Consider the following 130,699-nt stretch of genomic DNA (forward strand, 5'->3'; position numbering starts at 1 on the left):
TATAAGCACAGAAATATGCTCTTTTAGTTGCAATTAAATAACATAAAAAAAACCTCCCAGCATTATACAGAAATCTATGAGGCACCATATGAGGCATTGTTAGAATGCCAAAATAATGATATGTTATCACTAGCCTCATTTTCCACTGAGGATATAGATTAGGGTGGGAATAGACACAAACATAGCATGGGTAGAATCCAAGGTATTGTGGAGATATTGAGCGGTGGTAAGCCATTAAGGCATATGGAATCTGGAAAGGTTGGCCAGCAGAAGGGAGCAGCTAAGCCAAGAATTCAAGAATGAAAAGAAGCCAGCCAAGTGAAAGAGGAAGTCTTCTTGGGATAGACAAGCTTTGCAGTGAGACTCTAAAAGTGGAAAATTCCCCAACTGAAGAGGAAATAATATCCTAGCAGCTTAGTTCTGAGAGTAAAATATGCCTCACATAATGTGTGTGTGTGTGTGTGTGTGTGTGTGTGTGTGTGTGTGTGTGTGTGAATTGTGAGCATCCGAAGATATTTTTTTTAACTTGATATAGATTTTTGTTCCCTGTTGTCCTCCTACCTCCCTAGCTACCCAAATCCAAATCCTTTCTTGCTTGATCTCTTTAGAAAACAAACAAGCACCTAAAAAAATAAAAATAAAAAGATAAAATAAAAACACACACGCCTGAATAGGACAATGACAAACAACAAAGAGTTGTCTAATTTGGCTCCATTTCCTCTGTTATTGGCCACTTTATTTACATCACCATTCAGTACGTATATATTTTAGAAAACTTCTGCTGTATTAGGTTTCCATGTAACACTTCTAATGGCCCTGAGTTTTAATTGTCTCTTCTTCTCTGTTGCCTTCCTCTCCCTGTCTGATCTTCTTGTTCCAGTCTTCCATCGATCCTTACTATTTATAAGTGTTTAACAACCCTAATCATCAGGGAGATGTAAATCAAAACTACTTTGAGATTTCATCTTACATCCACCAGCATGGACAAGAACAGCAGCAAGTGACAGCTCATGCCAGGAAGGATGTGGAGTACGGCGAACACTCATCCTTGCTGTCGAGAGTACAAACTTACACAGTCACGGTTGAAATCAGTGTTGCAGTTCCTCAGAAATATGGGACTTGATCTATCTCAAGGTCCAGCTATACCCAAAGAATTCTACATATCACAAGAAATGCTTGCTCAACCACGTTTATTGCTGCTCTACTCATAATAACCAGAAGTTGGAAACAGACTAGGTGTCCACCAGTGAGTGACTGGATGAAGTAAATGTGGCACATGGAGACCATGGAGTATTCCTCAGCTGTTTAAAAGCGAAATTGCAAAATTTGAAGATAAATGGACGGAACTCGAAAATAAATTATCCTGACTGAACCAACCCAGACCTGAAAAGACAACTATGTGGGTGTTAGCTGTTAAGTGTCCAGTAATCAAGCTAAAATCCATTGAACTGCAGAGGTTAAGTATCATGTCCCCTGGAGGAGGAGACCTGGTGGCACTCAGAGGAAGGACAGTAGGCTACCAAGAAGAGACTTGATACCCTATGAGCATATAAAGGGGGAGGAGGTCCCTCTAAGGAACAGTCATAGGGGAGAGGAGTAAGGGGAAACTGGGAGGGAGGAAGGAATGGAAGGATGCAAGGCATGGGATAACAATTGAGATGTAATATGGATAAATTAATAAAAATTTTTAAAAAGTATATACTAAAGGCCTGTGTAAGGGATTCAACCACCTAAGGCTGTTCTTAGAAATGTGCATTAAATCTGAACTTTAAGCTTTTTCCTTTATTTTCTAAAGAACTAAAAAGAAAACTGATTGCCAGATTTTCACCATGATTTTCTATTAGTTAAAGCCTGTGCAACCTGAAAAGTGGATGAAGACTGTTGAATGAATAGTTGACTGCTGTTACTTAAACGTTATAAATGCATCACTGTGTGCAAAGGCCCCTGTAGATTGTCATACATGACTAGTATCATGCTTTTAGCTTCTTACTTTCCTAAACATCATTTCATTTCTTTCTTGTACAGTGCCTCAGAACACTGTACAAGTACCCCTTAGTGGATGTACCTGTAGAATACTGCCACACTGGAAAGTGAAATACACTAACTAAAAAGAAAGAAAACCATGAAGGAAGTGAATATATCCAACATGTTTGTTGAAAGCAAAGTGGAAATTGAATTTTGTTCTATTTATATCTTTATTACATGGAAATGTCTTGCTTACTCTGTAATGCTGATATGTATATGGTAGGTCATGCAATAGTAGTAAGATTATGAAAGTTGCTAAAGCACAAGCATGTTCTAATAACATGTAATCATTAGCTATGATAACTATCATTACCATATAACAACAAACAAATTTGAGTCATTTTTCTATGTAGAACACACTACATAAATGTTTCTGCACATTAGTTCATTTAATTGGCATAATTTCCTTATGAAATAATCATTCTTTATCTGACAATTCAAGAAATTGAGCCATAACGACCTTTCTTCCATTATTCAAAGTCACAGAACTAATATTCATGGAGAAAGACTGTGAATTGAGGGTGTCTGAATTGAAAAATAGCCTGGCCTATAGAAAATGGTAGCGCCATCATAAAAAAACCCGCAGAAAGAGTAAGCCTGCAGCATGCACTGGAAATAGGTAGAGAATGACACGAATTCAAAGCATCTGTTTCTTTGGTGTGCTGTGGTATATCCTTGTGAGTATTTTCAGGATATTTATTAGGTTAAAATTAACTTGACGTTCTTGCATATGCTAATAAGCTGCCCTGTTTACCTTTAAGCTGAACTTTACAGACTGCATTGTACCTTTATAACCTTGACATTTATTAGGCTTCAAAAGTGCTGTTCGCTCCCTGAAAGAAGAGCATAAATGCACTGCTCCCAGTTAGAGTACAGTAAAAAAAGAATCACGGCTCTGTCTGCTAAGTGTTTGAGTGGTTCTTTATGGCATAGTAAGCATCTCTGCCATTATTTTATTTTATTCTTAAAGTCCTCCATGAGAAGCAGTATGGGTATTTTTGACCCCACTATTCTAATACAAAAATTGATGTTCAGTGAATAAAAGATGAACTAAAATGGAAGATAGACCGTTAGCAAGCTTCTCTAGATCCCGCTTTTCCTTGTCCAGTTCCCTAAAAACTATATATCTTTAAAAAGGAGATTATAATATAATTTACACCATTCCTCTTTCCTTTCCTCACTCCAAGCCCTTCCATATACCCTTCATTGTTCTTTTTTTGTCTAGTTCTTATGAAATACAGGTTGGATACATGTGCAAGGAAAATTTAAAAAGAGAGCATCTCCACTGGATGTGTTGGAATGTGAGACAACTGGCCCTTTGCTGTCTTAGCATGTTTACTAGGTGAGACTTGTCTGATCATGTCACTTAAGATAGAGAAATTCCTCCTCATCATAGATAATTACCTGGCATTGATCTCACCCTTCCTCAGCAGGGAATGCAGCTTCATAGGCTTCTTTACGCACACTGACATCCGCACACAGGAAGGACTTTCAGTAAGCTGCCTGATAAAACTTGCCTGGTGTGGTGGTGCATGCCTTTAATCCCAGCACTCGGGAGGCAGAGGCAGGCAGATTGCTCTGAGTTCGAGGCCAGACTTGTCTACAAAGTGAGTCCAGGACAGCCAAGGCTACACAGAAAGACCCTGTCTTGAAAAACCAAACCAAACCAAACCAAAAACAACCAACCAACCAAACAAACACAAACACAAAAAGAAACAAACAAACAAACAAAGAAGAAGAAAATCTAAAACAAAACAAAACTCTCAGGAAAATTTATGAAGTGTCTTCATAGAGAAAAAGCCTGTGAGATTCCTAGCATAAGTTTTAAAATGATTTTCCCTTTCAGTAAATAAAGTTATATAGTAAAATGATTCTTGAACCCATGCTAATATAAGTCCATTTTATCAACTTCTGGATGTACTTGGTTTGTTGCTTAAATGGACCATCCAAGAGCCTATACTGTTTTAGAAAAGTTACGTATCAATATTTATATAATATTATGGAAGAAATATATTAATATAATTAAAAATATAGGAGTCAAGAAGCAAAACAATTCAGTTGCTAAAAATCGAGAGAACAGAGGAGCGGAGATGGAGATATTGCTAACAGACCCAAGAAACAGTATTAGCTTAAAGCAAGTGCCAGAACGTTAAGTGCACATGGATGTATGAAGATGAGTGCAGTTAAATAAAAAAGGGCAAAAAAAAAGGGGGGGGGCTGTGGATATTAAGTGATAGCATGCAGTGAAACCTAGTTTTATATCAACTTCACACAAACTAGTACTACATGGGAAAAGAGAACTTAAGTGAGAATATTCCCCTGCTCCCAGCTTGATCTATGGGGCATTTTATTGATTATTGATGTGGGTGGGCACAGATCTCTATGGGCAGTGATCTCTATGGTTTTGTGGTCCTAGGTTCGTCCCCTTTTTGAATTCTTGTCCCGAGTTCCCTGGATTATGGACTACAAACTCTAAAATATGTAGCAGATTTGCAGTTTGGTCCTTATGTGTTCTCCCTAACAATGGGAGAAGGGGTTGTCTCTGGCTCTGTTGACTGCCTTTGGATCCCTTCTCCCTAGCTTGGCTGCTAGGATGGGATTAGTCCTGATGTGACTTGAGGTAGCAGGGTGGGTTGATACCCCTTGAGGACCTGCTCTTCTCTGAGAAGATGGAGGGGGCAGCAGAGGAGGGCAGGTAAGGGTGGAACTGGGAGGAGAGGAAGAAGAGCACTGGGATCAGGCTGTAAAGTGATTGAGTAATAAATTAAATAAGTAAATCAATAAATGGATGAAATAAAGCCTTTCTGCCCCAATTTGCTTTTGGTCATGGTGTTTAATCATAACAGTAGAAACCCTAACTAAGATGGATGTCAATTTCATATATTTTTCAGTAAGATAAAATACGGTTTCAATTGTCATACAGTAAGGAAACTTTGTAGTCTTCAGCATTGTCACGAAACAGTATTTTCCTTTGGTTGAGGAAAACACTGCACCTCTAGACAGTCCTGTGTTCAGAGTCCCAGGAATCAGAACTGCCCATTGCCTTGGCCACACACCCTTCTGTATGCAGACTTGAAAGGCAGCAACTTGAAGAAAGTAAATGACACAGGTCTGACTTGATGATTGAAGGCACTTTTAGAAAGAGAGATTGAGGTCTCTCAGGGCAAATGCTTCATGACTGTGGCAAGGAGGTGCAGGGCCTCTGCCTCAGAGATAGAGTCCTTAATCACATCTCTTATGGGTAGGTTGAGTTCAACTCCCGTTTATTTAGTTACCCTTAGCGGTATCTATCATGAATCTGCCACAGCCCAGCTTCGTGACCTTGAACTAATACCTAACCTCACTGAGTCTTTCTGTACAGCACAATCGATTGATATTCTTCCTGTTCTTTTTGGGTGTTAACAGAGATGCCTGGGAACTAACAGCATAGTTAATAGGAAGTTGTTTCAAGCTACTCAGAAGATGAACACATTGGATAATGAAGATTATTGCTATTATTGAGGCTAGTCATTATTATTAGCAGTGTTTTTAAATGAGCACTGTCAGCCAGGGTTTAAATAACTCATCCAAAAATCAACAAAGATTTTAGCTTAAAATGCTAGTAATGATTGTTCTGAAGTAGATATAACGTTCTGGAATGATGATCTTTAAAAAATTTTCCCTAGACATGGCCTCAAACATGTGGGTCGATTCATCACAAATAAGAACATTTTCTTATTTTTGAAAGTTGGAATTGACATATTTTTGTTAGAATCTGGCTTAACCTAATGATAGCTAGATATCTACAGGCTTTCCTTCTATTTCTTTGACTATCTACCACCATCCTACCTCTGGTTTAAACCACACACCAGTGTGAAACAATTGTAAAAGATGAGTATTGAGCAACAAAACTCAGCAAGACCTAAACGTGTGACATTCAATTCTTTACAATGCCTTTTTAATATTGTTTTCTGTCCGACTTGCTGATAATGCTGAGGAGACTAGAAGCAGTACTTTCATAGAAAATACCTTAGTATTTACAGGCAATTTTGGGGATGTCACAATAAATATTTGATATGGATAATTCCTTCTCAAGTCTCTGATGGAGTTGAAGACCAGGTAGCTTAGTTTTACAGTAAAGCTTAGTTGTTTAGGGGTTAACATGCTTTTAGGTCTAGATAGATGTTTTAAGTTGATAATGACAAGATGTGATGGAGATTGATTTACATTCAGAATTTTAGATGCCTCAAGATAGGAAAGATGTTTTCTTCAAGGCTGTCAAATGCAAATAGCCAAATCACTAAGAATGTAACATTCATATAATTCCTGATTATGTTATGGTTCTTCTTGCCATGAGTAGTTTATTGTATATATGTGTAATAATATAAATGTGTATGTAAAAAATAAAATTATTAATTAATAAAAAAGAAAGAAAGGCACTGGCTTGACTTCTCTTTCAGCTGTATGTGATAAATAAAAGCCTGAGGCTTATAGACAGCCTTGTGCTCCTCTGAGAAGATGTGCATTATTTGTATGGAATTTGGATGCTTGAATGGTAGGGTATTGTTTCTTCTTTTAACACTGGCTGCATATACCACTAAGTGTAGCTGGTCTCCAAACGCTAGAACCCTCCTATAGCATGTAAGATGGGGCACTGTATCTTCAGGGTACATCCTATAGCTCTCTAACTTCAGAACACCTATGAGAAAAATTCTTACCTTTTCCACAACCTCTTTCTTCTTGGATCACATAGAAACCTCTTCTATCTACCACATACTCTATAGTTAATTTGTTTAAATTTTTTGGTTTCTGACTCTTCCTCTCTCTTCCTCTGTCTCTGTCTCCGTGCTTCTCTCTCTCTCTGGGGTACCCCTTCCCCCTTTTCTTCTCCCCCATGCTCATTTAATAAACTTAATATAATAAAATATCTTCTGCCTGGCACCTTAATATTTTTTTTTATTTCTTTGGGAATTACTAATGCCAGGCAAATGGTAGAAAAAAGAAAATTCTTCTGTATTTCACCTCCCTATGTTACCCGTGGATAGATCTGAATTTTTATAGATAAGTAAGCTTTAAAGAGCTGCTTTTCCAGTATCTGATGGTGTTGAAGACTGGATAGTTTAGTTTTACAATTGCACTTGGTTGTTTAGGAGTTAAGATGTTTTTAGATCTAGATAGGTGTTTTAAGTTGATAATGATGAGCTATGATAGGTACTGATTTACATTCAAAATGTAAATTTCTTAGACATACAAAGGTAGAAAAGATGTTTTCTTCAAGGCTGCCAAATACAAATAGCCAAAACACTCTGAATGTAACATATATATGGTCCTTATTGTTTGTGGTTCTTTTTGCTGTAGGTAATTTATTATATATAGGTGTAATAATATAAACATATATATAAAGGTATTTAATTAAAATTTTTTAAAAAAGCTCTTAAAATGTGAGTATTGTGAGATAATTTTAGGTGATTTTTTGAACTGGGTAACATGTCTTAAATTTTTAGTGAGTTTTCAATAAACAGTTTAGAACTTTGAAAAATTAAAAAAGAGTTGTTTTTCCTATTTCATCAGAAAGTAAAGTTGTATCATAGCTGCCAAGTAGGAATAATAGGAAAAAGACTAACTTAATCAATTATAAGCAACAGCTGCCCTTTTTTGAATATATACTAGCTTTCAGAAAATCAATATGTTTAAACAATTCATAGATTTATTTCCTTTTCATAAATCAAACTGTAGGTATTGTTTTCATTATTTAAGTAGTTTGGAATCTGCATCTAAGTGAAGATGCCACATACATAAAAGGCTGAGGAGGTGGGGATGTTCAAGACTAACCTCAAGTTCTTCACTCTTTCTGCTGCACAAAGTTGTTGCCTGGCATTCCCCTTTCATGGTCAGCATCTGAACCTTGTTTTCAAGCATGGAAATTCCCTTTGCCTTAGTTGCTTGGATTGGGCATATTAACTTGTCTTTACCCAAATAGAAATATTAGAAATGTTCCCAGTATCCCTTGCTGCTAGCAAATGGACACATGGAGTAGGCCCTGCCCAGATTGATGCTCTGACCATAGCATAGGTACTGGAGGATTTATCTCTGCCTCCATTATCAGCTTAAGAAGGGATGAAGTTCAAGGTAGGAACAGTGTTGCCAATACTTGCACCCAAGTTTCTGGGCTGGTAGTAATAGTAGTAAGAATCCTGCTCTCCTTGGCCTGAGATAGTAGCCACAGGGTCGTGTTCAGTTGGGTCATTAAGCTGAGGTACCCAGTCAGCGTTTCCTACATATCTTAGACCTCCCTTGTATGCTTGTAATATATCTGCCATTCAAACTTACAACCATTTAATCACCAGAGCCATATTTTCTTCTATCTTGTAAGCATATTTTCTGGGTTTGAAGCCTTCATATTCTTACCAAAGAACTAGTTAAGTTTTGCATAGGTTATATTTTACAAAGAATAATACATAATGTTTCTTTATGAATTCCTAACACATAAGACACATACCAGAGTTCAGGTTTATTCTAGTGTAGAAACAGAGTATTATGTGCCGTGCTCTCTCCTAAGTCATGCTCACTGCCTGACGCTGAAGAGGAGGGGAATATTTATTTCAATAACTTAGAGTGATATAATCTTATATAACACTCCCCTCGAACTTGATCGTTGCTCAAGTCAAAAAATTCAAGAGAGATTCCTGTGCATGATTTACATAATTTCTTATTAACCTTTCAATATTTACTTAGCATCTTACAGAGCCACAGGTTCCTTCTTAGTTCCACCACTTCTACCTTTTCTCACCTGTCCCGAAACATTTTCACATAAAGCTGCATATAGCTCTTTTGTCCTCCCCAAGAAAGTGGCCCAGATTCTACTATTGTTTTTAACCTTTAAAACATTCTCTGAAAAGCCCTGGCATTAATATTGTCGATTTAAACTGCTTTATACTTTTTCTCTGTTTGTTCACAATCTATTGAAGCTATATGCAACTCATTGGCATGGGGGGTAATTTTGGTTGGCCAGTGACTGATGTTTCTGTTAAAAAATTTCAATGTAATTTGTGGATGAGAAGTTCAGATTTAGCCATGCCTTTTACTTCCTATGCTTAGAGCCTGCCTCCCTAAGTTCTGAGGTACAGTCATTATGCTGGTCTGTCATGTGAAACTCTATTTGTGTTATCTCTCTCAGAATTCTGAATTTCAAGCTGTGAAATATGGGGGTTCTGTTTTGTAATACTCCCTTTCTAGAACCTACTCTTTATTTTTCAAAAAGAACAAGGGCGGTAGGGGAAGAAAGGGATGGGGATAATAATGGCTCCATTTTTACAAGCACCCTGTCTGGTTCTTTGTGATGTAACCTCTGTAAATCGAAGTAAAGGCAGGTGCGAAAGACCCAGGGGCTCCATCCACACAAGGCTGCCCTACATGGACCCACTGTTCCATCTAACCCTAACTCTCTCCTAGTCTTTTTAAAGGAGAAAAGAAAAGGACATGAATAGTTCCTGTCTGTTGTACTGCAGACTGGCTAGAATAAATCAGCGAGGAAATTATACGTCTGGGATTTGGAAAACACTCATTATAAGTGATCATAGAACAAATTGGCATGGACCCATGCAATGTGCTGGCCGTACAGTGATTTAAATATATAGAACGAGCCAAGGACAAGCAGGAGGTGACCTTGATTTCCAGACAATTCTTCTCAACATCTTTTTATGATTTTAAAATACATTTGGAGTTCTTTTTTTTTTTTTTTAAAAAAGGAAATAACCAACCAATGTTTCTTTCCTCAGGAAAGTGATTATATTAAATATTGTAGTGTGTGAAGAGATAACTTCAAGTCATATACGGTTTAGTGGGGGAGGAGATATCAGAAATGCATGCCATATCATAATGATTGGGTTTAGTAATAATCAATAGCTTATATTGTTATCATTGTGAGACATGAGTAATTATAAGTGATTAATAGCAGGCCTTCGTTTACTTTCATGCTGATCCTATTATCTGGACTTTATGAAAGAGGAAGCTGAGGCCAAGGGCAGTTGGACAACATACCTAAAGCTATACCACTAGTAAAAAGTAGATAAAATTAAACCATTCACTCTGTAGTAGGTAGAAATGAGAGAGGGAAAATGGCAGTACATGATAAATAAATGTGTAGTTCAGAGATGGAAGAAATATGGGTTGGGAATAATCTGTTCTTTAGATATTGACAGTATATCAACCTGCCTGCCTGTTGTTAAGGATATTGGCTATGTATTTAAAAATTTAAGATTAACTGCCAGAAGTTAAAATCAGACCCATATATACACAGGAAGGTTATAATTGAGTAAAAAAACCCAGTGGTTAATTGTACAAAATGCAGCTTTATCAGCATAACTAGCATTTCTCAAGACTTGTGGTGGTTTGAGGAGTTCTGCGTGGAATTGCAGCTTGTGCATAAATGTGTGGATGTTAACATAGCAATGTGCATCATACTCTCTCCTCTGCATCTTGTTTCACAGACACAAATACATACACAGACATACGGTGCTTATGGATGTGTGTGTGTATATATATGATCACACGCACACATTATGGATGTATATATATATACACATGATCACACACACACACACACACACACACACACACACACACATATACAGATAGACACAGCCTTTCCCTTTACATTGTTTCATAGCTTTAGGAGACAGGATGACACATACAGTTGTCATATCTGCAACAGTAATTACATTGTTAGGTCATAATTATGTCGAAGTATAGAAGTAACGACATTAGACAGCTAAATTGCCTTCAGGAAGACATCAGCAACACCCAAAGGGCTACAGGCACGTCAGGGACTGAAGGAGGAGCTATGGGGTTTAAAGAGAGATAAGTACACCTCTGGTTTCCAGCCACTTGATGTCCAGCTTTCTGAGGTTCATGGCCTAAAACTTGGTCTCTAGCAAAGTCTCCTATTTTTGTCCATTTTTATTAGCTCTGAGTATGCCTCTGCAAACCCATCATACCCTAGATGGAGGAGCTATGGTCTTAAAGTGTATCTTTTTGAATAGGTTTTTAAATAGGCATCTTTCAGAATAATAAAGGACAATTTTGGAACTGTGCTTGAGTGCACTTGACTGCTTCACCTTCATCTCCAATGAGCCTCACTGAGCATCTGTTTGCCACACTCCATTGTACCTGAGGTAGGTTCCAATCCAACAATCCTTTGCAATTTGTTTTATGCTAGGTAAATGACTGTTCTCTGGGCTCTAGAGGCAAATTTTTCCTTTCTTATGAATTCTGGCCTGAAAGTATAATATTCTAACAAAAAGCAAATATTTAGGCGTCCCTCACATTCCTCCCCATTCCTATCTTTAAAATATCAGATATCAGAACAAGGTAATCTGCAGTAAGCATGCAAATCTTTATTATTCAGTATGAGCAGGGTACTTGAATGCATAAAATATATGCTGGAAGCAAAATAGAGACTTCACAGGTGTTGAGCCTATTTTCCTCTCTTTAGATATAAGTGCTGATTTCAAATTGTCTAGATATAGGACCCATGCCCAATAAAAATACTGTCCTGCAGGTGTATAATAATAAATAAACATGAAACTTTGGATGTGCACAGGCACATTCAAGAGGTGAAAAAGAATCCCAACAGTTTTAGAACTGAGAGGCATAGCATTGGTTTTAGTGGAAAACACATTGATATTTGGAGATATTACGGTGAAGGCAATACTTTGGATATCTGGGTACCTCTTCACAATTCCTTTTAGTCATTGCTTTCTTCCTTTGTATATTGAGCACCTACTGTGTACTATTTATAGTAGTGGGCACTGGAGGTACAAACAGTGTACTTCTGTGCCAGGTTGTCATAGAAAAATAACTGAAGACTGCGTGAATTATTTTTCACAGTTCTGAAGGGTCTTAACAAACTGTGTTTCACCTGGCCTGGCTATCCTTATGCTGCCACTCTTGTTGGCTTTGAGGTAGCTACCTTATTACTATGTGCTATCATGACCTTTATTCTGAGCATACACACCCTGGCTTCTCTTCATCCTTTGATAAGAACGTCAGTCATACTGGATTTGAGACTACCTATTTAACTTATTTCAGATTATTGACCTTGTCCAAGATCCTGTTTCCAAAGACAGTCATGTTTTTAAAAGCCTAGGACTGAAATTTCAACAAATAAATTTTTGATAGAGACATAATTTAGTTCAGAGGACAAGGAATCCATCTTGGAGAAATTCATGATATAATGAAAGGAGATATAGAAGCAAAACAGAAAACTGGAGTCAATTAATCAAGGTTGTTGCTTTACTTCTTAATATAATTTCTCAGTGATTTTTCTTGTTTTTCTGGAAATGAGTTGTGTAATATCAGTTACCCGAAGTGCTTACGAATTTGATAGTCTATGATTTTCACTATGCATCTAAAATCAGGTTTAATATACAAAGTGAGGCATATGGAGAAGGAAAGGAGAAAATTTGACTGGGCAACTGGATGGCAGCCCCTCCTTCCCTAGGGTGCAAATATTGCTTCCCTGATTTTCTTCATTTTTATGATAGGTCTTCGCTTTGCATTGCATGTGTTTTACAGAGTTGATTTGTAATACATCAATCAAATTCAAGGCTTCTATCCTGAAAGAATGAATTAATTCTTTTGAATTCTAAAAGAAAAGCATAACCGCAAACACCCATTTATGTAGACGTTTTGTTGCTTGCGTTTAAGTAATCTTTCCTGAAAACATCACCAAAATGTACTACCACATAAATAACATAGTTTCCTAATATGGAATAAATTCAAAGTAAACCCTTACACAGCACATCCGGCACAGATATATAAGACTTGTTCTCATAAATTGTGATTCCTCTCTCTGGAAATGATTTTCCCTTTTTCCTTTCACCTTTTATCCAGTGTGAAGTAATTTAAAAATCCATTAACACATATTGCCATGTTAATTGGATGATATTCTTCAAGGTCAAGGAACTATCAATAGATATTGAATAGTGCCTATAAATAAACTCATCACAGTAATTAGATTTGTCAATTAAAATTGAGAATGGCTAACTCTTTATGACTGGATTAAAGGTGGATCACTTTGGGAAAATAATTTTGCTCAACATAATGGATGGGAATTGAATGATGATCGCATAGGTGAGTTTGACTGTGAATGAAAGAAACCTGTGATTTTAAACATAGTGACAAATTCAAAAACTCTTGGAAATATTGACAATGATAGATTTTCTCAAAAAAAAAAAAAAACCACCCCAAAACGGTAAAACTTCAATGTGATATTTATCAAGAAAGTACAGCATTCTTAACACCTCACATTTATTAAAGAACTTGCTCTTTGCTGGGCTGTATACTGAAACTTTAAATGCATCATCTCTTTTATTCCTCATGAAAACTGCATGAGGTATATAATTATCTTTTTTTTTTTTTTTTTGCAGGTAAAACTTTTCCAAGGTCACTCAAACCACTAATAAGTGCTGAAGCTAGATTAAATTTAGGTCCATCTGACTCCGAGCCTAATGCTCTCTGCACCTCTCTGCATGTGCATGACTAGATAAATATTTTAATTAGTTTCACTTTGTCCACTGTTCTTTCATGTGAGAAAGTTTCTGGTGCAGAAGACTATAACCCTTGGTTTTAGTTTTCATGCATTTGGAAAGACTATTCCCAGACTGCAAACATATCGCCTAGTTTTCCATTTTTTCAAACAGGAGGTGGGAAGGTGTATACAATTGTATAAACACTGTGCTTACTAGTTTGTTAGTTGGACAGGGCTATATGTTTCCACGCGTTTTCTACTTAGAGAGGTTAAATATTCTATAGTGTCTTTAGAATTTAGTATAGCATTCTTAGTATTACTGTTATGGCTATTATGCTTTTTTTCTAACATAATTTGTCATAATTAGGTGGGTCCTTTGGGAGACAGTGTAAAATATGTGGGTAATAAATAAAGACAATATATTAGTTTATTGAAATGTCATTTTCAAGAGAACAAATGTTGGTACCTGACAACATGACACAGGAAGGAGAGGATTATACTTTCTAGTATAGTTGCACCAGAAAAATCTAGGGTGTACGGTATGCAAGCTATCCAAGGGAAATATCCCCAGGAATGTCTAAAATGAGCAAAGTTTACTTGCGCTGAGTATATATAAATGCTGAGAAGCAACTGGAACATAGCATTAACATTCTTTAGATGTTCTTACATCTAAAGACCAGTCTGGGGAAACTTGAATAAACATCTATTCACCCAGAAAAGAGAACAAAGTAATAAAAGGTACCAATTTGATGAACCAATTTTTATTTCTCACAGGAATATGGGTGAGTTGTTATTTGCAGAAGCTGAAATGAGTTCTAGGTTCTTCCTTATTTTTTCTTCTACAAGATTTAGTGTCTCTGGTTTTATGTTGAGGTCTTTAATCTACTTGGACTTGAGTTTTGTGCATGGTGATAAATATGGATCTACTTGCATTTTTCTACATGTAGAAAGTTAGACAAGTACCATTTGTTGAAGATGCTATCCTTTTCCATTGAATAGACTGGGTTTCTTTGTCAAAAATCAGGTGTCCATAGGTGTGTGGATTTATTTCTAGGTCTTTGATTTGATTCCATTGATCAACCAGCCTATTGCTATGCCAGTACCGTGCTGTTTTAATTACTGTTGCTCTATAGTACAGCTTGGTGATCATATGGTGAGGGAGATAGTCCCCTTCTGTCACAGACTTAGAGGAGGGGAATAGGATGACAGAGGGAGGGAGGGGGTACGGGAAGGAACAAGTGAGGGGATAACAAATTGAGATACAATTTGAACAAATTACTTAAACAAATAAAAAAGAAGCCCAAATGATTCAAAGACAACTGTTTCATCAAAAAGTACTCCAACATCGGTGGTACCTCACAAAATATAGAAATATGGAGTGCACTGCACAACCTGCAGGCAGATCGATAGGTAAGGGAGCTGCCTTTCCAGGTATCCCAGTTGGCCTGATACTCTTACAGGTAGCTCAGCTGGTCTGTGTTTCTCCCATGCAGCTCAGTTTGGCTGAGTATTTCTCAGCAGCCTTTAAGGCTCATGTACTTGAGAGGAGGGAGGAACTTAGAAAATCCTGTCAGTTTCAGAGACTTCCTGAAATATTGAGTTGTTTACTTCCTGCCTTTTGTTGTAGGTTCCCGCATTTCACCACGTTTTAGAGCATCCTGTATTTTTACTCCCCTTTAACATCCTGCAGCTTTCCTCCAAGACAGACCATTTAATGCAGTTTTTCAAAGGAAACTGCTACTCAACATATGTTCAAGGATTAATAGAAGATATCTCTAGAAAAGAATCATAACATTACTGGTTAGTCACTAGTATATAAATAAATGTAACTGTATATATATATATATATAATATTTATAAATAAGTAGAAACAGAAATAAAAGAACAATTTCTTATGTTTACCAAAATGATAGAAAAATTTCACAGTAGGTAATATTAAAGCCTTGATTATAAAGGCTTATTAGGAATTTCTATAGAAGTTATGAGGGTGGGAAGAGAGTGTTTTCTCAGTAACTTAAGTGTGAAGTAAAATTTGAAAGCAGGACATAATAGGGCATGAATATTAACTATCAAGTAATCAGAAATGTATTATACATTGCTGTAGGTGTTGCTGAAAATAAGGCTGCAGAGAATAGGTTGTGTTGAGTTGAACACTGTGTCGTCTTGTAAGATGTGTGCTCTATTTAATAGACACTGGGACCAGATCCAGATACATGTCTAGACTCTGTAATACCAGCTTTTTCTCAATTGCGTTGAGGGAAGAAGCAAAGAACTCTTGTATTAATAATAATGAAAACATAGCTAAATTGTTAAAAGGGATAAAAAGCCAGCATATACTTTTTATTCTCATATCTCTTTGTCGAAATACTAAGTACAAAAGGAAGTTCACATAAATGAAGAGGTGGTAAATCTTCACTGATGGCAACGACTGTCCCACCAGGGAAAGGAAACATGGCTACTTCCGGCGAGTCCTTCTGCTGATCCTTCCGTCTCTACATCCTTCCGTGTAGATTAGCCCTCACTTGACCGTCTCTACATCCTTCCGCGTAGATTAGCCCTCACTTGACCATCTCTACATCCTTCTGCATAGATTAGCCCTCACTTGACCGTCTCTACATTCTTCTGCATAGATTAGCCCTCACTTGACTTTCGAAGGCACAGGTTAGGTGCACCTGTCTCTGAGATTGTTACACAAGGGATGGCTTCGTGTGCTATCTTGTGCCTGGATTCTTTCATTTAACACATTTGAGAAGTTAAAAATATTTGAGGCTACGAATGTAGGGTATTTCCACTGTATATTGCTTATTGTATGAATGTATATTCTATTTATAAAATGTCCATTTGCCAGCATTTTAGTAGCTTATAGTTTTTATCATTATGAATTGTTTTGAAATAAAATTGTTTTTCATATATATATATATGTGAATTTTACTCTAGTTTAGTTTTCTAAAGTGATTATATAATATGCATTCAGGGTAGGTAGCATGTGCTAAATTTCAGTTATTTTACCTTCTTTCCAACTTTTAAATGTTAGTCTGGTGGGTATTTTATGATGACTGCTTAGAATTTTTATTTGTATTTCCAAGATAAAGTTTTCTTTTTCCATCTTTTGTGTGTTTTGTTTTGGTTTTCGAGACATGTTTCTTTTTTTTTTTGTCCAATAATCATTATTTTTTATTGAAAAATAAAATCATTCGTATTATATCTCAATTGCTATCCCATTCCGTGTGAGACATGTTTCTTATAACACAGTCCTGGCTAGCTTAAAACTCACTGTAGTTTATGTTGGCCTTTGTCACTATTCCTCCTTCCTCGGTCTGCTGAGTATAGTGGTAGTAGGCAAGGGTGATAATTTTAATACTTTGTGTCACTTGCATATTCTTTTCTGCTTATGTGTTTTTCCATGTATGGTTGCTTTTTTTTGTTTTGTTTTTCTTCTATGGACCTGTAGACGTTTATTATATACATTGATATGTGTCCTCTGCCAATTGCCTTTGTTGAAATGTGTCTTCTCCAACTGCGTTGCCACAGGCGAGTTTTCGTTGATATAAACACAAAATAAGATTCTGCTCATGACGGATCATTTTGTATCAATTATGTCACAACCAAAAGCGAAAGCCTTCTTATGGTACAGCTTACATATTTCCCAGCTTATGCTAGCCTCAAACTCTCCCTCTCCTGAAACATGGGGTGGATGGAGGCTAGAAGGAACAGGAGTGGGTAAATATGATAAAATCACTTTGAAAGTCTCAAAGAATAAATGTTACAATAATGAAACAAAAAGCATTTATGAAACAATGGGCAAGTCAAATGCATAGTATTTGTTAAAATAATCATAGACTCAGAAATACAGGATTCTGGCTAAAGAGTACTTTAGTGATATGAAAGGTTAAATTTAGAATCTGCAAGGAGGAATGCATATGTAAATGAACTCATAGCAATCTTTTCAGACAGTTTGGTAGTTTCGACAGGAAAAAGTGGTCTCTAGGAAACTCTGCCCTTATAGGTTACTAATTTCATGTGTCAAGTTCAGGATGGAGTCCTTTCACCGTTTGCATTGTTCTTGGTGAAGGCAGATTGCTGCCTTCAGTGTGGGCCTCTAATTCCCAGGGATTTGTGACTTTGGGGTCACACTCTGGCTTCAGTTTGTACAACCAGCACAGATGGCTTTCCAGTTGAGCAACCAAAAGGAGAAAGCATGCTTTTCTTTTCTAACAGGCTTTGCATAGATATTGAAAGACTCGGAGAGACTCAGTCCACTTCTCGTGCCTGAACTTTGTCTTATTTATACAGGTAGCTCCAAAGGAAGAAGGGCATGGGCCATTTTTGCTTTCTATCTGCTGTAGGCATTCAGTCTGATACATTATTTACAGGACAGAGTAGGAAATAAGTCACAGGTGTGTGAGGCTCACCCTAAGCATGATCAGGAAAATGCCCTTTGTTATCTTTTGGTTGTTATTTAAGTTCCTCTGGCCCTAGCTTCTAGGGCGCTCTTAAACTCAGTAGATTGTTTTGAGCAACGTTCTTATTTTCATTATTCTCTGTGTGGGGAGTATGTTGACTTACTCAAAGTATGACTTGCTACTCAAATATGCTCTGTTTCTATGGCCAACTGATTAAATGTTTCCTCTTGTGAGGGTAAACATTCTGCCCACTGGAGAGTACATTTAAGAGGTAGCCGGTACACCCAAGAGTTCTTCACCCCTGTTGTTTTCACTTTGCTTCTGTATTTAAACACAGGATGCTTTGGGGATCGGAATGCACTATAGTGTGAGCTTCATCATATTTGTGTCCTAACATTATATAATCAAAGCAAAAATGAATTGTGGCATCACTACATGTTTTATATTGTGATTCACTTGCATTTTTAAAACTTCTGTCCTGTTTTTACAGGAATGGAATAGTTATGAGACCACAATATAAAGCAGTGAAGAAGGAATGGAGCAGATTAATATGAGATTAAAGAAAATGAGGTGAAAAAAAACTACAGAGAGGCACTTCCGTTCTTCTGGATTTTTCAAGTGAATGCATCTGCAAGGAGTTTGTGCCTACAGTAGAGGGACTTTTTTTTTTTGTCTCAGCTGAAGTCAGAGTGAGTGCTACAATGATGTGACTGAAATAATGAGGGAGAGGAGGATGAGGGAGTAAAGTATTTGTGTACTGAACGAAGTTTGAAAACTATTTTCAAAGTAAAACTAAGAAGACAACCCTTCATTCATTTTTCTGGAACACGCAGTCACCTCTTAATTATATAGAGGAGCAGTGGTGTGGAAAATCAACAGGGTAGGTAGCTCTCTAGTCTTCTCTGTTGGTGGAGGCCAAGGGCAGAGTCTGGTCAGGTTGGCCAGTAGACAGGAAAGGGAAAATTTACCCTTCCTCTTTTTTTTTTTTTCCTTTCCCCTCAAGTCTCAATGGTTCTTCCTTCTCTTTGTTTCATATTTCACAAAATATCACAAGTTATCAAAGGAGACATTTTGTTCCTCCCCTCATCACATCTTTTAGTTTCTTGCACCCGTTGGCATAGGTTCCCTCCCTCAGTCACCGTGGGGGCAATGGGTTCCTTAGATGCTGTTGTAAATATGCCGTTGACACCATTACGCACTCTTTGGGGTCAGCACTCTCTACCTTCTGGCCTAGTCAAAGACTTTGTGCTGCCAGACCTTACCTCTCTCTTCCTTCAATTCCTGCTTTTATTTGATTGTTTCCAGGATTGCGCCATCTTGCAAATAACAATAAAACCCCTGTGGATTTATTTGCTCTCCTTTAGAGTAGCTCTCCTAGAAAGAGCTCCTCTATATGTGCCGTGAACTATCTTTTCCACTTTATCTTTTAACCCAGTGACAACCTTGAAACAGTCTTTTATGGGAATACATTTGGGCGATCAGTTCTAAGTCTTTCTCAGTCAAGCTTAGGATCATTTCATGGGAGTAAGCACACTCCCATTCTTAGAACGCATTTAAATTGATTTCTAGGATGCCTCTTTATCCTGTTCTGTGACGCTCCCGCATCCCTGCTTAGTCACCCCACAACACACACTCATTTTATGTTTAAGTTTGGAATCCAACTTCCTACCACTGCGTTTATGCTCATGAATTTACATATTACTTTCAAACTAAGGAATTCTTTGCCTGGGGACTATCTTTGAACAGCTCCTCCCTCGGTTTTTTAAGGACTCTGCCCTAATCCCTGTCTTCTCACCACAAGGGACTCTCCTCTTGCATTGTGTGACCTGGAGACCAGGGAGGAAAACTTGCACCCCTTCTGACCCTCCTCCACTTGGATAACCATAAAACTCTGATCCGTACTGACACATCAACTGGTAGTGTCATAAGAAGGCCTTGTTTAGGCAACCTGATTGTTCCCATTTCATGGGTGAAGTTTTCCTGCCACATACAAAAGATATCATCTAGCATTACACTATGATGTATTAAAAAATATTCCTTGTATGTCTATACAGAAAAGCAAGTACCTGGCCAGCAATCTTTGTATGACTGGCCCCAATATCCAGATCCTTGGCTGTAATCAATATCTGACACACTGTATATTTACTTGTAAATGCCTAAATTAGACTATAACTTTCTGGTGCCAGCCTTTTTACCTGACTCATTAATCGCAGCACCTGCCACATAAAAGGACTGAGTTTGTTTACTGGTTAAATGATTGACAGGAATGAACATAAATAACTTCTTGCCTTGCTTAAACGTTTTAGAAGCTGGATTTACATCATATTGGGTTAGCAAAATAGCAAGGGGGAAAGAGAAATATGTAGGGTCCCGATGCAGGCTGGAGGCTTGTTGGTTTTAATCTGATGAGGACATGGACTCTGTTCTCCAGGGATTGCAATCATAAACAAGAAATTCTCACGTGACTGTGGATAGATCCAGGATGTTTTTGTTCAGTAGGAAATAAAACCTGAAGTGTGTTTAGTAGAGAATCTATTTTTAGGTTGCAGTATTTAGCATTGTCATGAACTGTAACTTCATCAATAATGTGTATTGAGAGAGAGAGAGAGAGAGAGAGAGAGAGAGAGAGAGAGAGAGAGAGAGAGAGAGGGAGAGGAGAGGAACTAATTTTTTTCTTGGAAATTATTTCTGTCTCACAAAGAGAGGCAGGAGAAAAAATAACCACACATTATGTATATGAAAATCAGCAGCTGCAGAGTGATGAAAATCAAGCAATGAGATTTTTAATTAAAATATTCTAATTTCAAAGCCTCCCTTCTTTTCCTTTGGAAAGAATTTTTAAATACAAGATGCTTCTATAAAATCCCAAAATAAGTTTTTGTTTGTTTGTTTGTTTTTTAGACAGATTTTTCTCTATAGCCTTAGCTGTCCTGGACCTACTTGTAGACCAGGTTGGACTTGAACTCACAGAGATTCTCCTGGCCCTGCCTCCCAGAATGCTGGCATTACAGGTGTGCAGTACCACCAAGCTCCAATGTAAGTTTTAATTCTAATACTACTGTAAAACTTATACAACAGTAAAATGAGGGATTTATTCACCACCTTATTAGTTCAGTTTCTATGCTTGTTTATTAAGGCTACCAGACTAGTATAAAGTTAACAAATACATTTCTTCTGGATCAATAAAGACAGCATAGAGTACTGTATGAATAAGCATTTAAGGCCACTGTGAATCTCAGAAGCAAAGACCCAAAACTAACAGGTGCTATTTTCTTTGGGTTTAGAAAAGACAGATGTCAACAGTGTGTTATGTTTTGTTGTATTGCGGTTTTAAAATTCTGAGACTATTTATATTCAATATAGCCTTTGCAAAAAAAAAAGATAATGTTTATATGAAAGATGTTGATATATTTAGCATAATCTTTTAGAAAATTTGAAGGCTTGGACATCATTTCCTCTAAGGGTGCTGGGACTTATATGTTATAATATTTTAACTTGTATGTTAAGCAAGTGCAGGATAATAAGAATATACAGACAGCTCGCAGAAACAGTAGGGATACATATCACACGTTTTCACACCGACCCTGATACAGCAGCAATGAATCTCTATTGCATAAAAAAACACTTTTAATTTAGCTAAAATCATTCTTGAGCTTTGTTCATTGGAATTGTCTCCCAAAAATGTCTATAGGAAATACTTTTAGTATTTTAACTATAATTTTTTCAAAGTAACAGTTGAATTATTTAGAACAGCATCTCAGAAAGTGGATGCTTTTGATTATCCAGATTCTGGGTTAGGCACCTCAATGATGCTTTTATTCTAGAAATGTAAGAATGTGAGAATGTTACATTGGATGATATGGCAAGATATCACAGACAATTTGACTTTAACAGAAAGTTAGCATATGGGTATACAATCTGCATCAACTTCCTCACCTTAGAGTAATTATTTCTTGCTCTCTCCCTAAAGTATACTATGCAAAGGAAGTTTTCAAATACATACATGTATTTGGTATGTTGACACATATTTTTCCCAGGGAAGTATAATGCAGTTTTGCAACCTGTTGGCCTTATTTTTGAAGTACATTTAGTATAAGTAATCTACATAAACTCAGGAAAGGAAGATCAGCTTGTGGAAATAAACTTATGCCTTTCACATAACTGTTAAAGTGGGTTTGGCATCATTCTTACTTAATTCTAAACCTCCCTAAATGTGTCACCTAATTATTGACACTCTTCAAATGGAGATAATTTAAGTAGGACTTTGAATGTGCTTTGAAATATACCATCCTGTGGATAATTCTGGAGTTCTGTGTATTGCTGGATGATCTGAACTTGTTTTCTCTGATCTTGATGATCCTGAATTTAATCAAAGGATTCTTTGTTAATCTAGTGTAGGATGTTTTTTTTAAAAAATCAGTTAAATATTTTCATTAGTCGCTTGGCCCTTTATCTTGCTTAGTGGCTGATTTTGGAATTGAGCTCACAATTGCCTGCCTCTGTCTGCCATGTGCTAGGACTCCAGTCTGGGTGTGCTTTACAATGTCCACTCTTATCTCTTTTTTTGTTTTACTTTATAGTTTATGTGATATCTTTAATTACCTTTATCATTCATTTGTTGATATTTTTCCTATTTTTGTGTTGCTCTTATTTTTCAAGAACAAATAAAGAGAGATAAACCAGATTTCACACTCAAGACACTGTTTGTCTTCAGCCTAATGCCTGATCAGAAGTAAAGTTGCCTATAGAATTTACTGAGCACTGGGTTGACTTCACACCCTGACCATATTATCCAACTTAGGTCTGGCATAGGTTGAGTGTTGTTCTACTCAGACTCTTTCGCTTTCGATGTTTCATTTATTAGCAGAGTTGTTTTCATCCCCATCTCTTCGTGTTTATTAATATGAAGGTAACTGATGTGTTCACAGCCCTTAGGCTCAAGTGCAGTTTGATTGTTTGTTCTTTGGATAAAGCAGTTATCTCCTCAGGGCAGGGGCCACTCATCTTTCTTTCCAGTCAACGTTCTGTAGTGTTTTTGACACCATTAGCTTCGGACTTGAGATTTAGGTTTTTATATGAATTAATTTGGCATCTTAGTTGTGCTACATTGGATGCTGCATTAATCATTTTTCATCTTCCAAAACTTCAACTATTGTTTAACACCCTGCATTATAGGGATTCCAATTAACAGTTGAAATTCTTTTGACAACTACAAAAACAAAACAAAAGCCAAAACAATGTTCTAGGATCATCATTTTCCTTAGCATTTAGATTTATTGAAACACTTAACTTGCTTTTATATTGGACATTACTCTTTGAGATTAGTATTTTGGAATGAAGGGCATCTCATATTGGTTGAGATAATTAAAACCTAAATCTGGGCTGGTGAGATGGCTCAGCAGGTAAAGGCCCTTCCCATGCTGAACAACTGAATTAGATCTCAGAACTCATATAAAGGTAGAAGGACACAATAAAGTTGTCCTCTGCCCTCTACACAGTCCCTGTGACCCACGGTGCTGAACCATGGGTGGTTAGATCTGGGAGGCTGGGAAATAGCCACTGGGGAGGTGAGAAGTGCAAGACTTTGCACAGTATGTGAATGGACCACGTTCAAAGTTTTAAAGATAAACTTCAGCAAACCCCACAGGTATTTTATATTTGCACTCTCGCAGCCATCAGCACTGTCCAGCAATTGTCTTCTCCTTTATCCTGTTATACAGAAGCACATTCCAATTTAGGGTACTTTAACTGTCAGAAATATCAAAAAGAGCCTGTGCACTTTAGGCAATCTTTCTGAACCCCTGTCCAGAAAACACAGGGAGAACAATTTTGAAGCAATCTTTGTTTTGCCTTCCCATTGCCCTTTCACCCGAGATATAGCTTTCAGCTAATTAGCACGTCCTGGCATTACAAGGAGAGCTGTAGTGTGCTCTACACAGAGAGGTGGATTGGCCAAGGTCACACAACTGCAGCCTCACTAGGATTTATTTGTAAAAGCCATATTTCGCTTAGCTACTTGACACCTAACATTTCATTTGTCCAAGAGCACAAGATTTCAAATTTCCAATGAACTGAAACTTAGCATTTTAACTTCAGGTCAGCATCTTTACTCTGTGAATGCCTTGTACTCAGGTAGTACCGGTTCCAGGTTGGCAATGGACTCCATTGACAATTTCTGCTTTTTAAATGCTGGATGTGGGTATTAATTATCAGCTTGGAATCTCCTTGACTTATGTATATTGGCACTCTACCTAAAGATTAAAAATACAGCGAAAGAATAAAGGCCTAGTCAACATTTTATCATAGAGTGTGCTTTGGTGACAGCAAGCAGAGGGCACTGCTCTGTTAGACCTTCAGAGTTGAATGAAGCCAATTAATGCACAATTACTGGCAGCAGTGCCGTATTTGAAGGGTCTTCTACAATGAAACTTTAAACAGGATAATTGTAGACATCTGCTTTTCGTACCTTAGCCGTGACACAGCCAGTGTTTGCCAGGATCTTCTGAGCTTTTACAGTTTTACACAAAAGGACATATTGGCAATTCTGCTTTCCTCCATAATAGGCAGACTGAAAAATACTAAACTGGAATTCAGCATTGTTACAGAAATGCTCAATGTCACCAGAGCGATTGACTTGTTCCACCTGGCTCTCAGACATTTGTAGAAGCTAAACATATGTACCTTAATTGCAAAACTGTAGGCTTAATGAACATGCAGGCGTTATGTTATACCAAATGCAACAATCAACATGATGGCAAGCTACTTAAGAGCTTGTCACAATGTTTGGCTTTGAAGACGGTTGCCTTTGGCAATGTTTCAGAGAAGAATGCGCGCTCCTTGCGGTTGCCATCCTGTGAGCCAATAATAAAGTGTTCAGCATATGAAGCTGGTATTTATTTTAAATTGCTATGTCAATATTTTTGTTTAAAAGCAAGCTTGATTCCTTGTGTGGACTTTGTTGAAGCTCTCTATCACTGCTTTTTATTTGAGTTTGATTTAGCTGCTTTTCTCCCTGATTTTGTGTTTTTGCAGAATGGCTGCTTTGAAAGCCTTCTGATTGGGATGGGGAGGGGGTGGTAAAGTTGCTGTTTGAATTTTAAAGCTCAGAATGTGTAAAAAGGAGCAAACAGTTGCTAGAGGCATCAGAGGAGTGACTGAAATGGAGCTATGTGTATTTTGTGACCTTGAAACATCTCAAAATAGCCACCATGTCTGGAATAATAGAAGCTCTGGGTTCAGATGTCTTAGGATGACCTTATCAGAAAAGCCCCCTTGCTCCTATGGAGATAGCTCCAGGTTCAAGGCCTACGTTTTGTTGCAATGGAAAAAAAAATCCATTTCCAGGCTTTTGTTTTCAAAGAAATGAATGGAATTATGCTATTATGGGCTGTTGCCCAAGAGATTTAATCATGATATTATGTCTGAACTAATTTTCTCAGAAGTTGGGGGATGCTTTTTATAATGCAGATGCAATTGTGTCGTAGATGCCGGAGACACTTCCAACACATTGTGGGCAGTTTTGCTCCTGAACTTCCACAGTATGTTTCTGTCTGAAGCATGTTTCTGGGAGGGTAATAAAAATGGTCTTTTCATAAGACAATAGAAAACAGTATGCATCATCTGTAGACACAGAGCTAAAAAAAAATACTATGTTTGTAAATTAAATTGGACAGTTTGAGATGTTAACACAAAAAGCTACTTGGCTTTTGGTAATCGATAAGGAAATGAGGATTTTAGGTAATTAAAATCTATGAAGAGAACATTTCTCATTTGGAACCCATTAAGAGGGCTCCCATAGTAGAGAGAGGCAAGAGATAAATACAGAAAGTAAGTGATGGCAGGAAATATGCTGATGTGTTTTCTGAGGCCTGAGACAATAGAAGTGTTATTACACATAGTATGATACTTAAATTGCACAAAGTATGAGCTTTATGGAAAACACTATGTGAGCATTAGGTGGTAGGTTTTAAACTCATCTGTTATTTGATGGATCATTTGGATCTTCCCTTCTGAGATGTAGCCCAGGAACCAGCACGATGCATGAGTGCTTACATGATGCAGAAATCCTCCTTAATTCCAGAGACTCTGAATCAGAATCTGGACTTCAGTGAAGATTAGCAGTGACTTTTCAAGCCCACCCTACTCTGGGTCTATAAAACTGCTCTAGAGAAAGGTGGCCTATGTCTCTAAAAGTTTTGTGGACTTGGGAAGGCCCAAATATGTGCTTTCTGGAAGACATGTGAGGGAAATAACGGGTGGAACAGAGGCTTTAGGAACCAGTGTCTGTTCTAGAATGTGGCTTCACACAATGCCGCAATGGAGAGGACGCCAAGAGCGTGGCTGGTGTCGTGCTCAGCACTGTTTGCTTCGCAGCATTTCCTTCACATCTTCCTTTCATCTGAAGGCACTGGATTCTTCCTTCTTTTCTGTTTGTCTCTTAGCTTTGGACTATGTGTCCAGTGTGTAGCTTTCTTCCTCTCTTCACCCTTTCCTTTAAGAAATCCTTTAAAATTTTTTTAACATGGGCTTGAAAAATTGCCTCAGTGAAATCACTTTTTTTTTTTTTGCCCTTCTTCCCCTGAATTAGTATCAACTCCTTATAGTTTTTCTAGAATCTTTAACTTGTCTATACATACAAGATTGAAACATGTGGCCATTTGCTCACTCTCACAAACCTTTATTGTATTTTGGGACCATATAGCTGGTGATGCTTGGAAAGGCATTGAGGTTTGAATTCTCTTTTGGTTCAATTTGCAGCTAAAGGCATCCGATTAAAAAGTACCTTAATATAGCTCTGTTGGCTACAGAGCGTTTACTGGGTTTCTATCCAATAATTGACTGATATGGCCATTTAAAAAGTGAAATCATCTCCATAAGACTTCCCGTCATAACATGGGTTTGTGGATCTATAAGCCAAAGTTGTTTGCGCCCTTTTGCAGGTGAGGCCACATATGGCTTTCTGATGATCTATACTTCTCTCATGTAACATTTAACTCTTAGTCATACATTTTTCAGCCAGCTAAAGTATAGTGAAGTCTCAAATCCATTTTTTTCTCTTTAGTTTTCTATAATTCTTATGATGTTGAAGTAATATATTTCTTTTTAGTGTTAACATACCAATACAAAGATGCATTGATTTGTGACAGAAGGAACAATTTTTTTTTGGCTAAAAAGTGAAATAGATGGTTTCTGGATAATAAACACTAGCTTACTATGTATAATAGTATCTTTCCAGTGAAGGGTAAGGACCTACACTATACAGTGTATAGTATGAAGATAAGTAAGTAAGCACATGCTGTAGTGCATTTGGTACAATAACAGCCATGTAGAAAGAAGTGCTTGTAATTTCTACAAATTAAGAAGTGACAGGAAGGGCACTGAGAGCTCAGAGTAAGAACAAACCATGTCTGGTTGTTATTTGTGAACAGGCTCAAAGGAGAGGTCACATCTGATAACAACAGAAGCAGAACTGGGAAATGGTATTCCCATATCATAGCATAGTAGGGCTATGCTATTATAAATTCATGTAAGAATTATTCAGGCAATAATTCACATTGAAGTGAATGAAATATGTGAAATACAAATGGTGGGAGACGGAAGAACCCTTCTTTCATGGGCTGATAGTGTGAAATGTGCCTCTGGGAGGAGAGTGACCATTAGTGATGAAAACGGTGGAACCATGGCATGGCATAGAAAACTCAGCCACCTAAATCCCTGACATCTGGAATCTGGCCATGTCTATAAATAATGAGTGAATATGATATTGTGCTTCATCTTCTAGGACAAGGTGTTTTTTTCATCCAGACTGGAAGAGATGTACTGGAACAGATGGCATCAAGCTTATCTGTGAGCAATGTAGCTCTGGGATCTGAGACATCTTCCCGTTAGGGTTTACAACTAATGGAGTAAATGACAGAGATTGGTGCTCATGAGGGGAAGAGACTAAATACAGCAGGGATAGATGGAGAAGAAGAGCAAGCCAGGACTTGAGACCGAGGCTATAATCCAGTGTCTAATCCAATGCAAAGTGTGAGTTTTAACATACTGTCATCTTCTTCAACAGCCCTGACTTAAGGTAGACAAGATAATTCTCAATTCTCTTCCAACGTTTAACATTCTTGGTAATCCAGAAATTCCTGAGGAAACTCCTGGTTAATGCTGGTACGTCTGATGTAATTTTCTACCTCTTTTGAGAATAAGTAAGAAACAATTTTTCAAGGGGAGACCATGCCAATAAGGTGAACCATTCAAGTTTCTCTCCGAATATCAAGGCAACAGAATCACTCTTGTTGTTGAATCTGTCACTCTGCTTTCCCTGGAAGCACCCATTTCTAGTCACCCAAGAGGTGATCTAGCTGCTTAGATCCTGCTAGCTGAGGCCCAGATGCAGGGTGTTAGAAGAGCCAGTTGGCCTAGAATTCACATTCTCTGCTCTTTGGTCTTATGAATTTGTGAGAGGAAGAGGGAAGTGAAGGCGGTAAAAGCTATGCCATCTCAGGTGATTCAGGAAAAGTGGACATGAAGTTGGTCATGAAAGAAAGAAAGAAAGAAAGAAAGAAAGAAAGAAAGAAAGAAAGAAAGATAGATAGATAGAAAGAAAGAAAAGGTCATGGAATTGAGAGACTTGTGTTGGAAGCTAAGGCATATGGATGTGACCAAAAGACATTGTATACATGAATGAAATTTCCAAAGAATCAGAAGAAAACCATAAAAATAATATTCCACTTCCAACCGCTAACTGAATGTCCAGAATTCAAGTGAGATTGACTGACTGAATTGGTACTGTGGAAGATCTTAAAGGGCCCTGTGATGGAGACTTCTGTAACTATTGCCCCATAAATTATATCCACAGAAATGAATGCCTCTCAAACAATGCATTTCAATAAGGTGAGGTAGGAAAATCCTAGTGGCTATAATCACCTCTAAGTACAGTTTTCTGCACAATGTATTCTGCAAAGAAAAGTGAAAAATGGGAAATTAGGGAAAGTTGTATTTTCATAAAGATCTTCACAATTAATGCAACACGAGTGGAATCTGTACATGTTTAAATGTCAAGGTGAAGACAATGCTAATTTGACCTTCAGTTTTCATGTGCAGGCTTGGGAAGTTTGGATAGGATAAAGAGAAAAGCACCTTTTATTCCCATCGGCTTTTAAAGTGTGCCTTCAGTAGGCACTGTGTGTCTTCTTTTTGTGATCCGGGTTTTACAGTCTCCTTTATCAATTGTAAGAGGTGTGGAGGGCTAGTTGATATCTTTCAGAAGGGACATCTGGGTCAACAGGTTGAAAGAACTTTGAAAGTTATTTGTATCTTTGCCAGTCACTTCATTGTGTGGGAATCGCTGGAGCTTGTGTGTAAACTACCTTTGAATAAGAGGTAGAAAATGGAATTTATCAGGGGACAATACCCTTTGTTTAGAAGGAGCAACAAAAGATGAATAAAGGGACACAGCTAGTCTTCTGTGTTTGGTGTCCTATTTTTCCAGATAAAAAAGAAGATAATATTCAATCTTGATTGTGCACAGAGGCCTTGGGTACTTAAAGGAGATGGAGGAAAAAGAGAAATGAAAAGGAAATAAAGCAACCAATATGCTTCTGAACTGTGTCTTTTAGCAGCTGTATTTAGAGGGTAGCCAGCACTTTTTTTTTGTGGTTGTATCTGTGAGGCTTATCCATTACATGTGCAAACACAATCTGATTAGTATTTGTTATAAGCTCGTCCTGTCTGCTTTTATTACAGACATCACCTTCAGATGTGGGGCCACCGCAGCTATTAAATCAGGAATATTTAGCTATTATTTGTAATAAATGTCAGCAGGGCTGAACTGAAGCCAGCAGGAAATGTTCAGGGCAGAAAACACACTGACATTCATTCATGCAAATTTGTACCAGTGGCAGAATTAATCATGAAGAGGGAGGGTAGTGCATACAACGCATTTATATTACTGGTGTGGCCAATTCCCTTCTTCCTGGGTATGAGAGTTATAATGAACAGAAAGCAATCTGCTGACAAATAGTCCCATGTGAAGTGCAGTCAATGAGATGAACTTGCCAAGCAGAGCTCTCTGGTTTACAGTGGGCTACCCCTCCTTCATCTACACTGGATCTGGCCCTCTGAGGCTGCCTTGTGCTGTCCTTTTTTTTCCTCCTGAAAAGACACCTGGATTTAGGATGCTCATAATTCTTTCCTCTTAAAAATCACAGGCATACTGTAAAACCTAGTCCATGCATCTTTCTGAGTGCTAGGCTAGCCCTGCCCTATATAAATCAGCATGCTTAGACTGCAGTGAGATGGTATGACAGTGGGAGCTGGGCTGTCATCCATTAAGTTATTGTCAGTTGCAAAGACAAGGAGAGTTTAATCCTTTTTCAGTTAGCCTACTTGTAAAGTGAGACAAAACAATCCATACAAGTGAATAATTTAACAGTTTCAGATAAAATGGGAATTACCAATATCAAGCATACCTATAACACTGACTGTCAAGGACTATAACCTACAGGTAGTAAAAGCTAGTAGGGCTGAGAATGTGACTCAGTGGTTAAAACGGTCACTGGGCAAGCATGAGGTCCCCAGTTTTATTCTCAGGACCCTGTAACAAGCCTGGCATTCCTTCAAGGGCCTGTGGTCTCTGTGCTTGAAGGAGTCATGAAGATCCTGGGAGCTAGATGCTAATTGGTGGTTCTGTTTTATGGAGAAATGCTGTCCCCAAAACCCAAGATGGTAAAATAAGAGGGATCCCATGGCTTTGAGCTCTGGCTTTCAGAAGCATAGCTCCCTCACCTCCCCCAACCCCCACCATGCACACAAATGAGCCAGTACAGGAAAGCAATAGTGCATTTTAGAAATGTTTTAGAAAGGTGAGAAAAATGCAAAATTAATTCATATTTTTTATTTTTGCTCATTTTCTCATTGCATGAAACTATTCACCAGAAAAAAAGAAGCTGATGAAAGGAGCTGACAGAAAAATTATAGGGAACTGCAAATATATTAATTATTCTTGTGTTTTATTCCTGGGGTTAGGAAAAAACATGGAGAACATGAGTTAAGAATATTATTCAGGAAGTTAATACAGAAATGCTTTCTGAAATCATATATTAATATTTACAATAATTAAGGAAATTATTCCAAAATGTTTTGTATATTATAGAAGTCAGTTTAAAGCAATACTTTTCCTAAATAGTGTTAGTTTTGTTTTGTTTTGTCTTTTCACTGCTTGAATTATTCACATATCTCTTGGAGGCATATTACCAGTAGAAACACTTTTCTTCCTAACTCATGTTTCTGATAAGGGTATGTATTTATCACAATAAGTTTCTTAGTGTAAGTGTTGCGAAACTGCATTTACATGTACCATGGCAAAGGGCATTTCTGTTGATTAAATGAGAGCTGCTCGTTGTGTAGAAAATGAGCTGAAAGGCGTAGTTTATAGTTAGGGAGAACAGTAGTGGCATCAAGATGAAGAGTGGGAGCTTGTTTCATCTCCGGGATACCCGAAAATCAAATAGAAAATTAGAAAATCTGAAGCAGGTTTGGGGATTCTCAGCTATCCATAGAGGAGCCACTCTGTTTTTAAAATAATCTCTTTGGTCATGTATTCAACATCTCAAGCCACAAAGTGTTTATAGAAATTATAGTGAACATTTAAAAAATAGATACGATGCTATAAATCAATGGCGATACCAAACATCTCTCAAAAAGGAAGACTGAAGAGGAGAATATTTTCACTAAGGATGTATAGGCTATTGGGCCTTTTGTCATTGCAAAAAGCACAGCCTGGAACAGTTTTTTGTAGACTAGGCTGGTCTTGAACTCAAAGAGATCCCCTTGCTTCTGTCTCTTGAGTGCTGAAATTAAAGACCTGTGTCACCAAGCCTGGCTCGAGTTAGGCTTTTGACTTTATCTTCTTGGGGACCAAGGAGAAAGGACAATATAATTCTTATGTAATTCTAACAGAAGAAGTAGTAGTGGTAGTAGTAGTCGTCATGGTGATAGTAATATTGGTGGAGATAGTAGTAGTTGTCATGGTGATAGTAATATTGGTTGTAGTAGTAGTAGTAGTAGAAGAAGGAGAAGAAGAAAGAGAAGAAGGAGAAGAAGGAGAAGAAGAAGGAGAAGAAGGAGAAGAAGAAGGAGAAGGAGAAGGAGAAGGAGGAGGAGGAGGAGGAAGAGGAGGAGGAGGAGAAGAAGAAGAAGAAGAAGAAGAAGAAGAAGAAGAAGAAGAAGAAGAAGAAGAAGAAGAAGAAGAAGAAGTTGTTATAATTCTTGACCATATTAGAGATTTAGGGTTTACACAAGACAAAGACACATTAGATCGTGAACTACCACACAGTTTGTCTACCTCAAATTACAGCTAGAGTTTGTTTGTTTGTATGCTTCTTCCGGAATCTAGTTCTCTGTGATTTCTTTTCAGTCTATACTTTAAAAAAATAAATAAAAAATAATACTTTATTACATTCTAAATTAGGCTTCATGACATTTTAAGACAGAATTCACTTTTGTTTTTTGTTTTTTTTCTCTTATGCTTCTTCCCTACTTTCCTCCCTCTCTTGCGGTCTTTCACCCCAGGAACGTCATTTCTATTTCTATGTCACAAGAGACACTTTGTCCTTCCTTTCCCTTTTTCAACATCTCTTGTTCACATTGCACACTTATCTAGTGTCATATCCACTGAGACCAGCCCTTGTTTGCATATGTACAACCATGAACAATTAGGATCCACATATGAGAGAAAACCAATGGTACTTGTCTTTCTGAGACGGGATCACTTCACTTAATATATTTCCAGTCACAATTGCTATGGAAAAACAAACGACAGCAAATGTCAGCGAGGCTTTGGGGAGACACATGAGATTATTTCATTTTCTTTTTTGTTGTTGACCTTGTTGTTTTTTGAGACAGGGTTTCTCTGTTTAGGCTTGGGTGTCCTGGAACAAGTTCTGTAAACCAGGCTGGATTTGAATGCGCAGAGATCCACCTGCCTTTGCCTCCTAAGTGCTGGGATTAAAGGCGTGCACCACCACTGCCTAGCTGGCCATTTCATTTTCATTTTCATCATGTAAGTATGGCTTTATGTAATGGATAATGAGTTAACGTTCTCATAAAAAGGAAGATGCAAAGAGCTGTGTTTGAAGTCACATTGGCCTCTGAGGTGATCGCATGGCTCAACACTTTTCATTAGGAGGCTCATTTCACTGTCCACTTCATCTACATTGAAGCTATTTAAGAGTATGCATTTTTTCAAATTGATTACTCTCCTTCAACCTGTGGATTTAAGCACTATAATTAAACAGTCTGTCTTTCGAATGGGTAACTTTGAGTCTGAAGTAGCTTTTTGTCTATTCCCACTTTTTATTCCTTCATTGTCACTTTTCTAAAATATGATTCTTAAGTTTTTGCAAGGTTAGGCCATGATGCTCAGATTTGATGAAAGATTATTTTAGATTTTCCTGAGAGTGTTTTGGGTGAAATTAACATTTCAAGATCTGAAATTTTTATATAGCACATTATCCCTAAAGAGGGTGGCTTTTCCAATTAGTTGAAGACCTGGCTAGACCAGAGGGCCAACCTTTGCAAGCCATGTCCATTGATAGATAATTTTGGTTCTTGAAATAGTTTGGATCTTCTTCAGTCTCTAGAACTCTCCTATTAGAATTAGAATTTGGCAAATTCCTTAATCCTATAAATCATTGCTTAAACTAAATCTTTTTCTTCATACAACACATACATACACACATGCACGCAGGCACGCAGGCACGCACGTGTGCACACACACACACACACACACACCTTGCTGATTCTCTGCTTTGTTGTAGAACCCAGAGTAAAGAATATGTGATGTGTTTTCTGGGGCCTGTTCCTCGTCCCTGGCATGAAAAGGAGCTATGAGGGGAATTCCACTTGAGACATTTGTGGAAATATTTTGTCAGTGATTACAGGAGACATGGAAGAGAAGATTGCTTTCCTGCGATCTTGGTTGGACTTTTCTGACACAGCAGTTAACAACATATAATTTAAATAACAGGAGACGGCATTGGGAGGAGTCATGACCATGTCCTCCGTATGGCTAAGCAGGAGGCTTGAGCCGTGGTGCAGTGATGAGTTATTCATCGAGGCCACCCAAGAACCCTGAGTTCAAAATGTCTTGGCATAAAAGGTAACACATAACTGTACAGCTTAAATTAATTGCAGTTTGGTGTTAATTTTATTTGCTGTGAACATTCCTAATGGATGTTGCCAACTGTAATAGATGTCACCAAGGAGTTGAATTAATGGAGCTCCTATGTGCGGCAGTAGGCATTGATTATTAGGTCAGGTTACAGTGTCACAGAAACATGAGTCCTGGGGTTTAACATTTTGGAGTAAATGTTAGGGAATAGTGAATACAGTAAGGTACCTGAGGAAGGTAGAATTGGTCTGAAGAAGCAAACAGTCAAATCCTATTGATTTTCCTATTTCAAAATCGACCTCAATAGCGTATTTTTTTTAAAAAAGAAATAAACAATTCTGGATTTATCTGTGAAATTTCATTTAAACAGTTTTTAACATTAAGTCCCTCAATAAGATTTTTATTTTGTTTTGTTTTGTTTTTTAAGACGAAGTTTCTCTGTGTAGCCTTGGCTGTCCTATGATAGCTTTGTAGACCAGGCTGGCCTCGAATTCACAGAGTCTATGTGCTACTGCCTCCACATGTGCTGGGATTATAGGTGTGCAACACCAGACCTGGCCTCAATGTGTATTATCTTTAAAAAATGAATCATAATTACTACAATATTTACATGAGTCCTGATAGATGGGAGTGACTATGCCACCCTTGGAATATTTATATTTATGGTGAAAAATAGCTCAGTAACTAGTAAAAGTGTAATAAACTGGATATGGTGATATCGTTATAAGCATTATAATGATATTCGATTAGATCAATAACAGTCTGGGGCAGCACATTATCATAGACCTGAAGATGACAAGTCTTGCTTCCCAGGCCACATGGCAATGTTTTTCAGTTGTGGGGACCAAGGAGAGCACTGTTAGCATAGGAAGTACCAGATGCGAGCAGATAGAGTCTCTATTGGGAATTTGGATTGAGAGGTTCAAAGTCATGGTTAAAAGGGCACAAAAATTGAAAAATGCTGGGGAAAGAATTAGCATAAAAATGTTACAAACCAAAGCCTGTCTATGTAGGTATCTGATAAATTACTATTAAAAAGTGAAGTATAATCTTTAGGATTATATGTATATACTGACTACAAACTTTCTTCCATATTAATTATTTCCAGGCATAGCAATTGAGATTACAGAAAAATTTAAATAATGCATAGTCTCAGTGATAGTGACAATAAAAATGAAGCTTTTTCTCGCTACTAGTACTGCCTAAATCACTAGCAAAATAAAAAAAATAGTGTCTAGAACTTACTTCATAAGAAGTGTTTCTAATGTTAGACTTGACTCAACTGTGAAAGGTTCCTTATGGCCAGCTAAGTCTTCTTGTCAGCTAACGCCTTTAATTCTTTTCAAGATCTCTGTAATTACTGTTTTAAAACCAATAAAACAGAGATCTCAAGTCACCAAGCAACGCTCTGTGAAAGAGACAATGTGCAGTTTCAAATATAAGATCGTCTGTTTCCAGACTCATACTTTTGGTACCATACCACAGTAATAAAGCATTAGAAATATGGAAATGGGACATTACACTTTTAGTAAAACATTAGTGCTCTAGTTGTACAAACCAGTTTTAATGTTAATTCCTGTATCTAGCCTTTGGACTTTACCTTTTGAATTTAACTTTAAGAAAGAATAGGAGTTTATATCTGCTGTTTCTAAGGTATCAAAACAAGCAGTGTAACTGTTTTCATGGTAGCTTTTAAGAGTACTGTTGTTCCTCTGAATGGACATTTGCCCCCTCCAGCGTGTGGCTCTAGCAGGCCTTGCCTTTCTCCTACGTCCCCTCTTCATTGCTAAATAACATTCCTAAAGCTAGCCACCAAGGTCTAGTCTCTTATTTGGCCACTTCCTCCCCATGAGGCTGACTACCAATGTCCAGATACCAAATTTAATTTAATTGAAATTTAGTAATCAAAAGCCCTCTTTGGTTCACCTAATTAACATGCCCTAAATTAGAATCCTAAACTCGGGGTTTCCCACTTCACCTTTATAGACCACCATTTTCCTATGTGCCGTGTTTGTCTCTCCTTTCTTTGCAGAAGCAGTCCCTTTTCCCCTGTGGGACAAATATGTCTGTCCGCTCTCGTTCTCTTTCCTTTCTCCCTCTTCCTCCATCTCCTCTCTTTGTCCCTTATTCCTGCAAATAAATCTCCTTTGTTCTGAGAACTTCGTCTTGGGGGTGTTGAGCTGATACCCATCTCTTACAACATCAATTATTTCATCTTAAGTTAAACTTGCTCTAATAAAGCTAGGAAGCTAACAAAACATAAAAGGCTCACCGGTTTATGAAACATCCAAGCCCTGGTAACTCTAAAAGTTACATGGTTTGTGGGCCCCTCCATGGTTATATGAGCATTAAGCAGTGCCTTACAGGAGGAAACTGGTTAAGCTGCCTACAAACTCTGCAGGGAGTCCCAGTCACATGCCTTCCCCGGGTCCTTATGAATGAATGAAGGGGTGGACACTGCAGACATTTTGAGATGGAACTACCTTTGAGTCACCCATGGTTCTGTGGGTAGCATCTCACCTAGATTCCTGTAAGCAGTATCACAAGGAAGGGATGTGATGGTATTTCTAGAAAGAAAAGTGGTAACTGAAGTACATCTCTTTCCATAATGGCTCCCCACAAATGTATGGCAAATTTCAATCTGCATTTGTAATGACTAATATGTGTTCCTGGTAAAAGCTTCTTTTTTTTTTTTTAAACTTTACACATTTTAGACATCTCTTTTAATTTTTATTGTTTTTATTCAAATGAAGAGTTTTGATAATATGCCTATATTTTAGATTGTCTGTTTTGTTTTTATTTTTCAAGACTGCACTTTTCTTTGTATTCTTGTCACCAAGTCTTCTTAAAAAGATTATATTTTTTTGTATTGAATAATGTATTACTACCATGTGTCAAATACAAAAGACTGTTTAGTTCCTCTTCTTTTTCGAGACAAGGTTTCTCTGTGTAGCATCAGCTGTCATGAACTTGTTTTATAAACCAGATTGGCCTCAAACTCACAGAGATCTGCCTGCCTCTGCCTCCTAGAGTGCTGAGATATTACAGGCATGTGCCACCACACCCAGCATGCTTAGTTCTTAAGTATTTGAAAAATGGGAAATTGTGACTAGAAGGATTAGAAAACTTTATTGTTTTCTTACTATACTTTATATGTAATAATATTATTATCTTTCAAAAAGTAACTTGACAAAGGTTGCTTTTCTAGATGTTTAGTATCACATTAGCTGTTTGGAAATGTGAAAAAGGCAAGCCATAGTTATAGATGTGTTTAAAGAGTGAGCTTCACAGCTGAAGAGAAATGGTGACTTTTAGGTTCCTTATTTATTATACCAGGCAGAGGAAAGAGTGGTTGTCGTTGAACACCAAGCACTGCTGAGATTTGCTCTAATCATACCAATAAACAGGCTTATGCCTTAGAAATGACCTTTCAAAGGGCAGGCATTCAATTCTGACAAATATAATCAACAGCAGGCTTGATGGGAAAATGTAAAAATTTAAAACCCTGTAATTAGATAGCTTGTTTTGAAAACAGGCCATAAGAGCACAGGTGGCTCATACTTTACAACTCAGGCAAAAGAGCAGCATGATTAAAGAACCAAGGACTGCAAGAAACGGAGTAATTCCACAGTGTGGCCCTAAATGATTATCTTTGGGTCATTCAGCATTTGATGGGAATAAGAAGTCAAAGGGCCTCAAGGAACTTATTACCTAACTAAAGTGACAGGGTTCCTCTCACTTGGGCCAATATGTGTGCTAATGGACATTTGCTCCATGAACCTAATTGTACAGGACTATGGACCAAGTATTGACACATTTTTAAAAAGTCTCATGCACAGAAACAAACACAGATATAAACTGCTACGCCATTGCTCATTTTAGCACTCACTCTCTCCTTATGTGTAGTCAAGTATAAGCAGTTAAAGTCCAGAGAAGTGGCTTCTGCTTCTGGTGGTAGTCACCACATTCAACTCTCCGACTAACTATGGATGATACTTAAGCAAGTGTCTGCTGTGTAGGTTACTTCTTTTCATGGAATCTATTTTCATAGTTTTGAACACCTCGTGCAGGAGTGCAATGCATTTGATCACATTCATCGTCTGTTATCCTTTCACGTTCCTCCCCTGCAACCTTGCTAATGTCTTCTCCTTCCACAGTAGGTCCCCTTGTAAATTTCAGTTCTTTCTTTTTGTCTTTTGTCCACATAGCCATAGATTGCTCATGTTTGCGGTTACCTACAGAGGGCAGTGTTGCACGGCACTTCCTTTATCCTCCAGCTCTTAGAATATTTCTATTCTTTTTTTCCCTGATGTTCTCTGGACCTAAGATGGTATAATATAGATGTCTAATTCAGGTATGAGCACTGAAAACCTATTGCCAGCACTTTGACCAGTGACAAGTCTCTTTATTAACTTTCACCCATCATAGAAAGAAGCCTCTCTGAACAAAGCTGAAAGCAGCATTAGTCTGTAGGCATAAACATACTTAAAAGGCAGTCTAAAAACATGCCCATTTGACAAGATAATAGCAGTATGTTGCCTTGTCTTGTCTGGCCTGTGAATTTCCCAGTCATAAGCATTTCAACAGGATTATAATACTACCTGCCTATTGTGGGTACATTTTTGCCTCTTGTGGAGATGAGCCTAAGTCTAATCAGTGAATAGATGGTTGTCTCCAAATCAGGTGTGCCACTGTTACGCCTGTGGGTTATCATTTGTGCAGTTCTGTTCTGTAGTACGGCCTTGGACATTTCATGCTACAACTGATGGAAATTTTTGGCACTGTGACCCAGACATCAGGAAGGAAGTTCCAGCTCAGTTGCTCTTATTCCCTACACCTCTAAAGCAAAATGTGTGGTAGCTTCAGGAATGGGGTCTTATCATCCAGCTTTGGTGAGCTACCAAAAGAAGAGGAAATAGCTTGTATTGTTGTGGAAGTTTCTGCTGTCATTCTGGCCAGCACCTCATGAGGAGGCATTCTGCACCTGATGCTTGGATTTATGTTTGCAGCTTATAACTTCTAGAAGGAGTACACAACCATATGGCATAACCCCATTCAAACTCTTTAATTTAATTGCATTTTTCTGGTTAACATATAAAGTAGTAGGTTTGTACGTGGATTTTTTTTTCATACATTCTTCCTTGCCCCTCCAGTGTTCCTTGAAATATTCATTCCCTTGCCAATGTTGTTTGTCTAGGTCGGTTACTTCTTTTATTAAATGTTTTCCTTCTGATTTCTTCTTTTGCTGATGTTTAAGCATTGAGTCAATGTTATTAGAAAAATAGTGAGGTTTTGAAGTGTGTGTGTGTGTGTGTGTGTGTGTGTGTAAGTGCTTTTATGTGCCATGGCTTGAATTTGGAGGTCAGAGTACAACTTTTGGCAATTGTTTATTTCTCTCTCTATGATGTGATCCAGAAGATCAAACTCAGGCCTTCAGGATTGGAAGTAAAGACCTTTACTTATGGAGCCATCTTAATGCCTTGGACCACAATCATTTGCTTGCTTCTTGGTAACTTTGGATTCATCTTCATAGCTATTCCCTTCTAAATATATAAAGAACTGTACATTTTGCTTAGGTGAAAGGTCAAACCTCTTGATCCTTCCTAATTAAATAAAAAAAATCTTAATTTTTCTGAGCTAGAATAAGAAAGAAGTCCCCTCTGATACCTGCCAAAACCAGATTTGTTTTTTTATGAATGTCCTAGGCATCTGGTTGTTGTCCTTCATAGACAGATACTTTCTGTGCTAGCATGTGAAGCTGTCAATAGGAAGCTAATCTATTTGATCTCTTAAAGTGGATGATTTCAAGGACACCTGCTTATGTGGAACACTATTCTATATCAAATTGCTTTTATTAACTTATTTCATAAATTGAAAGACTCAGTAGCATAGAAAGTTTAATGACTTTCCAACACTGCTCAGCAAGTCATTGTCAAGATAAAGTGGACTTCTGAAATTGAATGGGAGCCTAACAATCAGGTAATTGTGTGTGCGCATTTTATGCTCTGGCCTCTTATGGGCTCCATTATATTTTGTGCGGTTGCTTGCTTCTTTCAGCTGGCCACACTTCAAAAGCACCAGCACTCGGAAGCAGTAGCTCTGGGAGTGGCACCATCAACAGAATTTGGCTCATCATTGACCTGGAGACCCTGGCTCTGTACAGTAGTCCATCTGTACAAGCTTGCCTGTGATTGACCCAGAAAATCCACTCCCTCCATGAGGCCGATCATCAGTTGATTGAGTTAAATGGCCAGAGGTAGTAATGTGTGTCTAGAAATCTACACTATATTTTTCTTTTTCAAAAACTATGAACTCTCCTTGTCAGAATAAAGAATATTCTTCCCGTTTTCAAGATTTCTCCCTCTGATTTCCCCATGTCTCCTTTCTGCTACATTAACCTTGGATGAGCTGTAAATGGGATAATACGGAGCACAGAAACATATGATATGATGTGCAAGGGAGAAACTGGGCAGTTAGCTAACTCTTTCCGTAGCCATCTTCTAATGACTTGTGCAGTCTTCCAGGTGGACGGTCCAGTCATGAGAGATGCCAGTTTAGATACTCTACACTTCTAGCTGCGACTATCTCTGTCACACCTACTGTTGCATTTAATGACAGTCTGACAGGGCAGTGTCAACAGAATTTTTCTTACCTCAGAAGGAGAAGCAAGCAAAAAACAATTCCACGATGAACGGATCAGAGCCGCATCTTATCTCTTCTTGAAGGGAAATGCTTTTTTTTGTTTTTTTCTTCTGCCCCTTTTCCTTCAGACAAATGAGGGTGAAGTTAAGGCAGGCGTGACACTGCAGGATGAAAGATGAGTCAAAGGATTTCCTTATGTTTCAATCAATACTAAGTGCTACTTTGACATATGTTATCCACTGGGAGAGCGGAGCTGGAGTTGCCGTAAAGTAATTAGAGGCTGGTTCAGGCCGCCTTGTGCATGTTCTTCAAGCAGATGCCACAGGTAGTTGAGCTTCTGTATGCAGGGATCCTTCTTCCTTGTGGTGGTGGAGTTGTGTCGACAGCTGTTTTCTGCAGCTGCCTCCCAGCAGGGCTCCTTCTTCCTGTCTGCATCCTCTTGCTGCTGTCTCCTTCCTTGGTTTTCCTATGCATGCTATCAGTTTCCTCTCAGTGAACTTTTCTGAGATCTTCTGTCTCTCACGCCAGCCTCTGAGGTCTTTTGGCTCTGAATTAACCTTGTCACTTCTTCCTCCTTGCATTTGCAATCTGGCATAAATACCGCCCCCCCCTTCCTTTCCAGACTTCTTGTTTAAAAGCTCTTTTGGGAAATATTTTTAATGTCTCATTAAATGAGTATATCTTTGAAGATTAACAGTTGGGTATTTAGAAAAACCTAATACTCAGCTGTTCCAAATGTCTCTGAACTAATTTATATATTATACGAAAACAACATACTATACCTAATACACTTGTTTATTTAATGAATATTTACTCCCATAATGCGCTAACCTTGATTTAGGAATGCTTTTTCTGATCTGTGTTGAAGCAATGAACAGACTATGACACAAAGTTAGAGTGTTATTTTGTCACTGAGTACTGAAACTATGTTTTGGGTGTGGGAAATTTAAGGAATCATTGGAAAGTCTAGTAAAAAACTGATGGACTAGAATCTGTATCTTGTCAGTATGTAAGCTTTGAAAATTTCTGTGAAAAAATATTATGCATGATATTGTAAGTTTCTTCTGTATCCCTATACGTTGTTTTCTGTTGCATCCACCTACTTCTGTTTTTTCTCCTATCAGTTCCTGTCAGAATTATATAGAAATATGTTGTCTCTCTGAATATCTATCTATCTATCTATCTATCTATCTATCTATCTATCTATCTACATCTTCCATCAGAAGTGTGCATGTACTTTTTTTCTATTTTTGTTTAGATTTTTAAAGTTTTAAGGCTCTTAGGTAAATGTTTAAAAATAATAAGTTGTATGTTTTGTAGGTAATGGTAATATGGAGAAGTTAAAATCTTATTATACAGTATTTTTAGTCCTATGGCATATAATATATACTTTAGAATGATAAAGAACTATTTACATTTCTTTCCTGTTGTCCTCTCTACCCAGAAAGTCAAAGACACAGCATGACTTATGCTGTGGGCAACCCACACACCATTAGTCACTGTAATTTTGAGCAGTGGTAGATGTCTGTTTAGGTCACTATCCTTTGTTTTCATCCCTCATCAAGGAGACCGTGTTTTACAGTACATGGGAAACTGTTTCAGACTTACAGTAGTCAAAATGCAGAGAATAACGGACAGTTGGCAAGCCCATCTCCAACTTATACATTTTCAGTAGAATACTTACCATACCTTAGACTTTGGCACAATCACTTAAGAAAGGGTGGAAATATATAAGAGTTAGAGAATTGGGATATCAGTGGTTAGATAGTGTCTCCTAGGCATATCAGGAAAAAATGCATCCATTAAATCTTAAATAACAACAAACAAACAAAAAGCAAAAAAACATGGTTGCACAAACAAGTCCAGCATACTGACAATACAACATGGTTGGGAAATTTTACAAGGTCCCAACCTCTAGATCAATGGTTTCAATCTGTGTGTCATGACCCACTTGGAAATTCTCTATGTCAAAAAACTATTTACATCATGATTCATATCAGTCACAAATTACAGTTATGAAGTAGCAATGAAAATAATTTTATGATGTGGGACACCAAAACATGGTTGTGGCATTAGGAAGGTTGAGAACCACTGCCCTAAATCAAGAGCTACAGGTGGTCAAAAGATGCGGAAAGAGTGAGATAATATCCTGCAGGTTATGACCTTCCACCTAGAAGATCCAATTCCAAGTGGTTACCCTGACACATGTGTATATGAGCAACTAAAATGGACTCACCACATTCACACACACACACACACACACACACACACACACACACACACACATACACACACAACATATATATCAGTAGGATATATAGTGTATAAATACAAACATCTATAAGTATAAATACACAATTATGGACGATTAAATAAGAAACCATGGATTTAGAAGCAGTCATGGAGGAAAGACACATTTGCGGTAGGGGAGGGATGGGAGAGATATAGATTGAGTGACCTGTAGAAAATTTGCAAGGGAAATTAAAAAAAGGAAAGAAAGAAAGAAAGAAAACACACTAAGAAAAAGAAAAAAGTAGCTTCAAGTGGTGGCAAATGCCTACAATCCCAGCACTCAGGGAGGCAGGGGCAAGTGGATGGCTGTGAGTTTAAAGCTAGCCTGATCTACAAAGGGAGTCTAGGACAGCCAAGGCTACACAGAGAAACCCTGTCTCAAAAAACCAAACCAAACCAAAACAAAAAGTGTTGAAAATATTTGCGAATCTTGGGGGTATTGATTCTGTGGGCATTTATTTTTGGATTAGTTTCATCTTTTTGTCAGTATATTTTGTCTCGTTAACAATGATTTGATTGATCCTTTAGTTGTAATTTATATCCCAGGAGAAAGTCATGGCTATGAATGAAAATCAGAATTGTTCTATAAATATTCTAAGTGTGGGAGAGTATATTTGATAGCTACATTTTTGTGTTCAAACATATTTGGGGGAAGCCTCTTTTAATAATCTCTATGGCCATATTTTCTTTGTCTTGACTTAGGGCAATATGTTCCGGACGATGTTTGTGAACGAGTAAGAATATTATCCTATCTTTGTTCTTGATGTTTAGGACAGAAGAAAATAAGAGATAATTCATAATAATGTTTTTCATCTAGAAACCTTATTACAAACACACCTTTAACCACTTAATTGGGTGACTTAATTTAGGGAGGAGAAATTAACACACTTTATATATATAAAAAAAAGACCAAGTCAAGTGCAGACAAAATTTATGAAAATTCATTAAAATATTTTAAAGTACTTGAGAAAGCATTTATGTGAAAAGGTCCTTTAGAAGTACTTGTGTGGAAATGTGCGCAGTTCCAGATAGGGGCGCCTCTCTGGTATCATTACATGGAGGCTAAAGGACCATCAGAGCCGCTCTTCCACGGAGAGCAGGAGACGCTGGAGTGGAATGAAGGGAGAAAAGCTCTCTAAGCCAAATAATATACTTTTCTTTTTAATTCAAACTTTAATTTCTAAGGTTATGAGGCAAACTTTCCAAGTTTCTCTCTGCCCAGAGTTCTCTTATGTCCCTACCTCCTGTATTGTTTTCTTTTGAGTGGGCAACCATAGCTGTTTCCAGTGATAAGTCTTGTGAGATTATACCTCCTAGTGAGTTCCTGGCCGTCTTGGTCTATTTGTCAGCACATGCCATGATTATTGTATAATGACAACTTTGCTTCACCACAGTTTTCTCAGAAGTCCTCGTGTCATGAAATGACACATATTAAGTATATATTATCAAGCCAGTATCTTCTTACACTACAAAATAACATATGATTTCCTCTTACATATTAATATATTTTAAAATATACATTAGCATATGATTAATGTTTAGGATGGAAAACAAGAAGTTTTTGTTGCTAGAAATATTTTTAAAATACTTATTTATGTGAAAACTCCTAAAGAATTGTTAGTGAAAAGGTAAGGAAAAGATGCAAGGTGCAAAGTAGGACTCAGTTGGAGGTGAATAGTCAGGATACTTCTGTTTAACGATCACTTAGATTTCAGTAATGATTAAAAACATAACGCAATGAGAAGGATGTGAGAAAGTAGAACACAACCCGTCTCTCTTCAAACAGTCACCAGAGTACCACAATAATGCATTCTTTTCTAACAAAGGAAGATAGAACTCATTTAATGACATTACAAAGATGCTGGTCACTCTCCGCTGGTACGGCCAGCATAAGAACCCTCATACATGGGTTGTTTCTAGGATGTGTCTGTCATGAACAGATTTTCCTCATTGAATGCCATGAGAGAGTGCAAGGTAGAAAAAGACAATGATGTACCAGCATAAACCTACTAAAGTGGCCCACGTTTTAGTCACTGACATCATCATGTGTGAGTATGTATGGAGAGCAATAGTGCCTTTCATTTACGGCTGATGGTACAGTTGCCTTGGAAAACTGCTCAGCAATTTCTCACAAAATTAAATCTACCCAGATAATTTAGCAGTCACCCGTTTTGTTATTCACCCAAGTCAATTGAAAATGCATGTGTACTCCATTATTTATAGTAGTTGTTTTCACAAAACTTGGAAGTAACCAAGGTGCTTTTCAGTAGGTGAAGGACAAATAATAAATCATAGCTCATCTAGACAGTGGACTATTATTCAGTGCTAAAAGTAAATTAACTATTTCGAATTCATAGCCCCTGTTTTCACCAACATTTTGTTTAACTTTTATGCTAGACAATAATACTGGCCTTGATATAACTTTGCCTTACTTGGAAAATATATTTTTAATTTATAAAAAGAAAAAAAATTCTTCTTTTTATTTGCCTTGCTGAATTTTTCATGTTCCTATATGATATGTTAAGGTTAATACTTCTGGCACATTCATCCCCTGGAGTTAACATGTATATTGACAGTGTTTCTGTACTTTCTTTAGTACAGTACTGAAGTGCTTTCTTGTACACGAATGGATTCACAGTCTAGCCTCAGACCATTTATGAATTTTGTGACGTTGGATAAATTGCAATCTTAGTTTTTAGTACCCTCATTTGAAATATGGGTTTATGATTAGTGATATGTCATGTGACCATGCTGATGAAATTAGGAAACTGTATGCATACTGTTTAATATCAGCTGTTTCTTGTGATGTTGTCATTGTTCAGGAATTTCAGAACACTGACATATTATCTGTCAAAAATAAATCTTCTGATGTTGACATGAGGCCATCCACCTTTATCTCATGACTATCATGATATTGAAAAAGAGACCTCTCTTTTGGAGTGAAGTTTTGAGCCCATTATGCATTAAGCAATAATTTTTATGCAACTGATTTTCAGAGAATTTATCCCTGCTTGTTTGGGGTCAGGCGAAATGGCTTAATTGATTTCTCTATGCCTGTATAAGGTCAGCTGGTTAATGACAGTAAACTACTTAATCATGGCAGAGTCATGGGGCATCTTGCCCAGCTCACTGCTATTTTACTGAAAACTTGCCTTTGGTTTTCTCTTTTCAACTTTGTTCTCTGTTGAGTCAGGTCTTGGATGACCTGACTTCTCCGTCACCCTTACAACACTTTCTGCTTATGTCCAGTAGTATGCATGAGAAACTTCTATATTTGTCTTATGATACATTGCTATAATTGTTTGCATTGCACAAGAGAAGTAAATTAATATGTAAACAGTTGGATTGAGAAGTGGAATTTAACAAGAATCAGAATTAATTCTCTGTTGTAAATTCAACTACTAGTGAACATATTTAGTTCCTTGGCATTTCAAGGCTATGAACAAGTCCTTGGTGACTTTCTGGAAATTTACATACTTTAATTATTTGAATTCACATAGTTATGAATTGTTTGTGCTTTTTTTGTTGTGCTTTTTTATATTAATGTTGTGGCTGTTTCATATGAACTTTGGAGACTTCTGTTTTGTAGCGTGTAATAAATCATCCATCTAACTATGAAAGCAGCAAAGATAGACATCTGAGAGTCAGGGTATTTCATTAAGGCATTTGACTTCAGCCAACTTAGACCAGACATCGTACCTAAACTTGCCTTGTTCCGTGTGTCAGTGGACTTTATTGCTCAGAGGTTTTACAACTTTGCTTGCATATACTTTTTTGATGGGACACCACGGAAAGGGAGGAGGGGTTTAAAAGCTTTCTACTTTGGCCATCTGCTGGATAGTCTCAGCAGCATATGCACATCAGAATCATCCATCAGTCTCAGAGGCATTAGCATGTCAGAGTTCATCTTGGGCACAATGTGTTTCAAAATAAGATGAGGAAGAAAGGTGCAAAAGTTTAGCAAGCAAAAGTCAAGACTTATAAACTCTAGACCATAAAACTGTGCAGTGAGTTTGCTACTGATCAAAACATAATAATTTTGCATTATTTGATTTTATCGTTGTCTTGTTTTTTTTTTTTAGCTTGTGGAACAGCATTTCAATTATTGTTTCAGGTGAAAATTTCTTTTATGAGTAATTATTCTCAGAGGATAGTGTTTCAGTCTGGCCAAGTAGTAACTTGCCTGTATGAGAAGTATATCATACTCACAGGTGTCCTCTAGGGAAACTCTCCAGGGTCATGGTGATATGAACTGCTAGTACATTAGAAAGATCACATAAGACCATAACCATGGAAATGCCAGACTGTCCGGTCCTTCAGGAAAGTCCATCCTTTTGAACTACTGGCCTTCACATTTGCCCTTTAATTGGTGCACGACTATATGGGTGCTTCTGTAAATGTGTTGCTCTTAGTTCATTTACTTGCCAGATGCCTATGTCATAAAACCACCATCACCACCCCCACTTCTGGTTCTAATTAGCACCCCGTTTGTCAGCTTCACCACTTGGTGAGGACTTGAGTGGTTATAAATACTGCAATACCTCTAACCTGTGAAGGCAGTGCTCCCAAAGACAAAGAAAACCCAGCAGGCGGGAAGCCTGTATTTTTGCCACCTGAGCTAGCACTTTCTCTGGACAGCTTCAAGCTTTAACATCTGCTCAGAACACTACATTTATTGAGCTAAATAACAAAATACATTCATCTGTATATAATAGTCTTCCCATGGGATACAGCATAGGATTTCTTTCTTTTGAAAGAAAGTGAAACAGAGTTGAGAGTCTTGTTTCTACTTAATGTCAAGTAAAGTAACCTGGGAAATGAGATAGGAACTTATCAGGAAAGATTTCCCCCTTTGACCGTGGTGTGACTGCTGCTGTGAATGTGCTTATGTGTACTCTCCTACAATTTTTAATTACTGGGTTTAATTGTTGGCAGGTGGGTAAGAGTTCTGTTACATGTAATGCTTAATTGTTTATCCTTTGCTCTTTGTTAGAAATTGAATGCATTTTGGAATGCATTAGTTTGAAAATGAGACTCAAGAGGTCTGTTGTGGTAATGTGTCCTTTTTCCTGCTAGAGGACAAAATAAACTCATATTAAAGTTTTAATTCTTGCAAGGTCAAAAACTTTCCTTGAAGGCATGAATCACATGACTTCCAATGAGTCTACAGGTCATCTATTTAATAAGTTTAATAAATGCAAAACATAGTAGGAAAGTGTAGCTATTTTAGGTGTATATAAAAATCTTTTGAAATCAACATAGAGAAAGAACATTATTAAATATTCTAGCTACCCCCTAACTTTTAATATTGCTTTTTTCCCTCATTTCATCTTCCTATTTTCCTACTGTTGCCACAATTTCATCTCTATTTGAAACATACCTTTTTCCATTCTCAGGACTCTCATTCTTAAAACTCTAGGGGGGTTTTAGAGCTCAAAAGAGGCATTGGGAGAACTAAAAGAATGCTGAGAAAGTTTAAGTGGCTCCAATAAACTAAGAATAAGTTGGATACAGGTATATAAAGAAAGTCTCATCAAACATGCAATTCTAGTGTTAGAAACCAGAGTATTCAAGGTAGTGGAGAAAATACCAAACAGGAGGGAAAGGTTAGTTAAAAAGTCTAGAGAGTCTGCCTACCTAATGGGCACCATCCATGGTGAGCACATCCATGGAGATGTGATATCATAAAGAGACCAAAGAATCATTGGAATCAAGACGAAGACAGGGAGCAAGACTGTATTTTACTGGTTTGTACCCACATTAGTCATGTTGCATGCCTCATCAGACACACTTCTTGTCACTGGGAACCACATATGATTGCACTCTTGCACAACATACATGATTATGAGATCACCTGTTCAGGCTCTAAGTGATAAATGTAGCATGATCCTTTAGGAAAAAAAAAAGCCCAGTCTTGAAAAAAATGCAACAAAAATATTGAGTGATAGATTTTGTTATTTTTGACTTTGACAAAAATGTCTTCTATTTGCCCAAGTTAAACTAGAAGTAAAATAATGTACTTGCAAAGAATATTAATTCTGAATTTCATAACCTCAAAGGGAAGATTGTATGTGTTTGAAGTAAGACAGTCAAGTTGATTATTTGGATTCTAAGCTATTTGTCAACTGCTCTTCCTCTACCTGAATCTGTAAATATTGTTTTTATTTACTCAGATGAGGGGATGAGATGAGAACCATACCCAAACTGTGTGAACACATGGCTTGGGCTCAACCCAGAGCATTTCTATCTAAACATCCCTAGGCCTGGAACCTTCTAGCCTCCATACAGTCTAGTCTGTTGCAAGCCTGGACCTTAAAGGCTTCAGCCTCCAGCCTCCATCTGCTAACCTAGGTCTAGAATCTTTTCAGCCTTGGAGACTTACTGCTGAATGAGCTCACCCTTTCTAGTTCTTTCTGAACTCTGGTTGGCTGCTTCAGTTCAGCTGCTCTGGCTCAAATCTCCTCTCCAAGATGACTGATTCAAACTGGCTTCTCTTTACTTCTCACTGAATTGCTCTTCTTGGAAAAACTGACTCTGAAGTCCATAAACTGAACTGCAGGAGCTTCACTGCACTTAAATGAACTGCACCAAAGGGCACTGAACTCTGTTGTACTTTCTAACTCTACTGGAAGGTCTCCGGAAATGCCTTGCTTTCTACCTGCACTGCTTTTAAGTAGCTTACCTTTCCTCTCTGTTATCATGAAAGGTGGGTGTATCCTATCTCTGACTCCTTATGTCAAGTTTTTCTGATTCATCACTTTGTCTTCCCCTCAATTAGATGTCACTATTTGGGATTAAAGGTGTGTACTAAAGGTGTGTATGTATACCAGGCACAGGGATCAAAGGTGTGTACTAAGTGCATGTCTGCATTTCAACTGGATCACACAGAGCTAGGTCTTTGGATGTTATCCCTTACCAGAATAGTCATGTTTCTGGATTAAAATTTCTCTATATGAATCTGTTCCTCAGTTTTTCATTAGTCACATTCATATATAGCTTGTTCCACTCAATTTCAAATTACTTAGACCTTTTTCTTTGATATCTGTTCCTTAGTTCATACTCTAAAGTTCTATAATTATGTTATTGTAGATCAATATTAAGTATGATGAACTGAATGCTATTCAGAACTCAGCCATGCAAAATGCCTTTAGAAATTTAAGAGACAATTACTGCATATAAGATGTTGTTTAGTTACGGTTTTATTGCTGTGAAAAGATATCATGACCATGGCAACTCTTACAAGGAAAATCTTCAATAAGGGCTGGCTTACAGGTCAGAAGTTTAGTCCATTATCATCATGGTGAAAAACATGGTGGCATGTGGCCAACATGGTGCTGGCGAGGAAGCTGATAGTTCCACATCCTGTTCCACAGGCAACAGGAAAAGACCACCACACTGGGCATGGCTTTGGCATCTGATACTTCAAAGCCAGTGACAACTTACTCCAACAGAGCCACACTTATGCAACAAGGCCACATCTCCTAACAGTGCCACTCCCTATAGGCCTATGGCAGCTATTTTCTTTCAACTCCCCCACATATGTACAGTATGTTTTTATTTGACTTGCATATGTATATTTTATATAGTGGTTGTTACACATTAGCATATCCACACCATCCATACTGGCCTTTAGAAGCATAGACTGTTATTTTATAACCGCTGCAACTTTGTAATATTTAACCGATATTTTATAAGTTTTTAATCCTCCAAGTCCAGATATCCCCTGTTAAAATCTCTGTTTATACAAGTTTGAGTTTTTAGAGTCCACATATAATTTAGATAATATAGACTTAGTTTATTTTGTTTATCATGTGTCCTCCAGATCCATTTATATCTTTGCTAGTGGTAGAATTTCTTTCTTTTTACATGCTCAAACATTATTATATTGTTTATGTTTGTGCATAGATATGTGCATGTCCCTGTTTATGTGTATGAATGTGTACATTACATGTGAATCCCTGTGTCCATCATGCCCCAGTAGAGAATTTAGGTTATTTTTATTTCTTAGTCTTTGCTAATAGTGCTACAGTGAATATGGATACGCAATCACTTTCTTTGTACTTGAATTTTAGTTATTTTGTATATATGACATGCTTATTAATTTCCTTTAAAAATAAAAAAGGGAAAGAGCCATCTGAGAAAATTTAATATCAGTGAATAACAGTCCTAACTCCCTCAAAAGGCTTGGGATTCAGGGTTAAAAATAAATGTTCCTAGAAAATTCGAAGGTATTTTCCTATTAAAATTGATTCTCATTTACTTATAGCTGTCTGAAGCTCTTTAAATACCCTATTATTTAATGTTTTCTTTTTACTTTTCCTATAAATCCAGGAATCTTCTTTATCTCCTGTGTTCTGTGCTTCCAATGTGGCTTAGATCTTTTCACCAGGTGTTCAGAGTCCCATTTAACCAGTTCTGTAAAAATAGAAGTATTGCTTTAGGGTTTGTTTTTGTTGTTAATGTTGTTACTTTTTTCTTTCTTTCTGGAACTTCTATTATTTGAGTATGAATTATAGAGCTTCTTTCTCCTTCTGCTACTCCATCCTTTCCATATCTAGTTAAAAATTTTTTATTACCTCCTGTCCTTCCTCTGAGCCACCAGGTCTCCCCCTCCAGGGGACATGGTCAAAGGTGAGGCACCAGAGTATGTGAGAAAGTAATATCCCACTCTCCACTTTACTGTGGAGAATGTTCTGACCCTTGGCTAGATCTGAAGAGACTTGATACCCTATGAGCATATACAGGGTGAGGAAATGCCCCTCAAGAACAGTCATAGGGGAGGGGAATAAGGGGAAAATAGGAGGGAGGGAAGAATGGGAGGATACAAGGGATGGGATAACCATTGAGATGTAATAAGAATAAATTAATAAAAAATTAAAAATAAAATAAAATCTCTACTTCTTTCCAATTCTAAAATTGTATACTTTTTCATGTATTAAATAATAAAAAGTAGAAATCAACCAAAAAAATTTTATTACTTGGTGTGGTCTATTTTCTTTAAATTGATTTCATAAATATAATTTTACTGTCCTTACTACGACAATTATCAATATCTACTAGACACAAACATGCTAGCTACAAGCTCTAAACATAAGCATGAGTTTTTGTTCCTCTGATGGACTTGTCTGGATTGTTCCCTCTGAAATTTTTGGTATGGATATCTTTAAGACTTTCATTGTACAAACTCCCAAGACAAGGTTCATGAATATGGAAATATGGCCTGTGGTGTTTAAGACTCAGGGCTACAATGCTAGGGGTTAGGGTTGGGTTGTTCACTTCCTGCTTTTTTTTGTGTGTGTTCAAACTCAACAGATTTTCATTTTCTCCTTGTTAGAGTTTCTAGATTGCAGAGAGAGAGAGAAGAGTTCAGATTAAAAGAACAGGGTTCTAGATGCTTCTTGCTCAGATTTTCAATGATTTTTCATTTCTTACATTCTATATTCTCCTTCTTCTAGTGACAACAAACAAGGGCTTAAATTTCACGTTTCATGGGTTCTGAATGACTGCCTCTTACCTGTAGTGGTACTCTTCTCCTTGGAATTTGCTACTTTTTATTGTTTAGATCTATTTTTGATATACAAGTTTTAGAAATTAAGATAACTTTTCTTTATTGTGTTTGACAAAATGTAAAATAAAACCCTACAAAGGTGCACCAATAGAAAAAAATCTCTGTCATAGATTAGCTATATAATATCCACCTAATATCACATATCGCCTCTCTCACTCTCTTCTGTCTATCTACCATGTATCATCTATCTATTGTCTATATATCAATCAATTTATATATCATCTAACTATGTATATATCATTTGTTTGTGTCTATGTATTATATATCTATCATGTATGTATATATATGTATATGTGAATGGATGTACCTATCTATATTATATCTATCTATATCTATCTATCTATCTATCTATCTATCTATCTATCTATCTAATTTGTACTCACTGAAAAATGTTATTCATATATTGAGTCTAAAATTATTTCTTCCATAGAAGCTAAGAACTGTTTGATAGTGACTAGTTACAGAAATAGTGGGACCAGTGAGATTGGTGAATGGTTTCTAAATTATAGGTAGATAGGAGCAAAATATTCTGGAACTCAATTGAACAGTAGCACCCAATTAATGTACTTACTTAAAAATGATTTTGAAGTGACAAATGTTTAAAGAGATTTATATTGAAACAGATTTAAATATTACAGAATGCATACATGCAGGAAGCATCATATGGTACAGTTTTTATATATCAGTTAAATATTTGTTTAGAAAAAGGTGATTGTATAATGCCACCATTTCTCAAGATGGTAAATTGAACATTTTTTTTCCCCAAGAAAGGATTTCTTCATGTAACAGAGTCCTGGCTGTCTTGGACTTGCTTTGTCAAATATGCTGGCCTTGAACTCACAGAGACTCATTTGCCTCTGCTTCCAAGTGCTGGGAATAAATGTATGAAGCATCACCCTGCCAGGCCAGGATAGGGAAAAGTTGGGGAGGTTTGAAGGAACTGCAGGGGACAAGAACTCCATAAGAAGAACAACAGACTCAAATAACCTGGGCCCAGGGAGATGGAGACTGAAACACCATGGGCCATGGATGGACTGGACCCTCTGTACACATGTAGCAGATGAGCACCTTAGTTCTCACATGAGTTCCCTAGTGAGGAGAGTGGGACCTGTCTCTGTCATGGACTGTTTCATGCCGCCTTGCCCAGTCTTAGTGGAAGAGGGTGCACTCAGTCCTGACGCAACTTGATGTGCTGGGATGGGTTGGTGGTGGGGGCTTGCCTTCTCTAAGGAGTAGTTGGGGAGACACGGGAGAAGAGAGAGGACAGGTGGTCCTGGGAGGATAGAAGGCAGGGGGCTACGATTAGGATGTAAAGTGAATTTAAAAAAAAAATTGAACAAAGTCCTGAGCTGGTGAGAGAGTCAGTGAGCAGCATTCTTTCATGGTTCCTGTATACAGGTTCCTGCCTCGCTTTCCCTCAATGATATAGTATTACCAGGAAGTATAAGCTAAGTAAACCTTTACCTTCCCTGACACTCCTACTGCCCCCCAAAAGGAAAAGATGTAACCCAAGTTGGTTTAAGACACCCTTGTCAAGGCTATAAAATTGTGTTGATTCATCTAATATAGACAAGCAGGCTGACCTGACAGTTTCCAATAACTCAAGAGGATATAGCTTAGACCTTTAGCATCTGGCATAAAAATTGTCTAAAGTACATATAAATTGTTAAGAGCACATTGTTTTTGAAATGAGATTTTATTTAATGCGTGGTAATAAGGACTTACTCTGTATTTCACAGTGGCAGGGTATGCACACACACACACACATACTGGTATGTTTTGCTCACTGAAGAATTTCTTATTGTGTGGGGAGTCATACAGAAGACATTAAACTGTGCTTAGCACTTTGTGGCTGAGAAGATAGTGTGCTTAGAGGGAAAACTTGCAGGAGTGTCACTTGCTAAGAAACACACATTAAAAAAAAATACCTCAGTGCAAGGGATAACTGAAAACACATGTACATAATATAACCAACACTTCTACAGAGCTGAATACTCTACAATCTCTTGTTCTTTGAACCTTGATTAGTAGTTGTGTGTCTCCGTAATAGTTAAAAACTACTACCAAAAAAAATTCTTTCATGAGAGTTGGCAGATGCACTCCTCTATGGGTATAAAAATAAGATCTTAGGGGACAGCTTATTACTGTGTCCACTTGTCCGAATAACAATAATACATATTGCTTTAGGACCCTGTTATGTTAATATGTTTTTTTTGTTTTGGTCCCAAGTGTGGTATGTGAAACTGCCTTTAGTCGCTCACAGCTAACAGCCTCATGAAAGGTTGTGTGATCTTTGTCAGTTGGAAACTGTCTCCTGTGGGTGGGGGGCATGGTCTTTGCTAGCTGGAAAACATCCTTGTGTGGACTTTGAGAGGATATAAATAGGAGCCCAGGGAGATGAGGGTGGGGCTCACTTCAAGAAGCTCCTAGAGAGAAGCACTACAGAGAGCACTAGAGAAGACTGCTGCTGAGTCCTTCAACTGTTGCCACTGCTGTTTGCTGTTTAGCTGAACTGCTGGAATGCTGAAGCCAAAAGGTGAAATTGCTCCAAGGGACTGAGCCTAAAAATGTGTAAGCCCCTCTCCCTATTCACCTTTGTTCTCCCCTATGTAGAGTCAGTGGGTTGGAAGGGAGGTAGAGGCATTAAGGAACCCCAAATAAAGTAGGCTTTTAAAAAAAAATCTAGGCCTACACAGCCCTAAATTAGACAGCTGTATTATATTCTTGCAAGACTCATGGATCATCTCAGAAAATGAGACGTGAATCTTCATTTGCTGGTTATGACAACATTTTACACATAGACTCGCAATAGCTGTGATGACATGCACAAGAGGTGCACAAGATTTTACTTGCAAAATCCCATCAGGGATATGGAAGGTGAGTCCTGCCCTAAACTGCTGCAGAGCTATTGACAATTGATGGGTGCTAGGGGAGGAAGAGTCACATTCTTCAGGTATGTGGCCCCTGAGAGGCTCCTCATGCTCCTGCAGATGGTTCTACTTAGAGGACTACATTCACTTAGTCTGTTTTAGTAAAAAAAAAAAAAAAAAAAAAAAAGGGAGAGGGAATCAATGAAGTTGTGAGGGAAAATATTGAGTGGGAAGGTAGAGGAGGAATTGGAATAAAGAAAAAGCGTATTACATTTGTTCAAAATTCACTATTTGCATCCACAAAATTCTCAGACAGAAAAGAGTTTTGTTATTTATATAAAATTGTACCATAAAATATTATATTGCATGGACTGTACATTTAGAAAGAAAAAACATAGATTATACCGTTACTACATACTACATGTAACTACATATATCATATGTGTTAATATCATCCCAACTATATGCTTTTTTATTTTTGGACCCATGTTTATTATAACAAAAATGTTTCATTTCCCCCAGATTCTATTTCCTTCTTCTCTAATTTGCCAGAAGACAAACCTAGAACCTGATGACAGCCTGTGTATTTCTCCATTGTAATGACTCTTTTCTTAGTCCATATAGATCTGATGACATTATCCCACCTCCAGCCTAGGATGTGGGGGAAAGCTCAGAGAGATACTTTACCTCTGGGTGCAGCTCAAAGACTGGCACAGAAAGAAAACAGATGCAGAAGTTAACTACAGATGGAACTTTGGTAGGAAATGTTGTGAAGATCTTCTTACTTAATTCAGAGGACGACTTTCTCTCGGAGGAAATGCTGGAAATGCTAATGCCTGAAATATTGAAATGTCATGGTTAAAATGCAATTATCACAACTAGGACTGTGTCACATGATGGGAAGAATGAGATACTGAAAATTTGGTTTGAGCCTCTGAATCTAACCATGTCTGAAACTACCGGTGCCTTTGCTAAATGTAGTCAAATAAAGCAAAATATTGTGCCTTTAGAAAGTATTGGCACAAAGGAATCTTTTTCACTGTTTAATCTATTACAGGTTTTATAACATTGAAACACCTGGGCATAGAGTTTTACATGTATAGCCCAGAACATGGAAGGCTAGGGATGGAGGATGCTACAAATGAGAGTATAGTCTGTCTTAAAGTAAGTATAAAATAAGCAACCAGAAACTAAATAAAACAATATACAATTAAATACAACAGCATACTGAAATGTGGATATATATTGATACCCTTCCCTGTCTATTTCTCTATCTCTGTTTGTCTCTGTTTCTCTCCTTGTCTCACTCTACATGTTGTTTCTTTTATCAAGTAGGTTTCCATGGTTGGTGTACTACTCGACTTATAGCTCCTCCTTTCATACTTGTGGTGGCCTCTACCTACTTTTCCATGGGGGATATGTCAAAGATCCTTTATAAAATCCTGAACATAATATAGACTACAATACAAAGTGTGATTTTTTTCTGTGCACAATTACAATGCATTCCTCCAACTGTCCCACACCATCCCTTTCCTGAGGCTACTCTTTTGCTGATAACTTCCTGATTTGCTTCTTCTTTGGACCAGTGTTAACACATCTTTTGATGATTTATATGAAAAGAATTTTGTTGCTAATGTCTGCTTAGATTCCTTGATAATGATGCCCAAGCATTTAGTATGAATAAAAATATTTCCCCAATAAACCCACCTTTGATAACATACTCAGTAAACCTACACTCATCTAATGGTGTTCTGGGGTTCTGAGAATATTAATAATTTCTACTGGTCCTGATTTATATCATAAAGTAGGTTAGGTAAAGAGGGAAAATGAACTGATTAATCATGCCTTTGAGACATAGTTAATTTTGATGATGGCTATTAATCACTTTCTGTTGTTTTAATTGTAATATCAGATTATTTTTCTCTTCGTAGTGAGTTTAGGCCTTCCTACCATAACAATGAGATATCAAAAGATGGTTAACATCTGTTTATCTTGCAGTACAATTTCTTACTCTTTTATTCAGTTTTAATGTTTATAAAGCTCTGGGAGGATTATGTTGAAGGAAGGTGGCCACAACTTTGGTATTGTCATGTTGTTGTCCTCTGTGTGGTTCCCATGCTCACTGGAGATTCTGCTCTCATCGAGATCTCTAATATCCCAGGTCCTTTCTTACTTCCATTCTTACTCCCTCCTACTGTGCTTAAATCCTTGCTTGTTCAGGATTTTCCTTATCTACCTTCGTGCAATCCCAACAACGTGATGGCTTTGTCCCTTTGAACGGGAGTTGTGGCTTATATGCACTTTAATTCATTGCAAAATCCTCTTGTCTGTATATTAACTTTTTAGATATAAGTTTTTATTTGTTGTTGTTTTTATTTACATTTAAATTCCTTCAAATCTTTAACCTTATCCCTTAATCCCTTACCTCTCTATAATCTTACTTTTTCTTCTTAAAAAATGATATAGACCATCAAGTTTGTCACAAAATTGCTGATTTTTTTCTTCTTTAACCAGAAACCCAACCTTCATTGTTAAGTATCTTCCTAGCCCCTTCCTGTGTGCAGTGAAGATGACCTTTTTTTCTCTCTGTGGGTAGCTACAATTCATTTCTGCCCCAAAACCTCAGTTCATTCACAGTTGTCATGATGGAGAGCACTGTCATTTCTATCTCTAGACTTTACCCCTGTAATTTATAGAATGTATTATGTTCTCCTGCCCCTTTCATTGTTTACAAAGTGTTGGGTTTACAATCGAAAAGAGTTGTCACTTCATAATCATGTACTATGATATTTAACCATTGTTGAGGTAGCATTAGCACTTTGAGTCTACTGAAATGGGCATTTCAAATATGTAACAAAAGTGACTCGTCAAATCCCACCCTGCTGTCAACATCCTTTCTTCCTTATTCACATCACCAAAATGGTGTTTTTCTTAGCAGCAGACTTTCCCTATAAGTAGGTAATTTTCATCTTATATCTTCTTGATGACACTATCCTCTTCTATGAGGGTCACAAACCAAATGAAAACAAAACAGAAAAACATTGCTTTAGGATGTCCCTGTAATGCTTAACTAAGAATAGCTCTGAGATTCACAACTGGCCATTGAAGGCAGCAACCACAGTTTTGCTTACTTCTCTGACTGTTAATCGACCAGATCTTCTGCTACATAGAAACTAATCTTATCTTATTACAATAGTAATTATAGTTACATAAATTTTAAAATAGTCTATGATTCACTATGATTGGGAAACCTTACTCTTGTAAGCTACCACGAAGCTGCTGCTAAAATTTTCATGTATCTGGAAAATGCAAAATAATCAATCTAGCTCTGCTTACATTCCAAGTTTTTCTTCCATTAATGGTAAAAACCAATGTCATTAACTTTCAAATATAACAATCCTGCCACATTGGTGTGTGCCAGAAATTATATACAGTTGGCAGTATAGGACTGAGCTTGGCATAGGTACATAAAGGAAAACCAAGTTTGTGCTTTGAAGGACCTTAAGTTGATCCATGCTTTCAGATGTTAAGTTTAACTTCAGCTTGTAGCCAAAAGCATCAACTAATTTGAAAAGAGGAAGAGTTTGTAATGGTTAATTAGAATACGTTTGCTTGGAAATAGTAAACAAATATTTTGTTCCTACTCTTAAAATCATACAAAATTCACCTAATTCTGGTGGTCAATTTAACATACTGCAGAAGATAGACACTCAATGAAGATGTGCCTCCATCAGATTGGCCTTGTTGTATTTGTTTGCAAATTTATCTTCAAATAAATGTTGGCACACAAGGAGGCAAAGGTTCTGGGTACAACCATAGTGATTACTCCTCAGAGGCAGATTGCCTACATCTACAAATGTGTACATTTTCTGACTTCCCAACCTGCAAGTTATCTAACAAATTCCTGATCTGAAAACATAACACTTGTCTACTGTAGTGCTTTCTTCAAGTAGCTGTCTTCCATTGCTCATTTTAACTTAGAACCTACATTCCTCATAGTAGGTGTTGGGTCTCTCCTTGGTCAGGTGAATTTCATTAATCTATATGCTTCTTAAGGGGGAAGTTTCTCCCATTTCTCCCCCACACTTCTGCAAATATAGCTACATTTGACTTCTGTCTATTTGCTAGTCGCATCATAGAATTTATGACTTGGATCAAACCGCTTGGGATTCTGTTAGCCTCCCACCAGCCTGATTAGTTTGCACTATGCTCTAGACATTCTGAAATATCCTAGTTCAAATACTCACCTAGGGAACCCCCTTCATGTTATAGAATTCCCTTCCCTTTGCACTGTGTGAACAGCCCCTGAGTTTCATGAAATATTGTGGCTCTTGGGATCTAAGCTCTTTGACGGGTTAGAGTATAAGCCTATTGCATGGGCATGTCCAACTGCTTCTAAACACTAGACACTTAACAAACACACATAGAACGGCACAAAAAAGAGATCAAGTTTGTTTCTCATTGGGAATTTAACTGAGAAACCAGAATCTTCAGAGAATACGGACTCCCTTGGACATCAGTGAAGCCCCTTCTCATTCTGTCTTAAGCTAATCTACCTTTTCTCTGAATACTTTTGAATTTATTGCCTCCCTCTCTCTATGCATCTCATTAATTTTAAATGTACCAAATGTCTGTTCTAGAACCCACAAGTTTATGGGAGGCTTTTAAGGTCGCAAAGTGCTAGAGATGGGAAATTTTTGACAGGAACCAATGGATCAGGTTTGACTTGGTTGAATGTTAACACTTTCCTCACCCTGGTCTTTGTGAGCTCTCATTTGGAATGTTTTACTTCCGTCTGAAGTGTGCTGTGTTCTTCATATCCCAGCTACTGGGCTCTTCTTCTCTTTGACTTCAGTGCCGTAATTTTCTGTGGAGAGACAGAAGCTAGTGTGCTGCATATGTCCTTCCATCTGCTTCCCCCAAACCCACATCCAAGAGAGATGGATAGTTCTTGCTGGAAGGTGTCCAGTCTTGACCAGTTTCTTTCCTCATTCTACTCAGAGTTGAATGAGCAAAAATAAGAGTAACTTTATAAAAATAGATAAAAGTGTGTGTGTGTGTGTGTGTGTGTGTGTGTGTGTTTCCTACTCCATGGACATAATCTACAAGAAAGAGGGCAGTGTATTAAGCCACATTCCACTGCCATGTGTGTACAGACAATCTGGGATAAAGAAGGTCCAATGCTCTACCCATGTGAACATCTGGGTAGGGAAGGTGGCAATAGCAGATTTCTCTCAGGATAAGCAGTTCTCTTGGACTAAATGGATATGCAGGCAGTAAGGTCGTAGATACTCATGTTGAAAGTCAATGTCACAAGTTCTGTCACACACTCTGAAATGTAAGTGCTCTGGCTTTCTTAGTGATGAAGCTATAATAAGAAGACTAAGATCATAAAAATTCCTCCTGCCTCAGTACCTGCAGTGACAAATATTCAATGTCATGACGCACCTTTGAGAATGCTGTGAGTGAGCCGGGCGTGGTGGCGCACGCCTTTAATCCCAGCACTCGGGAGGCAGAGGCGGGCGGATCGCTGTGAGTTCGAGGCTAGCCTGGTCTACAAAGTGAGTGTCCAGGACAGCCAAGGCTAACACAGAGAGACCCTGTCTAAAAAAAAAAAAAAAAAAAAAAAGAGAATGCTGTGAGTATGAACTGATGAGTAAGCATTTTATTTCTTTGTTGGTTATTTCCTAAATACATTTTATGTAAATTTATTTTTTACCATGAGTAGTTAAAGATTTAAGTTTTGTTTTCTTTGGGGCTGATAATTTTCTCCCTTTTAGATTTAGATATTTGGTTCAACATTTCAGCCAAGAAAAAAAAATCACCCCCCCCCAAAAAAAACCCAACCAAACAACAAAATCTACTTCTCCACATAATTTTCTTATCTACTTCTTATGTAAGTCATAAACTCAAATTGTTAGGGATTTTGGGATTTTATTTAGTAGGGCAGTAAAATAATCATTTTGATACAAAATTTCTAGAAATCATGCTAGTGTTTCTCTGTGTGTTTATGAAAAATTTTAAATGATAGGAATAAAACAGGCAATATATCATATATCTGTAAAGTTACATAAAACAGACTAGAAACAATGTAACACCTTAGAAAGTTCAAGTTAAACCTGAGCTGAGAGTGCATGGGTTAGAAGCAGTTGCATCCTCTACATTCTCAATTCTCTTTATTAAGTTCTTGTAAAATACGCATGGACTTCTCCAGTACTAGTATTCATGATGTGCTATTAGTTGTGATTGCTTAAATTTACATTCTTGAATAGAGAGCAAAACATTCTTCTAGGTCAAATTAATTGGAGAAATTTAAGTATATGATTCTATGCACCCACTATTGGTCATATGGAAGACAGTGATGAATATATATATTAGTAACAAAATAACCCCTTGACCCACCAAAAGCAGGGAGCAAAATAAATCTGGGATAGAGAAAGATTCAAGTTAGGCCTGAGGGACATTTTCAGTTTTACAATGAAGTTGTGGCCTGAGGGGACAATGTCTTGCCCTGGGCAATGCTACTACTTCAAGTATTCTAAACTCCTAAACAGTTCACTCAATCCTCTTCTGAAATTGCATGCATAGATGATAATCCAGGGAGCTGGGGAGCACCAGATGCCCTATTATTAATATCTGGCATGCAATATTTCATTCAGCAAGTAATGACTCTCTTTTTGTGGACCCACAGCACGAAACCAAAACAAATGTGGCTACACTTTGTAATAAGTGACAAATCTCTTTGCTCCCTTTGGTATTCATTGTGGTATCATTAATCAATGCTGAACTCCTGATAATACATCTTGATGTTCCCAAAAATGTGAAAATGCATTATTTCTCAGTTGTCCAGTATTCTACATGCCACACTCTTTCTTTGAACACAAGAAAGTTCTAAAAAAGTGAAAAGGAAAGAACCTTTAGCTTAAATTCAGCTATTCAATTGTTTCACCTTCGAGACCATCACGACTACCTTGGGATCTCATTAAGAAATGTGAAGATTGCTTTGTCATTTGTATATTGTCCCTGGAAGGAAAATAAAACTGTCCTTTTCATTTGAACCTGTAGTCTAGGAATGTTGTCAATATCTACATTATGAATATGTATATATGCCTGTTCTTACATCCAATGCAGATGATGAGCATAAAAAGGAAAGAGAAAAAAAAATGTCCATTTGGTCCACTTCCTGATGGGAACATTATCCATCTGTTCTTAACAGACTGTAATCAGCCCTATTTATTTTTGATTTTATTTTCTAAAAGAAATCGACAAAGACAAAAAAGATGCTCTTAGGGTTTGGGAAAAATAACTTCCTCATCACGAATCACTACTGATCAAATTTTAATCATGTCGTGGATCATAGCCTTAAAGCAGTATCAATAGACTAAATAATGCCCTTACAAGCTGCAATCAGAGCAAGAACAATGGAATTTAATGTCTGTCTCTCACATTTTCAGAATGTATTTTTAATCTTTATCTCAGTAATACTAATATCTTCTTATTTAAAACAAACAGCAGCATTTACTCATGGCCTACATCCAAGTCTTGCTTTCTAGAGGAATAACATTTTGCTTTTTTCAGTGATTCAGTTGCATTTTTTTTTAAATCAGAAAGCCTCTGAGGCAGCCTTTATGGCTTCATTCTATGCACATGATGTTTTGGGCAGCACTGTTCCAGTCTGTGCATTCATACAAACTTTGAGATGGGTGCCTGGTTGCTTCCTAGAATTCATTTTTCTTCATTCTACCTCAATTCACTAGCCCTCCTTTTTAGTAGGTTCCACAAAACAAGTAAAGAGCTAATCGATTGATTTGGAATGAAGAAAAGAACGTATGAAATATAGGAAACAGGTCACAAAAAGAAATGAACATTTCATTTTAAAGTAAAGACTCAGGACATCAGTGTGCTTCCAACATGGAGAAAAATTCATGCCATTTGGAACAAGAGTGCAGTGTGCACAAGAGATCATGTGGACGTGGGCAGCCAGGCACATACGTGTGTTCTACTGCTTCCCAGCATACTTATTTCTGCCAACTTCTTACTATTGCTTTTTTTTCTTGCATTATTGAGTTTCCCCAAATCTCTGTTTATAGAAGTCATTCAAATATAGAAGTATGGCAAAGAAACTAGTTGGAAACTATGATGTAGGAAAGTATGATTTAAAAAAAAAACATAGAGAGAGTTGGGAATTTCTTTTTGGGGCTTATAGGTGTCTTATTTATTTTTTTGTCCATTTTTCCTTGAGATTAATCACACTTTTACCAGGTATCTGCTACTGATACAATAAAAGTCAAGCTGAGAGAGAATTCTATGAACTCATTTTTCAGCAAGTCAATTTCAACATTATTTTTCTTGGTGTGGTCTTATATCCATTTGCCCTGTTTTCTAACTTGGATTAAGTTTTTGATGAATGAATCCTTCCATACCTTTGTAGATGCCATTGTCTAGCAATTTGAGGTAAGTATCTGTGGGCTAAGGATGTAGATTTTTGGGCTAGTTCTGAAACATACTTTTGCCGTTTAGACCGCCACTCAGCCAATTCTTTGTTTCCTGAGGGTGATTCTTAGCTGTCCAAACGGCACCTTCATGATCTGATGATGGTACCTGTCTGCCTCACTGTGATAAGTCCTTTAGCTCTTTTCATCAGTTGGGTATATTACAACTTACTCATTTTCTTTCAGTCCCTTACCATCTATTGACATCTGTTACTAATTCTTATTTCATTGTTTTAACCTTATTTTCCTTCAAAGCTATCTTTGTTATTTTGAAGGATGTTCAGAAGGGGAACACATGAATAGACATATAAAATATGCCACATCTAATGAGAAATTCTTTGAAGTAATCAAAGAAATTACTTTATTGTAAACATATATATTTATGTACTTGTGAATTCTATTTCTCTAGACTGTTTTTGAGTTTTGTAAGGAGGGCATACTATCTTATTACTTTCCCAAGAATGACCTTAAAGGCATTAAAGTGTTTGCTTTGCAAACTGTATTTCCTGTTGAGGAGTGTAGTGATGGAGAGGTGAGCAGTGTGTGTATTACAAAAATCCAACATTTTACTAAGTAAACTACACATAAAACGTTTTACAAAATAAACTAGTTCTTAACGTTGGATAATGTTACCAAGCAATTAGTATCCCTTTCCGTGATATTCTGCAATGAGGTATAGAAATATTTGTTTTGAATAGACACACTTGACTAATGAGCTGTCTAGAACCAGCCTAAACTACTAGTATTTCAATGAAACAATTAATACATTATAGGAACATTTCCATCTGCTATAATTAATGGTAAATCAAAAGAGAAAAACATATTGTGGTGCATAATGTAACAGACTACTTCCTGTACCACATGATTCAAGTTGTTCTGTTAAAAATCTAAGCTCCCTCTCATTACTTATATCCAATTCATCGCCAAGAACTATTGGTTCTACCCAGAATAGTTACAGATCACTCAATTGATCTCTGATTCCATGGAGTGAAATATAATGGTTATATTCATTATTTCCTATCTTGTCTCCCCTTCCAATTCGTTCTCCAGCCAGCTGTCAGAGATCTCATAAAGACGTAGAGCAGATCATGCTAATGCCCTTCTTCAAATGCTCCAACCCAATGGCTCTTATGATCTTTAAATGTCTGAGCCGACATTAAATTAGAGGAAATTCGGGGGACAATATGTTTAGCAACCGTTATGAGTGGAGAACCAAGCAGATTTGGCATAAGAAAAAAAATCTAAATTTGATGCATTCTGAGATCATATCTACCGTATTTTTCAGACCATAAGATCCACCCAGTATGTAGAGCAGTAAAACTAGAAAACCCGTAAAAACAGGAATCAGACCATAAGCCGGGGAAAAGTGCATCTTATGGTCTGAAAAGTACAGCATTTTCTTTTTCTTCTTCTTCCTCCTCTTCCTTTTTCTCTTCCTCTTCCTCTTCTTCTTCTTCTTCTTCTTCTTCTTCTTCTTCTTCTTCTTCTTCTTCTTCTTCTTCTTCTTCTTCTTCTCTTTGTTCTTTCTTCTTTTTTCTTCTTCTATACTGAAGTCTATATAATTTTCATAATCTAGTTTTTAAAGTGTTTTAGGTCAAGTGTTATTTTTTCAGAAAGGTTGTACACAGCCCCTTTATAAGACATCTCTTTCAAAATTCAACTGCTTTATATGACTATTCTATTTCCTTTAATTTATTTATTTGTGTTTCAGTCTACTCGGGCTACTTTTTACAGAATCTTGTATAAAGGGTGCCTTGTATATAATGCATTTCTATTTTTCATTGTTTCAGAATTAGGCAATCCAAAGATCAAGATGCCAGAATATGTCCTGTATGGTGAATATCTGTTTCTAGGCTCACATATGTAGTTTTCTTGTGTGCACATGTGGTAGAAGAGAGGCCCTAACAATCTTGTTCTTCTGTAATGAATACCAATCCAATGAGGGCAGAGTTTTTATAGTCTGATCCCATTAAAAGGTTGATACCCTATGAACATATACAGGGGGAGGAAATCCCCCTCAGGAACAGTCATAGGGGAGGGGAATAAGGGGAAAATGGGAGGGAGGGAAGAATGGGAGGACACAAGGGATGGGATAACCATTGAGATGTAACAAGAATAAATTAATAAAGGAGAAAAAAATCAGAAGTTAAAAAAAGGTTTATATTCTAATATTGTTACCAATAGGTTATTATTTCTTTTTTAATTTTTAATTTTAATTTTATTTATTTATTCAGATTACAAATCAATTGTTATCCCTTGTCTCCTCCCATTTCTCCCTCCCTCCTGCTTTCACCCTATTCCCCTCCCGTAGGTTATTATTTCAACACATGATTTTTGGGAGACACAGAGTCATCCTGTAGCACTGTATTTTATTATTTTTTAAAAATTTTTCTGCCTTTCTTACCCTACAATGAAATGCAAGCATCGTGATGATGGAATGCCTTAATGTCTTTTGTTTTTAGTATCCTCAGTAGTTAACACTTTGTCAAGAGGGCTGAGCAGATACCTTCCTGAGTCAGACAACTTGTTCTCCAAGCATGTGGATATGGATTTAAGTCCAAGCATCCAGATAAAAAGTCTTGCACGTGTATTTCTGTGGCTCACAAGAAGATTGGCTGGCAGTAGAGGGCAGAGGCAGGTAGGGATGTGAGCTCTCTGGCCAGTGAATCTAGCAGAAAGAGTGAAGTTCCAGTTCAGTGAAAGATACTGTCTCAAGGGTATAAGACGGAAAGTAATAGATGGAGTTACCAAAGTCCTCCTCTGATGCTCACACGGCCACTCATGAGTGTATGCACTCCACTATGATGATGTATTCTACATACCAATCCATATATAAAAGTTATAAGAAAAATTAGGTTATGAAGATTTTGTAGACCCCAGTGTTCTACACACACACACACACACACACACACACACACACACACACACACACAAACACACACACACACACCCTACATGTTAAGAGAAGGCATATTAAACATATAAATGAAAATGGTATAATTAAACTCCATTATTTTATAAAATTAATATAACATTATATAACATAATATGTTGTACATATAATGAGTGTTATTTTATTGCATTAAAATATACATCCTCTAGAATCTTGCATTGTACATGGGACACTGAGAATAAAGACAGGCATGGTCACATTTTGTGAATGTTGCTATTTAGCCAACAGAACAAAGATTATCTTATGGAAATTACAGTTATTCTCCTGGATTACAAGATACCTTCAGTGTACTTCCTCAACATTATCATAGTAAGGACATCAAATGTTTAAATACTTTGTAAATAATTTCGAGCAGCAATCTGGGCTTTGATCCTGTTTGTACATACCTGAAATAGTGGAAATAAAGCAATTTTTCCATTTAACGGGCAGTTGACATCATTATTAAATAATCATATTAGCATATGTTCAGCCATTCTACATGTTTTAGTAGCTAGCCCTGTCCAGCAACTGTTACCTCAGCTTGGTGTGGAAAGATGAGATCCAAGAAGATAAGTGACTTTCCCAAGGCAAAATAGTTTTGGTGTTTTCTCTGAGTTTTATTGTTTTCTACATTAACAAAGAAACAAAATCTGGAAATCCTTCTGATTACTCCTTCAAGATCAATGAGTAATGCCCATTGGGCCAGTAGACATGACAAATAATTTATAGTCCATATTTATTTCCTATATTTTTTTTCACCAAAAAAGTAGCAAATTCTGCTTCTTTGCCTGAGGGGAAAAAGAAATAAAGGTTACCTTCCAAATGCTTCATTTTCTAAAAATTAAACCCATTTGTCAGATTATAGTAGGCCTTATGAAGGGAAGGGGGTAGTGACTTTGAAACAAATATTAAATGGAAAAAATATAATTTTCCCTCAGTTTAAAAAGAAGTAAAAAGAAGTTTTTACGATTGGAAAAACTGGGTATATATGAGCTTGTCAACCAAGGAGCCTACACTCCCTTCTGTCTTCCCTACCCTCGCTAAGCAGCACTTTAAAGAAAAATTCTGGAGTGAATCTCTGCAGAGATTCTTTCCCTCTCTTCCTAGTTGTGAGACTGAATTGGAACTGCTAAAGCTGAATGGGTACAGTGAATGATATAGTGACCAAGTTAATGTGAACAGACATCTACTGCTTTCACACATGGCATCCATGGGCCATCATGTTGGAAGGGATATGAGGGAGAGCGAGGTGACAGTTGTTGAATTTCATGTCTGTCTAGATAAAGCATTATCATAATTAATGTGAGCTAAAGAGCATAGATATATATATATATATATTTGCCAGTACTTACATGTGTTGATATTTGTTGTTGAATCACTGTTATCAAACAGCTATAACCTTTAGGAGGAATTCATTAGCTGTTATTATTATAAAATAACAAAAACCATATTGTTTTATAATTATGAATGTCAGAAGTCCTAAAACTGAAATCATGCCGAGGGTTCATTTTTCTCTACAGACTTTAAGCAAGAATCTATTACCTTTTTAAGTTTCCAGAGCTGTTAGTCCACAATTCCATTTTAAACCTAGCATGGTGTTATCTCTTTCTGCATTTCCTCCCCACCACCATATCTTTTCTGGCTACTCTCTTATTCTTTCCGCTTTACAAACTTTCTGATGTTACTGCTATGAGCTAAAGCACTTGTAATAGTTTTTTTTTCTGTCAAAATGCTTAACTCACATCTTTAAACTCCCTGTATAAGACAAAGTAAGCTATCCATAGTTTTGTGATATTTCAGTATTTTCTTTGGCAAACAAGATTACTGATCTCCCTCCTATGTGGACTGAAATATTAACATAAATCTCCTTTGGATTAATACATAACTTTGTATGTATTAAAAAGATATGAACAAGTCAAACAGACAAACAAGGGGTTACAGCTAGTATGGTTAATGCTTTGGTTTTTTTAATTATAAAAATAACTTCATGTTCATTGTGATGAACTATATATATATATATATATATATATATATATATATATATATATATATAAAATGTGTGTGTGTGTGTGTGTGTGCCTCATACATACTACTTCTGAAATTGTATGTATGTATAAGCAAACGTTTTGTGATAAAGTCTCCCAACGATACCCTGGCCTGGCCTCCAACTTACTATGTAGATATGTGTGGCCTCCAACTTACTTTTCACCTTCATCTCTGGAGTAGTTGCTGTTATAGTCACATGTCATCAACTTATGGTTGGAAGTATATTTTAAATAAAATATACTCATAAGTAAAGATGAAATTTTTATCAAGAAATACAGTAAGTATGGGGGCAAAAGATGAAGGAATAATAAATTTAAAATATTTGCATATTGTTAAAGGCTCCATCCTATATTAATTTAGAAATAAAACAAATCACTTTAAAGATTTATATACATAAAATATAACTAACCTAATTTAGAAATTTAAAGAACAATAAATTTCCATCCTAGAGGTCATTTCTTCAGATAGAAGAATAAGGGTAGCTCTCATCTTCTGCTTGTATTTTTAAATACAAGATATAAAAGAATAGTTCAGTGTATCAATATAATTTCCTATACTAAGAGTAAATTGGAAAAGAAATAAGTATTTACATAGCTGTAGGAAAATCATCTAAAAAATGAATATAATATTTGCTCTTGACAAAACTTTAGGAATCAGAAATAAAAGAGACTGGTAATCTCTTTTAAACGTTAAATACATTAATTTAAGTACATATTTAAATAATGACTAACAGGGTTGGAGAGATGGCTCAGTGTTTAAGAGCAGTGGTTGCCCTTCCAGAGGGCTATATTTGATTCCCAGAACGTTCAGGGCCATTCAACAATCATTTTAAACTCCAGTTCAAGGGGATCCAGCACCCTCTTCTGGCTCCCAGGCTCCAGGCATAAGTGTGGTACACATAAGTGCATGGAGACGAAACATACACACCAAATGATAAATCTTTTAAAATTAATGTTAAATGCCTAGTAATAAATGGTATAGTCTCAGTTCAGAAGAATGAAACAGCTATCCTTTTTCTGATTTTGGAAAAAATAAACAAGGAAACAGAACAGAGAAGTTAGTTTTATTACTGACAAAGATTCTTAAGAATATGATGTAATCATATCTCTTACCTCAGTGCTCATGGCTCAGGGAATCCTTATGTAAAAATAGGCAGAAAGGCTTTAGGAGCCAACAGGGATGGAAAACACCAAGGAAATAAGGCCTTGTAGGCACAGCAGGTCCAATGCACATAGGAACCCACAGAAACTGTGGTAGCATGCAGAGCCTGTGCAGGTCTAAGCCACACGAGGTCTCAGTGTTGAGAGAAATGGACACAAGCCCCTGCCCATAACTCAGAAGCTATCTCCAGCATAAATAAGCCATAGCTGTTGGCAAAGGAAAAATGAGGATTTTCTCCATAGAGTCTGAACAGGTAGGCAAAGCACTCTTAAGACTGGGCCTCATGCCTTGAGCAGATGTCCCACAGAAAACTGCACCAGTGGGATTTTTCTTTCTCTTAATGCTTTGGACATATTTTTAACCTTATAGGTCTTTTGTTTATATATTTTGGCTTCTGATTTTATGTTTTTATTGCATTTTTCTGTGTGTGCTGCTTTTTTCTTTGGCTCCTTCTTTCCCTCTGGTTGTTTGTTTTGTTCTATTCTAGATTGTGTGTCTGTACTTTTTCTTTTCTTATTATTGGCATCTTAGATGCCTGTTTTGTAATGAGAGAGAAAGAAGGGGTGTAGGTTTAGGTGGAAGGGGAGGTGGAAAGGATCTAAGAGGAGTTAGGGAAAAAATAGTCAGAATATATTGTACAAAAAAAATGTGTTTTCAATAGAAGAAAGAGAAAGTGATGTAAGTATTCTGCCATATCAACTCCTAATTCTTTCCTCTGAGCTGAACTTGCTGCTTCAAACACTTGGTGCTTCCCTCTGTCTGCATCAGAATTCCAAAGAGAAAAAATTTGAAGGGAACAGAGCCTAATATAGAGTACCACAGGCTTGATTTCTTCTCCTAATCTCTACCAGTTTATGAAGTGGAGGCAGCAGGTACTTTAGAGAAGGAAATCATTACAAAGATGAGGAGTGAGACATAAGGTTATTCCTTAATAGTTATTTTCTTTTGCTGAACTTGGGACACAATAGTTATTTCTATATTATATCCCTTATTCAATTGTATTGCAGCAAATGAAGTCATCACAAGTAATTGTAGCTTTAGGAACTGAAAGAGACAAAAGGAATTTTTCTATTGCATATACTATAATCCTCTGGATGCAACCTAGAAAAAAATTTCAGTGTTTGAAGCATTGAGAATTCCAGAATTGCAGGATATATTACCAACTTTTGAAAATAGAAAAAAGTGATAAGAAAGGCGTAAAAGAAAATGTGAACAAGTGGAGAAATGTAGCATGCTTATTGATGAGTGTGCATTTTATAACAATGACAATTTTCCTTCAAATTCCTTTATATCTTCAATGTAGTCCCCATTACAAATCCAAGGGTTTTATTTTCTACAGAGATTTGTAAAGTGACTTAAAAATCATATGAGAAGTAATGTTTCAACAATCATTCAGGAAGCAAATACAGTGACAAATATAAGATGATTGGGTAATAACAGAAAAACTCAGAGACAGATTTTCACATGAATAGAAGATTGATAAGCTTGATGAAGAATAATGTGTAAAAGGTTATTTAATAAATTATTTTAAAACAATTGGCTTTAATGTGAAAAATTATCATTACATACACAAGAATAGATGATGTAATTTATAAAACTGTTATAAAACAAAATTCAAGTTCAATCTGAGGAGATAATGGGTGAAGCTACATCACATAGCATATGTGTGTAATAAGCTCTGCCATTAAAATTTATTTGAATATACATATTGATGTTTGCATAGTGATAAAACTGTTTAATATAAACTGCATGTGGTGGTGGACACCTTTAATCCCATAACTCAGGGAGTCAAAGGCAAGTGGATAGCTGTGAGTTTGAGTCCAGGAAGGTCTACACAATAAGTCCAGGACAGCCAAGGATACACAGAGAAATTCTGTCTTGAAATACACAAACAAAACAAACAAACAAACAAAACAAAAAACCAAAACCAAAACAACAACAACAACAACAGCAACAACAACAACAACAACAAAACCCAAAACAAAACAAAATAAAAACCCAACAACAAAAGCTTTCAGATGATTCCAGGCTTTTTGCTACTTTTTAAGGTCCTTTTTCCTACCTCCCTATACCACTCTTATCCCTTCCAACTCCTAACACTATGTAGGAGAGAAAGAATGTTAGAGGGAAAGGGGGTGTCCCATACTTTTAGACTAATACCTATTGACTGGGGACATGAGTTCCTTGGGGTGAGTTTGTTCTTCACCATCAGGGTATTTCCAATCAGTAATCCAGCAAATAGCAATCAACAAGAGCAACAGGGGCAACCAGCAACCAGGAACCAGGAACAGGACCAGGAACAGCATGAGGTGAAACAACATCAGCTGCCTCAATCACTTAGGGCTCTGGCATTTTTATTATACCTTCTGAAGAGTGCTCAGAATTCCAAATGTAAACTATCTGCATCTGGCAAAAATCACACTCCTGCCAGAGCATGAGACAAATCATAGTTAGCTGCTGTGGACAATCTGAAGCAGCCCATATCCCACACCTGGAATGAAAAGAAACACATATTCATATAAATTGAATGTTAAAAAACCAAACCAAACCAAACCGAACCAAACCATTTCACTGCATTTCTTTCTTTCTTTGTTTTTTGTTTTTGTTTGTTTGAAGGCATTAGTCATACTGTGTTTTGTTGCAGGATATTTGATCCCATTATGATCCCTGAGAATGTGACCTGTAAAACCCTGCCTTTTGTTTGGTGCGGTTGAGCCCTAACACACACCTTTAATCCCAGAACTTTCTGTTTATTGCAAAGAGTTGATTAAGTTGTGGCTCAGCCAGCCCTAGCACACACCTTTAACCTAAGAGCTTTCTGTACACAAGATTTAAAAAAGTTAACACTGGGTCAAGAGGCAGAGCAAGAAAGCAGCTGGCAGGGATTAAAGAGTAGAGTGGACATGGAGCTGAGAGGTATAAGTAGGAGGAGAGTTCTGGGACTTTTAGCTTTTAGCTCTTCAGCTCTTGAACTCCTCAGCTCCTTGGCCTTTGGAGTTTGGGGCTTTTTGAGCTTTGAGTTAGCAAGCATTTGGCCTTGGCTTCTCTAGCCTTTTCCTCCTGGGCTGTCAACTGAGCGAGTGAGCCTTTTGGACTCAAGCAGCTTATCTGCCTATTTCCTCTTACTTGCTACAAGTTTATATTGTGACCTAAAATTATGTGTTAAAAGAAAGGTATCCTTTATAATGAACTATATTTTATTTCATTTTCTCAGCTTAAGGAGGTAGGATATTATTATGCTCTTTTTATGAACACTGTCAGTTTCAGAGAACTGAATTAATTTGCCTATATTTGAAGAGTGATATCTTACTTTTGGATCTATTGGGATCTGAAAGCTCTTAAGACCTAACTTATATTCACTGTTATTACTGTAAACACCTAATGTGAGGTACACATGTCTCAAATAATATCAGGTTGATTTTGGATTTTGTTTTCTGTCACATTTATAAGTTACTTAAATATATTCTTATGTATGTTGTGGTAATTTTTCACATTCAACCTGAGATTACATTTTATTGAACAACTTTTTTTAATTGAACAATTTTCTTTTACTTCCTTATTATTCATCAGACATATCAAGTTTCCATTTACATGTATATTTCACACACAAACACACACACACTCACACATATGTTCTAAATACACGAATATAACTTTCACAACCAACAAAATTGCTGAATTGTAGAGCTCAGTCACAACTAATACACATAAAATACAGTTCTGAAAACATGGACATACCAGTGTGCTTGGTTTTTTTTTTTTCAAAAGAAAATTTCAATACTATGGGATTATATTTTCAATGTGTATGATGAAATTTTACAATCAAAGTTTATTCAGGCCACTGAATCTCTTGGAAAGATTATGTAATTGCAAACTGTGTGCATGCATTATGCAGCCTTGTAAGGAATAAATGATCTTCATAATAAATGAGCTGAAGAAGAATTTAGGTGATCTATTGAAAAACTTTACCCCCTTCCCTCATTTATACAGCAAGACAAGACATGTCATCTGACGTGTTTCTTGAATTCCCTAATTTTTGCACACGTCTTACAATTTCCATTTGCCTTTGACTTCAGGCTATTTACATTGTTTTCTTAATGAAGATTTAAATTGATTTCTATAGGGGTATCTGTTATGAGATTCTGAAATGGAGTTATATTTACCACAAGTTTGGCCTGTTTGGATTATGATGAGCTATTGCTCTACTATTGCAGCCATCTTGTGGAAAAAATTGTTGATTCCCACAGTGGTGTGAAGTAAACTTTGTCCAATTTCAGATTTGTCTGATTCATCTAACAATCATATCACATTATTAATTAAATTATAACTTTTAAATGAAAATCACAAACCATATTACGTTTTAGTATCTTTATACTAAAAAAGTGTGATGCTCATCACAAATACACACGCCACTGGACTCAAGCAGCTTCTCTGCCTTCCTTACTCTTACTTGCTACAAATTTTTACTGTGCCCTAGAATTATGTGTTAAGAGAAAGGTATCCTTTATGTGAACTGTATTTTATTTCATTTTCTCAGCTTAAGGAGGTAGGATATTATTATGCTCTTTTTATGAACACTGTCAGTTTCAGAGAACTGAATTAATTTGCCTATATTTGAAGAGTGATATCTTACTTTTGGATCTATTGGGATCTGAAAGCCCTTGTGACCTAAATTATATTCATTGTTATTATTGTAAACACCTAATGTGAGGTAAACATGTGTTTTAAAACAATTTTTTTAGAAGTAGAAATTAAACTGTCCTCATGATTTGAAGATTTTGAAAACTAAAAGGACAATATTGGGTTTTTAAAAGTTTTCATCATCTGGGAGACTATTTTAATGGGATCTTTTGCAAGCTTCCTGTTTTATGACATAGAGAGATATATTTTACATAGGTAAAAAGTTGTGCACTTTATTGCTTCATGCTAATGTTGGCATTTTGCTATACACTTAAACAGAGATTTTGATATTAATTCAGGTTGTGACCTTAAATTATGTTGATTATATTTTGGCTACTCGTATAAATATGAGTCATGAACATGACCCTAGGCATAAGACAGCATGAGAAGAAATCAATTTGTGATGTAAGAAATTAATAGGAGTAGATGTAGTAATAAAACAAAACAGTGTTGTTTAGTCCTAACTCTGACTTCCTAATGGAGTAAAATTTATAGAAAATTTACTTTCCTGGCTAATTTAAAATAGTTCTGATTTTTTCCATTTTGTTTTATTTCAGGTAAAAGATTTAAAAAACAATTAAGAGCCATGAGAAGAATGCTATTTATTCTATCCTCTTACTTTATTATTTATTTCATTTCCTATTTGAGAGTAATCCCCCTTTAAAATTGGAGATATGTCATTTCATCCCAACAATGATGTCTAATTGAGGGTCAAAATGACAAACCAGAGAAAAAATTGGCAGTGACTCAGAGATAGGATATGCCCAACTCAATAGAACAGTAGAAAGAGAAGCTACTTATGAACAACACTGTTCAGGAAGTTCTCTTCTGCACCAATGAGTTCACAGCTCTTCCCCACAGTTTCTTCTAATGGATTTAGTGTTTCTGATTTTATGTTGAGGTCTTTAATACACTTGGACTTTAATTTTGTGCAGGATGATAAATATGGGTTCATTTGCATTTTTCTACATGTGGACATCCATTTAGACCTGCCACATTTGTTGAAGATGCTATCTGTTTTCCATTGTATAGATTTGCTTTCTTGGTAAAAAAAAAAAATCAAGTGTCTGTAGGTTTGCGGGTTTATTTCTGGGCCATTGATTTGATTCCATTGATCAACCAGCCTATTGCTATGCCAGTACCATGCTGTTTTTATTACTGTTGCTCTATAGTACAGCTTGAGATTCCTCCTGAAGATCTTTTATTGTACAGAATTGTTTTAGCTATTCTGGTTTTTTGTTTTTCCATATGAAGTTGAGAATTGATCTTTCAAGGTCTGTAAAGAATTGTGTAGGCATTTTGATAGGGATTGCATTGAAACTGTAGATTGCTTTGGTTACGATAGCCAGTTTTACTATGTTAATTCTCCCAATCCATGAGCATGAGGAGATCTTTCCATCTTCTGATATCTTCTTCAGAGATTTGAAGTTCTTTTTTCCACACTTGCTTAGTTAGAGGTATACCAAGATACTTTATATCATTTTTGGCTATTGTGAAGTGCGTGATTTCCCTAATTTCTTTTTTATCCATTTGTCGTTTGTATATAGGAGGGCTACTGATTTTTTGAATTAGTCTTGTATCCAGCCACTTGGCTGAGGTGTTAGCTCAGGCTGTAATGTTAACAATTAATAAATGGGACTTCATGAGGCTGAGAAGCATCTGCAAAGCAAAGGACACTGGACATTGTTAACAGAACCAAACGACAGTCTACAGACCGGGTGAAAATCTTCATCTGACAAAGGGTTAATATCCAAAATATATAAAGAACTCAGGAAATTAAACACCACCAAATGTAATAATCCAATAAAAAATGGGGTACTGAGCTAAACAGAGAAATCTCAACAGAGGAGCGTTGAATGGTAGAGAAACACCTAAAGAAATGCTCAACTTCCTTAGTTATCAAGGAAATACAAATAAAAATGACTCTGAGATTCCATCGGACACCTACTAGACTGGCTAGGATAAAAAATTCAAGTGATAGCACATGCTGGTGAGGAGATGAAGAAAGGGCAACACTTCTCCATTTCTGTGGGGAGTGCAAACCTATAAAACCACTTTGGAAATTAATTTGTGTTTTCTCAGAAAACTGGGAATAGTGCTACCTCAAGACCCAGCCATCTTACTCCTAGGTATCTACCCAAAAGACGCTCCATCATACAACAAGGACATTTGCTCAACTATGTTCATATCAGATTTATTTGTAATAACCAGAATCTGGAAAAAAACCTTGATGCCCCTTAACCATTGTGTGGTACATCTACACAATGGAATATTACTAAGCTATTAAAAACAAAGAAATCTTGAAATTTGCACACAGATGGGTGGAACTAGAAAAGATCATCCTGAGTGAGGTAACCCAGCACAGAAAGGTATGCATGGTATATACTCACTTATAAGTGGATAAAACCCCAACATAAGTGTCCTCTGAGAGAGTCTACACAAAAAGGGGATTGTGATAGATGCTGGAACTCACTGTTGGACTCTGGATGGAGTGCTGAGAGTGGTATGGAAGAATGGGGAAATGGAAGGACCCAGAGGGTTCGGGAACCCTACAAGAAGACCATAAAGGTAGATTTGAATCCAGGGGGCGGGGTGGGCTCACAAACTGTTGTACCAACCAAGGAAAATGGATGCAGTAAATCTATATCCTCTGTTAAGACATATCCAATGGACAGACAGCTCATTCTCCAAGGTTGTGGGGAGAGTGGGGACTGCCTCTGCCATGAACTCTGGTGCCCTCCCTATGTGATCACTTCCCCTTGGTGGAGAGGCCCAGTGGACACCCAGAGGAAGGGGAAGCAGGCTATCTGGATGAGACCTGATAGGCTATGGTCGTATGATGGGGGAGAAGGTCCCCTTCTGTCAAAGGTCTATGGTAGGTAGGGCTGAAGAGGGAGGGTTGGAATGGGAAGATACAAGCAAAGAGATAGCTATCTGGACATAATCTGAATAAATTATAATAAATTAAAATAAAAAAACAACAGCACCCAGAGAGGGAAGGACAGTATAGTAAAGTACAGGAATACAGTAGGGTTTCAGAGTACAGTCAGGTTGGTGGAGTTCAGTTGAGTGCCATTCAATTGAGTTGAGGTCCTGCAGTTCAGTTCATCTGTCCAGTCTGTGCAGTCAGTGCAGCTCAGAGACAGTTTTTCTGAACAGAGCAATTCAGTAAGAAGCTGAGAGAAGGAAGTTTGAATCAGTCAGCGTGGACAGGAGTTTGCGTCAGAACAGCTTCATTGAACCAGCCAGAGTCCAGAAAGAACTAGAAAGAATGAGATTATTCAGGAATACGTCTTGGAGACAGAACCCATTGTAGACCTAGGTTAGCAGACAGAGACTGAAAGTGAAGCCTTCAAGGTCTACGCTTATAGCAGATTAAATATTATGGAGAGTAGAAGCTTCCAGGCCTAAGCCTAGTCATAGGGATAGTTAGAAGAGAAATAGAAAAACTCTGTGCTCAGCACCAGTCATGCTTTTGTAAAGCTTAGGTACAGCTCTCAAGTCATCGCTTCATCTGAGGAAATAAAAACGTTGACCAAAACAATAGAAGTAACTGTTGATCCAATGTTCTCTGGAAGGGATGGGTTGTCCTTGAGATTCAACCAAACCTGCTCTATTGCTTTTAAAAACTACTCTCTACATGCATTCAGTTATGGTGGTTTGAATGAGAGTGTTGCCAGCTTCTGGCAGTATTTGGGAAAGTGGTGTAGTCTTGCTCTAGGACTTATGTCACTGACGGTGGGATTTGAGATTTCATGGCATGCCGATCTCTCTGCTTCTTACTCCTGCTGCTACCTTCTCAGCCACGATAGATACTTATTCCACTGGAGCCATAAGTCCAAATAAACTCTTTCTTCTATAAGTTGATTTGGTCATGGTATTTCATCACAGCAACAAAAAGTGACTAATACAGCTGTGATATTTCATCTCTGTCCTGAGCTCAAACGTACTGTTTTCTATCAAAACACGTTTTAAGAAAATACGTTTGTTGAACTCTTTTCTTTAAATTCCCAGGCTGTATTATATGTAAGCTACATGATGTTTTGAAATATTTCTCTACTGTAGAATGGTCTTTCAGTAGTGAAGCTTAATGCATTTATTTCATTTCCCATGAAAAACAGTTGACTCACCTCACTGAGAGCCTAGAATCATAACCTGGAAGACACATGAAAGGTCTACTTTCTCCTACCATTTAGTCTCTATTTCCTATTGTGATCACTTAATTCCTTCAAAATCATCAAACTTGTACCATCACAGAACTAATTTTGGGGGGACAGATAACCCATTTGCCAGTTTTTAGTTGTGTTTTCATAATTGGTCTAATGTGGGTGATGTGATATTTCTGAACTAACCCTGTGGCTGAGCAGTACAAGATCTCTCTTGGCTAAGCATATATTATACAGTTCACACCTGATGTGATGGTTTGAACCAGAATGTCCCCCATAGGCTCATATATTTGAATGATTTCGTCCCCAGTTATTAGAACTGACTTGGAAGTATTAGAGTTATGGCATTGTTGTAGAAGGTGTAGAAAAGATGTGTAAATGGGTGTGGGCTTTGAGGGCTCAAAAGCCCACACCAAGGTCCAGTCTCTCTCTCTCTCTGTTCCCTTAGGACCACAATATAAAACTCACAGCTACACCTCTAGTACCATGCCTGTCTGCTTCCTGCCATGGTGCTCATGGACTGACCTTCTAAAATTGTAAACAGGCACCCCCAATGAAATGATTTATAAGTGTTTCCTTGGTCATGGTGTTACTTCACAGCAATGGCATAGAACTATGACATATAAGAATGGATTTAGCATCACTAAATGTACTTATTTGATATTATTTAGTATTTAATAGTTTATAATAATAATTTAAAATGTTTATCATCACTATGTTCAACTGGAATAATAGGAGAGTCTTGCTATCCTAAGCTTTATGCCAAATAAAGAAATAATCATTTACTATAAATTTTCTGACTCTGCTTTTCAACCCTAAAATTAAAGAAAAAATCTATAGGGAAAAGAAAAATACTTGATTATTTTGAAAAAAAATTGGTAGTGGACATTCTCTGTAAGTAGTTATGTTGAGCCTAATGTTTCTTGTGAGGGTCATAGAATTAATTTGACCTTTGTAAGAATAAATGTAATACCACTGGAACTGTCTCAAAAGAAACCTGTTCTCCATGATGTGGTGAAAATTTGCTGAACAATGTCTGTTCTACAAACAAATGAAATGTGGTACACACACAGATGAAAGAAAGGATTGCCTATAGAGTCTTTGATAGTCTTAATTATAGGAAGGAATCTAGTTAACTTCAGTTTGGGTAGATGGCAGAAAAGGAACATCTGCTTTCATAATCTAGAGGTATCTGAAGTGGAAGATTCTGAATTCTTTAAAAACTCAGTCGTGTAATGTAATGTTTTGCTGGAAACTGTGTTGTGAGAGGACACATGATGTTTTGCTGAAAACAGACACATGAAAGGGCCTGTGATGTTTAGAAAGAATATAAATAGAACCCCACAGAAAGTGAGGTGATGCTATTGTTTTGCTTTGCTATACAGAACTTTGTTGGTCTTTGCTGTTTTTCACGTAGAGAGAAACACACCAGAGAACTTCTGATAGTCCTGATGACTCTGGCCACTTCTGCTGATTCCTTGGAGCCTTGCTGTTTCTGCTGGATCATGCAGCAGCTACTGATGCCTTTTGCTGTTTGCTGTTTGCTATTTTACAACAAAGAATGGAATTGCTCCAAGGAACTACTTCTAAACAGGTGCACAACCCCTTTTCTCATTAACCTTCTTTCTCCCCTGTTGCTGCTTGGTGAGTTAGAAGGGAGGTAGAAGCACTTAAGAACACCAAATAAAATAGGATTTGAGAAATCTTAACCTACATGGACCTATAAACAAAGTTTTGAGTTCTTAAGGAGCATGGTTGAAATTTTCTATTGAACTTAATAGCAGGTAAACAAATGCAAATTTTCTAAATGCTAGCTAGATGACTATCTTACATTGCTTTTCAGCCTGGTTTACTGTAGATTAAGTTGTTATAAAATAGATGAAACTCTACATAGGTTTCTTTATAAATTTTGTGTCATTTGAAATTCATTAATATCTCAAGATATCAGAATACTTACCTAGATGACTAGGTACATTTTTTTTTCATTTGGTTTGACTTACAATCAATTGTGTTAATAACAATGGGATTGAACTTCAAGGAAATGAGTATCATTTACAACTAGCATCTTATTAATTGAAATCAAATCAGAGTAATGCATTATTACATTTGGTGCTCTAATGTGCATAGTCCCCTGGTTTGATTTTTGGAGCCACAGAAATCCATTGATGTGACAATATGGTGTGCTGAGAACCCTGCTAGCTATCAGAAAAATGGCACAGTATAAAGCATTCTTCTGAAATCCCATTCAGTGAAAGATACTGTTTAAGGCTCCCTGAATGAATTACAGCCTGGTGAGGTATAAAAGCAAGAGAATCATTAGCATAGACAGTAGAGATGCTAGGCTGCAGTGCTTTTATATGCCAAGTTAATGTTTGTGATTATGCTGCACAGATTCAGTCCTTCATAAACCCATTTCTATGGTAACAAGGGAATGTTGAAAGCCCTTAGCGCACAAGGAAGACTTTAGAAATTTTTGGTTAGTGTAAAGAATACATTATCTTCTTTTAATGCACAAATTTGAGAAATTGAAAATTACTGAATAACACATGAAGTAGAGGATCCGACATCTTATAGATGAGCTTGCTGAAAGCCTCATTTGATAGCTTATTAAATGCAGCTGGTGTACCTAAAAGTAAGACTAGAGGGGGGGAGAAAAGAGTTGAGTCTGTAAAATGCTTTAGTCTAAATAAGCCTTCAGCTCTTCGATGATAGAAGGAAAGGCATACAGTCTTCCTGCTGGAATTTGCTTTTAGGATCTCTTACAGTTTTTGAATAGGATACTGTGAGATGCAGCACAGATTTCAGGACCGCATAAACAAAGAAAAGATAACCCCTGGAAACTTCTAATAATCTGGTCGCCTTGTAAACGCTCTCTTTAGAAATCAACTCTGGGGACTTTGGCATTTATTTTCTCATAACAAGGGTGAATCGATCGTGGAATGGTTGAAAGCACACAATGCATATTGATCTGTCTCTGCATAGCCACTCTCTCCCAGCAGGCACTTGGCTGCTTGCAACATATTTTAAAATAGGATTACTACGTATTAAATTACAATGACCTGGAGCAAAGGTCAACAAAAGTAAGATTGCCTTGGTTCATCATAGTTGGAAGCACTGCCATGAGGGGTTGTCTTGCTTGGTGGAAGCTGACCTGAGGATATATTTGGATGACTGTATCAAGGCCTAGAACTGAGCAAAGCAAAATTCCTAAAAATCATTCTTATAACTGAAATGTCAACATGACCAAATTTTCATACCATTAATGACAAAGATTTAATGGAATTTTTATTAAACAATATATTTTAATCAAAGCAGCTGAAAATTTATAAAGCCACTTACAGAGTCCTGACCCAAGAAATTAGACTAATTTTATTCTGTGTTGGAATGCAGATGTAATTCGGAGCCTACATTCTTGAAATGAACAGTGTACATTGTATAACTTATGTGATAAAAGACAGCTTTTGGAGGGCAGAGAGAACAAATGAACAGTCTCTCTTGGTTTTATGAGATAACAGGATGACTTTTTTTTTTTTCTGTTTCATTTACTTTCTGCTTATTTGCTCTAAGGCTGAGAAAGAATATAAGTAATTACCTTAAGAATCATCTAGAGAGGTGAACTGCACACTGTACACTGAGCTCCATGGTCTTGCCCATTGGCTCTGCTTACCTTCACATGGATGCTGGCCAGGCCCCAGAAGCATCCAGGTTAGACCTCTCCCACCAATACCCTGCCTGCAATGTCGCCCTGGGACACAGCTAGCAGTACTGATCTAGACTCTCCCCTGAACTCTACTTGCCTGCTTCCCCAAGGAGTCCTGCTGGCATCAGGAACATCCATGCAATACCAGGGACAACCAGATGGCTAAGGAGCAGCCTAAAAGCACAACCAACAAAAGCCAGAGTAGCATAGCTCCACCAGAGCCCAGTCATCCTACTTCAGCAAGCCCTGGATATCTCAGTACAACAGAAGCACAATATCTCAAGCTGTACTATAGAGCAATAGTAAGAAAACTCACATGGTTTTGGCATAAAACCAGATAGATTGATCAATGGAATAGAATCATAGATCCAGAAATAAACCCATACACCTACAGATGCTTCTTTTTTGTTTGTTTGTTTTTTGAAAAAAACAAAACAAACAAAAAACGAAAATCATATGATGGAAAAAGGAAAGCATCTTTAACAAATGATGCTGTTCTAACTGAATGTCTGCAGAAATAAGAATAGAAATAGATCCATATTTATCATCTTGCACAAAAATCAAGCCCAAGTGGATCAAAGACCTCAATATAAAACTGAATACACTAAATCTGATACAAGCAAAAGTGGAGAATAGTCTTTACCTCATTGGTACAGAAGACAATTTCCTGAACAGCTCATGGAACTAAAATCAACAATTAATAAATGGTACCTCATGAAACTGAAAAGCTTCTGTAAGGCAAAGGACATCTTCAATAGGACAAAACAGCATCGTATAGAATGTGAAAGGATTTTTACCATACCTACATCCCACAGAAAGCTAATATTCAAAATAAATAATAAAGAACTCAAGAAATCAGACACCAACTAAGTAACACAATTAAAATGGGTACAGAGCTAAATAGAATCCTCAACAGAGGAATCTCTAATGGCTGAGAAACACTTAAAGACATATTCAGTGTCTTTAGTCATTACAGAAATGAAAACCAAAAGGATTATGAGATTCATCTTACACCTCTCAGAATGACTAGGATCAAAACTCAAAGGAGAGCAATGCTAGGAAGCATGTGATTCAAGGGGAGCATTCTTCCTCTGCTGGCAGGAGTACAAACCTGTATAACTACTTTGGAAATCAATCTGGTGGTATAACAGAAAATTGGGAATAGTTCTACCTGAAGAACACCTATCCCACTCCTGGGCATATACCAGGAGCATCTTGGGTAAAAGATGCTCTACCATATCGCAAGGACCACTTGCGATGTTCATAGCAGCTTTATTCACATCCACATTCTGAAAGTAACCTAGATGTCTCTCAAACAAAAAATGGATAAAGAAAATGTGGTACATTTATGCTATGGAATGCCACCTAGCTGAAATTTGTAGGCAAATTGATGGACTAGAAAATATCATCCTGAGTGAGGTAACCTGGACCCAGAAAGACAGCATTGTTTATACTTATTTATCAGTGGATATTAGCCATAAAATATAGGATGATCATGCTACAATCCACAGCCCCAAAGAGCAGCAAGGATGGCCCAAGGAAATATCATCAAGAAGGGGAAATAAAATAGACAATGAAGGTAGATGGATGGAGGGACCTATGTGGCAAAGGGGGTAGGAAGGGAACGTGGGTAGGTAGGAATCAGGTGTGGGGAGAGAGGTGGGAGAGAGAATGGAAATTAGTAGTAGGCATCTCCAGCTCCAGAGCTGGAGACCTAGTTTGGAAAGGCTTCAGGGCATCTATGGGGTGACCCTAGCTCAGACTCTGAGCAGCAGGAGATAGGGAGCCTGAAGTAGCCACCTCCTGTAACCAGGCAGGACTTCTAGTGGAGGGAGGGGGACACCCACAGAACTTTGACTCAAATTTTCTCTGGCCTACAAAATGTGCAGTGATAAAGATAGAGGAGAGTTTGAATGATCAAGATGGGGTAGAGTTTGAAGAAATGACCAACTAATGACTGGTTCAAGTTGGGATCCATCCCATGGGAGAGAGCCAACCCATTACTTGATGAATGATAATCTACTATGCTTTCAGACAGGCATCTAGCATAACTAAACCGGTGAGAAACTTTATCCAGCAGCTGATGGGAAACAGACACAAAGAGACACGGTCACATATTAAGTGGAGCCAGGGGAGTTTTGTCAAATCCGAAGGAGGATTGAGAGAGCCGGAGGGGTCAAGGATACCCTAAGAAGACCTACAGAGGAAACTAACCTGGGCCCATGGGGACTCACAGAGACTGAACCACCAACCAAAGAGAATGCACGTCCTGGACCCAGGGCCTCCTAGAAATATGTAGCAAATGAGCAGCTTACTCAATATATGCATCTTCCAACAATTGTAGTTGGGGTTGTCTCTGACTCTGTTGCTTTCCTTTGGACTCCTTTCCCATAGTTGGGCTGCCTTCTCTGGCCTCAGTGGGAAAGGATGCTTTTAATCCTATTGTGACTTGATGTGCATGGTGGGTTGGTACTGATGGGGGCAGCTTCCCTTTCTCTGAGAAGAAAAGTAGAGGATAATTGGGGAGGGGTCTGGGAGAGTGGAACTGGGAGGAGAGGAGGGGAAGGGCTGAGATTGAGATGTAAAGTAAGTAAATAAATAAATAAATGGGAAAAAAATAATCATCTAGAGCTTATTGTTTTTTCTTAATTTGTAGGCCATGGTGGCTTTGAACTCACAGAAATCGTCCTGCCTCTGCCTCTGGAGTGCTGGCATTAAAGGTGCCCACCACCACCTCCTGGCTTATATAGAGCTTTAAAGGGAATATCTTCATAATTAGTGTAAGAGAATAAGAAGACATACAGTGTGGGTATATTAGCATTTGACAAAACATGGTTCTTATAATGCGTGTCTTGTTTTGTTTCTTCAGATCGTTTCACCATGTAGCTCTGTTTGGCCTGAACTTTGCTGTGTGGACCAGACTAGCCTCAGATCCACCTTCTTCTGCCTTTTCAGTGTTAGGACTAAATTGTTGCATGGCTTCACCACACAGCACAATATTTTTGACCGCTGGGAAGAAACATAAAAAGGCATTGTTGTGCCAGTACCATGCTGTTTTAATTACTATTGCTTTATAGTACAGTTTGAGATCAGGTATGGAGACTCCTCCAGAGCACCTTTTATTGTACAAGATTGTTTTAGCTATTCTGTGTTTTTTGTTTTTCCATATGAAGTTCAGAATTGAACTTTCAATGTCTTTAAAAAATTGTGTAGGTATTTTGATAGGGATTACATTGAGTCTGTAGATTGCTTTTGGTAGGATGGCCATTTTTACTATGTTAATTCTCCCGATCCATGAGCAAGGAAGATCATTCCATCTTCTCATGTCATCTTCAATCTCTTTCTTTAGAGTTTTGAAATTTTTTTCAAACAAGTCCTTCACTTGCTTAGTTAGAGTAACTCCTAAGTATTTTATATTGCTTGTGGCTAATATGAAGGGTGTAGTTTTCCTAATTTCTTCCTCTGCAAGCTTGTCATTTGTGTATAGGAAGACTACCGACTTTTTTGAGTGAATTTTGTATCCAGCCAATTTTCTGAAGGTGTTTATCAGTTGTAGGAGTTCTCTGGTGGAATTTTGAGGGTCACTTATGTAGACTATCATATCATCTGCAAATAGGGATAATTTGACTTCCTCCTTTCCCATATGAATCTCCTTTTGTTGTCTATTGGCACTCTAGATGAGAGAAGCATGGGAGAATGGCAAAGTAGAAGGATCCAGAGGGTTCTAGAAACCTACAAGTAGAACATTATGATAGGCAGATTTGGGCCCAGGGGTCCCGCTCAAACTAAGGCACCAGCCAAGGACAATACAGGCGGTAAACCTTAAACCCCTACCCAGATCTAGGCAATGGTCAGAACAGTCTCCACACTTGAGTGGAGAGTGGGATATGACTTTCTCACATACTCTGGTGCCTCACATTTGACCATGTCCCCTGGACGGGGAGACCTGGTGGCACTCAGAGGAAGGACAGCAGGTTACCAAGAAGAGACTTGATACCCTATGAGCATATACAGGGGGAGGTAATCCCCCTCAGGAACAGTCATAGGGGAGGGGAATAAGGGGAAAATGGGAGGGAGGGAAGAATGGGAGGATACAAGGGATGGGATAACCATTGAGATGTAACAAGAATAAATTAATAAAGGAAAAAAAATTAAAAAAAGCATTGTTTCTGTCTTCCTACCCATTCATTTGTATTCCCTCATTAGATGTAAAAGGCTATTTCTCATCTCTCAGAGTGTTTTCTCTGTTAACCGTTTAGGGGAACATGCTCATTCATCGGTGTAGCAAGCCTTTCTTGGAGAAAGCCAGAGGCCAGCAGTATAAATTCAAAGCTCTTATTCAGAGAATTTGCCACTCTAGATCTAGCCACCCTCTTTGTCATACCCTTTTATTCCTTGTGATTTCATTATCAGGAAAGAGATGTGTGATTTAGTGTTTCTGAAAACCAGGTACTGAGTAATAAATGTTTCTGTGATTGTTTGGTCTGGAAGGTAAATGGCAAACTTTCAAGTTTCTATTGAACATCAGACTCCAGCTTTTATTCTTACTATAGCCTCACACTTAAGCCCAAGTCTTCTTTTTTGCATTCTTTTCTTTTCACCAAGACTTCTTTATTATTATTGTTATTGTTATTATTATTATTATTATTATTATTATTATTATTATTATTATTATTATTAATTCAGATTATATCCCAATTGTTTTCCCCTCACTGTATCTTCCCATTCCCTCCCTCCTTCCCTCCCTCCCTCTTTCATTGTATTCCTCTCCTCTAGACCTCTGAAAGAAGGGAACTCCTCTCTGACCACGTGACCACAGCCTATCAGGTCTCAGGGGTCAATTCACAAAGACTCCTTAAATCTCAATAACACTTTGTGCAAAGGGCTTAACCAGCTCCTCGCTTAGTTTTTCCTCTCTTGCTCCATTCTCTTTTCTTTCTTTTTTTTTCTAATATTTGGTTTTTAGAGATAGAGATTTTCTGTGTAGCCTGGACTAGCCTTGATATCCAGGCCTTCTGTGCTCAGCACCCCAAGGTCTGAGGTTCCAGGTGTGTGCTGCAGCCACCTAGTAGCTTGTTTTGATATTGTTGACTTTCTGCCAGCACTGCTTGTAATTTTTTCTATGTTATCTAAGTTGTAAGTTTTTCCCCAGACTCCAGATAATCTTTGAATTCTCTGGAGTGGGCACAGTAGGCTTTTCAGCAACCCCCAGTAGTGCATACTTAGGTTAATTTCCTTTAATTTCTTCCAAAGCACGTTTCATTTGACTGGTTAGACATTTAATAATACAATCACTTATTGTTGGATTCTCTTAACTGGAATGCAAACTTCTTGTAGTTAGGTGACTTGTGTTTTGATATTTCTTCTGCATCCTGAACATTACTGGCATAAGTGCTAATGAGAAACCAGACTTAGTCCAGTTTGTAATCAGGAGCCATTTTGATAATACCAGTTCAGTTGTTTTTGTTTACTGTACAATTTAAGTTTCTTTTTCTCAGAATTGGGCTGCACCTTACTCCATGAACACAGAATGGTTAGGTAACAGATGTTCCCAGAAGATTTTTTTTACTGCCTAGCGTCACTTCTGTAGCCCTGCTTGCTTGCAAAATCCCCCACCTTATAAGAAGAACTAGAGAAACTGACTCAGGACTGCTCTCTTAAACCTGACTTAGGGTGAGATAGCTGCCAGATAGGCTCTGGTGAGCACAGAATAAAGCTTGCTTTGATTTGGCCATAATTTATGGTCAGTGGTCTTTTTTACTCATTTGTGGGTTCAACATTAACTAAACACTAGTTGAAGAACTAAAACACAAGCATAATTTTAGAGATGAAGGCCCTCTCCACAATGTCATCTATGTGAAGATCAAAGTGTTCACCAGCACTGAGGTTGCCTCAGCTACAATTCATGACCCTTCAACAAAGATGGAAAAGTGAGAGGCCTAACCTATTTCTTCACATTTATGAAAATTTAAACTTCAACATTTTATTTTGACCTCAGAATTTTAACATTTTTTATTCATTGGACCCTTATGATAATTTATTTTTAAATAGACGTCATCTATCTTCTGGAAAAAGAAGAAAACCTGTGAGCTGAAAACTTGGGACGGGAAATGGTTTCATAAGCAAAGTGCCTGGCATACAAGCCTGAGTTTGACTTTGGATTCTAGAACCCATGTAAAAAAAATTGAGTGTGGTGATTTGCAACTGTAACCAGAGCACTGAGTAGATGCAGACAAGAGGGTCTCTGGAGTTCACTGATCAGTTGATTGTACACAGTGGGTGAGCAGCAGATTGAGCAAGGGACTCTATTTCCAAAAGGAAGATAGAGAGCAGTAGAAGAGAAATCAAGTGTTGACCTATGGCATCTACATACATGGTCACATATATATGCTCATATGTGTGGTTGGGTGAATGAATCAGAGCTTAAGAGTGGACATTTTTATAAATAATCTTATATCACACACACACACACACACACACACACACACACACACACACACACACGTCAGATGACTCATTACTGCCTGTAACTCTGTTTCTAAGAGACCAGACACCCCTTTTAGGACTCTAAGGGCACTGCACTTACTGCACATAATGTAAAAATAAAAATAAAATAATTTATGCAATAGCATTGGTTTGTTCCTGGTATGGGGCAAGCCTACTCAGTTCTAGTGGTCATAGGTTAATATTTGAATATAAAATATTAATATAATATTTAGAAAACCTAGCAGTTCATTCATCTTAGAAATTAACCTCATATAGTAAATCCCAAGCAATCTATTGGAAAAAGAAATGACAGGGACACTTCAGAGAAATGTCATCATACAAGGAGGGTCACTGCCAAGGTGATCAAGGGCAATAATTTAAAATATAAGACATAATTCCAAGGGTTTAGAAACAATTGCTGAAATAGTACCACTCAGTTACTTTTGAGCAGACTTAATATTTCTTAAAAATGTAGAGATTGTAGACCCCTGTTTGGTGTATAATCTAATATGTAAACAAACATACAAGGAAGTCTTGTTGGTGAATGAATGAAGTTGTGAAGTTCCAGAAAACCCCTGAAAGGAGGGAACTTTCTCTGCTACTCCAATTCCCCTTTGAAATGCTTCAGTTTCTTTCCTTGGGAGGACTCTGCCATGGTTTTCTATCTAAACGTTACTCACACAGGGAGGAGTCCTCTCCATGAAATCCTTCATGTTAATATGTGGAGAAAAGGTTTCCCATGTAAGCCAGGAGTCTAGCACTCACTAGTGTGTGTACGGTGTATTTCTCTGTTGCCTCATCTGCTTCAGTGGGAGAGCATCTTTTTTATCCTCCTCCTTCCTCCTTTTCTGTCTTCATTCCTGCCTCCTTCTCCCTTGGTTCTTTTACCTACCGTCCCAGTGAAGAGACATGCTTCCATTTGAAATGCTGAGTGTAGTTATGGAAACAGGCAGAATTCTTGAAAGGTTAGGTTACAGGGAGATTTAGATTTAAATCAGTTTTTCTTGTGATCTATAAATTGCTTGACTTGAGGACACTTCTCTTCTTTCAGGTCTCTTTTTTATAAAGTTTTGCATCTTAAGTGTTTTAAAAATAAACTTTGACAATATGTGAAACCTGTTGGACATCTGTCAGTTCTGCTTATTATTGCTGATCTTTACTTCCTATCTTGGTTTTTATTCATTTGCAATTGCGTCATGAAAACACATTCTCAGTGATACTCCTGGCTGATCTGTGTGGTGCTCCTTAGATGAGAAGGGAGGTAGAAGAGAGAGGAAAGCATTCAATGTAGCAAGGGGTTTGTTTTTATATTTAGTAGTCATATGACCCTTTTAAAAAGTATGGTGTAATTTCTCTTTTCCTTTCCCTTTTTCTTTTATTTCTTTGTTTTTCTTTTTGACATATTATCCATTTCCTTAGCTAAAATACAATTCATAAACTTTGATGTATTGGCTTGTGAGTAGACATATGTATACAAACACAACTCAGTTTCAGAATGACAATAATGAAGAATGTGAATGCTCATAATAAATAATTTAACTAAGAAAAAACAATTTTTTATACTGGCGATGAGACTGTACCTGATGATAGTATTTTGAAAGTACTATTAATTTGTAAAAATTTGTAATATGTCTAACCTACTGAACAATATAGCACAGTAGAAGAGTACATCAACTGTTTACCCTACTGGCCGTGTGGCTGACTAGTAGCTGTGGCTTGCTCCTGTTTCCCAGCATCACAGAACAGTAGCATAGTACACATCTGTAGCCCAGAAATAATTATCCACTAATGTCAACACAAGAAATCATAAATGGAATCATCGCATGTTGAGAACTGTTTGTGTATTTCCCTAAATCACAAGACAATGAACTGAAACTGTAGTCACGCACCATATAAAATGTTTCAGGCAATTACGGACTGGGTTTGTTGCAGTGGTCCCAGAATGCAGCCAAAAATGATTATTTCCCGTGACACCACAGTGATCATAGTGGCCTTGCACAACACTGTTCTCACACAGTTGCAGTGATGGTGATATAAACATACCCACCATACCTCGAATCCTAGGAACTATAGAACGTGTACTTACTTATAGTACATAATGTGTGACGGTGAAAATAAAAGAGCTTTACTAGTTTATGTATGTGTACTACACTTTATGGTATTCTAGGATTTTACTTCTGTTTTTAAAATCTTTTACTGCAAGCTCCATGGATCTTGGAAGAGAACCTACGACCGCCCCTTTAGTAAGCCAGCATAATTCCTAACTACATTGTCAATATTTATCCTTATATTCACACATACATGTGGTTTTCACCCTTCATCAAAGAAACGTCCTTTTGAAACAGATGGAGACAATTACAGAAGTCTACGACCAAACTGAATGCAGAAGTCTGGAGCCCAGTGCCATGTATACTTGTCCAATGCTTACCACTAATGCTCAGCAATCAGTGCACAAGAGGGACCAGGAGTTTGTTGTGAGATTGTGTCTGCTAGAAACATCAGAGAGGCCACTTGCATGAAGTTTCATTAACATAGCTGTCTAAAGGACACCTGAGCAAGAATGAAGATACCAATGGACTTGTTTAAATGGAAATGGGGAAGCTTGTGGGGCCTCAGCCAAAGACAAAGAGCTTTGAGCAACTGGGACATGCTGGAAAAAATGATCTTCTCCAGGAAGTACCTATCAATTGGTATCTATTAACAAGTGTCTATATGGGCTGAGCGGGTTGTACTTACATATTTAGGAAAAAGTGTCACAATTTTAAAAGGGGGGGGGACATGAGTTTGAAAGAGAGCAAGGACTAGTGTGTGGGAAGGGTTGGAAGAGGAAGGAGGGGAAATATAATTATACCATAATATCAAATAATCTTATAATAATTAAAAACAATATCCCAAATAAAACAAGTTATATACTATCAAAACCATGTTTTATTTTAGAACAGAATGCCACCTTGTGTTTACAGTATGTCTGGACCATACTCAAAGGCCATGCTGAAAGATTAGCCATGCCATGATGGTACAACTCTAAGATACTGGCACAAAACTTATGTTTTGTTACATTTCACAGGATATATCCTCATCAAACCTATCAGAATCTGACTCTGCTCAAACATATCTTATAATGACATCAAATTTTATCTAATTCAACTGGTTCAACATGACATTTAATTCCAACATTTTTTCCCATTGGTGATTTATATTTCTGATAATGTGTAATATTAATTCTTATTTTCCTAAACTAAATCTAATTTTGTTTCATACCCATATTTCCTTTTTACTAGCTTCATTTGTCTAGCTTCTGTTCCCTTACTGAAATGTTAAAAAAAAATCCCATTCAATTTAACATAAACTGAAAGTTCATCTTTACTTCACACCATTACTGATGGAAAATGAGCCAGATTCTTCATTCTTAGCCATTTAATCACTTCCTTGGGGAGCTATATTTCTCTTTTCTTTTGTTTGTAGACCCCAAAATAGCTTCTATGCTACATTGTTATGTTGCATAGAAGAAAATTTAAATTAAGTAGTATTTGAAACAAAAATCTGTTTCTGAAATAAAATGCTTTAAACTGCCTTGTTTAATATTTGAAATGCCTGTAGTTTTCTCTTATGATGAACTAAAGTCACTTTAATTTTCACTTGCTTGTGTGTTCCTGCTTTTCTTCTTTCCTTCCTTGCTTCCTTCTTTCCATCCTTCCTTCGTTTATTTCTTTCCTCTTTTCTTTTGGGTGTTTTTCTTTGTTTTTGTTTTTGTTTGTTTGTTTTGTTTGTCTATTCCCTCTGTGTGTTGCCCTGGCTGTTCTGGAACTTGCAGTGTAGGTCAGGCTGGCCTCAAGCACAGAGACCTTCTTGCCCCTGCCTCCCAAGGGCTGGGAATACTACTATGCTCCACCTTACTCGGTGTTTGCTACCACATCTAGCACTTGTGCATTTTTTTCAGTGTTTACTTATTTGTTTTACACTTGGCCTCTTCAAAATAGACAAAAAGACTATGTTAGGAAGCTATGGAAAGGGTTATTATAGTTTGTTGCTGTTATCCAATCTTAGACAATATATACAATAACAGTTCTCGGGAAATTTTATATCAGTTTTTTTATTTTTAAATTTTATTTTATTTTATTTTTTTACTTTATGTCCCACTTGTAGCCCCCTCCCTAGTCACCTCCCAATCCCATCCTTCCTCTCTCATTCCCCTTCTCCCATCCCCTAGTCCTCAGAACTGGGAGCCCTCCTTCCCTAACATCTGACCTCAGCCTACCAAGTCTCATCTGGACTGCCTGTATCCTCTTCCTCTGTGGCCTGACAAAGCCCCCTAGCTAGGGGGAAATGATCCACGTGTGGGGCCAGAGGCAATGTCAGAAGTAGCCCCTACTCCCTGTATTATGGGACCCACAAGGAGACTGTGCTGCCTATCTACTACATCTGAGCAGAGAGTCTTTGTCCATACCATGCGTGGTCCTCGGTTGGTGAATCAGTCTCCTCAGCACCTCTGTCTTCTACCTGGATCGGTTGCCTCCATTGGTCACCATGTGAAGCTCCTGAGCCCTCCAGGTCCCTCTATCCCCCAGCTCTTCCCTATGACTCCCTGTGCTCCACCCTTGAGTTTGGCTATGAGTCTCAGCATCTGTTTGGATCTCCTGCTGGGTGGAGTCTTTCAGGAGGCCTCTATGATAGGCTGCTGTCCTGTTCCTTTTCTTCAACTGCTTCTGATGTCTATTTTATTTGTCCTTCTGAATGAGAAGTAAGCATTCTCCCTAGGGTCTTCCTTGTTATTTAGTTTCTTTAGGTATGTGCACTGTAGTCTACTACATTTACTTTTGATGAATGCAAAGGCGTGCAATTTTGGGATACTAAAACTTTCACAATAATGTTTCTTTATAAACCTTCCACATATTCATATAAATTTGTTTTTAACCATTGACTTTATGACATGATTTTCTTCTTTAAACCGTTTTATTTATATCTTTTTTTGAGATTATTTATTTTCAAAATATCTATGGGCCATACTTAATGCAAAGACATTATCAGCCTAAAAATTTTAGTTGCACCTCATATCCACCCTCCTTGTTTTAGAAAACCATTTAAAGTAATTTTGCCTAAAGCAAGTACTTCTTTATTGTTTTCTAATTGATACTTCATTTCTTGAGCTTGTACAGTTTTTGGTGAATTCTTTGTATCCATGTTTATTTAAGAATTAATAACTAGAAGTTTATCATTATGACAACTGAAAGTTTAAAAAATGCAACATAAAATATGGCCTGATAATGAATGATCAACAAATACCATGTTTTAACTCTCCCACCTTTACTATTGCAGTTGTGTTGATGGGCATTGGCTTGCTGTGTTCATAAAAGCAATTACTACCAGAACCTGCCATCTCTTTTCTCAGACTTGTATGAAAATGTGAATAACTGCACAATTTAAACTTAAAATACTTCGATATGAACTTCCCATCCCCCAAAAACCTTTGATGGAAGAGGAACTAGTTGGAATTAGATAAAAATAAATAATGAAAATTATTGCTATAGTTTTGCTGTGTAAATATAATTACATATTTATTTACTTACTATATGTTTTATTACCATGGGCATGGCACATTCTTTTAACTCAATTTAAGAAACAGTTTTTAATTCAATAATTTTAGATTATTGCAGTCTTGAATAATAAAATAATCATCAGACCAAAGATTTTCCCAGAATTTCTTAAGTTTTTGATGCATATAGGTCAGTACATATCTTTGCTATACCCAATGCTTGGAAATAATATAATAGAACATCTAAAATCAAGTCAACACTCTTGGAGCCTCCTTACCTTCCTAGATAATTCCTTTTCTATCTTTAATAACTCATTGGCTAGTTTCGAAATTGTATTTTAATTACATTTATCCTGTTTCCTCTGGCCAAACCTTCTGATATCTCTTCCTTTCTCTCCTACTTGTTGGCTGGAAGAAATGAGATGCTTTGAACATGTCCTTCTGTGAGACAATGGCACTTTCCCAAGTCTTCTATCTTTAGTTCCCTAACCTAGCCAGACCTGGCTGTATTAGATTATGTAATTCAATATTTTAATTTATAATCTAGGTGGTAGTTTGAAAGCTCTCCCTAGACTGACCTTTCTGTGATTTATCCCATGGGGAAAATTTCAGGCAATATTACTTAAAAATAGATCGCAATAGTCTTGTGAGCATGCGCATGTCCCCCCTGTCATGTCATATCTTTATAGACCTACTTTTTCTGAGATAAACTCAGTTTTGTTGAGTAAACTTCACTGGTAGAGGCTCATCTGGGTTCATAGAATATGATCATGATTATCTCATGAGGTTTAAATGATCTTGTAAAAGTATAATGCATTATATATTTGGCTACAAATTAATGATTATAAATGGGATATAACTCTGATATTTATCAAATTTTAATACACTAGCAATATAGTGGATATTTCTAAAATTTAAGATTTAATACATTTTAAATGAATAATCATTTGCATAGTTCAAAAATACAAAAGCTGTAAATTGTAGGCTGTAGCAATTTTCCCTAAAGCACCATTTCCCAGCCACCTGACCCTCCTCCATAGAGGAAACCAAACCTTTATTAAAATATTTACACAACTATTACACATAAACAAAAAAATGTTAATGTACATGCCTTTTATAATTTTAGATAAATAGTATAATAGTATAGTAACAAATATGGAAAGTTTATCTCAAATTAGTTCATAAAAATCTTACTTATTCAACCTGGAGATGCAATTACCACAAATGGTTTAATTGGGCTTAATCTCCAGTACCATAAGAAAAAGGGAAAACTCTGATTATGTCTTTATTATAGCATGATATGTATATCTACTATAGTTTCTTAGGCCTTTCTCTTATGAATAAATTTTTACATTGTTCCAAAATTCAAATTAATGTAAATTGTGCTACGTTGAGACTTTATCCTTCGTTTGTTGATATGCACCTTGACTGGCTCCTGAGCATGTATGATTTGTGTTTATCAGGCTTGAAGTCAGTGATGACCAAATATACAATGCTTATTCTGGTGTAGTTATTTGTTGCCTTGTTTTATAATTTAGAATAGTGCAGTTTTTCTTCTGCTAAGTCAAATTTACAAGCATTCTTAATTAAGATAGTATTTGGCACATGTCTATAAGGAGCAAGAAGTTTCCCTTGAGTTTGTGGTTAGAAACATAAAGAGTATGGGACCACACAGTGTTACAGAGAGAGAATTTGTCTCTACAACAACAAAAAACTAACAAACCAACAAAACAGGCAAACAAAAAACACATTAAATTTTTTATTGCAGACACGAAGGTGTGTTATTTTGTTGAGTTCTATTTTGAAGAGTAAAATGAAATATAGCTAATTTACTTATTAAAAAGAGGAGCTTTTTATGCATAATAATAGTAAATAGTAATTATTATTATTATTATTTTTTTTACAGGTCTCATATAACCTGAGCTGGAACTTGTCATATAGCTGAGAAGACCTTGAATTTCTAATCTTACTTTTCCAAAAAATGGGATTACAGGTATGCACCACCACGCTCTACTTTTCTTTTTAGTTCTAAATCTAATTTTAGTTGTTAGGAATCCTGATAAGGAAAAGTTTAGTTTCTGCTGTTTCCAAGGCTAGGTATTGACTATGGGAAAAAGAAGTAGGCATGCACTTTGGCCTGACTTCACACTAAATACTGGCACAAATCTCCATCTCTCTATAGTGACATCTTCCCCTTCCTTATCTGTTATGGCACGTGCCTTTGTCTTGTCAGTTTTACTTGACTGGAAATCACACATCCCATAGCTTTAATAAGATGCTGGGAAACAGTTAAGCATCTCTTCCAGAAGATATACAAACTAAATAAAAGGCTTTGACCAGAATTCAATGTGAAAGTGCTTGGCAGGAGGGGTACAGATCTTTGTTCTGTAGGGAGTTGAGTCCACAGTGACTTTTGACAAGCTCATGTTTCCGTCTATTTAAAATTTAACAACAATTCAATAAAGAAGGCTCCAGAATAAAATTGTGAGTGCGAACCCCTTGCTTTGCATGAATTTCTAGGCTGGCTCAACTGAACAATGAATGGGCTTGTGGTCCTATGCTAGCCAAATGAGTTCAGCATTTATCTTCCCATGACACGCCCAGACAGGCTCCACTAGGGGCGTTCTGCAGCTGTGTGGCTTTTCAAATGCGAGAATGGAATATCTCCTCTGCAGTCAACTTTGCATTATAGTCTTCTTAATTTTCTTTTTCTTTCTCAGTCTCATCCCTCTCTTTGTGCTACTTAATAGATGTCCTCCGGCTCCTTACATTACTCAGTGACAGATGCTTTTATATATGATAATCGCAGAGAGACTTTGAACTAAGAGATGGCCTTAAATTCAAGATGACACTGTATTGATATACTTAGCTAAACCTTGCCTAAAAATTTAATGAGGGAACCACATTGATGTCTGTGATGTCAGCTGCACCCGAAACCATGTGGCCATTCATGATCCATGCTGCCATAAAGTGCTGTGGGCAGGGAAGCTTCTTTTGTTGTGGTGTTTACGACTGCAGGCTCATAAGTGAGAACAAGAAACACTGATGGCTTCTGTAACAACTTCTCACTCCATACAAAACCAAACCTAGCCACCACCACCACAAAACCCAGACCAGACAGGAAGCTATTAAAGGGAGTCATTAAGAATTAGGATAAAGATGCTGGAGTGTGGCTCTTCCCAGTTGGTGGCTTCTGGTGAGGGTCAGGGGTGAGGGCTAGGTGTCCAGAAGGACTCAGTTTTCTTTAGGGGAGTGCCTATTGGGAGTTTGACCATACTCCAGTGAATATGCAGACAATACAATTTGGACTTGTGGGTTTTTTTTATCTTTTATTTTCTTTTTTTTTATTTTATTAAATTATTCAGATTACAACTCAATTGTTATCCATCACTTATATCCTCCCATTCCTCCTTCCCTCCTGCTTTGATCCTATTCCCCTCCCCTAGGTCTATGACCGAGGAGGACCTTCTCCCCCACTATATGGTCATGGGCTATCAAGTCTCATCTTGGTAGCCTGCTTATTCTTTCTTTGAGTGCCATCAGGCCTCCCCACCAAGAGGAGGTGGTCAAATATGGGGCAGCAGAGTTCATGTCTAAGTCAGTTTGTGGAGAATATCCTGTTCACTGGGTAGATCAGAGTTGGGGTTCAATGTTTACTACTTATATTGTCCTTGGTTAGTACAATAGCTTGAGAAGACCCCCACTGGGCCTTGATCTACCCATCATGATGTTCTTCTTGTAGGTTTCTAGGATCCTCTGGGTCCTTCTATTTCCCTATCTCCTATATTTGTCTTACATAGAGTCCCAGTGGGATGTCCTCACATCTATTCCAATCTCCAGGTAAGTGAAGATTTTCATGGGATATGAATTTTGGGCTAGTGCCCAATTGTAAGTGAGTATATACCATGTGAGTCTTTCTGCTTCTGGGTTAACTCACTCAGTGTGACCATTTCAAGTTCCATTCATTTATCTACAAATTTCGGGATTTCCTTGTTTTTACTGAGTAGTATTTCATTGTGTAAATGTACCACAGTTTTTTTTATCCATTTTTCAATCGAGGGACATTTAGGCTGTTTCCAAGTTCTGGCTATTATGAATAAGGCTGCTATGTACATGTTTGAGCATATGTCCTTGTTGTGTGGAGGAGCATCTTCTGGGTATATTCCAAGGTATGTGATATCTGGGTCTTCAGGAAGCCCTATTCCCAGTTTTCTGAGATAGTGCCAGATAGATTTCCAAAGTGTTTGTACAAGTTTGCATTCCTACCAGCAATGAAGGAACTTTCCTCTTTCTCCACATCCTTGCCAGCATGTGGTGTCACTTGAGTTTTTTTATCTTAGCCATTCTGATGGGTGTAAGATGGAATCTCAGAGTCATTTTGATTTGCATTTCTCTGATGACTAAAGACGTTGAGCATTTAAGTGTTTCTCAGCCATTCGATATTCCTCTGTTGAGAATTCTCTGTTTAGTTCTGAGCCCCATTTCTCAATCGGTTTATTTGGTTTGGTGGTGTTTAATTTCTTGAGTTCTTTATATATATTGGATATTAGATCTTTTTCAGAGGTAGGGTTGGTGAAGATCTTTTGCCACTCTGCAGGCTGTCACTTTGTTCTGTTGACAGTGTCTATTGTCTTACAGAAGCTACTCAGCCTCATGAGGTCCCATTTATTAATTGTTGACCTTAAGGCCTGGGCTGTTTGTGTTCTGTTCAGGAAGTTGTCTCCTGTGCCAATATGTTCCAGGCTTTTCCTCACATTTTCTTCTACTCAATTTAGGGTCTCTGGTTTTATATTGAGGTCTTTGATTTACTTGGACTTGAGTTTTGTGCATGGTGACAAATATGGGTCCAATTGCATTTTTTTACATGTAGACATCCAGTTAGACCAGCACCATTTGTTGAAGATGCTATCCTTTTTCCATTGTATAGATTTGGCTTCTTTGTCAAAAATCAAGTGACTATATGTATGTGGATTAATTTCTGGGTCTTCAATTCAATTCTATTGATCAACCAGGCTTTTGGTGTGCCAGTACCATGCTGTTTTAATTACTATTGCTCTATAATACAGCTTGAGATTGGGCATGGAGATTCCTCCTGAGGATCTTCTATTGTATAGGATTGTTTCGGCTATCCTGGTTTTTTTTTCCATATGAAGTAGAGAATTGATCTTTCAATGCCTTTAAAAATTGTGTAGGTATTTTGATAGGGATTGCATTGAATCTGTAAATTGCTTTTGGTAAGATGGCCATTTTTTACTATGTTAATTCTCCAGATTCATGAACAAGAGAGATCCTTCCATCCTCCGATGTCATCTTCAATTTCTTTCTTCAGAGATTTAAAGATTTTTTTCAAACAAGTCCTTCACTTGCTTGGTTAAAGTTATTCCTAGGTGTTTTATATTACTTGTGGTTATCGTGAAGGGTGGACTTGTGTTTTTAATTGTTTGTTATGGCAAAGATGGGGGTGTGGGATGGGCACAAGGGTAAGATGGTGAACCTGGGAGGAAGGAGACATAAGTGTGTTTGAGCACACTGAATGAAATTCCCAAATAACTAATAAAAATATTATGTTGGAAAAACTTATAAAAAATAAGCTCATCTTTGCCACTTTGAGGAAAATACTTTATTTTAATTATTCAAACTCTTGCATAACAACTGGACAGAAATATTTCAAGAATGTAGATAAAGGGAGTATTGTCATCAATCAACAAAAATCTAGTCAATACTTGCTAATCATTAATTTAATAAGAAGATACACATTGTTTTCAAGCACTCCTCAGACATGTACAAAGGCAACCTTTTTGAGGAGAAAATAAGCATGATTAAATTTAAAATTTCTTAAAACCATCCATAACTATTATTCAAATACTAAGAAGTTAAATTATAAAATGAAATGAATATCTGTAGCATTTTATCTTGTAAAACTCTCCAGTGTTAGGAAAACTTTGATATGTATCAATATCAATATACTACCCACTATCCTGAGTTTTCCAGGAATGTTTTCATACAATAGTACTGAGTATAATTTCTGCTGCAGCTTTCAGACACTCATACCCTGAGCAATGAATTTATAAATAATGTATGAGTCTAAATGGCCATCCCCAAAGAAACTTTAAAATTTACACTGAGTAATAAAAAAAAAAAAAGCAAAACAAATTTGCATGGAATGGCTGAAGCACTTTTAAATGAAATTATAACATTAAATGCATATATTGAATAAGAAACAATAAGCCACAAGCCAATAACCTAGAATCTGGTACTGGGACTAAATTAAATTGAAAGCAAAATTTCCTTTGTGAATATAAATAAAATATTAAGACACAGAATTTAGAATTCCTTGAAAAGAGCATGATCAATAGGGATTTGTTCCAAAAAAACCTTGACTCATGTCTGGAAAAAAATAAATTAATAAACTCACTGTATATTCAATGGAAATAGAAGTTACATGATCTCAATAAAAGGAAAACTTGACAAATTACAGTCTTACAATAAAAAAGTCTTAGCAATCCAGACAAGAGTAGGTCTAAAATCATGTTCACAGAACAAGCCTAAGACCATACTTCTTAGACCAAAAGCAAAACTAGGATATTGAAGTCTGTCCCATTTCTTTTAACATGCATGGAGTCTTATCAATACAGTACAGTAGGTAAAATAGACAAAGGGCATTCATGGAAGAAATAAAGATAACTAACTGTCCTATTGGTAGGTAACACAGCTCGCTATACAGAAGAAATTAGTAAAAAAGAAGAAGAAGAAGAAGAAGAAGAAGAAGAAGAAGAAGAAGAAGAAGAAGAAGAAGAAAAGAAATTAGTCAAAGCACCTCTGAAAACTAATTATAACTTCACCAAAACCTCAATATATAAGAAAAATCTAAATGTAATTTTAGTTTATGTTCTAACAATAAAGTTGTGATCACCAAAACAAACAAACAAATAAACACCTTCTATATATGGTACCATCTACAACTCACAATGGTAAATTTTTACTTAGAAGTAACTCTGGCAAAACATCACATAGAAGTTGTAGGGAAACTATACAAAACACTGATAAAAGAGATCTTAAACATCTAAATTAATTAAAAATATATAAGGTACATGGGTGAAAATACTGGACATGGTAGAACAATCAATTCTTTCAAAATGTGTGTAAAGGTTTAATACAATTTCTAATCTCTTATTACTCTTAGAAATATAAACAAAATTGTGTTAAAATATATGTGAAAAAGCAAAGCTATTGAAAAACCAAGTTGCAAATATTTTTATTCTTTAACTGTGTCTCTGTGTGGATTTATACACAAAGGTAGTGTAACTGCCTGTGGAGGCCAGGTGAGTCAGATCTCCTTTGAGAAGTTATGGGGGGGGGGGTGAGAGGTCTACAATGGTTGGTTTGTGTCTGACTTGGGTCCTGTGCAAGAGAAGTGTGTGCTCTAAATATTGAGCCATCTGACTAGACCTGTATAGTTAAATTAGAACAAAAAAGGGAGAAGGAAAAGAAGGAGGGGGAGGAGGGGGAGGAAGAACAGAAGGAGAAGAAGAAATTCAAGATAAGGATAAAGAAAGAAATAATAGTTGGTCTATTAGAGTTTAAGACTTTTTATGCAGCTACTTTATAATCAGCATCAGATGTATTGGCAAAACAGTACATTCACCGAAATAAAATCAGTGAAGTAATAACACTGACTTTTGGTTATTAAATGAAAGAATGTAGCCTTATGAACAAATGTTCTCTGTCTATTGGACATCTACAGACACCCAAATTGAATCTCAACTTCCTACTTAATGAAAATTGATTTAAAATGAACTCTACAGTAAAATTAAAAATTAAAAATATAAAACAGTGAATATTAATATACTCATTCTTTTTATTTATGGTTTAGGTGCTTGAGAATTCCAGGGACTTTATAAGAAAACATTTGTTCTACCACTAAAGTACATCCCTAGTGTGAATTATATTTCATAAAATAATAAAGTATGTTAGAAATAGGATAAATTATTTTAGATATAGTGCTAAGCCAATAATCCTTAGATGTGACTGCAAGAATTGTAATGTATTAAAAAATTAAAATTTGATTTCTTCAAAATTGGAAATAACGCTTCTCAGAAAATTCTATTAACACAATAAAAAAGATACTCTAAGAAGAAAAACTATTTTTTCATGAGACAGAGGGAGGGTGGTGACAAGTTGAGCTAACCCATGTTATCAGGTTAACTCAAAATTGTGATCTTTTGACATCAGAATCCCAATTAGCTGAGGTTATAGGAAGGCAACAGTTTGCTTGTCTAGAGGACTTATTTTAAAAGCAGGCCATTAAAATGATTATACACAGTCACTAACTTGTTTCACTCAAGGGACCTAGGATGTTAAAACACATGCAAATCATATATACAATAAAGTTCATAAACAGAAGGAGGAAAGTAGTCATAAGAGATCATTTCAGAAAGGACTTTGATAAAATTCAACAGTGTTGCATTTTTAAGACTAAGTGGCTAGAGGAATGGGCCATCACTTAATAACATTGGCTGTTCTTCTAGAGAACTTGGGTTCAATTTCCCACACTGATGTGTTGGTTGACAACTACTTAACTCTAGCCTCATGGCATCTGATACCCTCTTTAGCCTTTGTAGGCACCAGACACCCAAGTGGTACACAGACATACATGCAGGCAAAACAGTCAAACACATAAAATAATAAAATATAAAAAAGCTATTGATAAATTGCATATAGAAGATCATACCTCAAAATATAAAATATTAAAATCGACATATGACAAACCCATCATCAATATTAACCCACCAGTAAAAAATGGAATATTTTGTAAAATCAGGAACAAGACAAGAATGTCTATTCTTATCACTTCTACACAACATAAAACTTGATACTTTAGTAAGTGCAATCAAGCAAGAGAAAGAAATAAAAGAGATAAAGAGTAAAGAAAACAAATTATACCTGTTTGCTGATAGCATGATTGTATACCTCTAAAAGTTTAAATGATCTACCAAAAGACTCTGATAAATGATAAATTCAGTAAAATAGTAGGACAAAATATTCAATAAACAAAATTGAGGAACTTTCTTGTACATTCATAGTGAACTCTTAGAGAAGGAAATAAAGAAAACAATTCCATAATGAATATTCCAGAGTCAGGAGTGGTTGAACAGGCCTTTAATCCCAAAAGTCTGGAGTGTGATGCATGCTGCTCTCGGTGAGTTAGAGGCCAACATGGTCTACAAAATGAGTTCCAGGGTGGCTAGAGCTATGTAGAGAAACCTTGACTCAACAAGCAAACAAACAAACAAACAAAAAATGACCACCACCATGAACAACAACAACAAAACAAACCAGTCCAAGAACAAAATAAAGTAAAATAATTACCCCCAAACATCCCAAAACAATACCCAAGAATGAAACTAGCCAAGGAGATGAAATAGCCCTATGATGAAAATTATGATACTAAGGGAAGAAACTGAAGACGTTCAAAGTTGCTAAAATGACCACAGTTTTAAATGTAATTTAGAAATTTAATGCCATTCCCACCAAAATTCCAATGACATTGACATTGTTAATCTTCACATAATATAAATGAAGCCTAAGTCAAAACCACTTTGTGATTCTACCTGATCACAGTCAAAATAGTAAGTATAAGAAAATGTAATAAATGCCTTTGAGAGTGTGAGTAAATGTATTCTTAACACATTGTCAGGAATGACATTTGTGTTGCCATTATGGAAAACTGTCTCATTTTTTAAAAAAACCCTAAAAATAGAAGCAGAATATTATCTACCTTTATTATTTCTGAGCACATAGTCAAAGCAAGGAAATGAAGTAAACAAGTACAATGTATTTTGAACAAATTCACCTACCAGAACTTGCCCCAACTCTTTTTAGGAGCAACCCTACTTCTAGCCCCTTCCCACCTTCATGCCTTTTTCCTTCCTTCCTTTCTATTATTTTATTAACCAATTGTGTTCACATGCTGTCCATGTGCACATGGGTATGGATGTGGAGCTTCTACTAGAACATGGTCTACCCAGCAGGGACCACACTCTTAAACAAAAATACATACATAAACAACTAGACCCACCCACATACTCCCATCTGCCTCCCTAAAACAAACAAACAAACAAACAAAAAACATCTGATACCTCTAGGAGCTTTCAACTGTCACCAACTCTTCAGTTAGGGATTTTGTAGCTATACTATGGAAGAGAAATGGCATCAAAACTCTTTGCATTTTTTTACAAATCCAACTGTGTGTCCATTTTTCAAATTCACCAAGAAAAATTTATGCTAGAACATATATGTACCCTTGGATGTTTGGACTCCTAAGGAGCATGGTCAACTAACCAGAAGTTACATCCTTAGAAAAGACTATCTCTTCTTCCATCACCTAACAATTTCCATGAAATTTTGTGGTCAATTCCCTTTCAATGCCTGGCCATGGTCTGGGTTGAGCTTGCACAGGTTATGAGGATGCTATTGCAATCACTATGAGGTCATATATTGAGGTGTCCTCCTGTGTCTATAAAATACTATTTCTTTGTAGTCATTCACTTCCTTTGGCTCTTGCACACCTCACCCATTTTTATGTACCCTTGCATAAGAGGTGTGGTATATATGTTCTGTTTGTGGATAAATATCCTTCAGTCTCTTCTTCATGGCACTTTGGCCAGTCATTTCTTTCTGTGTTGATCACTATTTTGTGCAAATAGAAGCTTCTCAGATGAGATATGAGCAATGAATTAATTTATGGTTATAACAATATCACTACAAGTCAGTTTAACATAATATCTCTTTAGCAAAACAGTCTTAGCAGATTATCACATAGAGTCTACTTTTCTATCCATAGGTTCTTACCTTGATAATGGTGTCAGGTTTCATATTACAGAGCAAAATTATTTTCCAGTCATAAAGTGTTTGGTTACTTCCCTGATGTTCATGAAACAATGATTTCACCAGTGGCCATGGCCAGTTATTATTATAGCACTAAGAGTTCACAGCTGGTTATGAATGGTGATTAATTTTCTCTTTAAAACCACACATATCACCTTCTAGGATAATGAAAGCTAGCCCATCTGGATAACCCTGAGGCCAGTACCAGTTTGATTGCTTCATAGTCTATGTCACAAATATATGGTATCTTCTGGAATGGGCTACCATCAAATTCTATAGTGTAGAGTCAATAGCCAGTGTAATTCCAAAGACTCCCAAACAGTACACGCTGAGTTTTCTTAGCCCTATCTTGACGGTGCTATGACTCCTTTGTCAGTCCTCTTCTGCCTTCTGTCTTTCTGATCTGTTCCAGATCTCATTTTATGTGGCCACATGTGTATCTTGGGTTATATTCCTATGAACTAACCTTTAGGATGTATCTTCTTTTCAACAGTGAATGATCAGAGTCTTCCAGTTAGTCTTATATGCTTATTTTTGCTGTTTTAAAAACAGAAAATGCCTTGATCTAGATTTCACAACAAACATTTATAAAATAGAAATAGGCAGATATTTGTCTCAAAAAGCTAGACTAGTCAACATTTAACTGATTTTCTTTTGACATGATCTCATTACCTAGGTTAGACTGTCTTTGAACTTACAGTTCCCCTACCTTAACTCTAGTTCTGGGATGACTGGCATGCAGCATCATGACCAGCTTAGTTTCATATATTTGAATGGTTTAAATTCTAAAAGACAAAAAGCAATGTATTAAAAACACAGAAGACAATTCTGGAAAAAAATTAAATCTGAGAACAAACACTCTAAGAACACAGAATGAGATGTCAGGGACAAGGGAAGACATGTTTACTTGTGAATGGGTCTGTGTGCCTTGCTCTACACCCATGGGGAAAAAGGCCCTCCAAGTTATTCTCTTGGGAAGAGCATAGTCTTAGCAGCAATAATGGAAGGCTTAACCTGTTATTTGTTTATATATCTTGGCTTCTTTGAGTCAGTGTGGCTATGGACATGGACATGGTACTGCAGGTGCCTATGAAGAGATAGCAGCAACCAGATGGACTCAGGTCCTATAGACTTTAAGTAATAAATATGTGAACTAATTTAAGTATTTGAGAGATCATTTTGCATGCTTTCTGGAAAATAAATTGTGAGATTAAAGACAGCCATTCCCTCATAAACTGTTAGGTTACTGCCATTTAGAGAAGAGGTGATTATATCCTTTTCCACCTCTTGAAATTGAAATTACAAGTGTCTGTTAATAAAGCAAGGGGTGGGGGCCGAACAAATGAAAGCAAGCTTTGCAAGTGGCTAATTACTTCAGAAGTCTTCATGAGACTGAGGGCACTAGAATACAATCTTGCCTCCTAAGCCATTTGACAAGCTAATGGCTGAAAAAGCTACAAAATCAGAAAGAAATGGATGTTTACTTCCTCAGTAAATATTATATCATTTTCAGAATAGCATTGCAATACAGTTCATATTATAATGATTTAGGTCTGCCAATTACAAAGATTCAGCATGAACTCTGTCTGCCTCTCTATTTCTTCATTTCTCTGTATTTTTTTATATTAAGTATCTATCTATCTATCTATCTATCTATCTATCTATCTATCTATCATCAATCTATTATCTGTCTAGAGAATTTGTGATAAATTGATATTTTAAAAGTTGGCTACTCACTTATAATACATTTCATAAAATGTCTTGCTTTCTTATAAATCCAAAATCTGCAGGTTGGAAGGCAAGAATCATTACAAACTGAACATACGAAGTAAAGTACACAATCTGACTTCTATGGTACTCAGGGAAGTACCTCATGTTTTAAAAGTCTGAGACAGTCAACACTTGCCAGAACAAACTACTGTAAGGAGGCAATCTGTTTTAATCAAAATGTACTTCTTGAAATATCAGTCACACCTAAAAATTGCCTTTACATGTGTACCCATATATATTTCACTAATACCTTCATATGGTTGCCTAAAGGAACTCATTCAATTCCATTTAATTTTATGTTTTACAGACCTACTGAAACTATGTCAAGGCATAAGAATCTCAGCAATAATATATAGAAGTAAATAATCCATGGCTATAGGAACATGAGGCTTAAAGGCTGAACAAGCTTTGTCTTAAGCCTCCTTTGAGGTAGGGTAATATTGAGGAATAATTGGGTAATGGCAATGTATGTTTATTAAATATCTGGACCAAGCAATTCATTCTTTATGCCTAGGAAAAAACTTAAATAGCATCAGTACTTGCAAAATTATGTGTATCTTTGATTTACATCCTTAAAAATGACAAAGAAAAATCTAGGGTAGGAATAAGCACTCCAACATCTTTGCAGGGGATGCTTGATTTCAGTGGGATCTATTCCATTGTAATACATTTTAGAGCACAATAACCTCCATTGTCAAGAAACCTTCCAGTTGAAACCTGTTTCACTTCAGCCACCCCATTTGTCCACCAGATAGAACTGGGAACCTGTATCTACCAAGTTAGCTGTTTGAATCTTCCCATTGTTGGAAACTACATTATATTAATGGCAATGGAGTGAGGATGTAGCATAAGGTTGTAGTTTAAACAACAACAGTTTCTAATTGTGGTTCTAACATTTCCTTTTTAAAAATATATATTATTAATATACATATTACATCTAAATTGTTATCCCATCCCTTGTATGCTCCCATTCCTCCCTCCCTCCCATTTTCCCCTTGCTCCCCTCCCCTATGACTGTGACTGAGGGGGACCTCCTCCCCCTGTATATGCTCGTAGGGTATCAAGTCTCTTCTTGGTAACCTGCTGTCCTTTCTCTAAGTTCTGCCATTTCTATAATTCTGGATAAGTGTTTCTAGTTTTTGCAACTACAAAATAGAAATAATTTCTCTCTTGCAGGGATATTATGGGTAAACAAGGCAATATTTCAGCAGTTATTGCTCTTCTTTTCTAACTATCACAGGCCAGAAGAATATAATTATATTATTCTGTAAAATATCTTAACAATTGTGAATTTCTTAAGATAACTGAGGGAAAAGTAATAAGAAATATTTGTTGATTTTTTGGATATGGTTGTGTATAAAAATAAAATGTCAAATTTTATAGTGTTTGGAATCTTTTGGTATGTTTCCTTAACTTTCTTATATTAAGTTAGTTTTCAGAAAAATTGACACACAGTGTTTACTTCTAAAAGTAAAAGTTCGGCATATCTGTCTGCTTTCTGTGTGTGGATTCATGAAGACCATCACTATCAGACAGTATAAAAAAGGAAGACTTTACTTGTCCTCTTCCATCTTTGCAGAGGAACAAAGAAACCTCTTATGATTTTCAAGTAAATTCATACTGACTAAAATTCAAACTTATATCTAAGTTTTGGGAATATCACATATTTACTCAATTTTAAAAGTCAAGATTAATCAGAATGTTAAATAGCTACATATCTGTAGGGGACAATAAAGAACTCAGGCACTGAATCAAATGAAAATCAGCCCCTAAGTCAAACCTAAACTGGATTTGATTTTTATGGGTGACTGTTTGTCTACTCACGCAATTCCAAATGTTTCTAGTGGAAGCAGATTTTTGACTAGTTCAGAGCTGATGGAAATTATGAGCACAGGAATGTGATGAATGGAGAGGCCCATGTGTCAGAGACAGTGGATCAATAAATTTAAATTTGCTCAGTACAAATTTTTTTAAATCATGTGATATTTTCAAAGGGCTGATGACTCGTTAAAAAGTGCAACTAAGCTAAAGACTAAAATAGCTACGGGAATTTAAAGCAGTGTCGTAATTTCCTGTTGATTTAATCTTGACATAAGATATCTAAAATTGGTCTCACCACATGTCATACAGAGCCACGTTTAGCCCAGGGAAGTTAAGTAGATTTGGGGTAAATGCAATGTCTGTACAGATGTGGTGATGGTAGTAGACACATAAGAGAAATAATCTATACTTCTTAAAATTCAAAAACTTCTGTGAAAGATGCTACTGCATCTTCTGGGAAGGATGCTCATGTCTTATCATTGTCAGCAAGGACCCTTTAAGCAGACAGCATGTAGAGTTCCAAAAAAGGGCATTCCATGGGTGTAACATTGTCCAGAAGCCAAGAGGTGACAAGATTTGTATCTCAAAGCAACAGAAAGTAGGTACCTCACATCGTCTCAGGGCAATATTCTAAGTAAAGAGCGATTGGGATTAGAGTGTAGAGTTTCCAGTCTAACATTTAGTCAGCTGAGGAGAAGTCTGCGAAGTCTGTTTTTGGTCTGGGACACTTGGCTTTTATCCTTTTTTTTTTTTTTAACAGTGAAGAGAACTACAAATAGTATTGATAGCATCTTGCGATAGAACCAGAAGCTCATGAAAATTTCGTTAGAATTTGAAGGCATTTGACTCTGAGTCACACATCTATTCTACTCTCATCCTGTTCTTTAAATTAAAGACTACTCTGGGCAATCCTTTTGCATCACTCTTCTATAAAATACTCAGTTTGTGTTTCACACTGAGGCTGAGGGTGAGAGAAAACTAATGGGAATGCCAAGAAATTCAATAGTGTGTTACACAATGAGATCTGAATCCGGGTTTCCCAATGGTATTAACTCATGAGTGAAAGATATAGCTAAACAATTGCCCAATATTTACCAAGTTTTAGGGAAAGAACAAAAAATTAAAAAGAAACAAAGTTTCTGCCTGTGTGTAGCTTGCTTTCTAGTAAGAAAGGGGGAAATGAAAATGAAATGTGAGTGTGAAATAATGAGGGGGAAAAAGAAACTAACTAGAGAGACAACTTGTGAGGGTTGAGTACATTTGCTAATTTGGATACAAAGCCTAGTAAGGCTTGCTCCAGGAAGTAAGCATTAGTGCTGAGAACTAGGAAGTAAAAAATGACATTTCCTACAAAAGGGATTATGCAAGTGCGTATATGTATATGTGCAGACGTGGGACACAACTCATAAACCACTTAGAATGTGTAATGTGCAGGTATCTTTCCTTAGTCTTAGTAATTTTGTCTTTATATAATCCTTGTGATTGATTCTAGCTACTAGTTCTGTTCGCATATTGTATAGACCTTAACTGCATTAGTTAACGTCACTCAGCTAAGATGAGGGAGAACTGGGGACAAAAGGTGGCGTTGGTGGGGTACTGAATACTTAGAGCTGTTGGAGAAGCAGAAGGCAGGCTGGCTTGTCAAAGCATGAGAACACAGCAGAGTTTGGAAAAAGCTGAGGCCAAAGAAGTTCTCAGGAGTACAAAACATGGCACTTCCGCACGACTGAAATGTCAGAGTGTTAACCTGCAAATGAGGCTCCTTTAGAAAGTTTTCATGACAAGTCCTGACAATCTTGTTTCTCTATCCATGATTGATATTCATGCACAGAAACTACTCCAGGGACAAGCATCAGGGGCTCTACACATGTGAGAAGAAGTGAGAAAGAAGAAAAAAGTTGTAGTTAGGAAGAATTAGTGAAGATCCTCCATACTCTGAAGTGTGGAAACTCCCTGGTGTAATGCTAGAGGATGCCACATAATCTTTATTTTGACAAATATTTGTGTGGTGACAATAAGGAAAGCTTCATTATGTAAAAAACACTACAGCTTCTAATTATGTTAACAAAGTCACAATTTGCACCAAATAATACATTTCACTGGAACTGATTTCTTTTTTAAAGTTTTCTTTTTATTTTTTTTTACATATACATTTATATTATTACATATTACATTTATTTTATACATTTATATTATTACATGTACATATATTACACATATATACAATAAATTACATTCAGCAAGAAGAACCATGAAAAAAAATCAGGAGTTATATAGATGTTATATTTATTGTGTTTTGGCTATTTGTATTTGGCAACCTTGTAGAAAATGTCTTTCCTATTTTGGTGTGTGTAAAATTTTGAATGTAGTATCATATATTAGTCAATGTATTCCAAATAAAAGTTGATTGACTGGCAAAAAAACCAGTATTGAACAAATGATGACTAAAATGCCTATTTAAATTTTCAATTAGAAAATAAAACTCTGAATGTAAATTCATATCTATTATATCTCATTTTTATCAACGTAAAAGATCTATCTTGACCTGGAATGGTTTTCAGAAGCACTTTTCTATAAAAGCAAAAATGGCATTCAACTTTCTTCTTCATTAAATATATTAGTTTTTTTATAATTTCTGAATGTATCAAAATATGACAAAACTATATTATGTGTAAATAAATCAATAACATTAAAGAAAGAGCTAAAATGTTTAATCAAGAAAATTTCAAAATTAAATTGTAGCACTTGAATAATTTTAAAATTTAATTGAAAAAAAAGATTCATTTATAAATAGGTATCCCAAGGAGCTACTTTATTTTATCCTTTGGGCAACTTGTCCTCAGTGTCACAGTTTACTATAATTTCAAAGCAGCTTCAGTTAGTCAAAGCACTAACAAGTTGCCTAAGATATTTATGTGTCTCTGAGGGCACCGTGTTCACTCCTGGGAACAAAGACCACATACTCTATGGGACATTCAGAGACACTGCAATCAGTGCTTTGAGCATGCAAGGACCAGGCCGATATTTGATGCACAGTTGAAAAAGAATCAGACGCACAGATTCAAAGTCAGGGGCAGTGAAGATATGCATATGACCTATTTTAGTTTTAAAATATTAAGCCTTCGGCAGTTTTAGGAGTTTGCACTGGCAACTTTATAACCTTTTTTTTTTATCATCTTTAAAACAGAAATACTTTTACATTGATCTAAGTGAGTTTCAAGTCCAACATGTTGCTTAATGACTAGGTATAGCGTGCACAAATATCTTTCCAAGTGGAAAAGCCTGAGCCAAATAAAGACCCTTAAGATTAAAGCACTTTAAAGATTAGGCCAATTGAAATAAAAGCAGCATACTTTCTGTAGGCAAGAGAGGGTTTTCAGCAGTGTTTGAGTTTGCTTTTTAAGTGATATTTGGATGGGGAAGTATGACGATACTATTACCATATGGGAGGAACACTTATGGCACTTCGCTTCCTCCTTACATGCAGCACTTCCTCAGTACGGTTGGTGGCCTTCTTACAGGCAGAAGGGCCCACTCAGGATATCCGGTATGAGGCAAGGCACTTCCTGCTGGTAAAAGATACATCTGGGAAGGACTGGAGATGAATGCCTTAAGAGCCCAGAGAGTCACAGAAGGCGCTTGCTTATTTGAGTAACGATATAAGCACTTTTATTCCGGAAAGAAATGTCTATTTTCTTTGTTGCCAGACTTCGGCAAAACATCTTTCTATAGACAAGTAGATAGATGTTGTCTTTTTAAAAAAAAAATAAATAAATCTTGGTCCCAGTTTGTCTTTTGGCTAAACACTCACAGCTGTGGTTGTTGTTTGATTGTCACCTTACATGTACTGTTTGTCCTCTGTTGTTTTATTGTGAGGACAACTTTGGCAGAATTGTCGAGAAGGAGACAAGGTAATTCTATGTCAATTAAATTAATCAATATTTTAATTGTTTTTCTTCACTCTCTGATCAAATTGCTCCTAAAATACGGCCCTGAAGCTTCTTCGCATAAATGTCACAGCATTATTCTGCCCACTGCATTCTTAGTACTATGGCATGTACATTTGCACTAGTGTCAGTTTGTTGTGATTTCATGTTTATAAATTATTAATTTGTTCCTGTAATAATTCACAAGACAAGATGGGCGTAAATCTGTTACTCTTCATAGAGAAACATAATTAGGCAGAAAAAAAGAAAAAAAAACCCACAACAACCCTGTCTTGGGTTGGCTATTTTGTTTTTGTTTTTGAGCAGTGGGAATAAACCAACAAAACTTGGAAAATTTTAAATATATTTTCAAACATCTTCAAGGTAAATGTAGTTTATTTCTTATTGCTTTTTAAAACAACTGCAAATTCTTAAAGCGTAGCCTTCACCTCTAGGCTTTTAAATTAGATCTGTATTACATATCCTTAGAGTTGATAGAGCTTTCAGAATTGCTCTATGTTTTATGAGAAAGAAAGAAAGGAATGCTTTACTTGGTGTTTGGCAGGTACTTTCCTTGCTGGGAGGAGAGTAAGTTCAAAGAAGGCATTACTTTGCATGCCTGAGGCCAGGATTGGATGCTGAAGACAATAATAAATGAATAAATAATATCTTCTAAACCTCTTTATATTACTTTGTGTTGATGTTATTTCTACTTTTGGTGATATAATGAAGCATTTTCATCACCTATTATTAAAGATTAAAAACGACATGGTTTTTTAAGTTAAATTTTTATTTTGACTCAAAAGAATTATTTGCTAGAAGTTTAGTTATTATAAGAGCCTTATGTTCTTATGTTATAGCAGAGAACTATCAGATAATTCATACTGGATAATACATGTGGGAGAAAATATAACGTTTCACAATCGTTGGGCTGGTTGCTTTTTGCCATAGGCTTGGGTCCAGTTCCTAGCACTCACATGTTAGCTCACAACTGTCTATAACTACAGTTCTAGTGGATCTGATGCCTCCATCTGGCCTCTGCGGTACTATCATGCATAGGCCTTCAGAGGCAAGACAAACATACAGGCAAACGCTTGAATAGATCAATTAGTAAGTAAAGCTTTAAAGGAAATGTCTCATAGTCTCTGCTTTTAGAGATTCAACATCTTCTAAATGGAAGAGTTTATTCCCTGAATGGATGAGACACAATGTAGACCAGCTCTTATCTATTATGGGGATTAATTCAGAGAGCGCTAACTTATTTCTTCATTTCTGCTCTCTCACTTATCCACGGAGCCACCTAGCTCACTGTTTTACTAGAAAGCTCAGGCTTGTCTCTGAGCCTTGAATCATCAGATACCAAGGCAATTATAAATGAACCCAGGTGTCTCTGTTCTCATGCGACCTCTTATCTCTCCTTTTCATGTGACCTCTGTTCCGGTGTCTCATCTCCCACTTTTATGTAACCTCTACTCAAGTATCTCATCTCCCACTTTCATGTGATGGCTACTCAGCTGTCCAGTCTTCCACTTTCAAGTGACTTTTACTCACATGCCTTTGGGGCGTTTTCTTCTTTGTCTTTCATGAGCTCTTAGTTTAACTGTTTTTCAAGTCCTAAACATTCAACATGCTGCCTCTTCTACAGGGTTTTCTTCTTCCCTAACTACTCCGCCTTTTTCGTTCTTCACTCGTGGAAACTTTCATAACTTTGCCCTCTTAACATATGGAACCAATCCCTCATATCTCTGAAAAAAACATGCATGCTTCTGCTGTGTTTTATTGATTTCTACGTTATTTGAGGGAGAACTTGCCCCCTATTCTAAAATTCTTGATGTGTTATTTATACCTCAGAATGCCAGAATTTTTCCTCTGAGCATTCTAGCTGTTCTATAAATGCTTGTTTGTTGTGTATTAGAAACGCCTTTCTGCAGCTTTTCTTACTCGCTGATGTCATTTAAAGACATCTTGTGCTCCGAAAGATCTTTTGAATGTAGTCATTATAATAATGAGGGCTGTTTAGTACATACAAATAAGTAAAATCTGAACAGTTAATTAGATGCCGTGTGCATTTTAAATGAGGTAACAGGAAAATCTTTCAGTAAAAACTAATCGTAACTGTATAAGTATTTGTCACTGACGATTTTTGATTCCTTTCAAAAAGCATCTCAAGTTATCCTTCCTTTTTTTTTTTTTTTTTTTTTTTTTTTCAGAAGAAGAATGACTGGGAGTAGGCAGTGGAACTCTCAGATTGAGATAAAAGGTGCTGCTCTCTTTGGCACTGTATTTGCTTTAACTTTGCTGATGTTAGAGATAGCGCTTGTGTTTATGTGTACTGCCATAACACCAGGAAAAGTGAACAGAGAACAGACATCTTGGACACATTGGGGGAAAATTTTCTACCTCACTTGATTTTAACAAGCCAAAGGGTTTAAAAGCTGTGTCTGTTAGGTTTGTGAATTGATGGCATATGGGTTTTTATTAAGGACTCCACTCTTGCTATGAGCATGGTAGTAGCACGCCCAAAGACAAAACAGAGAAGGGAGCCACTCAGAGTGACATTGTGCCCTGGCCCACTCTGTTTCTCTGTCTCTGTTGCACTCGTTTTACTGTAATTTCAAAATAAAATATACTCAAACCCAGTTGTACAAAAACCATTTATTAATTGCACAGATTCTGTGATGTAGGAACTTTCTTTGAAAGCACTGTGGGTCAGCTTATCCCTGATCCAACCTCTCTATGGACTCAGCTGGAAGATCTGCAAGCCAGGGCCTGAAGTGGATGACAGACTTCCATAGACAATCCTCATGTGTCCACTTCTCTTTGTCTCTCTGGCCTCTCTGTCTCTCTGTTTCTCTCTCTCTTTCTTGCTCCCCAGCCCCCACTTCACCCCCGCCATGTGTTCTTGACAACAGGGTAGCTCCCGGGCAGCTGAGAATTGCACAGGGCCTACGCGGCTTCTGGCTTCAGGAGTTGCATCTCTTACCATTTGTCAGGATGGTCACAGCTGCTGCTCAAAGGGGACAAAGTGAAAGCCAGGTTTGGGAAAGGAAATAAGAAGAATATGATACCAGAACTATCATTTGGCTTCCTGTAAGCACTACAATCAGCTTTAGTAAATAACGTGAAGTATAATATTAATCTGTAATTTAAAATTAAAAATTTAAACATAAGTTGCAGCATTAAGCCTCGCTTTGAGAGTTTATTACTTTAGCTTTCTACTCAACTGTTTGAAATAATTTAAAGCTTTAACCTTTTGCTTGGCGAGCTTCAGCATTGCTCCTATGCTTAAGAGCAACAAGCAGCATTGAAGAGAGAAAATTAAATAAGTATGCTCTTTTGCAATAATTTCTGCAGGAATAATGACCCACGCAGAAACAATTAGAATTTCAAATCAGGCTAAAGTTGATTTCTTTTGGCTGCCCTGATTCAGCGGATGCTAAGCAAGCTTAGGAGAACTATCTAATTTCAGCATATGATCTCCAGAAACGAAGCAATTGTGGAGGACTCTGTGGCCTTCGGAGATAAAATTAAGCCCTTTCTCACAAAGCCTTTTATTCCTAAGATGTGTTCTCCTTCCAGCATATGGGGCTCATTAATACCTATCTTCTTTTCATGTTGTTCTGGATGGTCAAAACACCGCTATTGAGAACCTACCTTGTGCAGCACACATGCTTTTCTTAATTGCTTTGCATAGAGATGAGTGCTTTTTCAAGGCTGACGGCGTTGGATGAGATAAAGACCGCTATTGAGCTAATCAGAGCGTGTTTAGGGAGGGGAAAGGGTCAATGATTTTCTCAGAACAGAACCTTTTCTCTTCTCTCTTTCTCTCTTCAAATGCCAGTTTATTTTGCAACTCTTTACATGTGCTCCTTATTGTTTGCTTTATTCTTCACCGAATATCCATTTTTATCCTTTCAAGTAAGGCTCTCTAAAGTATACAAATACACACATGCTAGCTTTATCAAGGAATGAAATCAGTATTTTCATTTAATGGACCTCACCACACATAGGAGACATTTATTCTCTATCCTTATGAATATTGCACAAATTTGTATGTTTTTTCCCCACATCTAAATTTATATTTTATGGAACTGATGGTAGAGAGCACTGCAGCATGCCGTTTTAAGTTTTGAGAATAATCATGTTTCTGGAATATGGAAAAAATCTGAATTTTAAGGAACAATAAATAATTTGTGTAGATTTTAGTGGTTTGTTTGTTTGTTTGTTTGTTTGTTTGAGATAGGGTTTCTCTGTGTAGCCTTGGATGTCCTGGACTTGCTTTGTAGACCAATCTGGCCTTGAACTTAAAGATATCCACCTGCCTCTGCTTCCCAGAGTGCTGGGATTACAGGCATATGCCTACTCACCAAGCTTATGTTTTTTTTTGTTTTTGTTTTGATTACATTTTAATATTGGTGGCTTATATCATCCATATATTAAGCACACTTTTATTATATGCTACAGTTATTTTATGCACTTTAATCTTATTTAACTTACTGGACTTTTGCATAGTAATTGTTCAGGTAAAATGATGCCTGCCACTCAGAAAAGTAAAAACGTACCCCTATAGTTTCTAACACATTTACTTTTTAAAAGATTATAGGTTTGCATAGATTCTGTGTCGAAGCACAAAATGGAAATGAAGTTCTTGTTTCTTTTTTTTTTCAGGGGTTCAAACAAGTGGCTTTTATTCCTTTGTTCTGAAAAGTTGTGTGTGTGGGTGGGGGCACGGGGGGAGACTTAACCAAGGAAAGTGACTACTAGACCAATAGGCTTTGAGACCTTGAATTTTAAAAGCAAAACAAACCAGGTACCCAGCAGATTACTCAGACCCAGCCGACTTGGCGGTTCTGCATTAAAAGTAAAGACTGTTAAACTGGGAGATGAAATACATTCTCTACCCTCAGTAAGAAGAGGGCAGTATAAACTCTTTGTATGCTAAACTCTTGGCAACAGTTTCAATGTGATCAAGGTAAGTGTGGAAGGGCGATGTTCTCAACAGGGCTAGGACTCGCGATAAATCTAAATCTAAAATAAATCTAAAACCATGACCACAGTTTGAAAGAAACGAATAGGAACTTTTGAGATCTTTTTAATTCAAAGGTAATCTTAATGGTATTAAGTTCACAAATATGCTATTTTAATTACCCAGTCCTAATCTTCTAAAACACACATTGCAAACATACAAATATGTATTCTCTCCACATGTCAGTGCACATTCATCATGGTTTTGGAAAGGGGGAGATCATATTCCCCCTCAATTGCAAGTCAGTAGGTGTTTCTTTACAGTTAACTTTAGCAAAATCCATACAAAATAGTAATTAACAATAATCTCCTTTACTTTTTAACTTATAAGGAAACACCTTCAAAACTGCATTTTGTTAAAGTTTCTGTACTAAGTTCTTGTTTCAGTCATGTATATTGGGTATTTTCCAAGAGATAAACAAGAGAACCGCTGGTGTACTGAATAGCTACTCAAACTGGATCAATCATGACACATTTTTCTTAACCTCACTCTGTTTTCCATGGGTCAGTGACATCCAAATGGGTCCTGTGTTCTCTCACAAAATTCATCTAAAAATCTGTGATTCTAGTAATAAAAGAAACATGTCCAGAAAGAGGAAAGATCTAGAAGAATGCAAATGAGTAAATATAGCCAAACACAAGGCAGGGGTCCAAGAGGTTAGACATACTGATGACATTTTTGTATGATTTATTTGATAATCTGTATGTGTACAGAGGAATATTTCAGCTGTAGGAAATAGGCTGAACACATGGACCATCTTGAATCAAAATGTTTATAAAGTTGTTAGAATTTAGCATTGTTGCAATAGTCTAATATTTCATCTAATTTCAGAATCTTTCACTATGGACGCATTTACATTTTTCAGTGTTTTAAAATGTTTTATTGATGTCGGCTGTACTAATCCTCAATTTGATTATTATAAAATCTGTGTGAATAGTAATGGTATCCATTACTTTTTCACTAGAGATATTTTATTTATATACTCGATAATAATAATAATAATAATAATGATGATGATGATGATGATGATGATGATGATGGCTATGTTTCACTGAATATCTCTTTATACTAGTATTTCTGCTTTGTGTATTTATGCATGAAAGTGATCAATTCCATCTTAGTTTCCATATTGGAAACCTGATATTACCACGTTGTCTGAAGTCCCCCCATACTTTTCTCGTTTCTAATGTCAAACCCTATCTGAATGGCATGGACAGCCAGCAGGCGCTGTTTGCTTCATGTTTCCTCCTTGTCCTATTTCAGTTAATGCTGACTTAACTCAGCACTCATTGCCCAACACCCTACTGGACACTGAACATGTACAACTTTCATGATATCTTCTTTTCCTTCCAAAATGAAGCAAAACTCTTTTTCGTTTTCCCATAACAGGTCATTCATCTCTTGTATCCAAGTCCATATAACTAATTAGTAGTAATTTACAATCTTCTTTTCTGTACAAGTAGCCATGGTGTCATGCATACTATAAAATCAGCTTACTGTCTTATTCAAAGAATATATATATATATATATATATATATATATATATATATATATATATATATATATAAACTGAATCAATCAAAATAAACATTGTCACTATTAAAGTGACTTTCCCAGAATTGCTACAGATTCTAAATTCCGTTGTTTTTTTTTTTTTTCATGTTGATATATCAAATATGCGGTAGTCAGTTTTCTCATGGGTTTGGACACAAACAGAAGAATATTTTGAAGGCAAAGTTTTAATTAAGATGTTAAAAACCAGCTGTGTGGTGGTTTGTTTCTGTGATTCCCACAGCTCTATAGTTATAGCCGGCAGATCAGGGCCATCCTTATCTGCATAGTGAGTTCCAGGCTAGCCAAGAGTATATGCTGAGACCTTGTCTTAAAAAACAATAAGGAAAAAAAAAGTCTACTATCTAACTATGGATACTTGATATAAACTCCATCTCTGGGTGATTTTTTACACCAAATGTAAAGTTTACTATTATTTATGAGTAACATATGGTTATAGAGCAAATGAGAGCGAGAATGAACTCTGGACAAGAACGTCTTCAGTTTCTCAAGGAGCAGGTTTCTGATGATTTATACACATGTGTTCACAAGTGGCTTCACGGCACCTGCCACAGTTACGGCATTCCGCAATCTCTATTAAAGTTTCAGGGAGTTCCCTTCTACCCTATGAACAAAACAAATGTGCTGCAGCCAATAGACAAGACTTTGTCTCAGCCTGTTAGTGTTTACAACAGACTTTCAAAGAGTTTAGTACAAAGCACTGTTGGCATTGCTCAGTTCCACAGGACACTGTTCAAAGGAGCATATGGCATTGTGGACATTCAGTTTTTAGGGAGCTTGGATCATTTCCTCTTTTTGGGGGTCCCTCTGTTTACCTCAGTGCAGTAGGCTATTTATTCTCCACATCTTGATTTGCAATACCGTTATTCTTTTAATACTATTGCCCTTTAAATAAATTCTTATATTTCTGAGAAAGTCTGCCATATATTTCTTTTTCATGTAAACAGTTTATTTGTAATTTTGGTAGAGACAATACCTTTAAATTTTAATGTAGGATACACAAAACTTAAGAAATAGAAACAGACCTTGATAGGTACCTGGAGATTTGCAGGATTGTGCCTTTGTTCTTTAGAAAGCTGACAGGTTGCTTCGATATGTGAGACAGCCAATGTGTTAGGGTCCCATGGTGCCCATTAAGGCTTTCTAAGTAACAACTGAACTTCACCAGACTCAGAGTACTTTGGGTAGATAGATGGTTGATGTTCAGATTCAAATGCTATTCCTGCCTGAAGGCCTATTCTTTTAAATGCTGAGATCGGTTGTAAATTCACTGAATGTAAGAGAACAAAGTGACTGCTACTCACCAATTAAATCCTTTCCTCCCTTTGCAGAGATAAATCCTGTTCTTTAGTCAGTAAGGGAGATCAAACTCCAGCATAGCAACCAGCTGTGGTTGGCAAGAGACACAACTTGTACAATAGAGGGGGAAGTAATTCAAGCTGGCAATGCGTGCACCCCTTAACTCTGCATTTAAGCTGTAGACACAGGAGAGGTGACACGGCTTGCGCTGGAACAGTGTTCAAGTAACCTGGATGCCTACAGAGTTGTGGTGGAACATTCCACGGGTCTTGTCCCCATGTCAGACAGAAAGGATTGTTTAGTCCCTTTTGCCTTCCAGTAACTATTATGCAAAAGGCTCTGTGATGATTGATGGGTGACATAATATGGTATGAACCAGGACATGGTTATTGGGAGCATTGTGGACCTAATGCAAAGTGCATTAGAGTAAGGAATCCAGGGTAGTTATTGTAACTAAATTTTGGGGGCAGTGATTAAGAAATAGCATTGTCTGCCACACTGTTGATTGAACTAATGTAGTCAGAGCTTTGATCAAAACATCTACATTTTAAAACTTGTATTCACAGATAATTATGTCTTTTTATCTGCACTTGTCTGAAACTGGTGGTGGAAAAAAATTCTACGCCTGTTCACCAAGAGTGAGGAGATAGATCAGGAAGGTTGGAGTAGTGAGTTGACCCTGGAATATTCCCTCATACATAGCTGGCATTCCCCAGCTGATGCTTGCCTTGTGAATACTGCGATGGCTTTATCCCTGCTGTGGAACGTGGTGTCTCTGAGTTCTTGATTATATTTGAGGCACCTCTGATGGTCCTGTCACACTTTCAGTCTGCTTACCTATGGACTGGTGGGTCTTTCTGGGTCAGCAGTAGAAAAAAGAGCAATCCTAGAAATCCCTCCTTTTAAAATGGTATTCTTAGGATAATCCAATGTTTTCAGTATTTTATATCAAAGGCCACCACAAGAATAGCTCACAGGTTTGCAGCCTTGAAGAAGCATGGGGTAGGAGCTTCAGAGGCCCCCAGCTTACTTTGTGTTCTTTTTTGTAGGTCTCTGAATAAGCTATACACAGGGAACATCACAGTGGTAACTCTGGCTTAGTGATCACAATTTCCCACTTTGTATTGTCGAAAAGTTTCACTTCTCAAAGGGCCTAGATCAGTAGTCGCTTTAGATCATACTTGGGCAGAGTTTTGGAAACTTCATTCAATCACAGAAATTTAGTGGCCTATGGTTTTGCACATATTTCCAACAAGTAGATTACTACAGATACAGTGTTTCTACAGGAAAACAAAACAACCCTATCCACCTTTAAGAGAATATTTATTGAATTTTTTCTGTTATCATTTCCAAAGTGTGCAAGTGGAAGAACCACAATGTTATCTCATCCTCTGGACTTGTATAGGCCAAGCTATTGTGTATATATTACATCAGAGGAAATGATTTCACTATGTAAGATTATTTATTAGTAGGCAGTCTGTTGACTAAACAGAAAGAGGTGGTGCCCTAATGAGAATGATCAATAAAATAGAGATTAATGTTACATGGTCCTTCTTTAATTGAAGAGATGACACAGCAGGAGACAGGAATGAAATCCACAAACAAGTGTCAGCTGTTAGTAAGATGAGTCTGTCCTTAACAGATCTCTACCTTAACACAGTTTCCATTTGCTGCAGTGGAAATTCAAGTTTCATTATTTATGCCATCAATATTGTCCTACTTTCTTCACATAGTCCAAACAAAGAGTCCCACTTAAGACATAGCTGTTTATAAGAGTAGTAACTGTAACTGTTGCTTGCCCTTGTTTATTTATTGCCTCTGGAAGAAATTTTACGTAAAAACGTTTATGCAGGAAACATATCAACTTAATCCATAACCACATTGGATGATGTGACTGAGATAGGTCATCATAATCTTTTTATATGGGCCTGTTCTAAGGTTTCCATGCATAATGGGATGGTATATTTTTTGTATTTTTGATGATTTGCCCTGCATTTGAATCAAGAACTTGGTTTAATGTCTCTACATTACTTAAAAGTTGTTAATTGTGGTCAATTTTACTACATTTTTATTTTACCTTTAATTTTCTCAGCAAACATCTTATCAAATTTACTTTTTATCATATGCATTCCTGTATATAGTTGAAAAGGAATAAAGTAATTTAAAAAATAATTTATATTAATATTACAGTGGCATTAAATCAATATACAAACTTTGAAAGAACATTTACTTTTATAGAAATAATTTTTCTGGTTTGTTAAAATGGAATGGCTAATAGATTGTGCAAATGTTATTACTTTACATACTTTTATAGGGCTACTGTGGAGGTTTGGCTTGCTGTAAGTAGACTTTTTAAGTCATATTGTGTAGTGCATTAGTTTCTTTTCCAGTTGCTGTGATAAAAAGTTATGTGAAAAACAACTTGATGAATAAAGGGTTTGTTTTGGCTCACAGATAATGGTAATGTAGTCACAGAAGTCATTCTATCAGAAATTCGAGGTAGTTGGTCACATAGCTCCCCTATTCAGAAAGCTAACAGTGTTGCATGCTCAGTGTCTTTTGAATTCAGCCCATGCCATAGCTTAAGGATGGTGGCCTCACAGTGAAGGTACGCTTCAAACACATAAGTGTGTTTTCTAGATAATTCTAGATTCTCTTAAGTTGGCAATCAGTGGTTGAGGTTTTTTTTAAAAATTTTTTATTATTAATTTATTCTTGTTACATCTCAATGGTTATCCCATCCCTTGTATCCTCCCATTCTTCCCTCCCTCCCATTTTCCCCTTATTCCCCTCCCCTATGACTGTTCCTGAGGAGGATTACCTCCCCCCTGTATATGCTCATAGGGTATCAAGTCTTTTCTCGGTAACCTGCTGTCCTTCTTCTGAGTGCCACCAGGTCTCCCCCTCCAGGGGACATGGTCAAATGTGAGGCACCAGAGTAAATGAGAAAGTCATATCCCACTCTCCACTCAAGTGTGGAGTCTGTTCTGACCATTGGCTAGATCTGGGTAGGGGTTTAAAGTTTACCGCCTGTATTGTCCTTGGTGAAGGCTTATTTAATTAATTTAACTGAAGGCTTCTAGTGATAGAGGTGAGAGCCCATGGCTACCTTGGCAGAAAGCATGGCAGCAGGCAGGTGTGGCACTAGCTCTGCAGTTAAGATCTTACAAGACCTAGCCACAGAAAAAGAATCAACTAGGAATGGATAGGCAATGGGGTCTGAATGAGCATGACTTCGATAGGCTCTTGGAATGAGTGTCTGGTCTCCAGTTGGTGGACTGAGTAGGTAGTATTAGGAGGTGTGATCTTGTCGCTGAAGGTGGGCCTTGAGGTTTCCGAAGCCCACAGGTCCCATTTAGGTAAATGAGCATCTTTATTTTAGAGCAAGAGACATAATGCTGTTGGGATACATTCTAAAGTTTCAAAGAACAGGGACAGAGGCTCTTGAAAAATGACATGAAAAACTTCTCCTACAACTTTGTTTTTGGTTAATATCAATTCCAAACAGAAAGTAATAGGGAATAACTACGGGTAATATCAGGTTTTCTTTCTGCAAAAATCTTAATGGCAAGACAGATTTTTTTCTGACACACTTGACTTAGAAGACTTTAGTTGTATGGGGCATTGTATCAGTTGCTCCCCCAGATATTTCCATCCAACAAGAACTTTCCTGTATCTTTGGTCTTATATGCATCATGTTAATTATCTGTTCCTTAGAGTATGAGATAATTTTCTGGTAACCTTTCATTTGAAAAATTCTCTATTTCCTTTCATAATTCACTATTTTTCCTCTGCAGTGCTTTACTTTTTCAGGTTTCTACTCATACTACAATAAAATTTTTTGAACTAAGGACCTCTCATTGATATTTAATATTTATTTTCCCACACTGCTACATACACATTTAAAAATATTTTCTGTTGTTGCATGCAGAGGTCCTCTGACAATTAATCATTAATTTGGTACATCCTCTCAGTTAGGTCCCTCTGGGCGGTGTTTTTACTCTGAAGTTTTTAGTCATATTTTGCTACTAATTTCTAATTACAACAGTAGTATTCAGGTTTTTTTTTAAATGTGAGATTTCTTGTACTGTGCACTGGAAGAACTAATGATGTCACTCACTTCTTCTCATTTGGATCTCACCGGAAGGCATGTTCTTCATTCATAGTTCTAGCTTTGCCCTTGGCAGTGAGCATCTCCATTTTATGGCATGCTGATATATGTGTACGTTGTTGTAAACACGCCCGAGATGACTGGGAATACCTCTCTAGCGAATCAGTAGTCTGTTTAGCATTCTGTAGTTTCAAGCATGACATGTAAGAGACTCATAAATACTCAACTTGTCTTGCCTCATCTCTGACTTTCAGGAAATCACACTCAACTTTCATTTCTTTACTGTGAAATGAAGACTTGCAGTTCTGATTGAGAAGTCTGAAAACAATTTCCCCGAATGGTGGGGGAATTCTTTGAATTAGCCAGTTATGGAAAAGCAGTATGTCTGGTTGTTTTCTACTCTTTCAGTTTCCGATTAACTTTCGTTGGATACAAAGTTTAATTCTCTTTGTCTCCCCACAGACTACAAGAGAGATGATTACAAATCAGCAGTTCCAATCATTTGTGGAAAATGATAGTGCACACACACCGTCTTCAGGGCAGGGATTATTCTAGTGCCATGATTGATTGCCGTAAGCAGTCTGTCCTGTGCCTGCTCTGTCTTACTGCCAAAGGCATGGGCTCTAGAATGGTAATGTAAGTGGAGACATAGGATAAAGAGTTTAATCTACCAATTTTACTTGAAATCCCTCTTATGCTTTCATTTGAATCATTTTATGCTACAAAATGTAACCAGTCATATTATCTCTAAGATAGAATTAAAATACCCATCACCTCTTCATTTTTTAAAAAAAACTTAAAGCTTTCTAAGTAGCTTAACTCATATATTTATAAACTTGTTTACTGCATCTATGCTACTTAAATATAAGTTAACTAGAAGATGGCTTGCCTAATTTGATCTTTGACAAATGTCTGATGCCTACAACCATACCATATATTCAGCAAGTATTCATTAGCTACTTGGAAAAAAATCTCAACATGTCAGTAAAAATATTCAAGACCCTAGTTCATTTTTTTTTGCTATTGTTCTGTAGAATGTAGTGCTCATCGTGTTATTGAGATGGATTAATACACATTTTTTCCTATTAAGCAATCACACATATATCTATATATTTTAATGTGATCTCAAATTCTTCTGGAATACAGTGTGTGTCTCAGAGATGTGAGCTTTGATCTCCTTATTGGTGCCATGCCTGCCTGCTGGCGTGTTCCTTGCTATTATGGTCATGGCCTCTAACCCTCTAACTCTGTAAGCCCCAAATCAACACTTTCTTCTATAATTTGCCTTTCTCATGGTATCTTATCACAGCAATAGAAAAGTAACTAAGAATTAGTAAGAAACAAACCAGTACTATGTAGTTGAAGATATACCTTAAATCTTTTTTCCTTAAATTACATAATAAGAATATCTGTAGGAGAAAGGAAACATTTAATTTCATGTGTTATTGGTAAGCATGTGAATTAGTTTCACATGTTTGAAAGACACCTTGATACAATGAATCAAATATGAGAATTGTACACCTTTCACATAGTGGTGTACACAAATAGAAACAATGTTAAAATTCCTGCATAGTCATAAGAATGTACACATATTTTTGTAATTAATGTGTATTTGACTATTGGGGGTTGATCTGGTTGCTGCCCAAATGTGCAGATACATTTACCCTAAAATGATATTTATTACCTTGCCTAAAAACATATTCCTGTTTGACCAATAAAAAGCCAACACACCTGGGTAGGGCAAATGAGAAAGCCATGGCTAAGATTCTTGGGTTTTGGAGACAGAGAGGTTCTTGGGAAAGGAGAGCGAGGAGAAGGAAGGAGGCTGCAGCCATAGGTTAAGTGGAGAAGAAATACATGGCGGGCATGGATGTAGTATTTGGCCCAGATGAAGAACATTAACAAGTACTTGGGATTATGGATGGAAGATAGCTCGATAGGAATTATTAGAAGCAGATGGCATGGGACTAGGGCAGGGAGATATGGGAGATAGTTTAGGGGATTAATATCTGTGTTGCCCCAGGTGAAACAAGGCTATTTTAAAATATAATGTGTCTGTGTCTTTATTGATTGCTAGAGGGTTTGAAAACACTTAATTATAGCCTAATAATAAACATGTATTAAAATATACTACAAATTAACTACAACATTTTACTAACAAATAAAACAAGATATCGGGACAGTAGTCTGAAAATTGTGTTGGAAAATATAAATGATGATGAATATTGAAAATGTTTATAGAACATCGGACAATGGGGTAGTGTTTACATTTCCAAATAAAGAGTGGTTCTGTAAGTTTTGATATACCACTTCCTCAAGACATATAAATATAAAATACTTTGCAGAGGGGGTGGTATTAAAGACGCCTTTTGACATTACCATACGTTTTTTTTTTAAAGCAGTGACATTTATTAGAATTGTCAAGAAAGCCAAGTTTCTATCTTAAGGCATTTTAAGAACTAGCTTGTCAGCAGCATAAACTTGTAGTAAATACAAATATCATGATAATTTTACTTCCAGAGATCTTATCACTGAATCACTGCTACTGTCCAGGCAATAATCTGGTATGGTGGGCCGTAGCACGGGACAAGGACTGGCACTATTCGTTTCTAGCTTTGATTGTTGTATGCTTTAAGATTTGCTACCTATACCTTCTGCAAAATGACAATAAGCATGGATAATATTCACTGAGGACTTCTTAAAGGCTTAAGTATTTCGTATTATGTAGACCTCAAATCCTCAAACCCACGAGGGAAACAGTATTATTTGCATGCTAAGATGAGCAAACCAAAGCACAGATGAATTCAGCAACCTGCCCAAATTCTATAGATAAATACTAACCTTAACAAACCCGCCATACCCGGAAACCAACTCAGTCCTGCCCACTTACCCATCATTCCATTCTGCCCCTATTCTACTATAACAGTTTATATTTACTACAAAAATTCAAAGTATATGTGACTGCCATCACAGAATGACTGTTTTCTTGTAAACTTTCCTTAAGTAAGTAGAGGTATTTTTTGACTGGTAAGGAGAAGGACCTTCAAATCCTACTTTACTGTATTAGAATTTGACCTCTGCATAAATTAACTGCGTGGTTACGAAATAAAACTGTAGAAAATGGTAATTTCATATTACTACTGAAAATGAACCCAACATTCAATCAGTATTTTACTTTCATAACCAACCATCTACATAAGTTCCTTCCCTGTCTCTTCCTTCCCCGTTTTCCTCTTTCTTCCCTGAGTCATGAACTCTACTTGGAGGCAGTGGAAATAATATTTGCAACCCAGTTCGGAGTCACGTCACATGGAGATTCCAGGCCGGTAGCTATGCTACTGTACATCTGCAATAAAGATGGATGAGGGGAATTGAGTGTGGTGGTCCATGACAGTAGTCTCAGCCAGCAGCCGAATGATGATTGAAGAAAGTTGGCAGTTCTAGGGCAGCTTGGTATGTGTAGTGAATTCCATGATAGCTAGAGAATCATAGCAAAATTTTATTTCTAAAAAAAAAAATCAAAAGTAAAAAAAAAAAAATCAAAGAGTGCAAAGTCCTGGTGATTAGAAATACAAAAAGAAGAAGAAGAAGAAGAAGAAGAAGAAGAAGAAGAAGAAGAAGAAGAAGAAGAAGAAGAAGAAGAAGAAGAAGAAGAAGAAAAGCCATAGTTAAAAATATGAAAATTCCTGGGTTTAAGAGATGGCTTAGCCATTACAGGCTAGGCTCACAACCAAAAATATAAGAAATATAAAAATTCTGATAACAGTATGTACTTATGGTGGATTACATGTAAAATAGTATAATACATGAACATTGCACATACCAGCATTTACAGATTAGCGGAGAGGTCTATAGAAATTAATTGATAAAAGATCATTGCTATCTGGGCACAATTTTAGAGGGTATTCTATCCCTACATTAAATTATGAATATATTGATTCTGAAACCTTGCTTATTAGCAGAGGTAAATTATTTTGTAATATTTTAAGTTCTTAAAAATATATTTAAAGTTCATCATGGGTTCTTTACCATGAAGCACAATAGTAGGTCCACTGGGTTCAAATGTCGAGTGGGATTGATGTGACCCCTGTATTGTAGTGTTGGACAACAAAACACAGTTACATTCATAGATGAGTAATTAGACAGTGAGCTTGTGTGTTCATACCCAAATTATAAGCTGAACTTATGTTTTTTTTTTTCAGTTATGGTCCTATGCAAAGCTAGGACATTGGTATGTTATTATGCTGCCTGCAATGCTCCCCTGGTTAATCTTGCTGTAGGAATGTCTTAGTGTTTGTTAATTTGCTACTGTAATGCACAGAACAGAGCACATGTACACAGAGATATTGCCAGCTTTACATCATGTATTTTCTGCATACTTACAGTTTTTATATTAAGCTATGTATATACTTTCCCCAAATACATTTATTTATTTATTTATTGTACAAAATAATTTTTCAGTCCATACCTTCACACCTCTGTAGTTATTGTATCTTGCTTGTATTTGCCTTTCTTGACTGCTTGGGTTTTCCATTTTATACAGTAAGTTTTATCTCTGTATATATATATATATATATATATATATATATATATATATATATATATATATATATTAGATTTGGACTTTACAAAGACAAAATCTAAAATTTTGTTATTTTCCCCATTTACTTGTATTGATCCCTTCCCTTTAGTCTCCTCTTCATCTTTATGATCATGTCAAACATATTTTAGTTTATGTCATTTATATTTGGATTCTGAGGTTGAGAGAAAATATTTGTATTTTGAGTCTGACTTATTTTGCTCAACACAATGGTCTTTACTTCCACTAATTTTCCTGCAATATAATTATATAATTATTTTTTGCTGCTCAATCAAAGTCTTAAGTATATATTATGTATTATTTATCCAACCATCTGTTGGTGGAAGTTTAGTTCAGTTTTATATCTTGCTATTATAATCAGTAAAGCAATAAAAATGTAGACATGAAGTTAAGTCTGTGGTTTACAAACTTAGTCCTTTGGATATATAATCAAGAGTAATATAGTTGTATCATATGGTAGTTTTCCTTTTATTTTCTAGGGGACTACTATGCTGATCCCCAGCATCTGCAGTAGTTTAAAATCTCAACCTCGGTCAACAATGGTTTTATTTCCCCAGCATCCTTACCAGCGTTTATTGCCACTTATGTTTCAGATGATAGCTATTCTGACTTGGAATAAAATGGAATCCCAATGCAGTTTTGAATTACGTTTCTCTAATAGTGAAGGATTTTGAAAAGAATCTCCCATGTATTTATTGTCTCTTTGTGTGTTTTTAAACTGATCTCTATTCAGCATTTGCCTAATTTTTGAGTAGATGGGTTTTGGTGTTTACTTTTCAGAGTTCTTTAAAGATTCTAGCTATTGAGATATATAGATGTAATGTATATATATTTTATATGTAAAACTTAAAATTCTAGGTTTGTGAAGTTAAAATACTGTAAAAATGAGTAAAATGTAAAAATATTAATCTCTTCAACCATGAGTAAATTTCAGAAAATTTATCTTTTTTTCCTTTTCTATTTTTTATTGGGTGGGTGTTGCTGATTAGTAGTGAGGTGTCTGGGCAGTTTTAATTC

General features: G+C 36.8%; 1 long non-coding RNA gene across 1 annotated transcript; it reads left to right on the plus strand.

The window, feature by feature from the left end:
- The first annotated feature begins 60,838 nt into the window (after positions 1 to 60,838).
- Positions 60,839 to 115,334, plus strand: LOC311595669. The gene is made up of 6 exons (XR_014778529.1): positions 60,839 to 60,935; positions 80,369 to 80,545; positions 96,577 to 96,663; positions 98,413 to 98,510; positions 107,635 to 107,756; positions 115,285 to 115,334. It is a non-coding gene; the product is annotated as an uncharacterized lncRNA (long non-coding RNA).
- The last annotated feature ends 15,365 nt before the right edge of the window (positions 115,335 to 130,699 follow it).

Source organism: Acomys minous, assembly GCF_964271855.1.
Source record: "Acomys minous genome assembly, chromosome: 4".
Lineage (NCBI taxonomy): Eukaryota > Metazoa > Chordata > Mammalia > Rodentia > Muridae > Acomys > Acomys minous.